Here is a 140,653-nt window from a genome sequence, read left to right as displayed (position 1 = left end):
GGACAGACAAGCTGCGGCCTGGGGGCTGTGAGTGTTCTGCGATCTCACGTCCAGGCTCTTGTTCCCCAGGAGCTGTGCCCCGTGCTCTGGTGGCCTGGCGGGCGCTGGGACCACAGCTCCTCAGCTCCTCCAGTGAGCTGATGACTCGCCCTTTGCCCCCAGTACCCATCGCTCCCCGTGGACCCCCCACTCAGAGTCAACAGACCCAGTAAGAGGGCCTGGGGTCAGGAAGCAGGGAGGGGCACTGGGGATGTGGGAGGTGTTTGCTGAGCGGGCCTGCGGGAGGGGCGGCAGGGACCGGAAGAACTGCACTAACCATCCTGCTGTCTTACCCCAAACAGGCACTCAGTGGAGCCCCCAGCCCCCACCTCCCCTCCACCGCCAGCAGCCCCCGTCCCCGCCCTCATTCCCTCCAGTGCCCTCCACCTCTCCAGCCCCCAGGCCTCTTCCCTCTCTGGTCCCAGCCCAGCATCCAGCCGCCTGTCCAGCTCGTCGCTGTCGTCCCTGGGGGAGGATCAGGACAGTGTGCTGACCCCTGAGGAGGTGGCCCTGAGCCTGGAGCTCAGTGAGGGTGAGGAGACCCCCAGGTGAGTGGCCGGAGGGGAGCCAGAGCATACAGATAAGCTGGAGGCAGGAGTGTGCCTTCCACCTTCCTCACTGGACTGTCTCTGCCCCTGCCCAACAGCATGCCATCTCCCCTTTGACCTCTCCCTAGGAACAGTGTCTCTCCGATGCCAAGGGCGCCTTCCCCTCCCATCACCTATGGCTACATCAGCGTCCCCACGGCCTCAGACCTAGCGGACATGGGCAGGCCTGGAGGAGGGGTGGGGTCCGAGGTGAGGGGCTTGCTGTGCCCACCTCGGCCCTGCCTCACACCCACCCCCAGCGAGGGCTCCTTGGCCAACGGCTGGGGCTCAGCCTCAGAGGACAACGGCCCCAGCGCCAGAGCCAGCCTGGTCAGCTCCTCCGATGGCTCCTTCCTGGCTGATGCCCACTTCGCCCGGGCCCTGGCCGTGGCTGCGGACAGCTTTGGCTTTGGTCTGGAGCCGAGGGAAGCAGACTGCGTCTTCACGGGTACGTAAGATCACTGTCCTTGACAAAGAGTCGAAGTATCCTCACCATCGTCACTATGTCCCAGCCCCCAGGCCAAGTGCCTTCCATATATTCAGCATTCGCAGCAGCTCTCTGAGGAATATTCTTTATCATTCTTTTCCAAATGAGGGAACTATAAGTCCCATAGGTTTATTAACTTGCCCAAGATCACCCAGAACAAGGATAAACTCTGCAAGTTAAAAGCCCAGAGGCAGGGACTTTCCTTGGTGGTCCAGTGGCTAAGACTCCATGATCCCTGTGCAGGGGTTCCGGGTTCAGAACCAGGTCAGGGAACTAGATCCAGCATCCCAACACAATCAAATAAATAATTAAAAAAAAAAAAAAAGGCCCGGAGGCAGCCAATTGTATGGTCCATTCTGCTACCTCTAGGACCTTCCTCTTACCAAATGTGGGGTGCAGGAGAGGTTGCCCTCCCCAGCCCAGTGACAGATTCATCCACTGTGGGAAGTACTGTTCTGTCTCTTACATCCCGCTGAGCTGTCAAAGCCTTCCTCCTCTCCCATCTATGGCTGGGTGAGGTGATGCTGGGCTCCCTGTTTCATTTGTCTAGCAGGTCGGGACCATCGTTCCCGAGTCAACGGCAGGTAGTGAGGACTCCCCCGGCCCCTTCAGTGTTCCCTTCCTCGGACATATATCCCCTAGACCTAGCATTCTTCCCCTAAAAAAGCAATCAGGATTGTGGCAAACAGGAGAGCAGGAATTACCTAGGACAGAAAGCCAGGGCCGAGTTGGGAGAAGAGAGTTCAAGCTGTTCTCTCGAAGAAATCAATGAACGTCTTCCTCTCCCTAGGGCGGAGGACCCTGGGGATGTGGCACTGGGGTGATGCACCGAGTGGGACTGGGTTATGTCTAGGGTCAGGTGTATGCCTTAAGCAGCCCCACATCTTCTGCCCTAAACTAGTCCCCAAGAGTGAAGGCCAACCCTCCACAGAAATCTCTACTCTCCCTAACAGACGTTTCGTCACCTCCTTCCCCTCGGGACGACCTCTCTCTGACTTCCACCCTTTCCCTGACCCCGTGGGAGTGGAGGTCAGACTGGTTGGAGGACATTGAGAAAAATCCCACCCAGTGGCTGGGAAGGGGGCTGCCTCCCTGGCTGCCTGAATCTCGGATCTCTTCCCAGAAAAGTCAGCTCAGCTCTCCTGTGCCCAAAGCTGGCGGTAAGTGTCTCGTTGGCTGATGCAGCAATCCATCTTGACCGGAGGGGTTTTATCGTGGTTCAGGGGAGTCAAGAGGGGTCTGGAAGGAGCAATAAGAAGCAGCGGGGGATAACTCCACCTCCTTCAACTTCTCCTAGACTTCTCCTGAACTGACCGCCTGACTGCCAAGATGAGAACTAGACCTTCCTCTCCCATCAGCCACTGGCCGGGACTGTGGACTGCGGGTCTTGGCCTATGCTTCGCTGCAGTTGTGGGGGTCCACCTTGCCTGGCCTCTGGTGTTCTCCCTCCCGGATTGTGGGAACAAATGAAAGCAAAACAAAATAAGAACAAAGCGGACCTGCAGCCTCCAGGAGCAAAATGTTATCTCCACCTGGCTTGCAGCCCTCGCCTTTCCCTCTGCTCCATCCATGCCCACAAGCAGGTCATTTTGGCCAGAGAGGCAGCCCTAAATCCTGTGTGTGCCCCGCCCCAGCCGTGCCTGGGTCACAGGAAGTGGGGGAGCCAGACATCTTCCTGGAGGACAACACTGGCTCACGGGAAAGGACTGTGGAGCAGGGAGCATCTCAGGGCCTCCTCTCAGCCTTTTCCGGTCCATTCCTGGTCTCGTCCCAACCACACTGTGAAGGGACATAAAGAGGGGCTCCACTGAGGCAGTGAGGCCCGACCTCGGCACTAATGCAAAGGGTTCAAGATGAATCCAGGGAGGAAGCTGAAGTGGGACGAATGTACCCTCCTGATACTGTTGTCACTGAGGAATTTGATACCATAAAGCTGCGATGAGTTGAGTTCTGTGAGATCACTCCGTGGAGCATCGTATCCTGCAGAGGGCACCTGGGTTAGAAGAGCATCAGGCATTCGCTGACCCTCCAGTGTCACTCTTTTTTTCTGTTCTGTTATCAAGGGGAGAATTCCCTGCATCTTTCAGATTTTAAGCAGAATCCAGAAAAGGCAGGGATGAGGGTGTTTCCAGGTTCTGCGGGTCTTAGCAACTCATCCCATGAAGATGACTCCTGCTTTCAGCAATCCCAGCCCCCAAGACCAGTCCCAGATAGTTTCTTAAAATGTATGAAGTAGCTCCATTTCACAAAAGGTAGGAACCACCTGTAATGGTTGGCTGGTGGACACCCTTCAAAGAACAGGGCAGAGAAATGGAGGAGGAGCAGGACCTGCAGAGCCTGAGCCACAGAAAACCACCGGAAGGCAGGCAGGGCTTTATCCTCCTCTCTTGGAGGGAAAGGTCAGGGGCAGAATCCACACACTGCGAGCATACGGCTCAGCACGACCGGGGTCCTGATCTCAGGCTGAGGACTCAGTGCCCCACCGGATACACATCCGTTCCACTGTCTGCTTTTCCTTTTCAGGAGTTTCTTCTAGTTTCCTGGTCAAACCCCTTTTGAAAACATGCCAACTTCATATGCCAGAGCAAATGAGAAAAAGAGATTTGTATGCACTTTGGTCAAACTGGCAGGAGAGGTCAAAGCTTGGGGTTGGGGCTCAGCGGTCATTCCCTGAGAGCCCCAGGCAGTCACTGACCAATACCCAGGTCTATGCAGTGAACGGTGCGGGCCGTGGGATCAGGAGTGATGGCGACTATGGCATTTGAGCCCAAAATTTTCTGTTGATTTTTTAAAAAATTTATTTGGTTGCGCCAGGTCTTAATTGTGACATGTAGGATCTACTTCCCCGAGCTGGGGTCGAACCCCGGCCCCCTGCATTGGGAGAGCGGAGTGTTTTTTTAAAAAAAACTTTCTCTGCTAGCCTAACCAATTACATATGAGCCTAATCTGGCTAGTCGGGCTTCCCTGGTGGCACTAGTGGTAAAGAACTCCCCTGCCAACACAGGAGACCTAAGAGACGTGGATTTGATCGCTGGGTTGGGAAGATCCCCTAGAGGAGGGCATGGCAACCCACTCCGGTATCCTTGCCTGGAGAAGCCCACCGACAGAGGAGCCTGGTGGCCTAGAGTCCACAGGGTTGCAAAGAGTCAGACACAACTGAAGTAACTTAGCACACTAATCTGGCTAAGAGGTGGCCGTCTGTACCTCTTTGTGAAAGGGTGGGGATGGGTGTCTGAAAAAGCCTGTTTTTCCTTCTTGGCTAGGACTCCCCCCTTGAACTCCTCCTTTCTTGAATTTTGAAAGATTGCTGTTGCTGTAAAGGGCGTATTTCTGGACTGTGGAGGAGAGCACCTAGGGAGGGGCTCTGGGATGGTGGGACAAGTTTCTCAAGGTTGGTTATGTGGAAAGTCCCTCTGGTGGTAACTGGGGAGACAGTGGTTCAGCTCCTTCTGGAGGTAGGACAGCTGGCATCTTAGCCCTGCCCTCACCTAGTGCTTTCGGCTGAAGGACTTCAAAGGATACACACCCGCTCGCAGACTGCTTCCTCCCTACGTCCTGCACAAAACCAGACAAACAGGGCTCAGGGCTCTGATCTGTTCTTTTTATTGTGTTTTTTTATGAAAGGGTATCAGATGGCAAGGAAAGATCTGGCTCTCTGGCTACTAAGCCAATTCCTCAGAGAGCCCCAGGCATCATCGTGAGGAGACCCCTCCTCGCTCCTCTCTGCTCAGCCCTCATTCACCAGGGGGAGGGGCTCATGTTCAGACTCCTGGCCCAGGCACAAGCCCTTCCCCATGCAACTTCTGGCTTATTGTCAAAGGTCATCTTGGTTCCTAGAGAGAGAGAGACAGGCTGGCTTGCAAGGCCCTGGCCCAGGGCCAACAGGCCCCTTTGGGGATGTGCCTCTTTGCTAGTCATCTCCTCTCCCGATCCTGCTCCCCTATGGAGCCCAGGCCCCTCTGTTAGGTCATCCGTGTCCATCCTCTGTCACCTTGCTCCAGGCTCCTCCCTTCCTCCTTACTCACAGGGTCCCTTCCTTTTGACACTCCCCTACCCCACCCCAAGCCCTCGATCCCTTCCTATTTGTAATCATTCCCTGGCCCAGCCTCCCTAGCCCTCCACTCTTATTTTTTGGCCCGCCCTGGCCCCCACCTCTCCACGCTTCTGTCCGGGCCTTTGGCTCTGACTCCGGCTCCGGCTCCGGCTCCGTCCAGGACCCCGGGATCCCCGAGAGCTGCCGGAGCCTCTGGAGGAGTTGCTGCCAGCTGTGGAACAGGTGCTCGTGCCCTGGCCCCGGGACAGGAAGCTCGGTCGGCTATAGGGGAGCCAGGCTTCTTCTGCAGCAGGAGACAGAAGGGCAGCTGGACTCAGGCAGGGGGCCGAACAGGGCTGCTTCCCCCTGCCTCGTGCCGCCCTGACCGCCACCTCAGCTCTGGAAGAAGAGTGGCATACCATCCTGGGGACTGAGAAGCAGCAGCAACTGGCCCAGCCCATAGCCCTGACATAACACGTGCTCAGAAGCCTGCAGGGAGTGCCCCCACTCCCGCTGCCATGAAGAGAGGGCCTTGGGAAAGGAGGGACAGAGCGCCCAGCCGCCACACTGCACCTGGGCTCCAGTCCTGGGGAAGCATATGATTTGGGAACTGGAGGAAATTCTGCCCAGAGAAAGCTAGAGAGACAAGTGTCTTTGGCGTTGATGCATGAACCCAGTTGGAGGTCAAGGGTGAGCTGGCTTGAAAATGAGCACACCCTTGGCACCCTGCATACACTAGGCTGCCCTCCCAAAGCCCACCCTCTCTGTAGCCATGGCCCTCCTTACCATCTGGGTGGGGGCACCGCTGGGCCCCCAGGGGCACGGCCTGCACCAGTCTCCTGTCCCCACTGTGCTCCCGCTCCCGTCCCAAGGAGGACATGCTGCCAGCTGCTCTCAGCCCCAAGGCCCAGCTTGTCTCTTCCTCCGGCGGTGGCAGGGGTGGCGGGGGCAGGTCTGGGGAGAGACCTGCTGTCAGCCGGGTCTCCTGCTTCTCCTGACCCGTCTTTCTCCCACTCCCACTCCCTGGCACTAGGAGGCTGTGAAGGAACAGCCTGAGGTTTGGGTTCACTGGCTCCCTCCTCCAGCCTGTCCCCACTCTTGTCCCCACCTCCTAGGCTCACGGCGCCCTCACCTCCAGGACTGTGCTCCCGCCTGTAGGGAAAAGCCTTGGGTTTCTTCCGGATTCGGGCGCGGGGCCCGTGCAATGGAGGAGTCAGCTCTCCAGGCACCTGCCGGGCTCTCCCTGCAGCATTGGGAGACGGGACAGGTGGATAAGAGAGGGGGTCAGGAAAGGGGCTCGAGGGTGAAGGGGAAACAAGGTTTTGGGAAGATGCGGAGGTGTGGGGCAAGCTGAGGGGTCTACAGACTCACCAGGGGCACTGCTGGCTGTAGCAGGAACGGGGCTGGGGCTGTGATGGGGGCCAGAAGGGCCAGCAGCCAGGCCGGTGGGCCTCCCTTCGTGGCTACTCAGGGTGGGCTGGGAGACACTAAGAGGGGAGCTTGGCCCGAGGGGCACCCTCCTGCAATGAGATGAGACTGCATTTGTTTGCTCAGCAAACACTAAGTGCCTGCTCTGTAGCAGGCACTGGGCTGATCAGTCAGCCTAATACTCAGATGAAAAAGACACAGCATGTCCCCCACAAAGCTCCCACCCTAGTGCAGTATGAGGAAAGCCATCTCTAAAATGCTCCAGGAAGAGTGCAGGGTAAGCTTGCAGGGTCTCTCTGATGGAGAAAGTCTGGAGAGAGTGAGAGACTTCGTCTGTCTCCACTTTTCTCCTCAAGTCACACTTTCACCCCGATACAGTCATGAGACCTCCAGACCCCAGATTCATCCATGCATCCACACATTGAATAGAGATGTACAGAGGACTATAACATGCAAGGTACTATATACCTCCCTACCTGGGCATCTGGTGGAGATGGGGAATGTCAGTAGGGGGCTGGGGAGGGTCAGGAGGTGAAGGGGTGAGAGTGGCTGTGGACTGCTGCCCATAGGAAGGTGTGGGAGAGGGGGTTTGTCCTCGGGACGGAGGGACCAAGCACCCCCCACCGGAGCTGGGCTCTGCCGCATGGCTCCTCTCAGGCATCGGTGGGCACCACTCTCCTGGGTCTGAGCTGGGGGCAAAGAGGCAGGAGGGTAAGGATGACTGAATAGCTTCATACCCTCCCTTTGACCTTCCGTTGACCCTTCCCTTCTTCTCCGAGCATGTTCTCCCTCCTTGCCCCCGCAGGAGGCCCTGGGCTGGTCCTTTGTGTACAGGCATCTGCAGGCAGTGAGCATCCTTACCTGCTCTCCAGCTCCTCCTCAGGCCCCTCTATGCAGCTCAGTTCACAGGAAGGGGGCGGGGGAGGCAGGGCTTCTGGCCAGTTGAGAGAGGGCATCTGTACAGGCTTTCCCAGAAGCTTCACTTTGCCTCCCCTGGCTCCTGAGAACAGGATTGGGGCGCACAAGACTCAGGCAGGAAAGAGGCAGAGGTGAGACACATCAGAAGGAAGTGCTGCACTAGGTCCCAGAGGGGAAGCCTGGAGGATGCTCTTGGGGAGGTGCTGCTCAGGGCTCAAAGTGGGGTGTTGGAAACTGAAGTCATACCACTGTCCCCCTGACTCCATTCTGGGGGAGCGTACGGGCTCCAGGTGCCTGGATCTCCTGAGGGATGTGGGGGGAACCCCCCGTGGAAGGTCTGCAGCTCCTCTCCGGCCGGGTCAATGGTGCTGTAGACAGGACCCTCAGCAGAGGCGGCTGTGCCCCGGGCCGTCTGAGCCAGGTAGAGGGAGATCCCTGCTTCTGAGGGGGAGAGAGCGAGAGGCCCAGGGGAGCGGATGGGGCAGAAACAGGAAAACAGAGGATGACAGAAGAATGGAGGGTGAGAGGAGATCCCACTTCTTCCCCCACGCCAAGCCGGGGTAAAGTTTGTGTGTGTATGAGTTGCTCAGTTGTGTCCAAATCTTTGGGACCCCATGGACTATAGCCCATAGGCTCCTCTGTCCATGGAGTTCTCCAGGCAAGAACACTGGAGTGGGTATCTATTCCCTTCTCCAGGGGATCTTCCCGACCCAGGGATCGAACCCGGGTCTCCTGCATTGCAGGCAGATTCTTTACCATCTGAGCCACCAGGGAAGCTGGTGATCTTCTTCCCCAACCCCAAGCCGGGGTAAAGGTTAGGCACTAGAGAGTCTCCCCTAACTCCCAAGAGCCTCCCAAGGATAGAGCAGCCTCAGCAAGAAGGGACTCCCTGGCCCCCTTCAGTTTACCCCAGCAGTGGAGAGGAGAAAGGGTGTGGGGCCTCCTGCTGCTGCCCTCCCCTCCCAGGGTGGGAAGCAGACCTCCTTACCATTATAGTATCTGTCATCCGGGTCAGGATTGCTCGGGCAGCAGCTTCCCCTGGGGTCCTGGGCTGAGGGGCTCCGAGATGAGTGAGGCCACGAGTCTGGCAGCCACGGGTAGGGAGCAGGGCCAAGGCCCATTGGTGGCCTGAGGGACAGCAGATGAACACTGGGGACAGAGAGCCTGCAGAGGCCAGCAAAGTAAGGCAGGCAGGGGTAATGGGAGCTGAGGACTGAAATGGGGAGTATAGGGGTGGGAGGAGGGAGAAGCGCCACACCAGGAGACAGGCAGGTGTGGGGACAGAGGGACTGGTCTCTTGGGGGAGGGGATCATTCTTGGGAGCTGAGCTAAGAGAATTACCTGGAACTGGCCGCCGATAGGCCCTCTGAATGTGGGAACGACACTGGGGAAGGTGAGGGGGAGACTGTGAGAAGCGCCCCTACCTGGGATCTGAACCCTACTCCCCACCCCGGAGGCAGAGACAGATGTCTTACCTGCAGGTGTGTAGGCAAAGGAGGCTTCCGAAAAGGAACCCATGGGAGAAAGAAGGGGGGAAAAGGGAAGGAGAGTCAGAAATACCCATATTCCTGTCCACTCCCTGGCTCTGGTCCTAATTACGCCCCTCGGGCGGTACCTTGGACCAAGTTCATAGGAATTCCTAAGGCTTCGACTCAGGCATCAGTATTTTTCTAAAGCTCCCCAAGTGATTCCTGCGTGTAGCCAACACCGAACCTTTTATCTAAGAGACCTCAGACCTTTCCAGACAGGCACCATCCCAGGGAGGAGAACTCAAGTCTCCTCCTTTCAGCGGGGCCCCCTCCCTTCCATCCAGACCCGGCTTGATAATTTATCACCTGGGCTTGGGGCCACACTCCCTCTGCCAGCCCCCAGGCTCCAGGAAGTGAGTTTCCCTCCCTCCACCAGACTTGCCCCTTCTCTACTGAAAGTATTAGTTACTCAGTCCTGTCTGACTCTTTACGACCTCATGGACTGTAGCCTGCCAGGCTCCTCTGTCCATGGAATTCTCCAGGCAAAGATACTGGAGTGGGTGGCCATGTCCTCTTTCAAGGCATCTTGCCGACCCTGGGGTCGAACTCGCGTCTCTTACAATTCCTGTATTGGCAGGCAGGTTCTTTACCACTAGTGTCACCTGGGAAGTCCACTTCTTTACTGGGGGTGACTGCAAAGCTTGTTCCTCCACATAGACCAGGAGTCTAAAGGACAAAATCTCACCCCTCTCTGCAGACTCCATCCCCTCTGGAATTCGCCCTCCCCCCCAACCCCTCCCCAACCTCCCTGCTTCCAACAGCTGGGATTCCACCGTGGGCACCCTGCCTCTGTCCAAGGGGCTGAGCTCCAGTGCGACCCTCCCTGTGACCCCCCCCCCCCCCAACTCCCGCCAGCAGCTGAGTCCTTCCTGAAGCACAAGCTGGAATCAAGATTGCTGGGAGAAAAATCTATAACTTGAGATATGCAGGTGACACCACTGTTATGGTAGAAAGTGAAGAGGAGCTAAAGAGCTTCTTGATGAAAGTGAAAGAGGAGAGTGAAAAAGTTGGCTTAAAGCTCAACATTCAGAAAACTAAGATCATGGCATCCGGTCCCATCACTTCATGGCAAATAGATGGGGAAACAGTGGAAACAGTGACAGACTTTATTTTCTTGGGCTCCAAAATCACTGCAGATGGTGACTGTAGCCATGAAATTAAAAGACGCTTGCTCCTTGGAAGAAAAGCTATTACCAACCTGCTGCTACTGCTAAGTCGCTTCAGTCGTGTCCGACTCTGTGCAACCCCATAGACGGCAGCCCACCAGGCTCCGCCGCCCCTGGGATTCTCCAGGCAAGAACACTGGAGTGGGTTGCCATTTCCTTCTCCAATGCATGAAAGTGAAACGTGAAAAGTGAAGTCGCTCAGTCGTGTCCGACTCTTCACGACCCCATGGACGGCAGCCCACCAGGCTCCTCCGTCCATGGGATTTGCCAGGCAAGAGTACTGGAGTGGGGTGACATTGCCTTCTCCAATTACCAACCTAGACAGCATATTAAAAAGCAGAGACTTGACTTTACCAACAAAGGTCCGTCTAGTTAAAACTATGGTTTTTCTGGTAGTCATGTATGGATGTGAGAGTTGGACTACAAAGAAAGCTGAGCACCGAAGAATTGATGCTTTTTAACTGTGGTGTTGGAGAAGACTCTTGAGAGCCTCTTGAAATGCAAGGAGATCAAACCAGTCAATCCTAAAGGAAATCAGTCCTGAATGTTCGTTGGAAGGACTGATGCTGAAGCTGAAACTCCAACACTTTGGCCACCTGATGCGGAGAACTGACTCATTAGAAAAGACCCTGATGCGGGGAAAGATTGAAGGCAGGAAGAGAAGGGGAGGTTAGAGGACGAGATGGTTGGATAGCATCACCGACTCGATGGCCGTGAGTTTGAGCAAGCTCAGGGGAGTTGGTGATGGCCGGGGAAGCCTGGCATGCTGCAGTCCATGGGGTCTCAAAGAGTCGGACACAACTGAGCTGCTGAACTCTCTCTCCATTCTCCGCGCCTCCCTTCCTAGGGGAGCGAGATCTCAAGGCTCCGCCCACCCCACCCCACCCCCGTCGAGTCTCCCAGCCTCCGGCCCCCCGGGCTGGGCTCTCACCAGTGTAGTGACTGAGCTCCTTGCGCTGCCTCCGGCGCCGGTAGAGGGCGCCGCAGAGCCCGAGGAGCAGCGCCCCGCAGGCGGCGCCGCTGCCCGCGAGGAAGGCCGGCTCCCGCAGCACCCTCGCCAGCCGCTCCGCCAGCCCCGGGCTCACCTCGAGCCCAGGCTCCAGCTCCGGCGGGGACGCTGCGGGGGTCAGAGAGGTGAGGGGAGTAGAGGCACCCCTACCCCAGGACACCCCCCGCCCCATTCCCGAAACCCCAGCTCCTCCCCCGCACCCGCTCCGGACTCACGCAGCTGCACAGACACCGGGGCGCTGGCCACGCCCACGCCCGCGCTGGTGGCCGCCGCGACCTGGGTCCGGTAGAGGAGACCGGGCAGCAGGCCCCGCAGCACCGCCGAGCGCGCCCAGCCCGCCGCGGACCGGTTGAGATGGAAGCGGCTCTCGTTGCCCAGGCACCAGATCTGGGGGAGGCCGAGACCCGGGCTTAGAGAGTCAGGAGTGGATCTCTGAATGGTGGGAATGACGCCTCGGCCAGGCGTAATTCGCTCGGAGAGAGCACTCTGAAACCTCTCTCCTCTACCCGGACCTAGGTTCCCTCCTCCCTGATCCTAACCTTCTCCCTCCACTGCCCAGCCTGCCCACCCAGGCCCTTCTCAACCCCTGCACCTGGTATTCCTCGATGACCCCATTTTGCTGCGAGGGGAGCGGAGGTTCCCAGGACACAGTGATACTGCTGTTGCCTTCACCCCCCAAGGCCACGGCCACTCCCTGGGGGGGACCACTGGGGGCTGGGCCAGGGTGGAGCATGGTGAGAAGGACACAGACAGTCATTGCAAGCTGCCCCTCCAGCCCCAACCTTGCTCATCCTCCCAGTGCTAACCTCTTAGGGAACTGAGAGGCGTGTCTCCTCCCCCCACCCCTCGCCCTTTGCCCTCCCCAGGCAAACCTTCCTCCTCCCCTCTCTTTTGCCTCCTGTCCACCCATCAGCGCTGTGCCCCACTCCCTTACCCTCCTCAGGAATGCTCCTGGTCACCAAGGGGCTTTCAGCCCCCAGCTCCTCCTGGCCTTGAGCTTGCACCTTGACCTGGACTTGGGCCCCTGGGGGGAGTCCCCTTAGCACTGTGCTTTGCTGGCTTGGGTACGGTAGGTCCAGCACCGACCAGCTTCCCCCATCAGGTCCTGCAACCCTCCAAGACACCCGGAAACCTTGCACCAGCTGGACTGGGCCGTCTACCTGTGGGAGGCAGGACAGAGGATGCCAGAGGAGGGGCTGGAGCCAACAAGTCCTCCTGTCGCAGCCCCTCCTTCACCCAGCCACACACCTTGCACACTCCCGTACGCATTCCCCTGTGTCCCCCATCATCATGCCTGCCCTTAGGCTCATCCCTGGGCCACACTCACGGTCCAGGACACCTGCAGAGTCCGAGGCCCAAGGACTACAGGCTCCTCCAGACGCACAGCCACTTCGGCCAGTCCCTGCTGGCCTCTCCATGGGTCCTCCACTGGCCTGGATGGGCTGCTGTCTGCTGACCAAACAGTCCACTCAGCAAGGGCCTCTGGGACGGGGAGTCAGGACTGAGGGCATGTGTATGTCCCCTGCCCTGCCCCACAGACCACTACTTAGTAGTTTGGAGCCCATCCCAGAGTCAGGAGATGGCTGGTCAAGGGAAGAGCTTCCAGAGGTGGGCCAGGGTAGCCTGCTTTCTGCATATATTTGTTGTTCAGTTGCTAACTCGTGTCCAACTCTGCGACCCCACGGACTGCAGCAGGCCAGGCTTCCTTGTCCTTCACTATCTCCCAGAGTTAGTGCTCAGATGCATGTCCATTGTGTTGGTGATGCTATCTAACCATCTCATCCTCTGCCACCCTCTTCTTTTGCCTTCAATTTTTCCCAGCATCAGGGTCTTTTCCAATGAGTTGGCTCTTTGCAGATTTATTTATTTATTTTTTTTCTTTGCCTGAATGCATGGCATGCAGAATCCTGGTCCCCTGAACAGGCGTTGAACCTGTGCCCCGTGCAGTGGAAGGAAGCACGAAGTCCTAACCACTGGACCGCCTGGGGATTCCCTTGCACCTTTCAAGGCCTTGTTCCTTATCTCTCACGTGAAGACGTCCCTCCAAGTTTCCTTCTAGTCTTGTTATCTGTAAGTAAAGGCTCGGAAGGGAGGAGCTACCAAGATGACTGAATCAGTCTCTCTCTCTCTCTTTCTCTCTCTTGCCTCTTCTCTTGTTCCCTCAGTGAAAGGGAAGCATGACTCCCTCTTCCAGGCCCGGCCACCAGCACAGAAACTGGAAGCAGATAGGTGCCATAACTTGCAGGCAGGGGGTGCTCTGCGGGGTTGCATGCCATACCTGTGATCCAGAGATCCAGGCCTTACTCACCCTGGGTGCGAACGGGCTCAGAGACAGGGCTGGGCTCACTGAGGCCCCAGGCTCCCACGGCTCGCACCAGGAATAGGTAGATCGTACTGGGCTGCAGACCGCTGACCGTGTGTGTCTCCAGCTGCACGCCATCCGCCACTGTCCGCCACGTGTTACCAGCAGCTTGGCTACAAGAATGAGGTAACAGGGCTGTGCCAGCCCAAGCTGTCTGTTCCCTCTCATCCATTCTCTGTCACCCCCCCTCTAACTGCTCCTCAGCTGGGGAGACAGAACTGGTAAACCTCTTCCCACCACAGCCAAGACTTTGCAGACACAGGGGTGCCTCCCGGTAGCTTTCCAGGTTTGCATTGGAAACTTCCTCTGTACCTGAAGGCCTCTATCACATACGAGGTGACTGTGGCCCCAGCTTGTGGGTTGGGCTTCCAGGTCAGAGTAATGCTGTTCTTGGTGATCTCAGTGACAACAGGCTGCGAGGGAGGTCCCGGAGGGGTACTGGGTTCTGCAGGGGGGTCTGGTGTTGCTCCCCGGTCTTCTGCAGTGAGGAGAGAATCTTTGAGTAGAACGATGGGGAGAAGATGGCCCCGGTGTAATCTCCTCTTTCCCAGAGGAGCCGTGAGAATGGTGACCCTGGAGCCGGGGACAGAGTGAACTGACCCTGCTCACATCTGTTCCCACAGGTACCACTTCTTTCCTCCCCCCAACAGCCACAGCCATGGCCTTTGGAAGATAAAACCAGTTCTGGGGTTTGAGGGGGAGGTATTGACCACCTTTGAGGCCAATTTGGAGAAGAGTGCTGGCAAAAAAATGAGAGAACAAAGGAAAAACTCACCCCACCTCCTAAGCCAGCCACTCCAGGCAGCCTCCCCTGTGGAGCTCTTGGCCACACAGCTGTAGAATCCCATGTGCCCCTCCTGCAGGAGAGGGTGGAGAAACTGGCACAGTGGGAGTGAGCAAGGTGAAGGGTGGAGGTGGGCATATAGGAGGATGGGGAGGATGCTGTCCACTGGGCAGCAGTGGTCCCCGGCCCTTTTGGCACCAGGGACCAGTGCCAAAATGGAAGACAATTTTTCATGAATAGGGAGGTAGTTTGGGGATGAGTCTCATAAGGAGCACGCCACCTAGATCCCTCCCATGTGCAGGTCACAGTAGGGCTCACCCTCCTGTGAGAATCTAATGCCAGCCACCGCTGATCTGATAGGAGGCAGAGCGCAGGCGGTTATGTGAGCAATAAGGATTGGCTGTAAATACGGGTGAAGCTTTGCTCGCTCACCTGCTGCTCACCTCCTGCTGTGGGGCCCGGTTCTTAAGAGGCCCGGACCAGTACCGGTCCATGGCCTGGGGATCGGGGACCCCCTGCTCTAGGTGGTCTGAGAGCAGAGGGACAGAGATGGAGTTCAAGTCGCAGCAGGCACTAGAGTGGGGCACACGGACCACGCGGCCGTTCTCAGTTACTTGGGCTCCAGGAGTGAGCCTAACCTGCACGCTGGCGATGTGCAGGGTACCATTGGCCATTACACTGAGTTGGACGTCATCCCCTTGCAGCCACTGCCCATCCTTCTTCCACTGGACACTAGGCTGGGGATTCCCGCTCACTCTGCATGGCAGCCACACGGAGGAGCCCAGTGCCAGCGTCTGGTTGGCTGGTCCCTGGAGGATGATGGGAGGCAGTCCTTCCAAGGAAGCTAAGAGAGGAAGAACTTGGGCATCTCAGGGGAGGGTCCTGGGTTCAGGCAAGCAGCTCCTTGTCCTCGTCTCTACCCCTTCACTTCCCCTCCCCTGGATATCAGCGGGGCTTCTATAGCCATGTGTTCTCTCTGCCTGGGATCAGCCATCCATTAGTGGCTTCTGTACCTGGTTCCCAAACTTCACGGACATGTGCCAGGAACACGCCTCTCCCCGCGCAGACATATTACATAGAATCCAAGAAAAACAGACCTTTTTCAGCTATTACCTCCTTCCAGCCCTATCTCCATAGGCACGTACCTCCTTTTACCTCCAGCAGAGCCTTGGCCAGGACGCTGCCGGCCACACTGACAGCCTGGCACACGTAGTATCCTGCATCCCTGCTCTGCACTTCAGTGATGTTGAGCTGGCCTCTGGGAGAGACTGAGAAGCGCCCTGTGGGCTGAAGCGACTGACTGGGGAATAGCAGAGCCTGGGGACAGAGCAAGCAACAGAGCCCGGTGGCAGCTGCCAGGGAGAACTCTGCATTCTCAGCAACCCCAGGATGCAGAGAATTCCTAAGGTGCTAGTTCATAACGCTGTCCCTAGCCAGTTTTGTGACCTGAGGCAAACTAGTTAAGCCTATTCACAACAGTAACAGAGTTTTATTAGATGATTTGGGGGTACATATTTCAGCATTTCTAGTTGGGGAAATCTGAGCAAGCTAGTTGGGGAAATCTGAGCAACCTTCCTGAGACCCACTTTCCCCAAATTTGACTCTTAGAGGGTAGTTACAAGGATTAAATCAAGTAATTGCGTGAAACTCTTTCAGTAGATTGAGTGAGAAATATTAAGTATGTTCTGCTTCCTTCTGGTTCTAACATTTTACATTAGATACACAGAAGGTAGGGAAGCAGGTTTGGGTCTCAGGGAAAATGACACCACGCTGAGCCCCTCTCTGATACCTATTCCCACCCTCTACTACCATCAGCATTTAAAAAATATTTATGTATCTGGCTGCACCGGGTCTTAGTTGCACTGGGTATTTGTTGCGGCATGTGGGATCTTTACTTGGGGCATGCGAACTCAGTGGAGGCATATGAGATCTAGTTACTTGACCGGACATCAAACCCAGACCCCCGGCATTAGGAGTGCGGAGTCTTAGCCACTGGACCACCAAGGAAGTCCCTATTATCAGCATTTTTATTCATTTAAGAAAATAATTAAAATGTAGCAGTTCACAGTGCTAGAAAAGATATTGGAAAATCGGGGCTGTGGATATGCAGTGAGGTGGTGGTGGCCTGGTTTCCTAGTGGGGTGGGTTTAATCAGACTTAAATTTTGTTTTATAGGCTTCCCTGGTAGCTCCGCTGGTAAAGAATCAGCCTGAAATGCGGGAGACCCCGGTTCAATTTTGTTTTATGCCGAGTTCCATACCAAAGCTGCTCAGAACTCTGAATTGCCTGTGAAGGTTAAAGAGGGGTGACCGTGAGCTCCCCCTGGTGGAAGTCTTTTGTAAGTAGATGAGCCCGTCACTTTCTACCCTGAGCAGCTTTGGTATGGAACTCACTTTCCAGAGCAGGATGCTAAAGTCCAGGCCCAGGCGTGGGGAGGAGGAAGGATCTAATTGGATCAGCTACATCCCCAGCACGTGTGTGTGTGCTAAGTCACTCAGTCGTGTCCGACTCTGCGACCCCATGCACTGTGGCCTGCCAGGCTCCTCTGTTCATGGGGATTCTCCAGGCAAGAATACTGGAGTAGGTAGCTACTCCCTTCTCCAGGGGAATCTTCCCAACCCAGGTATCAAACCCCAGGCTCTTATATCTCCTGCATTGGCTGGCGGGTTCTTTACCACAAGTGCCACCTAGAAAGCCCACATCCTCTGGATAGCCTTGTCCAAAACAGAAAGATTCTCCAAGGAATTCCCATATAGGACTGTTCCCTGCCACCTAACTATATTCTCCTTTGTTCCAGGCCTTTTATATTCATTATCTTATTTAATCCTCCCAAATAACCTGCATGGGTTTCTGGGAGGAAGGGTAAGACTGAAGCCCAGAGAGAAGTTTGCAGAATGTGAGAGGAGGGAGGCCGAGACCCAGAGGAGGAGCTGTGGACAGGCCCTGGGAGCTGGCCACCTACTTGACTTCCCTCCTTCTGCCAGAAGATGGCAGGCGGGGGGTTGCCTTTGGTCTCGCACTGGAAAGCCACGCTGTCTCCAGGAGCCGCCATCTGGTCCTGGGGTTGGGTCACCAGCTGGGGTGGGACTGGGAAGGGGAGGGAGATAAAGGAGCAGGGAGTCAGGGGCACTAAGGGAGGAACAGGAGAGAGAAGCCTGAGCTTGGCTTAGGGAGGAGCAGATATCTGTCTCCTGCTCAAGCCTGTTTAGCTTTCTCTTCCTTCCTCTCCTCCTAGAAGCCTCAGGGTGTGTGTGCTTAGTCCCTCAGTCATGCCCAAATCTTTGTGACCCCATGGACTGTAGCCCTCCAGGCTCTTCAGTCCATGGGGATTCTCCAGGCAAGAATCCTGGAGTCTCAGGGGACCCACTCATATCTCCTGCTCTGTCCTTTCTCCGCCTTCTCCACCTCCACCCATCCTCCACCTGCCCTCGTCCCATGCCCACCAAGGCCGGCCCAGGGGCGCCCTCACCATGAACAATGAGGGAGCCGGATGCTTCGGCGCGGCCCACGCTGTTCTCCGCCACACAGGTGTACGTCCCCTCATCTTCAGCACTCACACGCCTGATCTGAAGCCTGTGGTCGCGCTGGATCTCGTACCTGCTCCCCTCCCCACCCCCAGGCTGGGTTGGCCACAACTACAGACCCCTTCTCGCATCCCCCAGGACGGACACCAGAATTAGGGTACGTAAGGACAACGTAGACCTCTGCAGGGACAGAAGCTGGTACTCATGGACCCATGAATGGAGGTGGGGACTGGTTGGGGCAGGGCCACAGGCTCTGGGAACAGACTGCGTGGTCCAATGAGAAGCATCTACCTTCTTTTTCTTTTTCCAGTTTTCTAGGGCTGGGTATGTTCTTGAGCTGATTGGGTCTCCTTACAGGCAGTAGGAGGGGCCTTCTCACCTGCCTGTGGGCAGTTCCCCATCCTCCTTGCGCCAGCGTAGACGAGGAGGGGGATCCCCCTGCGCCTCACACGGAAAGTCAACGGGGGCACCAGCGAGGACCACCTGATTGACAGGTCTACGCAGGAAGGAGGGACGCTCTGTGGAGGGGTGGGGGGAGTGAAGAGTCAGTGGGTCTGCACAGATACTCACTCCCTGGGCTGCCCACTCCCGTAACTCCCAAACTGCACAAGCCTACCCAGGACCACAAGTTTGGCTGCCCCACTCTCCCGTTCTCCAGCCATGTTGGAGGCCACGCACACATACATCCCTGCGTCACTCTTGAAAGTATGTGACATCATCAGCTTCCCTCCACGGATCTGCAGAGTAATCATGGAGACTTGGGTCCTTTATAGCCACGACTGCACACTTGTTTATTTGATCCTCACAGCAAGCCAATGAAGACGACCAGTGGAGTTGGCCCCTTAAAGCTGTAGTAGTCGCTCAGTCGTGTCCAACACTTTGCAACCCCATGGAGCCCGCCAAGCTCCTCTGTCCATAGGATTCTCCAGGCAAGAATACTGGAGGATCTCCACGGGATCCTCCTGACTTAGGGATCGAACCCAGGTCTCTTGCACTGCAGGCAGATTCTTTGCCATCTGAGCCACCAGGGAAGCCCTCTAAGGAATCCTTACGTGATTTGCCCAAGATAGGGCTCAGGTGTAATCTTTGCTCCTGTAGCCCAGACCACCTCCCACCAGTCCGTGGGGCATCATCATACCCCCCACCTTCTTACACCAATTCCATCTTACCCATGCTGATTTATCCCCCATTCAGTAGCTGACTCTCAGCCTCTGGTCAGCTAATGCCCCAGTTTAAAATCTCTTATTGCTTCCAGGACATCCCCCCACCCCCACCCCTACCCTTCCAAGACCTTTAGATTCAGACCTTCCTCCTTTGACGCTTGTCCCAGACCTCTAGCCTAAGGGCCTGACCTTCAGGATGTTCCTTGTCAGGACCTGGCTCCCAGTGAGATCCTCAGCCCTGGTCTCACCCCTCACCGTGATCCTCCCCTCCTCCTCCTTGAGTCTAACACCATCCTTCTTCCAGGATACCGAAGGCTCTGGGTGGCCGCGGGGGGGCACGCATTCCATTACGGCTGGCTCCCCCACTGCCACCACCGCGTTCCCAGGAGACTGCCGGAAATCATCGCGGAGGACTGGAGCGAGGGAGAAAGAGAGAAAGCCAGAATGAATGACCAGAGGAATAAATAGGGTGTGGGGTGACATAACTGGGTGAGGACCCAGGAAAGGGTTTGGGGGAAGAGCTGGATCACCACCGCAGGCCAGAACTCTTCTCCGGCTGTGAGAAGACCAGGCCCGCTTCCTCCTCCGGCCAAGGAGAAGGTTTAAGGGAGGCTGCTGATGGGGTGAGATTGGGACTGGCTTCGGATGGGATTACCCGCTGCCCTCCCACCTCCCCGAGGCTCTGGCAGCGACCAGCAGACTCCTACCTGCCACTTCTAAAGAGGCGTTTCTACTAGCCGCTGCCCCCAGGTAGTTGCGCGCCACGCAAGTGTAGACACCCTCGTCTGGCCGCGCGCGGCGCCCGTGCACGATGCGCGGGAAGAAGAGGGCGCCGCTGGGCAGCAGCAGGCGGTGGGCGCGCGGGTCCTCGCGCGCCGTGGCCACGCGGGCCCCATTCTTGTACCACTCGATGTTGGGCCGCGGCCGGCCCTCCGCGCGGCAGGGCAGCGTAGCCGGCTCGCCTCGGGAGACCAGCAGGTCTGGCGGCTGCTCCACGATGCGCGGCATCGCGTCCTCCGGCCCGATCCTTGACCCTGAGGTGGGGTGGATGGCGCAGAGCATTCAGACCCGGAGATCAGAGGGAGAGCGCGAGGCTCCAGAGAGAAAAAGAAGCCGACCCGCCCATCCTCTCTCTGGGTAAGGTCGAGTTTCTCCTAGGCATCTGCCCCGCATGTTCTTAGGCTGGAAAGGAGGTGCCTGAGAACAGACGATCAGCAGAGACGCAAGCGCCTAGGGAGCCTGAAGACTCCTGCCTCCTCTCCTGCCAAGTTCAAGTGCAAAGCGACTGGACCACGGCTTGGCAAGTAGACCGCGACTCTAGCCGACTGGTTTCCAGTCCCCCAGCCGCGCTGGTTCGCGGCTCATCCCTGATCTGTGAAAAGCTGACACTTGATTGTCCACTGAAATGGAGAGACTGTGGCCCAGCCTGGGGAGCCCCTTAGGAAAGGGAAGAAGCGAATGATGTGCTGTGGCCTGGAACTGGAAGTGGCCCTTAACCTGGATTCTGTAACTGGGCAGAGTGCCCTTCTCACTGACACCCCTGATAACCAGGTTTCCTGGTCTTTTTAACTCACAAGAATTGAACACAACTGATGATGGAAGAGTGAGTAACGCTTCTTTTCTAAGAAGGCATAGTTTTCAACAGATTATTCTACAGGTTGATGTAGCCAAGAGAGGCGAAGAATCATTGAGAGAGGAATTCGTCTAACTTTTCTTGGTCACTCAGATCCGTTCGCCCGCATGTCTGCTCCTGCCCCTCACTTGGTCTACAGACTTCGGCTCACTTTTCATCTTCAGTTTGGGACCCAGGATCCAGGAGCCGGTTGAGCTCAGACACCCAACCCCCAGCTTCGTCAAAAATGGATTTGTACCCCGTAGTGGCCAGTAGGCGTCGCTGCCGCCTTGTCTAACCTGATGTCCTTAAATAACCAAGGACCACTCAACACTTCGGTTCTCTGCCTTCCTGCCCATCCCCACCCTGGCCCTGTTCCAACACCCACGGGGACCTCAGTGGCTTCCAGCCACTGAGTCGTACTGAGTTTCATTTTCAGCCCCGGCTCTCAGAAGTCCTTGAGACAAAGCTGCACGGTTTGCCCCAGCCTGGTACTATCCTGGGGAGAGTGTATAACCAGTTTGGGACAAGATCAGTTTCCCTCCCACTTACGGAAGGAAGAAATTTTTCTCGATTTCCTCCATCCTAGATGGAAATCTCTGTTTCTCGTCTCTTCTCCTCTGTCTCATTCCAGTCCCCATTCAGGCAGACTAGACGGGCAACCCTTTAGTGAGCGGTTAACGCTCAAGAAATGTTATGGGACTGACCAGGGTTGGAATCTCAGACGCCAACACTTCCTAGCTGTAAGAACTAGGGCAAATTATGAACTTCTCTGGGTCGAAGTTTCTTTACCTGTATGTGGGAGTTGTGATGCATTGTCGTAAGACCATGGTGTATGTAAAGAACTTGGGAGAAGGCACCATGAATATGGCTAATCTACCTTTAGTTAAGGGCTCTTTCTCCTGGGCCACCTTACCTTATCTTGATCTCTACAGTCTCCACCTGAATCAGACTTTTCCAGGCTCCAATATTCCCTTTCTGCCCTTCACATTACCTCAGGTGTAATGGGAATTGGTTATTGTCAAACTTTACATTGCTTTTGTTACCATTGGGATATTATTCATCCTGAGTTTGTTTCTTCAGTCGAAAAATGTGACCATCAACGCACCTCCTTACATTTGCGAGTTTAAAGGAGGCAATGTGTTGGCGACAACACTCTGTAAGAGCCCTGGGGGAGCAGAGAGGTTTCCAAAGTGTCTGTGGGGAGGGCTCTGTGCTTAATCCCCCTAGGAACCTAGGACGGTCAAGAGACTGGGGAATCCCAGATCATTCCCCAATTTCTTCCTCCCTACTCCCTCCACACCTACCATGCCCTTCTCATCAGCTCTTTCCCCTTAATTCCTGTAGACACAGCTGTGGGCGCCCTTTCCCTGGAATTTCTTCCCTGCCATTCCCGGTCTCAGGAGATGCTTCGCAGCAGCTAATGAATAGCTAATGGCCATGCTAATGGGGCTCTGGGGCTCCTCCCCCAGCACCTGGAGCACCCCGCTCACAAACACACTCACTGGCCGGGTCTTCTGGCCACCTTGCAGTCCCCAGCACGGTGCTGATAGATTCGGGTGGCTAGAGGCAGAGGGATGGAGGCTGTGACCTCCAAAGAGGGATCAACCACAAAGGTGTTCAGGGAAGCGCGAGTTTCCGATGTGGCCGGCAGGGGCGCCATCGGGCTCTCCCCAAGCCTCCGGCGGTCCCTTCTCGCCGCCGCCCCGCCGCGCTCCGGGATAGCGCGCTGTCTCAGTCATTTATTAATCACCGTAATTAGAGGTAATGACCTCCCCGCCGGCGCTGCCCGCCTGCCGCAGCTCTGCCGGGGTGGGGCTGCGGTGAGTTCTACCTCTGAGGGGCAAACTTGTAAGTTTCCCTGAAACTGTCGCCGCCGCGGTCGTCTTCTGTAGCAAACACATTAAACATTTTGGCGTCATCACCTTCGTCCTAAGTGAGTTCTTAGAAAACTTAGACTCCTGAAGGGAAACCTGCGCCCTGGGTGGGTCACCGAGTGGCCCGGCTTGGCCCAGGCCCTCGGGTGACTGAGCCCCCTCCTCTACAGCCTCGGCGCAGTGGGTCCGGGCCTCTCATACTCCGGTTCTTCTCACCTGGGGTGGCCGTGGGCGTCGGTTGGGGAGGTGAGAAGTGGTGGACTCAGTAGCCATCTCCTCCCAAACCCTCGACCTCCCGACGATGTCCTTACTGAGACGCGTTAAGTCCCAAACTACCCATCGGTTCCCACCACCCGGGAGGCGCTGGGAAGCGCTGGAGGGCGCCGCTTGATCCCGGACCTCAAGGCAGGAGCGCTTTGGACCTCCCCGTCCGCGCCTCCCTCTCACCTTACCCCCATCCCTGGATCTGAAGTCCCCGCGGGGCAGGGTCTTACCGTTGAGAGAAGGATCTCCGGGGGGCAGCAGGCTTTGGTTGAGCGCCGCCACCGAGGAGTTGAAGCCGAAGAGCAGGTCGCTGGAGTTGGAGATGTCCCCGCCCAAGGAGTCCGCGAACAAGTTCATCTGTAGCAGCGTTTTGAGCAGGTAGCGCAGCATGGCGCGCCCAGATGGGGCCCGGGGCTGGGGGCTCGGGGCCCAGCCCCTGGGTCTAAGACCCGCGGGCCGGGAGCCGTAAGCCCCTCCACAGCCTCTACGCGCTGCCCCAGCCACGGTGCCGCTCTCCTGCCGGCGCGCCTGGGTACCGTGCGTGCCTCCGCGCGCCTTTCCTCCTTCCTTCTCTCTCCACCCCCCAGAGCCGGGGTCCCCTGGGAGCCGAGCGGGAGAAAGCAGGTGCCACGCCGATCCCCGCGTAATTAAGGGATTAATCCGCCTCTCTCCGCCCTCCCACCCCCACCCCGACGGCCACTAGCAGGGCCAGAGACTAGAGTCGCCTAGCGCGCGAGTTGGAGTCCCCGCCCCGCGGCCTGCGCCCGGCTCCAGGCGTCCCGCGTCGGTTCTGGGCACCGCAGGAGAGTCTCTCTCCTTTCTCAAAGCACCCGAGATGAGGGATGAGACTCTGTCGGAGTGTGCCCCTGTGCCTGACTTCAAAGGAGGAGACCCTTCTCTCTGTTCCCAGCCCTTAGGAAACTGAGGCAAAGCCCCAGATCGCTCCGCTAGCTCTCCAAGTCCTGACTGCCGCTTCCTCCCACGTCCCTGGGTTTTGCGGCGGGAGTGCGGACGGCTGGGTGGTTTGGGGCGGGAGTTGGGGCTGGGTGGAGAGTAATTCCGCGGTGCGTCCACCTCTCTGCCCAGCAGTCGCTGCTTTGTAGCGGAGAGACCCGGAGATGAGACGCTGCGTCTTGACCCCAGAATCCTTACCCCAGACCTCTTAATCTCGTGGTTCTTGCAGGATACTCCACAGGGATAAAACCTGAGGCGAAAGCCCAGGGAAACCCAGGAGCAGCTCACATCTATTTGCTCTGCTCTGACTTATTTTATGCTCTGACTTATTGTTTTACTTTTTGGAGGAGACTGAAGGGGAACTGGGGTGTCTGGGGCTAAGACAAAGAGCAATATTGTGTTTGTAAAGGCAAGTGCAAGAGAAGAGATGGGGTTGATGGACAACTCTCAGGAATCTGTTCAAACTTAATAACGATCCTCCTTGGTAGGAAGGAGGTCACAACAATCCCCACCCACCCCACACACCTGCCCGCTCCCAGCATGCTTCCGACTTTCCTGGAGTTCTTAATACCTGAAGACCTCCAAGTCATACCTACCTACCTACACACACACACACACACACACACACACACACACACACACACACACACACACACACAGAGTTTCCTAGGCTGTAGGTGGTCTTGGGATATCAGAGGAAGAGAGATCAGAGGCATCCTATTAGTTAATATCTGATATAAGGCCCTGCTTATGGTGGAGTTTCGGTTCAGTCAGAGGGCTCTATGATGAGATCAGCTTTGGGGTGGCTGCTTCCAAAGTGGGAGAAGGCAGGGGAACAGGTCAAGATTCTGGGGGAGGAGTGGGGTACCACACAGACGTAGACTCCAGACTAAGGTAAGTCAAGAGTTGAGTATTTCAGGCAGGCAGCTCTCAAGTGAACCAGAGACTTAGTCAAGGGGTGAGGGCTTGTCCCAAAACACCGCCCTCAATCCTCAGGGCAAATGAACGAATGTTTGGGTGTCTTCTTATCGCCGCGCCTTCCCTCCCTCCCCTCCCCAGCTCTGCCCGCGAGGCGACTAGCAAGGCCAGAAGCCCGAGGTGCGGAGGTGGGGGATGGGGGAGAGGAGGGGGAAGCAGAGGGAGGCTGCGCCCTGGGAACTGTTCTTTCAGCACCCTGTCTGCGCTTGCTGGACTAGGGATCTGGGGCCCCCCAGATGACTTAAATCCGAGCCGACCTTGAGGTGGGATAGGTGGGAGAGGCGCTGGTGACATGTTCATTCTAAAGCACTGGATACTAAGAGGCAGGATCCGGTCCTTGCTCCAGAGCGAAGTTGCATTCAGATAAGAGAAGTGGTAAGGGGTAGATTTTTCCTTCAGAAATCAACCCCTTCAGGAATGACAAACTCAGAAGGCCCAATCTTTGCCTATGAGAAGACTTCACACTCTGGACCTGTCTGCTGGTTGTTCAGGAGAAATCGGACCACTTGCTCTGCTCTGATAATTCAGGAGCCCTCTGCTCCCCCTCCTGCGGACCCACCCGGTTCACCTGGGTTCCATCACACCAGAGGCTGAGCTGGGACAGGAATCCAGCCTCCTGGCTCCAGGGTGAGGAGGGCTGCAGCAGACAGGAATCCACATCCCGCCATGTGGCTCCTGCCCCATACTAATCCCCTGATTTGCTCCCGGTCGGCCTCTCAGCAAACACAGGGCCTGCCAGCGTCTGGGGGCTTGTCACCCTGTTAGCGGATTTGTTCCTGGAGACAGCACAGTTAATTGGCCCTTTATGTGGGGATCAGGGCTATTTGCTCAGGGTTCCCTGAGCGGAGGCTGCAACTTAGCCCATGGGCAAGGCTGCCTCCTAATGCCTGGCATCCTAGGTGTGGAGGCTGGACAAAGTGGGGCCACTCTCTTCCTTTCCCAGACTCTCCTGGCCCAAATCTCCCAGCCATCTTCCCCACCTCACCTCTTCCCCATACCCTTTTGTTCTTGTTTCTCTCTGCTCTTTTTTTCCTTGTACTTCTTTGTATCTCTAGAATATGCTCCCTTTGAATCAGTTCAGCTGAATACCAAGAGGGTGCAGTACTCAGCTGGGGTGTACTGAAGAATAAATACCTCCCAACTGCAGCCTAAGTCCCAGCCCCTCCAGGCAGGGCCCCTGGAGCCCTAGACTTAGTGGAGGGTGGGGCAGAGGCTGGGCAGAAAATGCCTAGCCTCCGTTTCTTAAGGTCAGATGGACAGGCTTGACAGTAGCCTTGCACCATTTTTTCCTTCCTTTTCTTTTTTGGCCACCCTTCATGGTACATGGGATCATAGTTCCCTGACCCTCAGATCGAACCTTGGCCCCTGCAGTGGGAGCTCAGAGTCTTAACCACTTGACCACCAGCCAAGTGTCTGCCCTGTGCCTTTTCAAGTCCAGCCGTTCCCACAGGCAGTTCTGGAAGGAGTTTGCCTTCTCTCTATCTCCTCACTGCCTGCGTCCCACCACCTCGCCCAACACACAACTAATATGACTCTGGCTTCTACCTCTTTCTTAGAGAGAGTAGGTAACTCACGGCGTCTGTCTCTGTTTCCTAACCTATAACACATGGACACTGGGACAGCATCTAAAGCGCTCCACAAGTTGGCAAAAAGGAGAGTGGCAAGAGGCAGGGAGGGTGGGGAGAGCAGAGACTGTGGAGAGAGAGGGTAAGTTTCCTCTGATGGGTTATGGCATCTGGTCGGAAGAAATGCGTGTCTGGAGCAGGCGTGCATGGGCGTGGCTGTGAGTGTCTTTGGAGAGTACAGCTACCCCAGGCCAACTTCCTTGGCCTCATGCCATCGCATGAGGCCAGAGAATGTAGCTGGGGATTTTCAGCAACGGAGCTGGGGGCTGCATGGGAAGCTTCTTGGAGGTTCAAAGCCTGAATGCCAGCTGGTCGTGGATGAGCTGCTGGCATGTAATTGCCTCTCTCACACTGATTACTGCCCCTGCCTCCCTCTCTCCAGTACACACACACACACACACATACACGCCCAGTCCATTTACATCCCCCCAGAGCCTGTAGCCCCCCATCACTCTCTCTGCCTGGATCCCTTCCTGGGGCACTGATATACATTGAGCATATGTGTGTGTTTTGGTTGGGGGAGGGGGGACAAGGGTCGAACATCTGTCCCCCACCCCTACCAGGCTATGCCTGTGAATGGCCCAGCAGGCTTGCTGGCTTCAGAGCAGTGATGCCAGGGGGCAGTGACCCAGCCGGCAGGGGCCAGAGGGCCAAACAGGAGGGGGGATCAGAGAGCAAAGAACAGGCCCCCGGCTGGAAAGCAGACAGCAGGAACCTTCCCCCAGCAGGAGCTAGGGTCTGTTGGCTCAGCCCCTGGAGCTGCTGAGATAATAGGCCAGGGCCCCTGTCCTAGAGCGCCCCCACCCCTACCCCCATCCCCAGGAGGAGCCTGAAGGGAGTTTACTGTGCAACACATACCACCAGGTCTGGATATCTGCAGGCAACTGGGTAGAAATATCCACATCCCAGTGCAGGTGAAACAAAGCCTAGGGAGAACAAGAGTTTTCCTGGTTCCTGTTATTAAACTTGGTACAGAGCAAGCACCCCATAAATATTTGTTTAGTGACTAAATCCAATAAACAAATATTTGTTTAGTTAGTCCTCATAACAACTGCCCCTTCAGAGCCCACTAACCTCTCTCTGCCTCCCATTCATTCTCATTCTCCTTCTCTCCCCTCACCCCTTCTCTCTCTCATTTTCCTAGGGCTGGTATAACAGGAAACCACAAACTGGGTGCACTCGTGAAACTAAAAGTCACTTCCAACTATTTGCGACCCCATGGACTGTAGCCCACCAGGATTCTCTGTCCATGGGATTCTCCAGGCCAGAATACTGGAGTGGGTAACCATTCCCTTCTCCAGGGGACCTTCCTGACCTAGGGATCAAACCTGGGTCTCCTGCATTGTTCAGGCAGATTCTTTATCAGATGTCTGAGCCACCTAGGAAGCCCCAGGTAGACTACAGCAATACAAATTTCTTCTCTTTTGCAGGCTGCAAGTCTGAGCTCAAGGGCTGTGCTCTTTCTGAAGGCTCTTAGGAAGATCTTTCTTGTCTCTTCTAGCTCTGATAGTTGCAGGTAGTCGTCGGCATTCTTCAGTTCGCTTATGCATCACTCCAACCCCTTCCTTTTTCTTCACGTGGCATTCTTCGCTGCGTGTGTATGTCTCAGGACACCAGTCACTAGATTAGAGCCCAACCCAATCCACTGTGACCTCTTCTTAACCGCTGCAAAGTCCTATTTCCAAGTAAGGTCACATTCTGAAATTTAACCTAGTACACCTTCTTTTTCTGTTTTTCTTCCAATAGTAACCCACTCCAGTATTCTTGCCTGGGAAACCCCATGGACAGAGGAGTATGGCAGGTTACAGTCCCTGGGGTCACAAAGAGTCGGACGCAACTGAGCAACTAACACTTTCACTTTCCCCACTCTATCATTCCTGATACTCTCCCAGGGACCCTATTTTGCTACTTTAATCAGTTGAGTCACTCAGTTGTGTCCAGCTCTTTGCATCCCCATGGACTGCCACGTGCCAGGCTGCCATGTCCATCACCAACTCATGGAGCTTGCTCAAACTCATCGCTGTTCATAGAGTCAGTGATGCCATCCAACTATCTTATCCTCTGTCGTCCCCTTCTCCTCCCGTCTTCAGTCTTTTCCAGCATCAGGGTCTTTTCAAATGAGTCAGCTCTTCACAGCAGGTGGCCAAAGTATTGGAGTTTCAGCTTCAGCACCAATCCTTCCAATGAATATTCAGGACAGATTTCCTTTAGGATTGACTGGTTGGATCTCCTTGCAGTCCAAGGGACTCTCAAGAGTCTTCTCTAACACGATAGTTCAAAAGCATCAATTCATCGGTGCTCAGCTTTCTTTATAGTCCAACTCTCACATCCATACATGACTACTGGAAAAACCATAGCTTTGACTAGATGGACCTTTGTCAGCAAAGTAATGTCTTTGCTTTTTAATATGCTGTCTAGGTTGGTCATAGCTTTTCCTTCAAGCAGCAAGCGTCTTTTAATTTCATGGCTGCAGTCACCATCTCCAGTGATTTTGGAGCCCCCCAAAATAAAGTCTCTCACTGTTTCCATAGTTTCCCCATCTATTTGTCATGAAGTGATGGGACCAGATGCCATGATCTTAGTTTTCTGAATGTTGAGTTTTAAGCCAACTTTTTCACTCTCCTCTTTCACTTTCATCAAGAGGCTCTTTAGTTCTTCTTCACTTTCTGCCATAAGGGTGGTGTCATCTGCATATCTGAGGTTATTGATATTTCTCCCGGCAATCTTGATTCCAGCTTGTGCTTCATCCAGCCCAGCATTTTGCATGATGTACTCTGCATATAAGTTAAATCAGTAGGATGACAATATACAGCCTTGACGTACTACTTTCTCGATTTGGAACCAGTCTGTTGTTCCATGTCCTGTTCTAACTGTTGCTTCTTGACCTGCATACAGATTTCTCAGGAGGCAGGTCAGGTGGTCTGGTATTCCCATCTCTTTAAGAATTTTCCAGTTTGTTGTGGTCCACACAGTCCAAGGCTTTGGCATAGTCAATAAAGCAAAAGTAGATTTTTTTCTGGAACTCTCTTTTTCAATGATCCAACAGATGTTGGCAATTTGATCTCTGGTTCCTCTGCTTTTTCTAAATCCAGCTTGAACATCTGGAAGTTCACGGTTCACATACTGTTGAAGCCTGGCTTGGAGAATTTTGAGCATTACTTTGCTAGCATGTGAGATGATGAGTGCAATTGTGTGGTAGTTTAAACATTCTTTGGCATTGCCTTTCTTTGTGACTGGAAAGATAACTGACCTTTTCCAGTCCTGTGGCCACTGCTGAGTTTTCCAAATTTGCTGGCATATTGAATGCAGCACTTTCATAGCATCATCTGTTAGGATTTGAAATAGCTCAACTGGAATTCCATCACCTCCACTAGCTTTGTTCGTAGTGATGTTTCTTAAGGCCCACTTGACTTCACATTCCAGGATGTCTGGCTCTAGGTGTGTGATCACACCATCATGGTTATCTGGGTCACAAAGATCTTTTTTGTATAGTTCTGTGTATTCTTGCCACCTCTTCTTAACATCTTCTGCTTCTGTTAGGTCCATACCGTTTCTGTCCTTTATTGTGCCCATTTTTGCATGAAATGTTGCCTTGGTATCTTTAATTTTCTTGAAGAGATCTCAGTCTTTCCCATTCTATTGTTTTCCTCTATTTCTTTGCATTGATCACTGAGCACGGCTTTCTTATCTTTCCTTACTATTCTTTGGAACTCTGCATTCAAATGGGTATATCTTTCCTTTTCTCCTTTGCCTTTAACTTCTTTTCTTTTCTGAGCTATTTGTAAGACCTCCTCAAACAACCATTTTGCCTCTTTGCATCTGTTTTTCTTGGGGATGGCCTTGATCCATGCCTCCTGTACAATGTCAGGAACCTCTGTCCATAGTTCTTCAGGCACTCTGTCCATCAGACCTAATCCCTTGAATCTGTTTGTCACTTCCACTGTATAATCATAAGGGATTTGAATATAGTTTAAAATATTGTTTTATTATTGTAAGCTTAATACATGCTCATGGGGCTTCCCAGGTGGTGCAGTGGTAAACAGTCTGCCTGCCAATGCAGGAGATGCAAGAGGTATGAGTTCAACCCTTGGGTCAGGAGGTTCCCCTGGAGAAGAAAATGGCAACCCACTCCAGTATTCTTGTCTGGAGAATCCAATGGACGAAGGAGCCTAGCAGGGTACAGTCCATGGAGCCACAGAGCCGGACACAACTGAGCGACTGAGCACACAGACACCCCCACACACACATGGTACATGCTCGTGCAAAAATATTCAAGCGGAATAAAAGAGTATAAGGTGAAGAAAGTGCTCACACCATTCTTATCCTTCTTTAGCCTGGGGTAACCACAGATTGCTTCTTGGGTATCCTTCCAGATTTTATTTTACTTTTTAAATATTAATTTCTTTGGCTGTACTGGGTCTTAAATGTGGAACCCTGAATCTCCAATCTTTCCTGCCTCAGGTGGGATTTTTAGCTGCAGCATGCAAACTGTTGTGGCATGTGGGATCTGGTTCCCTGACCAGGGATTGAACCTGGGCCCCTGGGCATTGAAAATGCGGAGTCTTAGTCACTGGACCATCAGGGAAGTCCCCAGATTTTAAAAAGCATATATATGCAACATAAATATGATCATATTATTTGTTCTGTTTTGCAGCTTGTTATTTTTAGCTTACCATGTAGGGTATCCTTTCACATCAGTATATATATAGTCTCCATCTTTTTTACTTTAATAACTGCAAAATATTGGTCATTGCATAAATTTATCATATGCTTGTATTCAGATCCCTATTTATGGAGATTTGGGTTGCTTCTCAATTTTTTGTATAAACAATGGTACAAAGAAACAACATATATATATATATTTGCACATATGTGTATCTGTAAGCTAAATTCTTGGAAGTGGAAGTATAGAGGTGAATAATAGCTAACAATAGCTAATGTTTCCTGAGTGGTTCTCTTCATCCATCTGTCTAGCAGATGTTCTTACATGCATGCTAAGTCTCTTCCGTTGTGTCCGACTCTGTGCGACCCTATGCGCTGCAGCCCGCCAGGCTCCTCTGTCCATGGGATTCTCCAGGCAAGGATACTGGAAAGGGTTGCCATGCCCTCCTCCAGGGAATCTTCCCAACCCAAGGATTGGACCCGCGTATCCTGTTTGGCAGGCATTTTCTTTACTGCTGAGTCACCATGGAAGCCCCCTTTCTAACCTGCTTCTATCCCCCTCCTTAAGTGCTGATCCTGAGCATGCTTGTCCAGTGAGTCTCTGCACTATTTCACCAGCTCTGTGCCTCCTGCCCATCTCCACGGCCACTGCCTTAGTCCAGGTTCTCACCATCTTTCACTACTGCAAAGTAACTCTGTATTCAGTCTCCTACTGGGAGTCCATCACCTACACTGCTGCTTCGGGGAGTTGTCATATATTTGTTCAACCCCCATTTAGTAAGCAACTGCCAAGTGCCAGATACTGAGCTATGTGCTTGTCTCTGATGTTTAAATCTGATCATGTCTGTTGTCTACTTAAAAATTATAATCCCTAGAGGAAGTGGCAACAAGTGTTGCCATAGTTCAGATAATGTCTGCTGTTTCCTGGTCTTCTCTGTTACCCCTCCCCTCACTCCATACCCCTGGCCATCTACATCCCACCACCAAGCAGCCTTTTTCCTTTCACAGGTGGTGCTGTCTCTACTTCTGTGCCTTAGCTCTCGCCATTCTCCATTTCCTCTTCCTGAAATGCCATCTCTGTTCTTCGCTGGCAGGACTCCTTTCATCTGGCAATCCAGCTTCCATCACCTAAAATTAGTAAAGCCCTCCCTGCCTCTCCCAGACCACTTGGTTTATTCCCCTACTGTCTAACTGAACATGTGATGTTTTAATTATTTGCTGACATAACTGTCTTCCCCCTGAACTCCAACATCCCCTTCGAGAGCTGAAGCTACATCTTACTCATCCTTGAGCCCTCGGTGCCTAACGTAATGTGTAGCATGGCATTTATTGTGAACTTACAATTGCCAGGTCTGTCCTAGGTGTTTTATTTGTATAATTCTCCTATTAACTCAATAAATAGGTTCTATCGTTACCCTCATTTTACTGACAGGGAGACGTAGGCACTGATTCAGTTAAGTAACTTGCCCAAAGTTACTTAGGTGGCTACTAAATGGAGGATCCAGATTTTAAACTCAGGCTATCCCTACACCTGTGTGATTGGTACACCACCTCTCTGTGAAAGACCTGCATCTGAGCATAGTGAAGGAAGACTTCCCTGTTCCCCACCCCCACATGGTTATGTGTAATTCATAATTCTAGTAACAGAATGACCTCTACAATCACGTTGCAAAGTATAATCCACTAAGACTTCCAGATCTTTTTCTACCGTTCTGTTTTTAGTTCTGAAATCCCTTAGTCCCTGGTATCTATCGGTCTTAAACGTGCTATTCTTTGTGTTTGCACATTTCTATAATTCCTGGAACTTTTGCAGTTTCAGGGAAGTCAGAAACGGACTATGTTCTTTATCACTATCTGTCTTAATTTCCCAGTCTCAACCTTTCTCTGTCTCTCTCTCTCTGCTTCTCCTTATCCCGCTGTCCCTCTGCGGGTGTGTGTGTGTGTGTGTCTATGTGAGCATAAAATGCACAAAGAAAGAGACCAATTAAGATCTTCAGATCCCCTGCCTCCAAGAGAGGGAGTCTCGTTTTTCAATTAAAGAGGACTATTCCCTGGCCTCTAATGATTTACATTCAGAGGGAAATGCTTTTGCGTCAAATACCCGAGAAAGGCTTTCCACTTCACATCACTGGGCCTTTAGTCTCTGTGTTTCTTGGGTTGCTACCTGTGTTCATAGATTTCTTTGTATTCATTGCGAATAACAGACTGATTCCCAGTGTCTTCGGGGGTCCCTCTGCCCTGGACTCCTACCTGCCACTGCTCTCCATTGATTTTTGGCTTCCCACACCAGAAGAGCCTCTGTTTCACCGACATACCCTGAAGCTCAATTTCTTGGGATGAAGATGACTCCAAGATCTTTCTCGGCTTCCACAGTAAAGCCATGGAAAAGCCAGCGTCATTGTGGCCTCATTCCCCATTTACACATGCAGAGAAGTCACCGTTCTGCAAGTCAGAGGACTCTAGTCTTCCTTTCTGTGTCCTCTCCTTTACCATGGCTGCTCTTCCACCTCTCTCTCCTTCCATCTCCCCTACCCCCCATCCTGCTGCCTGTTTATTTTCAAAGCCTTTCCTCCTAGTCCTGATTGCAAGGCTTATAAATATTCAACATTTCCTAGAAGCAGTCTCTGAATGATATTTCACTACTCAGTGTCGTTAACCCATCCAATCAGAAATGGAGCTAGACTTTCCTCAGGGTCGCTTCTGTCCACCCCCTTGCGCCTGCACTACCAGCATGGGGGCCTTATTTTCCTCTCCAAGGTCTTCATCATAAAGGGACGACCTGCTGGGACTTTGGAGCCCTTTACAGATTCCAGCCTTGACAGGCGCTGAGACCCCCATCTCTAAATGTGTGAATTTCCAAATATTCCCTCACAAGACGGTTCACTTATTCCAGAGCAATAATCCTGGCATTTTAGGAGGAGAAGGAAAAATAGATCTGGAGTTATAATCCAGGTAGAAAAACTGTAAGCCCTGAGCCTGGTGCACAGAAGACATTCAGTAAATGTTTTAGTTGTGTTGAGTGATTTCTATGCATATGAAAAAAATGGAAAGAAAACTAAACAAAACTATAAACAATGGTTGGTTGGGAATGAGGGAACACATGCAATTTTTGATCTTTGTTTCATTTAAAAATATCTTGAAAAAAATATTTTGTTAATAATAGAAAATATGAAATAGTCATTTTAAAGTTATTTTTATATAATTTTATTTATTATTTTTATCTTTGTGCTGAGTATTCCTCGCTGCACAGGTGTTTCTCTTGTTACAGCAAACAGAAGCTACTCTCTAGCTGTGGTGCTCCAGCCTCTCATCGAGGTGGCTTCTGTAGCTGCAGAGCCTGGGCTATAGTAGCTGCAACATGTGGGCTTGGTAGTTTCGGCTTGCCAGCTTAGTTGCTCCGAGGCATGTGGGATCTTCCCAGATCAGGGATTGAACTCGTGTCTTCTGCATTGGCAAGCAGATTCTTTACCACTGAGCCATCAGGGCAGCCCTGAAATTGTCATTCTTAAAAATCTTTATTTTTTGGTCACACCCACGCAGCATGTTGGATCTTAGTTCCCTGACTGGGGATTGAACCTGCGGCCCTGCCTTAGGAGTGTGGAGTCTTAGCCACTGGAACCACCAGAGAAGTCCCATAAAATTGTCATTTTAAAGGGTTTAGTGCCCAAACCCAGGCAGCGGCCAATCTCTTTTTACCTGCACTGGTTTGGAGAAAGGCTCAGCAAACCCACAGCTCTTTCTATTGGAGGGAAGAGAGATGTGGGAACAGGAAGCAAGTGCAGGGAGTCAGAGAATGGTAGGTCCCTTTGCAAAGATCCTCCCTAAACCTTTCTGCTCATCCAGGCGTGGCTTGAATCCTTCCAGCAACAGGGAGCTCAAAACCTGATGGGAGGGGTTTCCCTGGTGGGCCAGTGGTTAAGAATCTGCCTTGTAACGCAGGGGACACCCATTCGATTCCTGGCCTGGGAAGATCTCAAATGCTGCAGGGCAACTGAGCCTATGCACCATACCCAATGAGCCTGCGCTCTGAAGCTGCGAGTGTCAACTACTGAGCCCACACTCTACAACTCCTGAAGCCAGCACGCACTAGAGCCTGTGGTCCGCTGCAGGAGAAGCCACTGCAGTTAGAAGCCCGTGCACCACAACTAGAGAAAGCCCGCCAGCAGCAACGAGGACCCAGCACAGCCCGAAATAAGTAAGTGTGATATTAAGAAAACACCACCACCACCTCATGGGATGCCGAGGCCAAGACAGGCGGCTCCAACAGAGAGAAGGGCTCTGACCCCTAGACGCCTGCCTCATCTTTGGGGCTGTGTTCTAGCTCAGGCTCTAACTAAAGAATTGGTTGGGAAGTGGATAGGAAGAGAAGTGAAGTGAGGTGAAAGTCGCTCAGTCGTCTCCGACTCTTTGCAACCTCTTGGAATTCTTCAGGCCAGAATACTTTCCCTTCTCCAGGGGATCTTCCTGACCCAAGGATCGAACCTAGGTGTCCTGCATTGCAGGCAGATTCTTTACCAGCTGAGCCACAAGGGCAGCCCAGGGTAAGAAGAGAAGTAGAGCTGAAAAACAGAGATTTAAGGAATTAAGGAAAAGAAAATACCTCGATAAGATGCCAATGTTAGCTGAGTCAAGCTCATCTTTTAACACTGTCTTTAGCTGTCTTTGCCCAGGACCCACACGGGGACTTAGGTTGGCAGAGGTTGGGGATGGGGTGGGCAGCAATGACTCTTGCCAGTGTCCGAAAAAACAGCTTTTCAGCGCAGCTTAGAGGGAGACGGAAGCGGGGAATATTCCACAGAGCTATTTCAGAAGGCCAGAGCAGCTGTCAGAGGAAGCTACAAAAGTGTGTGGGGGGGGGGGGAGGGTCGGTGTGGGGAGAGGGCTCATGCGTGTGTGTGTGTGTGTGTGTGTGTGTGTGTGTGTGTGTGTGTGTGTGTGAGGGGGGGAGGGTCGGTGTGGGGACAGGGCTCATGTGTTTGGGGGCTCTATTAACTAACTCCCTCCCATCCATCACAGCCCCCCTCCCAGGCCACTGCAGCCCTGGCAGCTGGGTTACCCCGGGGAGGCTGGGCTGAGGGTCCCTAAAGGGAGCCAGGCTTCAGGCAGAGCAGCGGAGACACATGTGTGCCTGGTCAGGTTGGGGCTGGCGCCTCATTGAGAAGGGGGCTCTCCAAGCTGGGCTTCATTAGGGCAGTGGCACTAATAGGGGAGGGGGTGCAGGGGGCTGGGCTGACAGCCAATTACTTGCTCGTCTGCATTATGGATTAACCCATCTGGGTCTGGGAGATTGGCTCTGAAAGGGGCACAAAAGGGGGGGCGTGACCACAATCACACACCGAATTATCCAGTCTGAGCGCAATTGTCCACCAACAAACGGGGCCTCAGGATGGGTGACCCCCTTGGGTTCTCTCCGTCCCCCACCCCGAGCCCCATAGGAAGAGCTGGAGATAAACTGCCGGCTGGTTAAAAGGCAGGATCTGGCATGAGGAGGAACAAGGATGCCCTTCCTGAGAAGGAGGGGATTTAGGGGAGACAGGCCGGGTTTGAGGTTAAGCCAGAGAAGTCAGAAGCCAAACAGAAGTTCTCCCAACATACTTGATAATTTCAGTCCTCTACTTCAGAGACAAAGGATGACGTAAGGAACTTGCCCATCTGAAATACCAGAAAGAATCAGAGAGCTGAGGGCCTTAACCAAGTCTAGGGGAAAAGACAGAGGGACTCTCAGAGTCGGGGGGTCTCAGTCTCACCCATTTTCCTTTCTGAGGCTAATTGATTCCAGACATGAATAAGGGGCTCTCAGATGGGGTCTTGGAGGACCCCTGCCCTGCTCTGGCATCTCTGATGCTCTCCCAGTGGGAGTGCCCTGCACCCTCCCCCATACCTCCTTCTCTAGGAATAAGCCCACCACGCAGGGTACTGGAGGGAAAGATGGGAGGGGGCAGCAGGCAGGGGGGCTCTCTACTCTGGCTAATCCCCTCATTACCATCTCATAATCAGAACCACGCTTTCAATGTAAATGGGGATGTTAAATATTGGTTTCTCTAGACACAAGCTCCTTTGGAAAAAATTATTGATGCTCCTTCTTTTGCCAGTGCTAGGTGGCTCCCACAGTGAGGGGGGTGGGTGGTGGCAGTGAGTGTTAGGGCTGGGGGCTTCAGAGTCTTGTTGGTGGGGAAGGTGAAGGTGTCTGATGAGCAGGGTTGGAATGATTTGGTTTTGGTTGATCTGGGCAGCCTCCATTTTCCTGATTTGGCAGAAGAAACTCACCAGGAGCAAACTGGCTCATTTTGAATTCATCAAGACTTTGTTGGGGCTGATTGGCTTCTGGTCTCCAATCACTCTAGACTGGAGATCAATATGGAGCTGTAGATCCCAAAGTCAGATTACTGGGGGAACAGGGGTGTAGTCATTGGCCAGCTTAGGCACCTTGCCCTTTGCCCACTGCTAGAAACCCCTGGCAACCCCTGGGCAGTGACCTGGACTCCCCTTCCAGCCATTTCTAGATACAAAGCACAACGTAAAGCGACAATGACCTTTCACATGCAAAGGTCCCTTTACAAGCAGTCCTGTGAAACAGCTTTGGCTGTCATCATCCCAACTGGCAGATGAAGCTCGGGGTCATCAAGTGACTCACCGAGGCCCACGTGGCTGCTCAATGGCAGATTCATATTGGAGCATGGTTCTTCCAGGTCCAAACTCAGCCCCATCCCCTTGTGCCATGCTCTAGCCTTTAAAATCAAGACAACTATTCCTGTGCCATTTGTGGAGACACAGAGAGCATATGGTGTGTCTGCAGTCTGACCATAGAGGTATGAGCATTGAGAGGTGGGTATGGGGGCTCTGGGCTTCCCAGGTGGCTCAGTGATAAAGAATTTGCCTGCCTGTGCAGCAGACGCAGGAGATGGGGGTTCTCTCCTTGGGTGGAGAAGATCCCCTGGAGAAGGAAATGGTAACCCACTCCAGTATTCACCCACCTGGAGAATTCCATGGACAGAGGAGCCTGGTGGGCTCTTTGCAGAGTCTAACACGACTGCGTGACAGCATGCACGCACTCACGGGGGCTCTGCCACTGCAGTTAGGACACAAAACTGCAGACTGCTGGCAAGGCCACACACCCCCTGTTCTCTCTCTCCGGTCGGGCGCCCCATCCCTCATGGATTTGTCTCTCTCCTGGGTCCGAAACTAAGTGTGAAAAGAATAATGGCAACAACAGGGGCTTCTTCTCCCATTTGCTTAGCATTTTACAGTTCGCAGATCTTTTCCACATGTTATGTGGTTAGACCCTCACATCCGCCCTCAAACTAGCACTGGTGCTTGATGGTAAGGACCTGGGCTCTGTAATGACATGGTATGTTCACTTCCCAGCAGCACTTAGTAGCTGGGTGGCCTTGGGCAAGTCACCTCAGTTTTCCCGCCCCCATTGTCCTTCTCTATGGAATAAAGATGGTAAGAACGCACCTGCCTCCTAGCGTTTGGGGGAGCAATAAAGATTATATATGCCATGTGTTTCACCACCTGCTTGACTGAGCTGCTAACTGGTTTCTTCCCACCTAAAGCAGCAGGAATGCGCCTTCAGCTACTTCTTCCTCTTTCACAACCATGTTCCTATTCTACACATTTCTCTTCCCCAAAGTAGCATCTTTCTTCCTTCTTATTGTAAAGCTGTATTGGAAAGAAACAGACCCACAGACATAGAGAACAGACTTGTGCTTGCCAAGGGGGAGGAGACATGGGGGAGGGACAGATTGGGAGTTTGAGATTAGCAGATGCAAACTATTACACATAGGATGGATAAACGAGGTCCTACTGCGTAGCACAGGGAACTATATTCAATATCCTGTGATAAACTGTAATGGAAAAGAACATGAAAAATAACGTACATATGTATAGCCATACATCAGCTTTTGCTGTACAGCATAAGCTAACACAACATTTTATATCAAATATACTTGAATAAATTTTTTTTAAATTATATATGCCAGATGCTTACCGGAGTGTGTCTGGTACATAGTATTAATAAGATCTCAGTCAACCTTAGCCATTTTGTGGTGGGGTAAGGAGTATGACTCATTGGAAAAGACTGATGCTGGGAGGGATTGGGGGCAGGAGGAGAAGGGGACGACAGAGGATGAGATGGCCGGATGGCATCACCGACTCGATGGACATGAGTTTGGGTGAACTCCGGTAATTGGTGATGGACAGGGAGGCCTGGCGTGCTGCGATTCATGGGGTCACAAAGAGTCGGACACGACTGAGTGACTGAACTGAACTGAACTGAAGGAGTATGATCCCATTTTATAGATGCAGAAACAGAGGCTCACCGGACTAAGGAACTTGTCTACTGGTTACTCAGTTGGTAAGGGCGGAGCTGGTTCTTAATTCGGTCCGGAAGGAAACCTGCGGGTGGTCTGGGACTCCCGCCAGACGATGAAAAGGACGGTGTCCTGAGGTCCTTTGCTGGGTTTTAGACAGGAAGGGCAATTTCGCTCTCAGTTTACCGAGGCTGGGCACACGCGGAGGAAGGAGAAACGAGTTCTCCAGGGCGGCGACCCCTCCTTTTTCCCGGAGGAGCGAGTGGAGCCTGGGGCACTGCGTGGCTCGAGCTGCGCCTCCCCTGAAAAGAGGGGGTGGGAGATGCCTTCGGAAGCCCCCTCCTCCCTAGGGCCTCAGACGGCTTCCGCTGCTCGGCTCCCTCCGTTTAGCTTTCTTCTCATTAACTCCCCGGCCTCATTAATCAGCCCGGATGAAATGCGCCCCCGGGAACACTGCCCGCCCGCTCCGCCGTTTGGCGCTTTAATTATCCTCCCAGCGGGATGAGGCAGGGTGGGCGACGACTATGTGGGTACACACACACACACACACACACACACACACACACACACACACACACACCCAGTCCGCAAGTCCAGGACTCGCTGCATCAGCCCCAGGCCACCCTAGCCTCTACTTAGCATCTGTCAGTTCACTACCACACAGTGTCATCTGCATCCAGCCCCCTCCTTACAGAAGGGGGAGCTTCCTTCTGTCCAAAAAAGTCCACAAAGCTTCATCTCTCTGATCTAATTTCATTCACTAACCAAACTCTTGCTGATCTGCCTACTGTGTGCTCTGCTTTAGTGTTGGAGGTACAGACAGAGCGCCTGTGAGGCCTCAGGAAGTGCCCACATCCATCCTCCAGGTGGCAGACAAGTGGAAGGAAAAACGACCTAACATCAAAAAGAAAACACAAGAACAAAAAACCCACACAGGGGGCCACCGAAGTGCAGAGCAGTACAGTGAATGGAGTCAGGGCCTGCCCAAAGCAGGTTTCCAAAAAGACCAAAGCTTGAAGGGAGACTTAAAAAAAAAATTTTTTTTTAAATTTTGTATTGGCATATGGTGGCTCAGATGGTGAAGAATCTGCCTGTAATACAGGAGACCCAGGTTTGTTACCTGGCTTGGGAAGATCCCCTGGAGTAGGAAATGGCTACCCCCTCCAGTATTCTTGCCTGGAGAAACCCATGAACAGAGTCTGGCAGGCCCATGGGATAGCAAAGAGTTGGGACACTGAGCAACTAACACTTTCATAGCTGATTAACAATGTTGTGATAGCTTCAGGTGAACAGAGAGCAAAGGGATTCAGCCATACATATGCATGTATCCATTCTCCCTCCAAATCCCCTCCCATCCAGGCTGCCACATGACATTCAGCAGAGTTCCCTGTGCTCTACAGTAGGTCCTTGTTGGTTACCCATTTTAAATATAGCAGTGTGTCCATGTCCATCCCAACATGAAGGGAGACTTTTTTAAAAAAAATGATTTTGTTATCCTTATTTTTATTTTTTGGTCATGCTGTGGGGCAGGTGGGATCTTATCCACTGAACCTGCACCCCCTGCATTAGAAGCATGGACTCTTAACCACTGAACTGCCAGGGAACTCGCTTGAAGGGAGACAAACTATAAATGAGAGTTAGCTGGGGAAGGAATGGGTGCTTAAAGAAGCAAATAGAAAACGCAGAGGACAAAATATACACCGCCCTGTGTGTGCAAAGTCCTGTGGGTAATTCCCTCTGGCCAGAGGATGGGGTCGTGGCAAGGGAACAGCATGTGGTAAGACACAGCTCATGGGGAGCCTTGCATGGCGTGCAGAGGAAGCTGGCTTATATCTAACCTGAAGGCAATGAGAAGCTACTGACAGATCTTTAGGCCAGAGAGTGACATGATTAGGTTTATGGTTTGGAACATCCTCTTTTGCATGAGGAGGTCGAATTGGAGGAGACAGGAATGGAGGCAGAAGGCTAATTAGCAGGCTAGGTGACTGACTGGGTGTGGGAGGCAAGGAAGAGAGAGAAGGATTTGGAATAGTATCAAGTTTCCTCTGCAAAGTGTGTTTTGGGAATTGGGAGGGAGGTTGTCTTGAGGTGTTTCAAGGTCTCTGACTCAGCTCAACTGAAAGGTAACGCAGAGAATTCCCTGGTGGTCCAGTGGTTGAGATTTCACCTTCCATGTAGGGGGTGTGGGTTCAATCCCTGGTCAGGGAGCTAAGATGCCACATGCCTTGTGGCCAAAACGTAAAACAGAAGCAATATTGTTGTTGTTCAGTTGCTAAGTTCTGTCTGACTCTTTTCATCCTCATGAACTGCAGCGGCCAGGCTTCCCTATCCTTCACTATCTCCCAGATTTTGCTCAAACTCATGTCCATTGAGTCACTGGTGCTATCTAACCATCTCATCCTCTGGCGCCCCCTTCTCCTTTTGCCTTCAATCTTTCCCAACATCAGGGCCAGGAGACTTGTCTTCTCCTCCTAAGTAGGTAAATTATTTCACCAGCTCTCTCATCTGTAAGATAAAATACAGATTGAATCTGATTTACAAACCCATACCCACAGTATCCAGGCAGGTAACAGAAGAGATCTGAGCAGATCAGGAGAAGAACAAGTGTCCACTAAGTCTGGATGGGAGGGGAGTTTGGCAGAGAATGGATACATGCCCTTCAGCCACAGACTAGCCATGTTGGGAAAGGGCTCAGGATTGCCATACCGTCCTCAGGAGAAGACAGAGCTTGGTATTTTTATTATGGTGTCTCCTAATTTAAAAATACTCATGTAATAAAAAACATACTTGCTGTAAAATCCATCAAATATATTTACAGTTTTGAATTTGTAATGATTTTTTAAATCTTGCTTACCTTAGAGGATGCTAAGGAATTGGCTCATTATTTTGAGAAATAATAGGCAAAGAAAAAGAATCGAGAATTTTTCCTACGTTTTCTATTTGGATGTACCCCAACATAAAGAAATAGTTGATGACACGTTTTCTTTAGAGAAGTATTCCAGCTAATAAATGAAGATGGAATTACAGAATTAGAATGTCACAATTTGGCAACCCCTAATGAAATAGTGGATCCAGGCAATTATCCTTACTGGATGGTGATATATCACAACAACAAACAAAACAAGACAAGCAGACATGACTGCTGTCACAATTACACAATGTTGCCTATGAAGTATTCTAGTGAAAAAAATATCAAGCATTAATTGATCAAGCCTCTATATCTAACAACCAATTTACAGGAAATATAGGGGCATAAGAACATGTTAAATGACACCATGGGGATACATTCAACAAAATTCAGAGTGTGGAAAGATTTTCAGGACAAATGACCCAGTTTTGTCAACAGATAAATTTCAAAGAAAAAAAGATAAAGAGGTGAAACATCCGGTTAAAAGAGACATGACACTGTAGAGTCTCATCTGGATCCTAATTTGAACAACAATGAATAAACATAAAACAGCTGGGGAAGTTTCAATATTGATTACATATTGGATGATATATTACAGGTGTGCCAATGTTATTATTATGTTATTTAATGAGACCTTGCCTTTTAAGACTACACTGAAATATTTACAGAAGAAATATGATTTCTCACATTTGCTTCAGAATTATGAAGGGAGAGAGATGGGGCCAGATAAAGGAAGACTGTCTTCAAATGGACAAGCGCTGAAGCTGGGTAGTGGGTTCATGGAGTCTCATTCTATTTTTCTCTCTAATTTTGTGTGTATTTATTATACAGAATATGCAATTTATCCATAATAGGATGCTGAAGAATACTTAAAGGGTCAACATGTGTCTGTCCTCTCGATTTGGCCCAGCATCTGCCAGATTGTGGCCTCTATATCTAATGAGCTTCAGTCTCCACTCAACCCTGCCTTCACCCCCGAAGCCTAAGCGGTAAGGCCCTTTATCAGCAAACCTGGCTGTCCCAACCTTTCTCTGGTCCCTTTCTTTTCAGGTCCTTTCCCAGAGATGCCCATCTCCCAGCGAAGGTGACATCGTGGCAAAGAGGAGCATGACACAAAGCCACAAAGACCAGGGCGGGTTCCCTGAGACGGAAAACACACAGGATTAGGGAGCTGGGTGTCAGGGGCCGTCACCACCTAGCGTTTAGTTCCCAACTCCTCTGTCCAATTCCTTAACCTCTAGGTCAAAGATACACACACACCTGTCCAGATCGCCCACCTTTTCTTTCCTTCAGCATTCCAGAGCCCAGACAAAGGTATCGACCGAGCAGGAAAATAAAAAGAGGGCATCTCTCCCGGAACAGTTCGGATTAGAGAAGAGAGTCGTAATCTGGGGAGATGGAGCTTTGAAGCGAGGGAGGGGAGCGGGTCCCCTGACCCGCAGGCCCGAGTGAGAGACCGCGTTGGAGACAGGCCGGTATATTTTTGTGCAGCCTCAGCTAGGTGCATCCCCTCGCCACCCCTTCCCAGGCCGCCTCCTTGAAAGACCCTTCCCCCGGCGCGCCCCACGGCTCTAGCTGCTCATTTCGAATCCACGAGGCCGGCAGGGAGAAGGCTGTTACTCCGACAGAGCGCGGGGGGCGCGGAGCGGACGCGGACAATGGGCAATCTGCGAACCCGCTGCGCGCGCGCTACCCGGGAACGCCAGTCTCTGCCCAGCCCCGGAGGGCCTCTCGTGGTTCCCTGGCTCCTCCCCCCGCCAGGCCTTGGGGGCCAAGATTGGCGCAGGCGTCGGGGGTTTGGCTGGGGTCGGAGATCGGCTGTAACTGGACGGGGGTCCACCGTGCAGGCCTCTCCCCTCCACCCTCGCGCGCTCCGTCCGGCCCGGGGCTCTGGCGGCCGGCCCTCCCCCGAACCCCCCTCTTTCCACGCCCGCTCCCCGGCTGATCAGGGTAATGAGCCGCCCTCGGCCTGGCCCCCGCCCCATTGTGTACACTGTAGGGGTGAAGCCGGGGCTCCGCGTGCGATGGAGGGTGACCGCGCGCGCGGCTGCGACTCCCGCTTCACACCTGCTCCCCGCCCCCAGCCCGGGGCCGGCGGGGGTGTGTCTTCTCCCTCCCCGAGGGAGGGGCCTCAGCTGGGGCTGCCCTTGGTAAAGAGGCCGTGGAGAGGCCGGCGGCGCCCGAGGAGGGGCTATAAATTTGAAACAGATGCGACCTGACAGGCCCCCAGCCTGGAGAGGGAGGGGGGGTTGTCCCCCTCCCAGGTCCCATCTTGTCGTCTGCTGCTGAGTTAGACTGCAGATAGGTAACCCGGGATTTTGGACGTAGGGAGGCCTTCTCCCCCTCCCTACCTAATCCCCCACCTCGTCAGTGTCACCCCTCTTCCGCTCTTTGTGCCCACGTATGGGGAGGAGGAATGGAAAGCAGGGAGGTGCCTGAATCACCATTGCTTTCCCCTTTAAAAGAGTGATTTCTTCTTAAGAGATTGACATAGTCTGGCTCTGGCCTGGCACGTTTTGGCAGCAGCTGGAGAAGGCAATGGCACCCCACTCCAGTACTCTTGCCTGGAAAATCCCATGGGCGGAGGAGCCTGGTAGGCTGCAGTCCATGGGGTCGCTAAGAGTCATCACGACTGAGCAGCTTCACATTCAGTTTTCACTTTCATGCATTGGAGAAGGAAATGGCAACCCACTCCAGTGTTCTTGCCTGGAGAATCCCAGGGACGGGGAAGCCTGGTGGGCTGCCGTCTACGGGGTCGCACAGAGTTGCACACGACTGAAGCAACTTAGCAGCAGCAGAGAAAATATGGCAGACAGCAGAACATGCTTCGCCTGTTCATTCCACACCATTTGAATGCCCGTTTTGGCTTCCCTGGTGGCTCAGCTGGTAAAGAATCCCCCTGCAATGCGGGCGACCTGGGTTCCACCCCTCGGTTGGGAAGATCGCCTGGAGAAGGGAGCCGCTATCCACTCCAGTATTCTGGCCTGGAGAATCCCATGGACACGACTGAGCGACTTTCACTTTTACTTTGTACTAAAAGCAACATAGGGAGGCACAGGCAGCCGGGGTGCAGGGAGAGTAGGAACCAAGGGCAGGAAAATGCTAAGGAATAATGCCTGCCCTGAGGGCTTCCCAGGTGGCTCAGTGGTAAGGAATCCTCTGGCATTGTCAGGAGATGTGGATTCCATCCCTGAGTGGGGAAGATGCCCTGGGGAAGGAAATGGCAACCGACTCCAGCATTCTTTCTTGGGAAATCCCACGGACAGAGGGGCCTGGCAGGCTTCAGCCCACGGGGTCACAAAAGAGTCAGACAGGACTGAACAACTAAAGAGCAACAATGCCTGCCCTGCTCTAGGGACTTTAGGTGCTTCGATTGTGTACGTTTAAATAGCATTTCCCTTTGGTGAGTACGGTCCTCCCTGGATATCCTCTGGGGATTGGCTCCAGTACCCCCATATCAAAAATCTGACACTGAAGTCCCTTATATAAAATGTCCTAGTATTTGCATATCACCTATGCACATCCTCTTATATACTTTAAATCATCACTAGACTACAACTAATACAACTCCTGTATGCGTGCCTGCTAAGTCACTTCAGTCGTGTCAGACTCTTTGGATTGTAGCCACTCCCATCCCCCAGGCTCCTCTGTCCATGGGATTCTCCAGGCAAGAATACTGGAGTGGGTTGCCATGCCCTCCTCCAGGAGATCTTCCTGACCCAGGGATCCAACCTACATCTCTTATGTCTCCTGCACTGGCAGGCAGGTTCTTTACCAATAGCACCACTTGGGAAGCCCACAACAACCCCTACTACAGGGAAGATGCTATGTAAGTGTACAGTTGCTTTCCTGAAGCAAATCAAGGTTTGGTTTCTAGAAATTTCTTTTTCCAAATATTTTCGATCCAGGACTGATGGAATCTGCGACTGCAGAACCAGGCAATCCAGAGGACCCGCTGTAGTATTCTCCCCACGCAACAGAGGAGGGAGCAAGGTGCTGATGCTGCCTGGGGTTTCATGGAGTTAGTTTTCAATCCAGGTATCCCGGCCCCAAGTGAGGGAGGTGAGGGGGGTGCTGCCGGGGGCATGCCGGTGCACCATACTGCCCAGGAGGTGAGCTGCACGTGTCGCGGATCTGGACGGAAGTGGAGAGAGTTGAAACAGTGTCGGCTGGCACAGCCCTTGCTTATCTTATCAGTCCTGAACACTGTGCAGCTACTGTTCTGGAGTAGCATAATTTGAAGGCTGAGCCCGCGTCTAAAGATGGTGGTATAGTCACCAATCTGGCCTAGGGTAAATTCGGGGGCTAGTGTCTCAGCTTCGTGCCAAGGTGAGCTGGCAAAAGGCCCTGTGGTGCAGTGTCATCTCCCTTTACAGATGTTCTCTGCTTCCTCTCCTCTTGCAGGAACCATCACTTCTTCTCTTCCACCCCACCAGTCTCCCTGGTCCATACCCGCATAGTTTCGTAGACTCATGGTTCTCAAACTTTGGCATGCATCAGAATCACCTGGAGAGCTTGTTAAAAACACGCCAAGGGAAAAAAAAAAAAAAAAAACCACTCCCAGAGGGACTTCCGTGGTGGTCCAGTGGTTGAGAGTCTACTTGCCAATGCAGGGGACATAGGTTTGATTTCTGGTCTGGAAAGATCCCACATGCCTGAGAACAACTAAGCCCATGAGCCTCAACTATTGAGCCCCTCCCTGCCCTAGAGCCCCGGAGCTGTAATCACTGAGCCTGTGTGCTCTAGAACCCGTGCTCAGCAGCAAGAGAAGCCACTGCAAGAAGAAGCCTGTGCACCACATCTAGACAGTAGCCCCGGCTTGCCACAGCCAGAGAAAGCCCCCATAGAGCAATGATACAGGGCAGCTGAAAATAATAAATAAACAGTTTTAAAAACATTGCCAGAGATTATGATGTATTTAGTCTGGGAAGTCACTGGGCCTGGGAATTTGCATTTCTAAAAGTTTCCCAGGTGATGGTGGTGGGGATGCCTGGGGCTACCATTTGAGAGCACTGGCCTGGAAGGAAGGAAAAGTAAGGGCTGGTGAAAGAGGAAAGAAGTGATCGTGTGCAGTGCTGGAAGAGATTATTGGAAGTTCAAGGTCCCCAGAGTCCTGGGGTATCTTTACTTTCTGTGAGGGATAGATAGACTGAAATCCCCAAGCAATCCTGGGCATATTCCAGAATTAACCTAGGGCATGTGTTTTTTGTCTGGAGATTTAGCACTCCCCCTAATGGACTCAAACAACTCTGCACCCTCCAGTGAAAACCAGAATTACCTATTTTCCCAACCTAACTTGGTCATCTGTTCATCTCTTTGGCACTAAAGGTACAGGGATGTCATCTTACACATTTTTGTTTGCAAACTGATTTGCATGTTTTTTTTTTTTCATGGGAAGGCATTTTATTTTGATGAGCATGGTTTTTCGTGTTCAATGGTGCTCAACTCCATGGATGATGGTGTATGAATGAATGAATGCTTTCTTCTTTAGGAGAATCCTAACACCTACCAGTCCCCTCCTTCTTACTTTGCTTCTTCTCCCAGCTGTTCTAAAATAATATGAAGGTGATTTAAGATCCAGATATTTGCTGAAAAATTCTGTTCATTAGGAGAATTTGGCTGGTGGCTAAGCAAGCAAGCCCAAGTTAGAGGCTGAGAATGGGTTCTGTAAAATATGTGTTGAGTCACCTCAGCTGTGTCTGACTCTGTGACCCCATGAACTAAACAGTCCACAGAATTTTCCAGGCCAGAATACTGGAGTGGGTAGCCTTTCCCCTTTTCCAGAAGATCCTCCCAACCCAGGGATTGAACCCAGGTCTTCTGAATTGCAGACGGATTCTTCATCAGCTGAGCCACAAGGGAAGCCCTTGTAAAATATATGATTGTATATGAATTTTAATATATATGATTTTTTATAAAAGCAGTATAGCAAGAAATTGGATGAGAAAAGCAGGTGACATTTTGTTTCTTGCCACCAGGTGGCAGACCTTGCCCAATCAATGAGAATTAATCCTGGACTTGGAGTCCGGCCTATATACTCTACATTTTTCCACTCAGAACCAGGACAAAGGGCTGTTTCTCTTCTTAAATGACTTGGGAACTGAAGCAGGAAGAGCAGTTACTGGAAAATACCTCTGTAACAGCTGCCGAGGTACTTGAGTGATCCCTTGAGTTTCCTCAAGGGCTCTCTGAGACTTCTTAGTTTTTCCTTCTGGGAAAGAGGTCCACCCTGCTATAGATGTAAGAAAATGGGTTACTTAACTAAGAAAAATGGAAAGAATGTAACTTCAGACCAGAGGTTTCTACATATGAGGCCACTCTGAACCACTTCAAGGCCCAGGGCTTGGCTTCTTCCTCCCAGGGCCCTCTGGCAGTCAACCTCTATTTCCTACCACCCAAGAGTTATTTTTCTCTTGCAGGTAGTGAATCTTCCTCAAATTATTAAAATGACCACTTTATTTTAACTCTAAAGTCCACTCTGGAATCTTCTTACTAAATTCCAGTTTTCTGTCTAATGGACACAGGATGGTCTCTCCCAGGTGACCATGACCCTCCCTCAGATGATACTTAACATGTTACAAAACCTAAATCACACAGTAACTTTAGCAAATTACATGCTCATAGCAAGAATATACATTGTTGTTGTTGTTCAGTCACTAAGTTGTGTCCGACTCTGAGATCTCAAGGACTATAGCCCACCAGGCTCCTCTATCCATGGGATTTCCCAGGCAAGAATACTGGCGTGGGTTGCCTTATCTCCTCTAAGGGATCGTCCTGACCCAAGGATCGAACCCCACATCTCCTACATTGACAGGTGGATTCTTTACCACTCAGCCACCAGGGAAGCCCAAGAATATTCATATGTGTGTTAAAATAGATACACAGTGTCTTACAGGAGAGCTCAATGAATGTTTTGGGAGAAGAGCAGGTGAAGATTCTGTTTCATGCACTGTTTTAATCTCAGTTGTATGTGCAACAGATACTGAGAATATAATAGTACCCACCTCAGGGCTGGAGTCAGAGCAGATCTGTACCTACACAGGAGACAGGAAGTTGTGAGATTGGGATTGACACATATATACTATTGATACTATGTATAAAATGGATAACTGATGAGAACCTACTGTCTAGCACAGGGAACTCTGCTTAATGCTCTGTGGTGACCTGAATGGGAAGGAAATTCAAAAGGGAAGGGATGCATGTACATGTATGATTGATTGATCTTGCTGTACAGTAGAAATGAACACAACATCGTACTCCAATAAAAATTAATTTAAAAAAGAAAGAAAACAGGAAGTTGCTATACCATTGTCATGTTCTCAAACGCAGGTGGGACATCACCCTCAGCTCATCAGCTTGAGCACTGTTGTTCAATCGCCAAGTCATGTCTGACTCTCTGTGACCTCATGAATTGCAGCACCCCAGGCTTCCCTGTCCTTCACTATCTCCCTGAGCTTGCTCAAGCTCGTGTCCATTGGGTCAGTGATGCCACCTGACCATCTCATCCTCTCGTCCCCTTCTCCATTTGCCCTCAGTCTTTCCCAGCATCAGGGTCTTTTCTAGTGAGTCAACTCTCCTCATCTTGTGGCCAAAGTATTGGAGCTTCAGCTTCAGCATCAGTCTTTCCAATGAATATTCAGAGTTGATTTCCTTTAGGATTGACTGGTTTGATCTCCTTGAAGTCCAAGGCCTGGGGATGTGTAAATCCCAGCTAATAATGACCACTTTAACTAAACTCATAGCCCAGAAAGCTTCAGTGGGCAGTTCCCTGACTCTGCAGCAGCTACCCTGGTCATCTTAAATGTTTATAGAAATCTTGCACTAAAGACAGAGACTGTGAGGGAAGAAATTAGATAATTGAAATAGTGCACATTTGGGGGTTTTTCTCTGTGGATTGTTAACAGAGTCAGTCAAACCCATGTTTATGGAATACCCACAGGGCACATAGCAGGATACTTCACCTCTCATTGAAAATCCATTAGAACAATTAATAGACCATGCTTAGAAACTTATTTTCCACAGAGAAATTTGCTTTAATTGCGGGGGTAGCAGGAACTAATTTGAGATGTAAAACTAACAACCCCCCTTTGCACTAGGAAGGCTTTATGTAAACTGTCACATATATGTGAATTTATTTGTACCTGTGTCTGTGTTTATGGACTTAAAAGCTACAAACGTAATAGGGTATTGATATAAGGGGGAAATAATGTTAAAAGTTAGTGAGTCATCTTCTACTAATGCTCCAAAGTTAAATATTTACCTGGGAGGTTATGCCCTGGTTATAGGCCATTAATGACCATCAATAAATAAAATTGTGTTCACATCTACACTTATGGAATGTCATATTGTCTTGACTCTCACACAAAAATGAGGCTCAAAGAAAACGCACTTTGGGGCTTCCCTGGTGGTCTGTCTAGTGGTTGAGAATCCACCTCCCAATTCAGAGGGCACAGGTTCGATCCCTGGTCTGGGAAGATCCCACGTGCCTCAGAGCAACTAAGCCCGGGAACCACAACTACTGAGCCCACGTGTTGCGACTACTAAAGCCCACATGCCCTAAAGCCATGGTCCCCAACAGTAGAAGCCACCACAAAGAGAAGCCTGTGCACCGTAAACTAGAGAGTAGCCCCTGCTTGCTACAACTAGAGAAAGTCCGAGCAACAAGGAAAACCCAGCACAGCCAAAGATAAATAAATAAATATTCTTTCAAAAATCCACTTTTACTGAGATACTGTTAATCAATGTGAATGGCTAGACTCATTCAAACCAACATTTTACCTGCCCCCTGAACAGGCGGCAGTGGGCACAACTGAGGGACTCTGGAGAGGGTCCTCTTTGGCATGTCCCAAAGGCACTGTCTGCTGGGCCCCAGTAGCTGTTACCCAAGCCGGTGGGGGCTCTTCTGTCCTTAATCTTCTCTGTGCCAAGGATCAGGCCAATGAAAACTGTGAGCACAGGTCAGGTGAAGTGAAGTGAAGTAGCTCAGCGGTGTCCGACTCCTTGCGACCCCGTGGACTGTAGCCTACCAGGCTCCTCCTTAGCAGATTTTCCGGCAGGCTATGAAGGGGATCCCTTGGCACATTTTTCCCACTGCTTTTTCCTGCTGTCCTTTAGCTCTCTTCTGGGACTCGAGCCCGGCCAAAACCCAGGAGGCCTGGCTTCAAGACCTAATGAAGCTCAGGCTCTGACGTCTCATTGCAAAAATTCAGTGAGAGACAAAGCGATAAGTAAGAGGTGGATTTGTTAGGATTCACAGAGAAGCACACTCTTCTGGATGTGGGCCATAGCTGAGGGCAAGGGCTTGGGCCAAGGAATGTGGCCTGGCTAGGTTTTGCTCAGTTCAGTTCAGTTCAGTTCTGTCACTCAGTCATGTCCGACTCTTTGTGATCCCATGAATCGCAGCACGCCAGGCCTCCCTGTCCATCACCATCTCCCGGAGTTCACTCAGACTCGCGTCCATCGAGTCCGTGATGCCATCCAGCCATCTCATCCTGGGTCGCCCCCTTCTCCTCCTGCCCCCAATCCCTCCCAGCATCAGAGTCTTTTCCAATGAGTCAACTCTTCGCATGAGGTGGCCAAAGTACTGGAGCTTCAGCTTTAGCATCATTCCTTCCAAGGAAATCCCAGGGTTGATCTCCTTCAGAATGGACTGGTTGGATCTCCTTGCAGTCCAAGGGACCGTCAATAGTCTTCTCCAACACCACAGTTCAAACGCATCAATTCTTCAGCACTCAGCCTTCTTCACAGTCCAACTCTCACATCCATACATGACCACAGGAAAAACCATAGCCTTGACTAGGCGGACCTTAGTCAGCAAAATAATGTTTCTGCTTTTGAATATACTGTCTAGGTTGGTCATAACTTTTCTACCAAGGAGTAAGCGTCTTTTAATTTCATGGCTGCAGTCACCATCTGCAGTGATTTTGGAGCCCCCAAAATTAAAGTCTGACACTGTTTCCTCTGTTTCCCCATTTATTTCCCATGAAGTGATGGGACCAGATGCCATGATCTTCGTTTTCTGAATGTTGAGCTTTAAGCCAACTTTTTCACTTGGGGTGAATTCATAAGCTGATGAGGGGAAGATCATCCCAACCATTGGGGAACCAGTCACTCCTCTGTCTTTTGACATTGCCTTAGAGCTGTCCTGCTACCTCTGGGTGTGTCTTTTGGTTTACAAATTGGAGATTAGGGTTCACTTGAATTTGACTTGTCATCTTGGACCCAGTTGATTTTAATCGGTTTATGTTATGCCCCTGTGCTCTGCCCGCCTCCCTCCGGTTTCTTGCTCTTTTCCTGAGCCCCATCCGGCCCACAGTGTTGCCTCTACAGTCTTCTGGAGGGACAACCAGAAAACAGCTGGCCCTTGGGAGGGAAATACCGTATAATATCCAACCCCTCTAGATATTCAGCCCTGCATCTTCCATGATTCCTACAACATGTGCAGTACCAGCATCTCCCAGTGAACCCACTAGGGCGGGCGCCAGGCACACAGTGCCTGCTACAAGTCCATCTGCTGGCCTCCCTTCAAAGGCAATTGGGCTTCCAGGGATAATGTTTGCCACTTTGGGAGTTAGCCCTGCAGGCCGTTTGGGCCCAAACCCTTACCACCCTTCTCCTAAAGTTAGAAACATACCCCTGGATCAACTCTCCACTCCACTTTTATGGAACATTTAGTCTGTTGCCTCTAAACAAATTTGTTCTTAAGCCAATTACTAACTCCTACAATCAGGACCCTGCCCCCTTGTAGGCAACGTTGCTCCACCCAGCCTATTATTAAAATACCTTAATGTCCCTAACAGGGCCAGATAACCCACCCCTTTGTCACTACTTCTGTTATTACCTAAAGTGGGTCTATGACAATGAAGGGCCTCCCTGGTGGTGCAGAGGTTAAAGCGTCTGCCAGCAATGTGGGAGACCTGGGTCCGATCCCTGGGTCGGGAAGATCCCCTGGAGAAGGAAATTGCAACCCACTCCAGTATTCTTGCCTGGAAAATCCCATGGACGGAGGAGCTTGGTGGGCTACAGTCCACGGGTCGCAAAGAGTCGGACAAGACTGAGTGACTTCACTTTCACTTTTCATGACAATGAAATGCTTACCAGGAGAGACACCCTAACCTGCTCTTAAGGAGGACTGGGGGAGGAAATCAGTGATTTACAATCCCTTAGAGTAAGAGGACAAGGCTTATGACTGTTTCACTGTTTTCCAGGCTCAGGGCACAGGCTTGGATTGCTTTACGTCATGATATCTATTCCCATCTGCAGTAAACAAACTGGCGATGAGTTAAAATTACAACCCCTTAATCCTACCCAACACTGGTCACGCTGAAGACCTTGGGGATGCCCAACTCCACTCCGGAGGTCCCAGGAGTCAACCTGCCTTGACCTGTCTAAGGATCTGGTCCTCGAAAGGTTGTCACACCTTAATCTGCTTGGGGATCCGCCAGTCCAGGGGTCCCAGGAGGTCGTCACGCCTCAACCTGCCCAGGGACCCAATTCTCGGGAGGCCGTCACGCCTCGACCTGCCAGGGGATTCAATCTCTAGGAGGCTGTCACACTTCAGCCTACCTGGGGAGCTGCACCCTGACCCGGGGACGCCTGGCTCTCAGGTTGCAACAGTACTGGGTAGGATAATCTTCAGAAAGACTCACCCCTAAGGAAGTCCACCCATGAAATTTGAAGGAGGCCAAGGCCCAGGAGAGGGAGAGAAGGAAAGAGACAAGGCATGCCCAGATGCTGGCCGCCCTCCAGGGAAGCCCTTTGGCAAACCCCGTGTCCTTGAAGGACAAGGCACGAGATAAATGCTTAATCTATAGACAGGCGGAGCATTGGCACAAAGAGTGTCCAAACCAAGTCTCCTAAAATGGCTTGCTACAAATGCCATCAACTGGGACATTGGGTGGCACTCTGCCCTCGGGACCCAGGAGCCTCAAGGTCAAGCGCCAAGCCTTCCCTCAGGGGTTCAACAGGACTGAAGCAGCCTGCTCCAGCCAGCCCACCTGTCACAGATAACCATCATGGGGCTGGAGCCAAGGGTGCAAATGGATGTGGCAGGTAGGTCTGAGAGTTTCTTGGTTGACACAAGGGCTACCTACTCTGTCTTGATCTCCTACTCTGGAGCCTGTCCTCCCAAACCTGCACCATTTTGGGTGCTACAGGAAAAGCAACTACTAAAAGATTCACCCGAGGACTTCTTTGTTGCTGGAATGGACAATATTTTCCCAACAGTTTCTGGTGGTCCCTGAGTGTCCTACTCCTTTATTGAGAGGAGATATACTCACTAAACTGGGGACCACCCTTGTGATGGGAAGTTTCTCTGCCCCTAGAGCTCTATAGCTCCTGGTTACTACTGAAGAACCCATTACACCTTCAATAGAGAGGGACCAAAACTATGGGAAGACAAAATTAACCCCAAGTTCTGGGACCAGGGAATTCCAAATTGAGCCCACCAAGCTGAACAGGTCATCATTGTCCTCTGAGATCCCACTCCGCTTCCTAACCGGAAACAATATCCTCTCAAAAGAGAGGCTCGGGAGGGACTACAGCCTTTAATAAATAAATTCCTTGCTTGTGGGCTATTGGTCCCCACCAGTTCACCATGTAACACCCCAGTCCTCTCAGTAAAGAGAAAGGATGGAGACTGGAGAATGGTTCAAGATCTCCGGATCATAAATGAAGCTGTAGTCCCCCTCCATCCCACAGTGCCCAATCCCTGTGTAATCTTGGGAGAAATCCCACCCAGGGCCAAGTGGTTTACAGTCTTGGATCTCAAAGATGCATTTTTTTGCATACCACTGGCTAAAGAATCCCAGTATCTTTTTGCCTTTGAGTGGGAGGCCCCAGGAGAAAAACGCCAACAGATGACTCAGACAGTATTACCTCAGGGGTTCAGAGATAGCCCCCACCTGTTTGGACAGGCCCTTAGCCAGGATCTCCTAGATCTGGACCTGGGACCTAATAGGAAAATATTATAATACGTGGATGACCTACTAATCTGCTCTCCAGATGAGCAAAGTGCCCAACAACATGCAATTCAGGTTGTAAACTTCCTGGCAGAAAGGGAGTATAAAGTCTCCCGTGCTAAGGCACAGATGGTCAAGACAAAAGTCACTTACCTGGGATTTCAAATTACACACGGGTCCAGGAGGCTATCCTCTGATCGGGTACAAGGAATCCTCCAGTTGCCCTCCCCCATGACTCGAAAACAATTGCGAGCTTTCCTGGGGCTAACTGGGTATTGTAGAATTTGGATACCCAACTATGGTCCAATTGCCCAGCCCTTATATGAAAGCTTAAAGGGACGGGATGATTCAATCCCACTGATGTGGTGAACTCCTCAAAAGAAGGCAGAGGCTACACTAAAACAAGCCTTAACTCAGGCACCTGCCTTGAGGTTGCCAGACCCAGAAAAAGCATTCCAATTCTATGTCCATGAAAGAGAGGGACTAGCCTTGGGAGTGTTAACTCAAAGGTTGGGATCTGAACCCCAGCCTATAAGCTTACTTATCCAAGAGGCTTGATCCAACCGCCCGAGGCTGGCCAGCCTGCCTTGGAAATCTTGCAGCTATTGCAATCATGATAGAAGATGCTTTAAAACTCTCCTTTGGGAGAAGGAAATGGCAACCCACTCCAGTATTCTTGCCTGGAGAATCCCTTGGATGGAAGGAGCTTGGTGGGCTACAGTCCACGGGTCGCAAAGAGTCGGACACGACTGAGCAACTTCACTTCACTCACTATAGTAACTTTAGCATAAACAAGAAAATAAACTGATTAAAAAAAAAAAAACTCTCCTTTGGGGGCAAACTAACTATTTTTACCAGCCACCAAGTGAAACAACTCCTAAATGGAAGAGGCCATTTATGGATGTCTGATCAAAGAATCCTCAGATATCAAGTAGTACTGATGGCAAATCCAGGCCTCATTATATCTCCTGGTGAGGTTCTAAACCAGCCATCCTCCTGCCTACCCCCGAGGGCTCTCTCCCCTTTCACTCTTGCCTAGAAACCTTAGACCACTGGACAAAACCCTGAGAGGGGTTTTCGGAAGATCCTCTGACCAATCCTGAGAAAATCTGGTACTCTGATGGAAGCAGCTTTGTCTTGGATGGAAAAGGAAGAGCCGGGTATGCAGTAGTTTCCAATTTTGAGACCATAGAGGCCAAGCCTCTGCCACCAGGTCGACAAGCTACGACATGCAGTGCCAGTTCAACAAAGATATAAAACTACAGCCGACCATGGAAAATATCACTCACCCTTAGATGGACCCCGCTATAAGGACTCTGAGGCCTGAGACTAACAAGACGGGGAGGCCCAATACCCCTCACCATCCCAGTTCAGCAGGAAGTAGCCAGAAAGACCTCGGCGCCCCATTCCCAAAGAATTGGGCCTCCCATCTCTTGACGGGGGAATGTTAGGTAGTTAGAATAGGAAACAGGAGTCCAAAATGGCAGTGGCTAAAAGACAAGGAAGGGAAAAGCCCGCGAAAATAGAACAAAGGAAGGTCAAAGGAAGGTCGGAGGACTGAGTCAGGACCTCAGGTAGAACAAACAGAACTCCTGGCTAGCCCAATTTACATAGGGCAGGCCCGGGGGAGGAAAAATCATGTGAAAAGAGGAGCCAAAGGGCCAGGTCTCTCTCTCTCTCCTGCGCGCTGGCGTGCTCCCCCACGCTCTTCTCTTTGCGTCTTTGAGTCGACATGCCCTCATGCCTCGAGGATGGATTCTCCTGCTATTTTCTAAATAAAATAGGCTATAACAGGGTCTGTTCGAGATCTGAGAGCTATAACATGGTCTGTCCAAGACCCAGGAGCTGTGACTCGCCAAGGGCTTTAATATCCGTCACTCCAAATATTTGTTGTGACCAGACCTAACTGAGAATACACTCACCTGACAATTTGATCTCTGAAATTAATTTATAAACATAAGGAGATTTTGTAAGTTTGTTTGTTGCTTTTTCCCACTGCTAGCTTTAGCAACCTTTATTAACATATGTACACATACACAGTTGGTTCTGCCTTTCTTCAATTATTAGTTCAACAAGGAATTTTCATCACATACTTAGGGCACTGAAACAGAACTTCTTGCAGGGAGGAAGCCAATTCTGACTCCACTTGGAACTGTTTCCTTGACTTGCTTTTTTTGCTTTTGTTATTATAATCATACAGAATGGTTTGCCTCAGAGAATCCTGCCCCTTTGCCTGTTAAACTAAAGTGCCTTTGTTCAGAACCTTGTCCACGGTGGGTGGCAGGAAGGAAGAAATTAACACATCCCCTGTCTGAGGCTTGCCACTCTAGGAGATGTCTGCAAGATTAATGGTCTTTCGTTTTGCTTCCTCACCTCCCCCCATCTCTAATCCATAAAAGAACCTGGCATCCAGACCCCATAAGATGGTCATTTTGAGGTGCTACCCTACCATCTTGGTCTGCCAGCTCTCTTCCTTGCCTCAACACCTGTCGCTTGGATTCACTGGCCTGTCGTGCAGCGAGCAGAGCAAGCTTGGACTCGGTAACAAACTTACCCCCATATCCTGCAGAGCCCGAGTTATCTAGTAGAGAGCTTTGGTTTGAGGGAGATGAGGGGTCTTATTGATGCTGCCTGGTCATAGTAGGGCCCCTCCATTGCTACTCCTGTCCCATGTTCTAGTCCCAAATCTCTGCAAACAGCATCTGACCCAAGATTCTCTACAGAATCCCCTAGTTTCTTTAGGGCAGAAGGAGAAAGAAAGCAGACTTGGGCAGAGGGCTTTAGAATTTATTTGAAAAATGTATCCACATGTTAGTGTAAGGATATCTGCTGTCTATATTGAAAACATTGTCATGCTATAACCCTTTCCATTAAGAGATGAGTCTCTTTTTTAATATTTTTATTTGTTTATTTTTGGCTGCGCTGGGTCTTCATTGCTGTGTGGGCTTTTCTCTAGCTGTGGTGAGTGGGGGCTACTGTCTAGTTGCGGTGCTTGGAGTTCTCATCGTGGTGGATTCTGTTCTTTCGGAGCACAGGCTCTTGGGCATGCAGGCTTCAACAGCTGTGGCATGTGGGCTCAGTACTTGGGGCTCCCGGGCTCTAGAGCACAGGCCCGGTAGTTGTAGCACACTGAATTAGTTGTTCCTCAGCATGTGGGATCCTCTAGGACCAGGGATCAAACCCATCTCTCCTGCACTGGCAGGTGAGATGAGTCTTAACAGTGAAAAAAATACACTTTCCATCAAGTGGTAGAACTGTGGTGACGGACATACGGAAAAGAATATAGGTTGAGAGCATAAGCTGAGGTTGGACAGTCCCAGAATCAAAGCTGAGATTCATCACTTACGAGTGATCTGGTTTTGGAACAGTAACAACTTCTCTGACTTAAGGCTAAACTTCTCACTTGTAACGTAAGGCTTCAGTTAGATAAATATGTAAAATGCGTAGTATAGTGTCCACCAGAAGGCATCAGTGAGTGGAAGTTCTTGGCATCCTGCAAAGGTCTATGAGAGTTGAAGCCTACTTCACCTCTGACACTTCAAGTGGCTTCTGGTTGATCTTCACCTCTGATCAAGAAACTATTGGGTTGGCCAAAAAGTTCATTTGGGTTTTCCATAATATCTTATGGCCAAACTTTTTGGGCAACCCACTGTGCATGCAGCGTATCAGAAAGCTCACTGATCTGCCAGTGAGTCAGCATACCCCATCATAGAACTTTCTATCTGGGGAGAAACTCTGTGTGGGATAGGTGTCATAAGTGAGCAAGATCCTTTCCTTGTTTTGGTAGGGAAATTATCGGTAGGTTAGATTGGATCTCCCAGGGATAGGTGCTGAGATAAGGATTAGAGTGCAAGCAGTTTATCTGGGGAAGTCACCAGCAGGGAAATGGAGGTGTGTGAAAGAAAGGAAGAAGGCAATAAAGGGTGAGTGTGGACAACTGGGGGGTTTAATCCCAGCAGGGAGCCCTGGGAGACAGTGTAGGGCACACTTTGGAGCTGCTCCACCAGGAAGAGCAAGGAAGTTTGTTTATTTACCGACTTCTCATCAGTTAAGATCTGCTTTCAGGAGCATTACCTGTTGCAGCAGAGCCATGCAGCAGAACCCTGGAGGTCTACACTACAGTTTTCCCAGTGGAGCTTGCAAAAGACTCTACATGGCGTACAACTACAACTAATACCACTAGCACCAAGGAATCTACTGGTCACAGGGCCAGGCAGCAAGGCCACTTAAACTGCTCTCAGAACCTGCTGAAGGTCTGCTCTCGCTCTGGCCCCCCTCATAATGTGTGGTCTTCAAAGTCACCTAATACATGGATTGGAGCAGTATTTCCAAATGTGGTACGTATTTTCTTCAAGATTGGAAGAAGCCTACCATCACTACACCGCCACGTGGTATAAGAAGCAGGATGCAGGAACTTGTCCTTAAGCTTGGAGCAGACCTCTTAGGGATGCCCAAGACAACTGAACCTTAGAAACTTTACTGACATGGCAGGCCTGCCAATCATTTTAGGGCTTATTTCCTCCCTGCTGGTATTCAAGTGATCCAATTAACACGCTGCTATCAAAATAGGGGAACTTGGGACTTCCCTGCTGGCCCAGTGGTTAAGAACCCACCTGCCAATGCAAGGGACACAGGTTCAATCCCTCGTCTGGGAACTAGGATCCCACATGCCATGGGGCAACTAAGCCTGTAAGCCAAAACTGCTGAAGCCTGTGGACCCTAGAGCGCGTGCTCTGCAACAAGAGAAGCCACTGTAATCAGAAGCCCAATCGCCACAGTCTCTGCTCACCGCAACTAGAGAAAGCCCTCATGCAGCAGCAAAGATGCAGTGCGGTCAAAAATAAACAATTTAAAAAAACTTATAGGGGAATTTGGTGATGGTGTGTGTTATATGTACCAAGACAATCAAGGTCTTTGGAGTAATAATTTGGAGGTGCTATGGGAAAACATCCTTAGGATTCTCAGAAGCCCTCAATGAGAGGGCATTATCTTAAATCATTCAGTAGTCTTCACAGAGGTCCTTCCAGCCATACCCTTGATTTGATATTTGGCCTTGGACTACTTCAATGCTGAGAAATATTTACCAGCTGGGAGAACTGGGAATAAAAGTCAGTTCTATCAGCCAAACCAGCCAGTCCTGGTGCTTCTGTGTCTCCTCCAGATTCTGCTTACAAATTGCACGATGCCTTCTCTCGCTCATCCCTCTCTTATTGCATGTTATCAGACTCCGTTAGGAGAGACCAAATGGCACTTTCAACATTCTGTCTGGAAATCTCCTTATCATCTATTTTAAAGTTTACTAGGTACATTTTCTATCTTCCAAGTTGCCACATGCAACATTTCTCCAATTATTCCGTCACACTTAACACGTGTTGTCCTTCTCCAGCCTCTAATAACTTTACTCACTGCTTTCTCAGCCTCCAGCAACTGTTTGTTCACCATCCCTCCAGGCTTTGCTAACAGCCTCTTTGGTATTTTCCAGCTTCTAACCACCAACTGGTCCAAGGGCAGAATTCCAAGAGCACTAGAATGGATGATACAAGCCTCTTGAGGTTAGGCTCTGGAATACTTCTGCTACATTTTATTGCAAGCAAGCCATGGGGCTATTCCAGATTCAAGGAGTGGGGGAAACAGACTCATCTAGTAATGGAAAGAGCTATAAAATATTGTGACAATGTTTTTCGGTATACAGCAGACATCATTACACTAACATGTGGATACAGCTTTGGGATACATTCCCAAGAGTGAACTTGCTGAGTCAAAGGCAAGTATGCATTTGTGAAATATTGCCTAGCTACCCTTCATAGACGTTATACCAATTTTGAATTTCACCAGCAAACTAGAAGGATGCCAGATAAGGTTTCCTCAGATTTCACAAGACAATGGATTATCCAAATTTTTTTCCCCTGCCATTATAACAGGTAAAAATGACATCTTTGGACTTCCCTGGAGGTAGTACAGTGGATAGTGTCTGCCAATGCAGGGGACACCGGTTCAATCCCTGGCCCAAGAAGATTCCACATGCCGCCGAGCAACTAGGCCCATGGGTGTCAACTACTGAAGCCTGGAACCTGTGCTCTGCAACAAGAGAAGTCACTGTAATGAGAAACCTGTGAACCACAACAGAGAGTAGTTCCCTCTTGTTGCAACTAGAGAGAGCCCCCACGCAGCAATGAAAGACCCAGTGCCACCAAAAATAAAAATTAAAAATAAATAATTTTAAATGACCTCTTGTAGTTTTAATTTCTATTTGCATATTAATATTTTATAAATTTGCTTAAAGAGCCAATTGCATTTCCTCCTTGAAACTGGCTACGTTTGGAGTTTCCATTTGGTTTGTAGGCTTGGCTTATCATCGTTCAATGCACTCAAGAGTTCGCATATGTTAGTAGCAAAAGACAATGGAACAGGCTCTCTTGAGTCTCTAAACTGTTTTCTTACATGCCTGGTTTTGGTCATTCTAAGGGTAACACATTCTCTCCTCCCTGGGAAAAGCTAATAGTATGAGACCATGATGACCTCTCGGAGAAGGCAATGGCACCCCACTCCAGTGCTCTTGCCTGGAAAATCCCATGGACGGAGGAACCTGGTAGGCTGCAGTCCATGGAGTCGCAAAGAGTCAGACACAACTGAGCAACTTCACTTTCACTTTTCACCTTCATGCATTGGAGAAGGAAATGGCAACCCACTCCAGTGTTCTTGCCTGGAGAATCCCAGGGACGGGGGAGCCTGGTGGGCTGCCGTCTATGGGGTCGCACACGGTCGGACACGACTGAAGCGACTTAGCAGCAGCATGATGAGCTCTAAGGGAATATGTGGTTCTCTAACTGGAGAAGACCTGGGTTTCTAGATATTTTTCCCCAAATTTCACTGTTCCCAAAAGAGAAAGTCACATAGGTGGAAGAGAATCCTAAGTTTTGAGGGACCTAATTGCCTTCAATTTCCTAATGGAGGCTTAGGGAGAAGTGATCATAAAGATATGTGTGTTTATGTGTTATAATTGACTTCTGTACTTCATGAACACTGCTATAAAGAGTTCTGCACTGGGCTTCCCAGGTAGCCCTAGTGGTAAAGAACCCACCTGCCAGTGCAGGAGACATAAGAAATGTGTGTTCTGTCCCTGGATCAGGAAGATTGCTTGGAGGAGGGCAGGGCACTCCAGTATTCTTGCCCAGAGAATCCCATGGGCAGAGGAGCGTAGCGGGCTATAGTCCATAGGGTTGCAAAGAGTCAGACACATCTGAAGCAAAGCATGCAGACTAGTGGATGAAAATAGAAATGCCTTAAAGAGTTCTACATTGAAGTAGAACATGTGTGTTTGAGTCTAGTGACCTTGGACAAGCGTCCCCCCTTCACTTCTGTTTCTTTGCTTGTAAAAGGAGGATGATGTTACCTGTCTAGAAACTCAAAATTGCAATTTGCAAAGGTAAATTTTACAAATATATGGTGTTAAGATGTTCACCTAAAGGTACTGGGGACCACCCAGGATCTAATGTGGGCTGGAGAAACTCAGTAGTTCTAAACTATCACTGCCTGAGGGACACCACTATTTCCCACAACCTAAGATACTAGATGTTGTTGCCTGACCTCTTCTAATGCCACCATTACAGCCAACCAAGGTTAAGAGCGCAGACCCCCTGCCTGAGATTTGAGGCACCAACTGCAAGTTCAGAGATCCCTAGGGCCACCCTCACTTCAGACCAGCTGGCTACAAATTAGGAAGCGCCTATGACCACCTTCAGGTTCCATCCTTTGTTAAAATGACTCAGAGAACTCAGGACTCATGGTTATAGTTTTGTTATAATAAAAGGATACAAATTAGAACCAGCCAAGGGAAGAGATACATATGGCAGAATATAGAATGGAGCGGGTTCCAAATGAAAAGTTCTGTGTCCTCAAGAATGTGTTTCCCTCCTGGCATCAGTGTATGGTAATATGCAGATTATTGCCAACCCAAGAAGCTCATCCGCATGCTTCATATATTCAAGAAACAGCAAGAAGGCCAATGTGACTGTCTAGGGAATGGCAATATGAGATGAGGTCAGAGAGGCAACTGGTTGGGAGCAGAACTTAAGCAGCTCTTCAATCTAGGCAAGAAATAATGGTGACTTGGAACTAATACTACTGAAATATTAATATTCATTGATGTCTGTAGTTGACATTAGCACTGACTTTTTGTGTTGTAGAGTTGTATGGGTTTTGACAAATGTATAACGCCATGTATCCTTGTGTGTATGTCAATATCACAGAGAATAGGTTCAGAGCCCTAAAAATCTGCCGTGCTCCACCCATTCATCCCTCCCTCCCTTCCTGCCCCACCTGGCTACCACTGATCCTTTCTTTACTGTCTCCATAGTTTTAATTTTTCCAAAACATCATATAGTTGGAGTCACACTGTATGTAGCTTTTTAGATTGGCTTTCCTCACTTAGCAGTATGCATTCCTCCGTGCCTGTTCATGGCTTGATAACTCATTTCCTTTATTTGTTAAATAATATTCCATCGTGTGGATGTACCAGTTTGTTTTTCCATTAACCTATTGAAGGACATTCTGGTTGCTTCCTGTTTTTGGCAATTGTAAGTAAAGCTGTTACAAACATTCATATCTGAGCGACTAAGCACGCACGCACGCAGGTTTCTGTGTGGACGTAAGCACCATTGTTGGACCAGGCAGCAAAAATATGTTTAGCTTTGTAAGTGGCTGAATCAATTTGCATTCCCACAAAAAATGAATCAGAGTGCCTGTTGCTCCATAACCCTGTCAGCATTTGGCACCGTCAGTGTTTTAGATTTCAACTATTTTAGCAGGTGTCTGGAAGTATGTTGTCATTGTTTCAATTTGCAGTTCCTCAAAATATATGACATTAAGGATATTTTAATGTGCATTTCCATTCATATATCTTCTGTAGTGAGGTGTCCATTCAGATCATTTGCCCATTTTTTAATTGGGTTATTTTCTTGTTAAGTTTTAAGTGATCATTGTATATTTTAGATGAATCCTTTATTAAATATTAGATTTATAAATATTTCCTCTCAGCCTTTGGCTTGTCATTTCATTTTCTAAAGCCTATTACTCTTGATTAACAAGATGTACTGTGAACATCTCTCTAAGTTAACTTACTTACTACAGTACTTTTCTTGTCAGGATAGTATTTCATGGAATGATTATAGCAGTGTTCATGTAGCCAGTATCTTACTGCTGGGTTTATACATCCATTCTAACTGTTGGTATTGCACACCAAGTAGTGGCAGACCATCTTGTAACTAAATCTTCGTGTACAATCTTATTTTCTCACTATACATATCTCGAAGTGGAATAGCTAGCTGGATTAAGGAGTTCTTATTTTTTTCAAGCTTTTGTAATTCATTTATTTATTGGCTGCTCCATGCAGTACGTGGGATCTTGGTTCCCTGATCAGGGACGGAACTCAGGCCCCCCTTGCATTGGAAGCAGGAGTTTTAACCGCTGAACCACCAGGAAAGTACATATTTATTACAATTGCCCAACAGAAAATTTCTCCCAGTGTACATGCTTATCAGCAGTACAGAGAAAGCATCTATTTCCCTAGGCTCTTAAGGAGGTATTACAAAATGCTTCAGAATTTGAAATAGCTTTCTTTTTCCTTCTGGATACAAAAATAACTCATACTTATGCTACCATTTAAAACTATTTGCAAATTAAAAAGTTAAAACTAGTATTTTATGCCTTTAATTTGTATTTCTTTGATAATTAAACATTTTGTCAAGCAAAACATCTTTAGTCCCACTTAAATGACATTAATATAATGGGTATGTAATAAATGTGCCATGATAATATTTATAAAGCATCATTTGATTACTTGGTATTCAACATGGTACTTTGCTGGTTATTACTAAACATGTATAGAAGAATGAATCCCTAATCACTGTGGTGCTGGGAAAATTAGACAATTATATGTAAAAGAATGAAATTAAAACATAACCTAACACCATACACAAAAATAAAATAAAAATGGATTAAATACCTGAATGTAAGGCCAAACACTCTAAAACTGGTAGAGGAAAATACAGGTAGAACATTCTCTGACATAAATCACAGGAAGATCCTTTTTTGACCTACCTCCTAGAGTAACGAAAATTAACACAAAAAATAAGCAAATGGGACCTCAGTTCAGTTCATTTCAGTTGCTCAGTCATGTCCGACTCTCTGCAACCTCATGAATCGCAGCATGCCAGGCCTCCCTGTCCATCACCAACTCCTGGAGTTTACCCAAACTCATGTCCATCGAGTTGGTGATGCCATCCAGCCATCTCATCCTCTGTCGTCCCTTTCTCCTCCTGCCCCCAATCACTCCCAGCATGAGGGTCTTTTCCAGTGAGTCAACTCTTCGCATGAGGTGGCCAAAGTACTGGAGTTTCAGCTTTAGAATCAGTCCTTCCAATGAACACCCAGGACTGATCTCCTTTAGGATGGACTGGTTGGATCTCCTTGCAGTCCAAGGGACTCTCAAGAGTCTTCTCCAACACCACAGTTCAAAAGCATCAATTCTTCAGTGCTCAGCTTTCTTTACAGTCCAACTCTCACATCCATACATGACCACTGGAAAAACCATAGCCTTGGGACCTAATTAAGCTTAAAAACTTTTGAACAGTAAAGGAAACCATAAACAAAATGCAGAATGGGAGAAAATAATTGCAAAGAAAGCAGCTAACAAAGGATTAATCTCCAAAACATATAAGCAGCTCATGAAGCTCAATATCAAAAAAGTGAAGAACCCAATCAAAAAATGGGCAGAAGACCTAAATAGATATTTCTCCAAAGAAGACATGCAAATGCCCAACAAACACATGAGTAGATGCTCAACATCGCTAATTATTGGAGAAATGCAAGTCAAAGCTATTATGAGTTATCACCTCACACCAGACAGAATGGCCATCATCAAAAATCTACAAACAATAAGTGCCGGAGAGGGTGTGGAGAAACGGGAACCATTATACACTGTTTCTAGGAATGTAAGTTGATACAGCCATTATGGAGAACAGTATGGCGGTTCCTTAAAAACTAAAAATAGAACTGCCATATGACCCAGCAACCCCACTCCTTGGCATAGATACATGCACTCCAATGTTCATGGCGGCACTGTTTACAACAGCCAGGACATGGAAGCAACCTAGATGTCCATCAACAGCGGAATGGGTAAGGAAGATGTGGTGCATCCACGCAACGGAATATCACTCAGCCGTTAAGAGAAAGGAAACTGAGTTATTCCTAGAGACATGGATGGACCTAGAGTATCATACAGAGTGAAGTAAGTCAGAAAGAGAAAAGCAAACATCGTATATTAACGCCTGTATGTGGAATCAGAAAAATGGTATAGATGATCCTATTTGCAGAGCAGAAGCAGAGACAGAGACATAGAGAACAAATGTATGGACACTAAGGGGGAAAGAGGGTGGGAAGAATTGGGAGCTTGGGATTGACACCTGTACATTATTGATACTGGGTATAAAATAGATAACCAATGAGAAGATACTGTATAGCACAAGGAACTCCACTTAATTCTCTGTGATGACCTGAATGCTAAGGGAGTCCAAAAGAGAGGGGACATATGTACAAGTATGACTGATTTTTGTTTTGCTGAACAGTAGAAACTAACACAACTCTGTAAAGCAACTCTACTCCAATAAGAATTAATTAAAAAAAAAAATCCCTAACCACTAAGAAATCACAGTCTGAGAAAACCAACAGTCACTCAGTAAATATCTATCATTTTTCTGGAACTATATTTTCATAACAACTTTACTGAGATATAATCAACATACAATGAACTGTGCACAATTAAGTGAACAATTCGATAATCACTAACATATGCATGCTCCAGTATCCTTGCCTGGAAAATTCCACGGACAGAGGAGCCTGGTGGCTTACAGTCCGTGGGGCTACAACGAGTCGTATACGACTGAGTGGCTAGGCACACGCACCCAACGAATGCACGCGCCTGTGAAACCATCCCCACAGTCACCTTGTTTGTTTCCCATCTCTTAGGTTCACTGTCATTTGTTTTTTGATGTCTTTTGTCTCGAAAGCCCTTGTTTCATATGTTTTGTCTGGTTTTCTAGTGATTCGAGGGAGGAGGGTGTATCTGGTTCCTGCTGCTCATCTTGGTTGACTATGAAAGCTTGCCTGGACTCTTTTAAGTGCTGGATCCAGTAGAAGGGAACAAAATGGACAAAATCCTTGGTTTCAAACAGCCCACATTCCAGACCAGAGTGACACTAAATATATGAAAGAAGAGTGAATTTGCATAAATAAACGATTTCAGAAAATGTGTGTTGATAAAATAAGATGGTAATGTGACAGAGATGCAGGCAAGGTTTCTCTGGGGAGGCAACATTTGAGGAGATGACTTATGAGAAACAGGCTGTAACTTGAAGAGCTAAGAGTGTGTTCTAAGATAAGGAGATATGACAAGTCCAAACAGAAATAAGCTTGGCTTATTTTATAGGGCAAACACGAGGCCAGTGTGGCTGGAGTGTATTTGAGATGGGAGACAAAGTTGGAGCCGCAGGTAGACTGTTGTTCAGTCGCTCCGTTGTGTCCGACTCTTTGCGATCCCATGGACTGCAGCACGCCAGGCTTTCCTGTTCTTCACCATTTCCTGGAGCTTGCTCAAAGTCTTGTCTATTGAGTCAGTGATACCATCCAACCATCTTGTTCTCTGTCGTCCCCTTCTCCTCCTGCCTTCAATTTTTCCCAGCAACAGGGTCTTGAGCTTAGAGGAAAAGAGTCTTGTAGATCAGTGTTCCAGCTACCAACTGATGCATAACATAGAACAACAACAATCATGAACTTTACTCATGAATCTAGGGGTGCTTGAGGTCAGCTAAGTGACTTTTGCTACAGGTCTCTTGTGTGGTTGCAATCAGGTGATGGGTGGGACTGGAGTCATCTCAAAGATTCCTCATCCCCCTATTTAGAGCCTGGGCTACTTAGACAAATAACTAAAGGATAGAACATTTCTAGTTCCTTGGCTCTCTCTCTCTTTCGACTTAGGGTAGCCCAATTTTTTACATGGTGGCTAAAGGTTTTCAGAGCAGAAACTGGCAAAAGCTTCAGGGTATTTCCAAACCTAGCCTTGAAGTCACATAATGTCACTCCCACCACATTTGGTTTGTCAAGGTAGTCACAAAGATTCACCCAGGTCCAAGGGTAAGGAACAAAAATTCAACTTCTTATTGGAAAAACATCAAATAATATCTGGATATGTTTTAAAACTGGGATTCCCAGGTGGTGCTAGTGGCGAAGAACATGCCTGCCAATGCCAGAGACATAAGAGACACAGGTTCAATTCCTGGGTCGGGAAGATCCCCTGGAGGAGGACATGGCAACCCACTCCAGTATTTTTACCTGGAGAATCCCATGGACAGAGGAGCCTGGTGGGCTACGGTTCATAGGGTTGCACAGAGTTGGGACACAACTGAAGCGACTTAGCATGCGTGCATGTTTTAAAACCATCATACTCATGGCAAAGATTTTGGGTCAGATTTTTACAACAGGAAGTCATTGGTGGGTTTTTAACAAGGGAATGATACGAAATGATTTGCAATTTTAAAAGGTCAGTCTGTCAGGATTACTAAGATGCAAAATCAACAGGCAAGCATCAATTGCGTTATTATATAACAGCAAAACCAATTAGCAAATGAAGTGTTTCAAGTGATACCATTTACAAGAGTGTTTTAAAAATACCAACTACCTAGAAATAAATCCAACAAAAATACGTGTAAGACTTTTATGCAGAAAACTACAAACCTCTGTTGAGAGAACCTAGAGATTGAATAAATGGATTTACTATTTTCCGGGATTGTATAACCAATTATTATAAAGATGTCAGTTTTTCTTAAATTGGTCCATAGTTTCTGTGCAATGCCAATCAAAATATCCACAGCTTTTTTCTATAGAACTTGACAAGCTAATTCTTACCATGTATATGGAAATGTGAAGGATCAGTAATAGTAAGCCACTCTTGAAGAAGGAGGAAGAAAAGTGGAAGAAGGATTTTCTATCCTTGATATAAGACTTACCATAAAGCCAGTGTCATCCACTATTAAGGCAGTGTGATACTGACATGAGGAACACAGATAGAAAAATAAATAGACCAACGTAATAGAAACCAGAAATAGACTCATGCACATATGGACACTTGATTTATGTCAAAGATAGCATTATAAAAGAAGGAAAGGATGGTCTTTCAGTAAATGGAGTTGGAGTAATTATGTATCCACATGGAAAGAAAGAAGGAAAGAAGGGAGGGGGAGGTATATAGTCTGCAGAAATACTTGCGCATATGCACTGGGAGACATGTACAAGAATGTTTGTAGCGGCATTATTCATAATATCCTAATTTAGAGACAACCCAAAGATTCAGCAGTAGGATGGATAAATAAAATGTGATATATTCATAAAACAGAGTATTTTACAGCAACAAAAATGAATAAACTGCAGCCTCATACAGACTAGATGAATCTTAAATTGAAAACATAATATTGAATGAAAGAAGCCAGACACAGAATACATGTGATTTCATTTCCAAAAAATTCAAAACTGGGGAAAACTTTTAGAGATGCATAACCATGGACAGAGGAGCCTGGTGGGCTAAGTCCATGGGTTGCAAAGAGTCAGACACAACTGAGCGACTAACACTTTCACTTTTTTCAATCATTCGATAAAACTGTAAAGAAGGGCAAGCCTGCATAGTGGTTATTTTTATGAGGAAGATAGAGTTTAACATTGGGAAGGGGTGGTAGGGTAGGGCTTCTAGAGTGCTGGCTATATTTTATTTTTACTGTCTTGGGTGTGGTCATATCAGTTCAGTTCAGTTGCTCAGTTGTGTCCGACTCTTTACAACCCCATGAATTGCAGCACGCCAGGCCTCCTTGTCCATCACCAACTCCTGGAGTTCACTCAGACTCATGTGCATTGAGTTGGTGATGCCATCCAGCCATCTCATCCTCTGTCGTCCCCTTCTCCTCCTGCCCCTAATCCCTCCCAGCATCAGGTGTATCTGTTTTATAAAAATTCATTTAGTAGTTGTGATGCATGCTTTATGTACATTGTATTTCACAAGAAAAAAGTTTTATAATACCAAGTTCACCCTGGCTACTGTTTAAGCATGCAAGTATGTAAGCAGGAAGTCCAGTTGTCCAGGAATGACAAGATAGAGGCTTGGATGAGGGTTGAGAAGTAGTCAGATATAGGAAATAGTTTAGAATTAGAGGTAACAGGACTTGATATGGAATATGAAGGGCAAAAAATACAGCAACAAACACAGTCATAAAACACAGTGAGAGTACGCAACAGAATTAACTAAGCTTCTGAAATAGAAAACGTTAATGTGAAGTGCTAAGCTGTGTGAATGGGTATCAGATGGAGGACTTCTGTCTGACACATCAGGGAAGGCTTCATAGAAAAGCTGGGAAGGAATTTCCCTGGTGGTCCAGTGGCTAAGACTCCGAGCTCCAAAGGTGTTAGCCTGGGTTTCATCCCTGGTCAGGGAACTAGAACCCGCATGCCACACCCGTGAGTTCACATGCTGCAACTAAGACCCGGCACGGACAAACAATTAAAAATAGATGAAGCAAGTATTTTTTAAAAGCTGGGAAGACAGTTGGCACAGATTATGGAGGAAATGGATGAGGGGTGATACAGTTAAAGGAGATTGGTGGATTGCTTACAGGCAGAAGCTTTGTATTGTCCTGGACTCTTTTGCACATTATTTTATTTTTGAGGCATTTCATGCATTATCTCTCAAATAAGTTTTATCTACTTATGACTACCATCTAGATCCACAATAAAAGGTGATAGCAAATTACTTCAAACACAGTAGCCATTCCACAAGTCCTGATTGAACCATAAAGTCTTGAACAAGTATATCACACAACTCCTAGAAGCCAACACCACGGTCACATGATCCTGGTGGCCTAGATAGCAGGGCTTCTACACTATAGAATGGAATACGTATTAATAGCCTTTACATTATTGACTTCCTTTTACCTTCAAAATGTTACTGGAAGTTTTATCTTTGATACAAGCTTTTCTCATTGGATAGACTGATGGGTGTGGGAATAAAGGGGGGGATATATAGAAATAATGTCTAAAACAGAAGTTAGTGGGAAGGGAGACTTCTCAGTCAACCCACTTTATCTAGGAAGGTTTCCTGCATGAGTCAGAGTGATTTGAGGATCATCCAGAATTAACAATAGAAGGAGGCAACTTTTTTTTCAGGCTTGTGGAAAAATAAGAGTGGGAGAAGCAATGATTTTATCTCTGCGGCGTTTCTGACTTCATGTATGGATTTTAGGCACATCTCTCTCTTTCACAGGGCTTCCTTGGTGGCTCAGCTGGTGAAGAATCTGCCTGTAATGAGGGAGACCTGGGTTTGATCCCTAGGTTGGGAAGATCCCCTGGAGAAGGGAACAGCTACCCACTCCAGAATTCTGCCTGGAGAATTCCGTGGACTGTATAGTCCATGCGGTCGCAAAGAGTCGGGCATGACTGAGCGACTTTCACTCACTCTCTTTCATACACACTATACACCTTGTCATTAAAAAAAATTACTGTTGGCCTAAATGAGAGTGAGTTTTGCTTTCATAGGTGTCTAAGATTCCACTAGAGCCTGTGAGAGAGTTGGAAATGAGAACACTGAAAGCCAGAAGTACAGAGAAAGTGAAGGGGGAAGACTAGATTAACTAGAGTACAAGCAAAGTGATGTGATTGCTAGTGCTCACACATGCTTGTGAGAACCAGGAACCCTTGGAAGAGTTTTATCTATGTTAATGCATTTACTCTCATGACAATGCTGTGAGGTCATCCTCATTTCACAGCTGACGATACCATGACACGGAAAGGTTGGGTAAATAAGTTGGTTGAGCTTACAGAACTGGAATTTGAAGCCAGGCTTTCTGATGCTAGACTATATATATATATATATATATATATATATATATATATATATATATAGACTATATAATATATATTATATATATATAAAGATGTGAAAGATTTATTGCTTTGAATTTTTTAATTGGAGGATAATTGCTTTACATCATTGTGTTGGTTTCTGTCCTATAACAACAGGAATCAGCCAGAAGTATACATACCTCCCCTCCCTCTTGAGCCTCCCTCTCACCCACCCCAGTTTTGAATTTTTATTGGAAGATAGTTGATTCCAATAGTTTATTGGAAGTTAGTTGAAGACAGTTGAAACTAACACAGTGTTGTTAGTTTCAGGTGTAGAGCAAAGGAAATCGGTTATACATCTACTAGACTATAACTTTTTCTTAGAAAAAAAGGAAGAGATAGCATAAATGTTGGAATTTGTGCTTCTTCATTCATATTCCTATCTTATAAAGTATGGCGACATTTTAAAATGGCATACAGAGACAACTATCTCCTCTACTTTGTCCCTGGTGCTTATTCCTTTGGCTTTCCAATGACAACCATGTCATTCTCTGGGGTGACTCTGAGTTTATTCTTGACTGTGCTTGGTCTTCCTTGCTGTACTAGCTTTTCTCTAGTTGCCAGGATCCCAGCAAGTCTAATTGGCCGTGTGTGGCCTTTTCATTCCGGTGGCTTCTCTTGTGGCACACAGGTTCTAGAGGCCCTGGCTTCAGTAACGGTGGCATGATGGCCTAGTTGCTCCACAGCATGTGGGATCGTCCCCCATCAGGGATTGAACCCACGTCTCCTGTACTGGCAGGTGGATTCTTTACCATTGAGCCACAAGGGAAGCCCTGATTTTGAGTTTAAAGTGCAGCTGACCTCAGCTTTTTTTTTTTTTAATCTAAGATATATTTGCCATTAAAAGAATAAAAAACATTTCATAGCTTATTTATATTTGAAAAACAACAACAAGCAGCTGGGGCCTTCAAGTTTAGCAACCAAGATTAGATGTTTGGCTTTGAAGAATATTGAAATAGCTTACAGCGATGTATCGGACTTGGGGTGTTTAACGTTCATTAAACTGCAGCACTTTATGGAAGGATTACCACTAATTACTGGAGGTCACAAGAGCCGTCACAATTGACAGTCTTTTTTTCGTCGCCTTACACTGGAGAGTATGAAAACTGTGGGAAAAACGATGTAACTTCCCAATTAGGGAGGATGGAGAGCGGTATGGGAAAGTAACTTTTCTGCTGAGGCTGGGAGTTCATACTCATTTAAGCTGTAGACAGATCGTGCAAGCGCCATAAAGACGCCTAACTGTTCTACAAACCATCACCCCCGTCCAAACTGGAAAATAGATCACAACTGGAATAGGAGTTGCACTTCAAATACTGCGCTTGGGAGTCTCCAAAAGCTACACAGCACAAACCAAGCCTGGTTCCCAGATGCTTTTTAAAGTCTTCCCCAGGAATGCTCTCCCTGCAGCCTCGGCGCCTTCCTGGCTGAGCCCGGCGCGGGGCTCCCCAGCCGCCGCCCGGGACGTCAGCCCCTGTACCCCGAGGCCAGTTCCGAAGAGGGGAGCGGCAGAGCAGAGGGAGGAGAGCGAGAGAGCGAAATGGTCAAGTCCTCCTTAACTCCGGGCCCCCTCGCGGGCCTCACCCCTCCTCCCGGGGGCTGAGATTGGAAAGGAAGTGGGAAGGTTTCAATCTGTTCCTCACACCGGCGCCCTCATGCCCCAACCCTTCTCCTCCGCTCGGGGCTCCGGCGAGCCTCATTCCCGCCCCTCGCCCCGGGAGAGGAGCGCGCGCCGCGGCCGGGTGCGCGGAGAAAGACCAGGGGCTGCGGGCGGCCTCCACGCGGCCGCCGGGGCCCGCAGCCGCCCGCCCGCCAGCAAGCCAGGCCCGAGGGCAGCCCCGGAGTCCGGGGCGGCCGGATGTGAGGGCGCGTCACTTCCGGGCGGTGCAGCGGCGGCCGCTTGGAAGATGGCTGCGCCCTGTGGCTCGGAGCTGCCCGCCAACTCGCCGCTAAAAATCCCGAAGATGGAGGTGCTCTCTCCGGCTTCTCCTGGTGGCCTGAGCGACGGAAACCCATCGCTGTCCGACCCTTCTACGCCTCGGGGTGCCTCCCCGCTCGGGCCGGGCAGTGCGGCGGGCTCGGGGGCAGCGGCGTCCGGGGGTCTCGGGCTGGGGCTGGGGGGCCGCAGCGCCGCCTCGTCCTCGGTCTCCTTCTCCCCTGGTGGCGGCGGTGGTGGCGGGGCTGCGGCAGCCGCCGCCGCCGCCTGCCGGGGCATGTCGTGGACGCCGGCAGAGACGAACGCGCTCATCGCAGTGTGGGGCAACGAGCGGCTGGTGGAGGCACGGTACCAGCAGCTGGAGGGAGCCGGCACGGTGTTCGGCAGCAAGGCCCCCGGGCCGGCCATGTACGAGCGCGTGTCCCGGGCCCTGGCCGAGCTGGGCTACGAGCGGACCCCGTCCCAGTGCCGGGAGCGCATCAAGGTAACCGGCCGCCCGGCCTGGGGCAGCAAACCAGAGGCAGAGAGAAGGCGGGGAAGCGGGCCTCGGGGGCGGGGGCCGGTCTGAGCGCAGGGCTCCCCTCCGGGGCCCGGTGGGCCATTCGCATCTCCTCCGCCTTTTTTCTTCTCTCCCTGGGAAGGGGGGGCCTTTTTTTCCAGATGGCCGCCAGCCCGTAGGTTTTCTGAGTTTGAAGTTGGGCGTGCCTGCCGCCGCCCCTCTTTCTTGCCAATCGAGGATGTTCTTGCGCTCTGAAGTTGGTAGTTTCTCATTGTGCTCCCGGCGACGGTCCCGTGCAGCCGGCGCCTCTCGCCCCCACCGCCGGGGCCCCTCGCTTTGTTCCAGGCCTGGGGGCTCCCAGGCAGAGGCTTACCGGCCGGGGCGGGATGGAGCAGGGATAGAAGCGGGGGAGGAGGGGGAGATGCTGAGCTCCCCCACCTCACCCCCCAGTTTAGGAATTTTCAAGTGAGTGGCAGGGGCAGAGCCGTACGAAAGGCGCCTTCAGACGATGGCCTTTGTGTCAGTTGTCTTGCTTCTGCCTTGAGCTTGCTTCTAACTCGAAGGGCGATCAAGAGTTGAGATGCTTTGGAGAATTGGGAAGGCTCGGTTGTAGCCAGATACTGTATTGCTTTTGTGGAGTTAGGACACAGTTGAAGTTAGCCTGGCTGATAGTTGGTCCGAAATTTGAGTGTGATGTCTCCAGAGTTAGGTTGGCTTGAGGCCCTGCAGTGTTTCTGACGAAGCTCCTTCTTGAAAGCATGTGTTCCCCTGCTTTAGCTGTTGTGCCGGATGTGGTGACAAGTGAAGCTCTCACTGTGCCTCTGGCCATCCTTGTGTACCTAAAGGTTCAGTACAGAGACTTAATTTGGGCTAGAAATGTTACCTCCAGTCGGGTTACTGTTTTCTGTTCCTGCTGACATTTAATCTGGGAGTTCAGATTTGTAGTATTGGCAGATACGGAGTTGTTTTTTAGGTAAGTTGGTTGGTGTCCTTCTCGCAGGGTCTGCTAAAAGATTCTGGTAGAAGACTTTCCCCCTAGTTCACGGAACTACTACTTGTTCAGAGTTATAGTATCAGTGTGCTTCGTTTCTGGCAGGGCTAACACTTTTTTGGAACTCCAAGGTGGGGTAAAAATCCAGTAGGAACTGTCACACTCACACTGGAGAAGGATATGGCTCCAAAATTCCAGAGATCTTGTCTCAAGTGTTCATTTGAGGACATTGTGGCTTAGAAAATTTGGTCCAGAAACCAAGATATTTCAAACCTCCTATTTTTAGGAAATCTGACACCCATTTCTCAATTAGAAAATTAGAGTGGTTTACCTGATAACATGTTATCTTTGGGTCCCCCTCCCTCTCCGTTTTAAACAAGGATGTCATGAAAGTAAATAGTTTATAGATAGGATAAATAGTAGCGAATAGTAGCCACTGTTCTCTGAATCTCATTCCTTGTTCTATTCAAGGTTGTTAAGGTTAAGTTCTGGGGAGTTTTTGCATTGTGCTGTTTAGCCTCTATCCATAAACTTTTTTGAGTTTAGCAGTACCCTTTAGGCTTTTGTAATTGTTTTAGCTTTATTGATTTTTTCTTTGTCCATAGAAATTTCCCAATCAGAAGGACAAAGGGTGTTATCCAAAGCTGCTTATGAATCTCACTGATTATAAAATTGTTTCTCAGAAAGCCAGGAAGTCTCTAGTTGGGTTGCATCTTTGTCCAGTTATGAGAAGCATAACCTAAAGCAAAGAAAGGAAACTGGGCTTCTCTGAAGAATTTTCAAGAGGATCGTTTTCTCTGTCTCCAAGCAGATAAGATCAGATTGACCTCAAGTTCTTAGACTATTTGGAGACTATATGGATGTTGATGTACTCTAATCCACAGTAGCAGTTGATGGGGTGACCAGATCACTGTTTTTTGTTTTCTTTTTTACGTAAACAATTCCTTAAGTGTGATTTCAACCAAGGAACCAGACTTCTTCATTAACAGCATTGGTCTTTCCTATTGGAATTATAAGCTCCATAAAGACGAGTTCTGATCTCTTATTCCCAACAGTATTTCCAGTGCCTAGGACATAAGTAGGCACTGGATACATATTTATTAAATTCACCAAGTAAACAAAGCCTTGAAGGAGAATGTTGGAAAGCATAAAAATCTAGAGCAGTGTCCAGATTTTAACCCCAAAACATAGACTTTGAAACCCATTTGAGAAATACTTCCTTAAAAACTAAACTCTGTCCCTCTTGGAGACTTAAGATGAATGTAATCTTAAACATAGATGCACACGTGGTCACTGAAATCATAGCCTTACACAGTTATGAGGTGGATCTCCAAGTACTCCAGATTATGTTTGTGAAAATCAAAAGGCAACCTTAGGAAATTCCCAGGGAACCATCGCAAACCACTGAAACAAATCTTTCAATCCCAGTTTCAGAAATGCCGATTTAGAACAAGTAATTCAGAAATCTGTTTCACTTGATTCTGTTAATGAGAACAACAAAAAGAAATTCGACAGTCCTTTTTGCTTTGGAATTTGCAAAATAGAAACAAAGTAGTGCAGTGAGATATGGACATGGAGGTATATCTTATCCAGAATAATGCAGCTCATTTAAGTGTGAACTCATGTCAGAGGCTCCCGGGGAAGGAGCACCGTGTGCATCAGTTACATTTCTAGTCCAATGTATTTATTTAAATATCTGTCAAGATTCAGCTATGAAGTAAATAATTTCTTCTAAGTTTGAAAGGAAGGATGATATATAGTAACTTCAGTTTTTCCCTGAAACTTTCCCTGAATCATAGTTTCAATATATTGATGTAACAACCTTGTCATATGATGACTCTTAGATTTTGCTACCAAAGGACTATTTTTAAATACTATCCAAGCGAATATGTGTATTTCTAAGTGCACAGGTTTTTAACTTAAAGTCAGATATAAACATTATTTTTTTTAATTGCTGCAAAGTCTGACATGTCCTGTTACTGGTATTTGTTCAGTTTTTTGGATAAAATGGGTGTATTTGAGACTGGCATGCTACACGTGTTTGGTATCGTTTGGTTCTGAAGTTTTGTTGCTTTCTGTTTGTTTGCCAGAAGAAAATAAATCTGCTAACAATTCCAGCCTAATTTTGGAGTCGGATAAATAAATGGGTGATTTATTATCCTTCCCTATAAGCCTTGTTGTCATATCTCCATTTTCTAAATGCTTGAGTGTTTACTGTCTGCTCGGTGTTAGGTGAAGAGAAGAACTGTAGTACAGAGTCCAAGAGCTTACTTACAGTGTAGTTAATGTTTGTATACCCACACCTATGAGTTAAAAAGCTGTACCAGACAACGCAGGGGATGGTATGCAGTGCAGTACTTAGTATCGGATGACAAAAGCAGACCATAAGTGTGATGACTGACTTCAAGGGAGGAAGAGGCGCAGCACAGCCCATACTATAGTAGTTGAGAGACCTATCTAGACTTGGAATTCAGAGCCAGATGCCGGATTCACACTTAAGTCAGTTAATCCGATGCCCTGCAAAACTCATTCTTAAGTCCCGTATTTTCAGGTCTTCTCCAAAAATTTGGCTCTTGAGAGTTGGCTTTTTGTCTCTCAAACAGATGCTTTACTCTGGCTCTGCCTGAAGATGAAATGCAAGGTGATCATAACCTAAAGAACTTGTCTTTGCTCTGTCAGTGCTGATTGTTTATGAGATAAACTTAAAAGTGGTGGGGAGTCTTCTGCCTAACAAGCAAGACGATTAACTTTTTAGGGACATTGTCTTGATCTATATTCTTCAGTAATTCATCATAATCTTTGGAACAAATATGATGCTTTAGCAGACAGATCACAGTGTGGTATATTTGATCTTTCATTGTAACTATCAAGACTTGTCATTATCTGTCCTGTGAGAACAAATAGGACAAAGATAACTCGGAGCCCACAAATACTCTTGTCCCTGTATGAACATTTTAAGACTCTGCCTATCTCTAAGGACTTTTCTGATGTTAGCACACTAGACTTTCTGCATTATCATTGAAAGATTTTTCAGAAATATGGTCTGCCACTCAAAAGTGTTTATACGAAAGATTTAGTCAGATTTATCTCCTTCCATTTCTTTTGTTCCCAAGCCACTGCTGCCAGAAAACTTATGTGTTCCAGTTTTTTTGTCTGCTTTTGAATCTGATGGAGATTTGATATATATACTGAAAGAGTAGACTCCCAGCCATACACACGTATGTTTAGGCTTTTGGTTTTGGAGGTAAGGACTCTAGTAAGCACACCTTAAAACTGTGCGTGAATAGGCACCTGAGTTTATTTCCTGGCATTTTGGGAAATCTGCTGGAAAGTGGAGTGAAATATTCTGGATCCTTCATTAAGAGGATATGTAAAAAAAAGGAAAAAAAAAAAGAGCAAACCCATAGTATAAAGCAGTGCTGTTCAATAAAACTTTCTATAATGATGGAAGTGTTCTGTATCTGCTGCAGTTCAGGGCAAGAGCCACTAGCCAAAGGCTGTTAGGCTTTTGAATGTGGTTAGTGTGCTTGAGGAACTGAATTTTTAATTATGTTTCATTTTAATTAATTACATTTTAAATTATAAATAGCAACATATGGCTAGTGGCTACCATAGTGAACAATATAGGTAAAAAGTTGTTATTCAGAATATTAAAGAAGGCTTTATTTTATGAAAGGACTGTCTTGGCTACACCCTCAGACCTCTGAGGGGGCGGGAGTCGTGTTGGAAGTTCTTTCTTCGTGCCCTCCCTGTTGCTTTACCCCTGAGTAGGAGGAACCTTGACAAGTCAAGAGATATGGTTCGCCATTATAGGAAGAGGAGCTTTTCCTGTAAGGAATAAAGTATTATAATCTCAGTTGACTGGGGCAAAACATATCTACACTGTCTAGCAGACTGTGCAATAGCTGCTGGCCACAGGCAGTAATTGAACACTTGAAAAGTGGCCAGTGTGACTGTGCCACTGGATTTTTAATCTCAAGTTTATTTATATTACTAATACAACATTGTAAAGCAACTGTAATCCAATGAAAATTAACTTAAAAAATAAGTTAATTTAGTGGCTATCATATTGACCAGAACAGCTTTGGAATTCCAGTGTTCAGGCTTTTTTTGCTGTGTACTGCCAAAAGAGTTTTGAAATCCATGCGCTCTCTTGAATGTTTGAAAGCTGACATTAATATTTTTTCATCATATGTTTTTTTTTTTATTTTTATTTTTTTTCATCATATGTTTTAAAATTTATGGGGCATTAACAGGATATTGTGGGCAGGAGGAGAAGGGGACGACAGAGGATGAGATGGCTGGATGGCATCACTGACTCGATGGATGTGAGTGTGAGTGAACTCCGGGAGTTGGTGATGGACAGGGAGGCCTGGCGTGCTGCGATTCATGGGATCGCAAAGAGTCGGACACGACTGAGCGACTGGACTGAACTGAACTGAATTGAACAGGATATAGGACATATTAAATCTAATATCAGTAAGATGAGATTGATGTAAAACTTACTGAATAATGTGCTCTGAATCTGAAAGAGTCACCCCAAATTCTTATCTATAGGTTTTATCAAATATATCAATGTTGATGATCCCACAATATTCCACTTACACTTAAACAATATGATTAACCTATATTCCTTTGACTATTCTAAATTCAGTAGCCAAGCTTTGTGCCTAAAGAATATATATAAGACTGAGAATGACAGGGTCCCTAAGGTTTAAGGTGCCTTGATTAATCATTAAAGAAGCATATAGGCACTACAGTTTAAGACCCCTAACTTAGAACTTTGAGCATCTTTTCTGTTTCTTTCTTGGCTGATATAGAGCTCCCAGGCCCTTGGAATTCCACTGCCTGGAGGAGCCAGGAGAGACTGAAACTTAACTCTTGGCTAAAGGCCAGGCATCTGGGGAGGACTTGGAAATCTTACCCATTCGCTTTCATCACACTCATCTGACAGATGCATCACAGGGTTTCTTTAAATACTAAGGTCTGAAATAAGGACTTTTTTTTTCCATTATTCATCAACAGATACGTGAGGGCTTTCTGTGGGAGGCCCTTGACATACAGCAGTGTATCATTTACCGTCAAAGAGTCTCCTTTCTAGGGAAGCAGGAGTCAGGATGCTAGAGCACCACCTCCAGTATTGTGAGCATGGTCTATGGATTGTGTGGACATTAAGCTCCTGGTGCCATAGCCTGTTTAAAAGTCATGCCTTTCATTTGGAGAACCGTTTGCTGTAGTGCATGAGGGTATGCCCTAGACACCACACGCGACTGGTGGGGCTGTCATCCAGGGTCAGGTCAAAGGGTGGAGTCACTGGTTTTGGGACAAGAGCAGATGTACCAGTTCTAGGACTTTCTGTTTCCATAAGTAACTTTTTCATAGCTTGAATTGCAGTTACGTCCATTACATATCTCATTCCTTAATTCATATACTAGAAAGAAGACCAAAGCCATGCATCTTCTTGAACATCCAGGAAGAAATGTATTTTGCCCTGTGGCCTGGCACTCGCATGACACACACATGTGCATAAGTAGATGACGGTGTATGTGTAGCCAAAGCAGATTTCACAGAGCAGCAGTGCTTACATTGCGTTTGCAGTGTGTCATGCACTGTTCCAAGTGCTTTACAAACCTAACTTAATTAACTCACGTAGTGGCGCTATACTTACCTGTGCAACACAGTCTGGTTTGTTCTTTTCTACTTGAACCCAGAGCCTCCAGCCCCAGTGTCTCCTGAGTGGCATGGTCTTCAGCGCCTGTCTGCGCCTGGCAGGCCTCTTTCTTCAGCCCCCTCCCCACATCCTCCTTCCCCCGCCCCTCACCACAGGGCTTTTCAGCATTGCCGCCCCTTGCCCCCCAGTCCGTCTGTCCCTCATCTTTCCTCTACCCCAGCCACATTCTCATTTGTCTCCAGAAATTCCCTCACCTTAAAGAGGTGCAAAAAAACACCTGGGAGGATGGGGGTGACCACACCCATTGGTACTGGGTAGCAGGCTTACTCCTTGGGGACTGGCAACTCAGGGTCACATTGGCCCCCACGTGGGCCACACCGCGGAGATGGCAGGATGGAGGAGCTGGAGGAACTAGGGGAGGGGAGACAGGTTAAATACATCCAGGGGACCAACAGCTCACAGAACAGAGGAAGGGCCTGGAGTCTTTCTCTTGCAGGTCCCGCAGCCACAGTGACATACTCCAGGAGGGCATGGGGTGGACCAGGGATGTTCTAGGTTTGTTGACATGACCTCAGTGAGGTTCGCCAACACTTGGTGGGGGCAGCAATGCCTCCCCATCACCATGTGCCTGCTCTGTGCCCAGGGCTCAGCTCGTCCCCCTCCCCCAAACTGGGGGTCCTCAAATATTCCTTACCTGCACCGTCCCCTCTAACCTGTAGCGGCCCTCCATCCACCCTTGTCTCCCTAGCCACCCCCTCACCGCCCCAGATCCTCTGCACCAGAACAGGTCCTGTTCCCGTAGATGGTTATCCCTTTATCTCCTGTGTGGGGTGTTGAGAAAGCTGCCCACAACTCATTAGAATTGATTACCAACCTGCTCATGGGCCAGAACCTGCAGGTAGATGGAAGAGGAATAGAAGGGAATGAGGTGACATTCAGTTTTTTCAGTCATTGTGCTACTTTAGACGCAAGGTATCAAAACTCCAGAAACATTCATTTGGGACAGGTCATGTCCCCGATATTCTCATGAAATGTTTTCTCCTGTGTAGTTCTAGAGACCTAGAACCTATGGCTTGAGGGGAACATGAAAGGAGGTGGGAAGTGGTAAGAAATCAGACTGGAGACAAACAAGAGGTCAGAGGATGGGCTAAGGAGTTTGGGCTTTGTTCTGACTTACTAGAGAGTTTTCAGCTGGAGAGTGGCATGGTTCCTCTTAGGTTCTCGAACTGGATGTCAGGTGGAAAATGAATTGGCAAGGCTAAGACTGAAAGTACTAAGATCTTTTAGAGGCTCCTTGCAGAAACCTACATAGGAGATGAAATAGTGGCAGTGAAAACGGAGAGAACAGAACAGATTTCAGACATAATCAAAAGTAGTGGAGCTGTTTTGGAGAATCTGAAAATTTAGATTTGCTAGATCTTAACCTGGCTACACAACTCACTGTGTACTTCTCTACCAGTGTACACAGAGGATTGTAATTGCAGTCCTTAGAGGTCATCATAGTAATTCATTGCTTAAGTTTTAAGCTTTAAGTTGGTCCTTTTTTTTTTTTTTAAAGCTGTGCTATGTGGCAGGGGGTCTTAGTTCTCCCTACAGGAGGAGCGCAGAGTCCTAATCACTGGATCACCAAGGAATTCCCTAGGTTTGGTTCTCAAACCCAGTGGAAGTGTTAGTCATTCAGTCATATCTGACTCTTTCGTGAGTCAATGGGCTGTAGCCTGCCAGGCTCCTCTGTCTACAGGATTCTCCAGGCAAGACTGTTGGACTGGGTTGTCATTTCCTTCTTCAGGGGATCTTCCTGACCCAGGGATTGAACTCAGGTCTCCTGCATTGCAGGCAGATTCATTACTGTCTGAGACACTAGGGGAGCCCAGAACCCATTGAGATCCAGCTAAATAAAACAATGCTTTAGGGCAGTCCTGTCTGTGTTATACAGACTCCCTTGGGTTCTGATCTGCTCCCCAGGCTTCTTAAGTGATGGTCCTGCCTTCTTTTTTCCTAACATTACCAGAGGGCAAGAACTAAAATCAGATCTAAAATTTCAATGTAAATTTTCATGCATTCTCTCAGAAGTATGCTCATGTCACTAGGATGAGGTAGAATAGCAGGGCCGCCCCCCACCCCGACACACACGTACACTTTGGATGGTTGTATCTGTGTGGTGTTTGCGAAATTTTTTTTTTTTTTTTAAAAAGGGAGAAAAAACTTCTTGAGTTTCAAAAACGAATACCAGTACCATTTTTTAGATAGTTGATTGTTAGGATTGCCCATTGATTATTAGGTACTGTGTAATTGTATTTCTGTTGTGGGGTTTATGCAGTGTGTTCTGCCTGCTGTTTACCATTGCAGAAACTTCCTTCAGTGTTGAAAATGCATGCTCAGTGAATCTGCGCCTCCTATGCTGCATATGTTACAGATTATCTGGGGTTTGTAATCTCTGCGGAGTCTTCCCCGCTATTGTTCTGAAGAATTGAAAAATGTCTGCATACTGGAATAAGGTGTATATTTAAATCTGTGTAATTCTTAACCTATTTGTAGTTGAGAGAGTCCTTGAGAGCCAATGGAAATACTTTTTTTCTTGGCACTAATCAAATGAGTGTTACTTTGTCACTTAGTGGGTGGGGTGTGATGTTATTTCCTAGTAGAATACAGACCTGTGTTTATTCTCAGACATTTTAGGAATAACAGCCATCATCTTATTTTTATATGTGTGTTCTTGGCTGTATTCATAAATTACATTTCTTGAGCTACCAAATAATAACTTCATTCATTATAAAATGATGAAATAGAATGGAAGTTATTTACCTAGATTTGTTTTCTAGTAGCATTTTCTCAGCCTGTGTAAAATGACTGTTGTAACAGCCTGAATTTTTGAAACTCACAATGTTGTTTCTCTACTATCTACCTTCAGATTAGTACATTTATCCAAATAAGTCAATTATGTTTGTACTTGATATTAATAAAACCAGAATAAAGTTCATATCTACCAAAACCTGCTCTTATCATTATTATTTAAAATTTACAAATGCTTTTCTCTAAATGGATAGAGCTGCTTAATGATTTAGAAAAAAAGAGTGTGATAGGCCAGAAAGTACCTTGATCTTATAACTCTCAACTGCCACATACAGTCTTAAGTTTTCGTCATTCACTCATCCCTTTAGCAAAAATATATTGAGCTGCTTCTGTGTGCCAAATATTTGATGGAGGTTCTAAGAATACGTCAAAGAATAAAACTGGGAAAAAAACACAAAAACAAATCCGCTTGCCTTCGAAGAGGTTATATTCCAGTAGAAAACAATATGAATATTTTAAATATGTTAATTCAAAACTATTAACACAATCAGAAAACCCCTCAAATAAGAAATTCTTTTATATTAGCCTTATTGACCTTAGAAGGTTTGAGCTCTCAACCTTCCATTATGCATAGGAAATAGAAATTCATTTGCTTTGGCTTTATTAAGAATGATTTACATGATTTTTATATTATGACTTCTTATTGTGCTATGTCCAGTTGTCACTGAGTTTTGTCCCTCCAAGCAGCAAAGTGCCATGCTGCTGGTTTTCATGCTGTCATTAGATAATGAGCACATCTGTGCTGGTCCTGGTGGCACAGCCTTCAGCAGAAATATATAATGTTCCTTCTGTCTTGTATAAATCAGGAAATATGGTTAATAGTTGGATTTGAGAAATCAGAGTTTTGCCAGTTTAGAACAGTATAAAACAATTTTTGACATAAATTATATAAACCACATTACAAAACTAAGGAAAAAGCAAGGGAAAGTGTTTAACTTCTTCACGATGGCATATCTACAAGTCCGTGAGATGTTATTTTTCAAGAAGTGGTGGTGAAGCTTATTTTAATTCCAGTAAAATTTCCATTGGAGAAGGAAGTGGCAGCCCACTCCAGTATTCTTGCCTGGAAAATCCCATGGACAGAGGAGCCTGGTGGGTTACAGTCCATGGGGTTGCAAAGAGTCGGACATGACAGCACACAGGCAAAATTTCCATGCACCAACGAAGAAATGAGAAAACCTGGATGCTCTCTGCTTTATTGAACTCCGCGAGAGTGTATGTAGGCCATTCATGCCTCTTACTTGATTTGTGCCTGCCTCCTGCTTCTTGCAAACAGGTTGCCCAGTGAGGCTAAGTCCTCACTCCGGGTGGGTAGCAAGAATTCCTTTTTCCTCCCGTGTTTATATGTTACTGTGTTAGTCACCATATTCTTGCTCAGACTATAAACCTTTGAAAATGGCTAAATGATTAGCTTTTAGCCATAGAAGAATGAATATGAGTGAAAAGTTGAAGTTAGGATGACACAGCCAGGTGTTGGTGAAACTTGAATAATGTATGGGCAATAACATATTCATTTAACAATGTTACCTAAATATGTAACAAACCTAAGTCTAGGTATAAACTCCTTTTATTAATACTTAAAGATTTCACATGTTGTCAAACAAAACTTGGTACAACACTTTAAGTGCTAATAAAGAAGTGAGCATTCTTTTATATTGGGTGATGTTTAGCTGAAAGTTACTTGCTTTTCTAAACAAGGTTCTGACACTGATTGCTATAGTAAGGTTCTTCTGAGTTTGTTATTATCATGTGCTTAATGATAAAGCTTCACTACTACTTTTTCTCTACTTGAACTAACCTTCACATAAGGCACCTTGATTTCCAGGTGGTGTGACTATTCTTGTTGTAATAATAACAAATATTTAACATTTACTGAGTACAAGCTACTAAGCAAACACTGTTTTAAATGCTCTAAATTTTTTTTATGCAATACAAATCTATGATGGAGGTAATGGCAACACACTCCAGTATTCTTGCCTGGGAATTCCCATGGACAGAGAAGCCTGTCGGGATACAGTCCATGGGGTCACAAAGAGTTGGACACGACTGAACAACTGTCACTTTCACTTCATGATGGAGAGACTGTTACCAGCCCCACCTTACAGATAGAGAAATTGAGGTGCAGAGCGATTAGTTTTTCTAACGTCACAGAGCTAGCAGGTGGTGAAGCTAGACTGTCTGACTCCACTTTTAACCACTTGATTATATTGCCCCATTGTGAATTATCCGTCCACCTTTATTAAAATTTAACAGTTGAAACAGTATTTTGGCAACAATGAAATCATAAATTCAGAAATGCCAGAATCACACAGCAACACACAGATGGACCTCATAGGGCTCATATATGTTTCTTGTCATAGAAATGGAAACACAAATTTTAAAAATCCTTGCAGATAATTCATGGTATCCTAAGATTATGAACATAATGAGAAACATTGATCTGAAGGTCCCAAGAATTTAAAACGAAGTGTTGAAACATAAATAAGACTTCCACTGTAGACAGCTCATTCAGTCATTCATTCAGGCCTTTATATGTGTGATGGTATTTATTGGACTACCAGCTCTTCTTAAAGAAATTAAGTTTGAGGTTAAAGAAGGAAAAACATTTACAGGGTAGAATGAGCTTTTTGACAGTAAAAGTGGATAAGGATGTGGCTTATTGAGGGAGACCGCAGAGTGAGCATTGCTTTACGCCTGCCTTTGTTCACCTAACATGTGAATGACTGAGTGCTCTCCTCAGAGGTGAGGAGGGTGGGATGGACTGTTCCGTAATGCGTGATATAAATATACAAAAAAGGAGACTGCAGATGAAGAAAGCTCGAAATAGACTCAAGAAGTGAGAAATCAAGCGAGTGCAGGGAGTATAGCAGTAACCCAGGTAAATGTGGTCACTTCAGCTAAATATGAAAATGGGCTGTAAACTTCCCGGCAACTATGGCGAAAAGGTAACTACAGTGATTTTCTGTACTTTTCATTGTCTGCAGAAGGGAAGCACACAAGGTCCTCGTTCTAAAACCTAAGATGAATTTTCATTAAGGACACTGATAGCGGCCTTGGATAAGCTCTTACCTTTCTCTTCGTTCTCTTTTCTGTTAAATAGGGCAGCATGACGTGTCTTCTGTGTATAGTAATACACTGCCCGGATCCCTCCCCCGGGGAGTGAGCCGCTGGCGCGTCCCCACCAGCTGCCTGAGTGGTGATGGCTTCAGGAACCCTCCTGAAGGAACCCTCCTGAAGGAACCCTCCCAGGAATGTCTGGTTGCCCATGGCTAGGCTCCCTCTCCACTGGCAGCCTGGACTCAGTGACTGGTCAGTGCTGAAATTCAAAAGCCCAGCCGCCTTGCCTTAAGGGAGCTCTAAAGTATTACATTCCATACTTCACTTTAGGATTAACCAAGACCTCTGCGGCAGCCGTGAGTTACTTCACCTCTCTCTTCCCCGTCCTGTGCTCACAAATGCTGTTCTGAAGAGCTCTCCGCTGTAAACGTCCTGCACAGCCTCCTCAGTGTCTTTCCTGGGACCCTCTCTTTTCACATCATTGTAAAAAGTAGAAATAATAAATGTAACCTGCTGACCCCCAACTCTCAGCACATGGTAGAGACTGAGAAAATGTTAGTTATGGTTTCCTTTCATTGCATGGGACATTGAGCCACCTTTGGACAATGTCTGATTTTTGTAGAAGGTACAGACTTTTTTTCCATATGGTAATTCCTTTTAGCAGTCCTCATAAAGGTAAGAATAAAATATAAAAATGCTACCAACTGAGCTATAAAAAGTGTCACAGTAGATTTTCTGAGTTTGCAACAAGTTTCTCAGTAAGTTCAAGTTGCTCAAAGACAGGTGCACAAACTTAAAGCAGGCTTATTTTCAGATTTTTCATAGAAAGTTTATATGTCAAGATATGAAAATATATTATTTTCATGCATTTGGGACCTATAGCTTATACCCTGTAAATGCAGAAAGAAAAAACCCTTTTGAAATAATATTTACCAGGTTTTAATAGTCAACTGAATCTTAACCTAATGCTTGTACCCGGGTATCTCTGGAGGATTTCTAATCTTACTGTTTAGGTGATTTTATCTCGATGTCCAAATTATTATTTTTTTCACAACCAAATACCTAAAATTTACTAATGGGGGAAAAAAAAAAAACTATTGTAAGTTATCTTTGCATCATAGATGGTAGTTTTCAGCAAGAAGATAACTGCAAAATTGAGAATCACATGGTCACCCTATGAAACAGATCAAGTGGCCTTTTTCAGAGGGGAGCCTGGTCTGCCTGAACATTGGTCTCATGAATCGAAGAAAGTACTTGTGTTTGGGAAGCAGAACACTGTTGTAAGGATGATGCTCTGAGGATGTTTGGAACACGTGTGCTCATGTGCGTGTGTCGTGCTTAACTTTTAGACACTGTTGATTATGGAGCTGTCAGCGTTTAATGCAGGATGTTTGTATGAGAGAGGACTTTAAAGATGAATGGCTCTCACCGCTATCCTAGAGAGATTTTAGATAATTCTCTTGAATGTGTTTTTTAGTTATCACATACTAATAAAAGCTACCATTTTAACATCATCCAAATACTACTTTTAGGTGGTGCCCTGGGATGTGAAGTACTGAGAAAAGATTCAACAAAGAGAGATGCTAATGTAGCAACGTCAGCGCTGATATAGGAGGTCAGATGAAAATAACCTCTCCTCCAAGTCAGTGCTTTTTGAAACAACTGATTTTTTTTTTCCTTTCAAGTTGGGGGTGGGGTGGGGGAAGTTCTAGATACATAGTGTTATCTGACTGGGTTTGATGACTGCCTGCCTGTTGCCTACGTCTGAAATAATTAAGTAGTTCAGTAAACTCTAGTTTGTTTGTTTGTTTTTTTTTTTACTTGTCTTAAATAGAGAAACCCTTGAGGATTCCATATCTAGAAAGACTTTTGTATCCCAAAGACGCCCTTAAAACTGACCATGCAGATAGGTATGGTTTATCTAGTATTGCGGCCAAGATGAGGTTTTGTATCAGTATCCGTATGATTTATAGACAGTGTAGAGTTAAAAGCTTTATAGCCATATGAGTTTAGTTTCTTGAGCAATGGAAGATGTTTAATTTTGACAATTAGTATTGTCCTCCTCGAGGGATTTTTTTCTTCTTACTCAGAATGGGTAAGACCCTCAGCTGCTAGCATGGAGGAAGCTAGAAAGCTTAGCATACTCACTGAGAAAGTTTCCTGAATGATTTGTTCTATGTAAGAATTTCTCCCTCATAAAGACACACTGATCAGATATAGACACAAAAGTGAGTCACTGATAGCCAAGTTTGGGATGAAGTGCAGCTGATAGAACTCGATCCTGGACAGTTCGCCACAAAGACTGAGGCGCTAGAGAGGTAAGAGCTCTTGCTTTCTGGTGGTCATTCTTGGGTTTGGCCCTGTTAGAATCCAGGAAGCAATCGAGTCTTATTTCCCTTTTGTATCTTTAACTGAACTACTGTCAAAGAATATTCTTCACTGTTTAATTTGTAAGCATAAGAAATAATAAAATTTGGACAGGGTTTACAGAGCTGTATTTGGCAGGCAATCCATCCTGCCCCACCACCCCACATCCCCCACCAAAGAAAAGTCTAATAGGAATGGTAGGTATTTTAAAATAGCCTTGCCCTCTGCAGTTAGTCCTCCTGTATTGCAAAGAAATTAGTTTGCTCTGCTAATTATAGCAGTATCTGCATTGTATACTTTTTGCCACTCCTGCTCTTTTCAAAAGGTTTTAGGACTCCTACCTGCCTTGGATTTATTGCCTTTAATACATTTAATGCATTGTATGTTTATACAGTGAATTTCCCCATTTTCTTTGCTAAGATTTTCACCTTCTTGCAAGTGATTTAATACTTTAAAATTACCTTAATTTGTTTAATAAACATATACTGAACAATCCTTACATGACAGGCACTATTCTGGGCTCCAGGAAACAGGGAACAAGGCAGACAGCCTTTGCCCCTTTGAATTTACAATCTAGTGAAATAGCTTTTTTAGGATACAGTAACATTTTAGAGTGTCATTTGGTAATTTTTACATGCCAGATCCCTTCTGAAGGAACACTTGTCTTGGGGCCTTGGCTCCTCATTTGTTAAATGAGGACGTTGCACTAGATGATCTTGAGTTCTTTTCCATTCATAACTTCTGTAAGGTTTTGGAAGTTGTACCTGGTTTCCTCTCAGAGCCTTGGGCAGCCCTACCCTCTCTCTGTCAATCATTACATTACGGGCAATTTTACAAAAGAGGCACTTGGCAAGCATAGTGACAGGGATAGGTAACAAATAGTATCAAGCACCGCAAGAAAGTCAGATGAGTTAAGGACAAAGTTTGAGGACCATTGTTCTCAGTAATTAGGAAGGCATCGCTGACCATGATGGTTTCAGTGGAATAACAGATCAACTTTGATCCCATGGAGTTGAGGATTGAGTTCCTGTAGACATTGCCTATTCCTTGGAGTCCCTTTAGGCTATTAAAGTGGGGAGATGTTAAGGCTTAGCCGTTGTCCTCTAAGGAAGGCGGTCAAGACTTAATGTTCCTATACTTGTTTCTAGGTGTGTGAATTTCCCTGGTCTAAGTGGTTACCTTAGGTGATTTACCTAGAATCTCAACTGATAAGTTAATCAGATAATGAATGATCAAGTACTTTGTGATAGGGCTGGAACAGATAGCATAACTTATGAATCATTTATTACTGTTTCATTGCCACCACAGAAAAACATTTCTTTCCCAGTAGGTAGAAAAAAAGTGCTATATTTTTGTGAAGAGTAAGTTGATACCTTTGTATGCTTTTACCTATAGAAATTGTTTCTTTCAAGAAATGGGAATTTTGCTAATTTACGTCTTAAAGAAAATAGTAAGGCTGCTTTATCTAAATGAGTAGGATTCTGAGGAAGCTGGAGAAATTGTATTTGAATTGGCCCCAGTCTTCAGCCTCTCTGGTAAAACGTAAAACACAGACCAAGTCTACCTTATTTTAGGATTTCTGACTAATATGTTATGTATTCTTTTGTGGAAGAAAAAAATCCACGTGGCATAGAGCAGAGTTTCTTAACCTAGGGTTCTTGTGTGAGCTCTTCAGGGAGTCCATGTGCCTCTTGATGTTGTATAGAACAGTTTTGTACAGGTATTCTTCTGAGGAGGGGATCCAGGACCCAAAAAAGCACCTCTGCTGTAGAGAGGAAAGGGGCATCTTGAGAATAAAGATTTCTCACTTGTCAGATCTTCTATAGTGCTAAGAACTGGGGAGTGTGAAACAAGTGCTGTTGTATTTTTTGGTTTTCTTTTGTTGGGGTGTTTGGTTGATTGCTTTGGTTTTAAATGACTTAGTTTGGTTTGAAGGATTAGGTGATTGGCAAGTCAATTTGCCAAATTTTAACATACAGAAAATGTAAGAAAACAGGTAGTAAAAATTACACGGACCTTAGATGGGTTTTGCTTTAACTGATTTCCTCGTCATTAGTTACAACACTGTCTATGTATACATACATATATATATATATAAATTTATGCTATATTCTTAATATTCCTTTTACTGTGTGCAGAAATGTTTTTATAGTTGTCTGCCATTTCAAACTCCCCCCCCCCACTGCCTTTGTGCTCACAGTAGGAAAATCAAACTAATTTAAGAAATTCTGAGTCTCTCTTAGAAATATTGAAATAAACTCAGTATTGTTCTGTTGCCTCAGTTAACTAAGAGCAACTAATTATAACACAGTAAAGCAGCAGCTTTAGTTTAAAAGATGATAGATCTGTTTCTTTTGCTTTACAGTACACATCAGCTTAGGCTGAAGTATTGTTTTTAGCACTTTTTATAAACAATCGCTAGAGATTTGCACCTAGTGTCATTTCCTCTATTGCTTGTGGAAATATAGTATGTGATTTTTAAGACTTTGTTTCCAAATAAGTGTATCCTTTATTTAATCATTTGGGTTAAAGAGTCTTAAATTTATCATATTAGTTGGCAGAGGGTTAAGATAAACTGTAAGCCATTTCTAGTATGGCTAATTTGACAACCACATTTGAAAATCTGTTTCACTGCTTGTTTTTTTCTTATAACATTGTTTCCTGCTGTTATAACTAAGCTGTCCTCCCTGCAATTTGACTGTTTTTTCATCTGACATCTTAGACTGATCGTGCCAGTGTTTTCTAAACAAAACATCATATGGCGATATGCCTTATCTCTATTCCTCCCTGTTATAGACCCTGTTCCAGTTACAGACAGTTCTGTCAGAACAGTGATTTTGTCATGGTGATGATTTTATGATTGTATGAAATGGGGCACGTTTTGAAAAAATGATGGAGCCAGTAGCAGAATTAGGTGGCGTATGCCCATGTAATTTATTGAGCCTGCTTCCTGCTCTGACATACCAGGGAGGAGTTCTATTCTGCCCCCTTCCTGAAAGCCAAAGGGGAGTTGGAGGACACTGAAATAAAAAGAAGCCTTAATTTTTGACCCCCAGAGTAGCTTATATAATGTCAGGAAGGGCTTTGATGAAACCACTGGCCCTCCTTAAAGATCTTATTTTCCAAGCCTTTCATTATTTTATTTGCCCTTTTCTGAACTCTGCAATTTCCCTCTCTTGTAGCTGGTTCGATGCCCAGAACTGAATGCTGTGTTCCAGCTGTGGCCTCACCGGTGCTGAATAGAGAGGAAGAGCCACCTCCATAGCTTACATGTGATTCCTCTGCTTATACAACCCAATACTGGATTTACTTACTTTGGCAAGATAGCTGCATCGTGCACTGTATTTAATGTTACGTGTACTGTAACCCTGGGTCTCTCTCTGCCATTGCTGCCGTTAAACCCCCAATCCTGCCAATCTTAAAGCTCCTGCCTTTGTTTACCTGCCCCGCTCCCCACCCCCCAGACTCCCCTTACATTCATCCACAATGAATGTCATCTTTTATTCTCTCATTTCCTCTCACTGTAATCTTAAACTTCGGCAAAACCTTCCCTCTGTCTATGAATTGTCAGTTGTCAGCCATCTGATTTTTTCTTCATGCTTTGGTAATGGGACATCTCTTACTTCTCTCTGGTTCTTTTTCTTTTGGAGTCGTTGAACACTTGACACTGGGGATTTATCATGCATTCACTTGGCAGTTCTTCTGAATCAGATACCTTTGGATTTCTCTGATCTGACCACCTGGTCAAGTTGTTTTAGTTCTTCTATCCAGGTTTTCTTGATTTCTATCCATGTGACTTCACTCAGGATATAGTATTATCTCATAACTCCTGGGGGAGACAGTAGTAGAGATTTACCATGGATGTTTCTAACTGTGAATAGAATAGTCTTTAATAATTTTAAGCAAATTCTTTTCTCTCTGAGGTCTTAATTTTTTGAAAAATGCTAGAGCCAAGTGACTCTGAATTTGTAAGATGGGTGAGATAAAGGAAGAAAGGAAGGGAAACAAGGTTTCTGTGTAGAACAGGAAATGGTTCTCAAAGGGAGCTGAATTGAGGTTCTTGTTGGGCTTGGTACAGCTTTCCAAAATGGGAGGCAAGACTTCGTTTTCCCTTGATACCATAGCATTATCTAATCTAAGATGTATAGTAGATGTTCAGTTGGTTTATTGAGGACTGTTGACACAGACATACAATCGCTTAATTTTGTGCTTTGGTTAATCATTTAGAGTGTGGAAAGTGTAACATCTTTTGATTTATTATGGATGATAAGGATTGGAAGGCCTCCGCATGTCCTTTCTGTCCATTTCTAAAGTCCCTCGAGTTTATCTAAATCCCAGTGTTGTTAAAGTAGCAGTCAAGCTGATGTTTCTTGCTTTGTTTTCTATCTCAGTTGATACATGCTATTTAAACAGCCTCTGCTTGGATCTGTGTTCTTCACTGAACCCAGAAGGTACCTCTTTTGTGTATTTATGTCTCCAGAGAGTTGGAAATCTTTTTAACATTGTTTCAATACATCAAATTCCCATCTTATGGATCTAGATGTCACCAAACATTTTTCATTCAGACACCTAATAGATATTTTACCTTTCAGCGTGTTACACTACCAAAGTGTATTTCAAAATTACACTGCAAAGTAAGAGGTGACAGGATCTGTTAGACTTTTTTGGGGGGGATAGAATATAAAATATATCATCTGACTGTTCTTCCATATCTGGAACCCTTAAATACTGCTGGTTTGCTTATTCATACATAGAAGAAGTGAAATGTTAAGCACTATTTGATGGTTTCAAAGAAAGTAAATCTTCTCTGTAGTTTCCCACCGAATGTAGTGTCAAAGATTGGTCGCTTTACTCACGCCTTGGTCACGTCTAAGTGTGGCACATTCCTTCAGAGGAGTGTTAGTTTCACTCCCTGACTTCCGAAATGACCCTCAGTGGCAGATCCACCGGGGCTCTCTGTGTGAGGAGCGCCGTGCTCCAGGCAGCCAGCAAGCAGTGAGCACTGAGCGGAATGGTTCCCGTCTCCATTTATGGCCTTGAAAGTGGAGAGGGGCAAGGCTGGGACTCTCCATTTACGGCTCTTGAAGGAGCTGAAAAGTGCAGTTGGGGTGTTCCTGGAGGCAGAAAGTAGACGTTGTGAGATAAAAATAAATTGGCAGATGTTTGCAATTCAAATTCCAGTCCCGGCAAGGAGGGCAGAGGGTGCTGGGTAATGGGGTATAGAAAGTCACGTGAAGTCAGCTGGAGGCATTTGTCCCCTCCCATTTGAAGAGTTGCCTATGACACATTTCCCAGGTTCATTGCCGATTTGTTCCAGAAAGTTATGTGTTATGTACTTGTGAATATCCTTTACAAAGAGGAAGAAGAAACACTTTTAAAGAGTGTATGATCAGAAACCTCACTTCTTTAAGGCATCCTTTCGAGCACCAAAAGAAATCTCCGGAAAGGGAGAGTGAGGCAGGTGCTTTTGCAGGGGGTAGGCTGGCTGGTTTCAGGATGGACAACTCTTAATCGCTGCTCTGTGTCGGAGGAAGATCGTCATGTGTGTTTCGTGTTTGTTATTCCCTTTGCCCGTCTGGATTTCTGGCCTCAAGGGAGAGATCCGCAGTGTTTGACAGAGTGTCTTCCAGTAGTTTGTCAACTGAGATTTAACAGTACTGAACTTTCGAGGAGGCTCCATGAAGATTATTCAGAGTTGTTTGATTTTGGCGAGAGTAGGTGAGGTATTGGGTTATGGAAAGTCATCTCACATTCAGGAGAAATTTACAGTCTGGCTGACGTGTGTAAATTAAGTCTAAGGTAAGCTGCTTTGGCACAGTTGAGTTCAAAAGCATTTGGAGAAAAAGAGTCTTGTTTGCCGTGAAAATTCTCAAGAGTAAAACCCAGTAAAGTAGAAAGGAGATTAGAAGGAACAAAAGGAGGCAGAGATGGGACAGAGAATGAATATAATTAAACTAAATTTGGAACTGAGGCGAAAGGCCTGGGACTAAATCCTTGATTTATCTTTTGAAATATCATGTAAGCTAGCATAAGATATACCATTAAGGAAACTGGGTTAATTATCAGAAATATGCATTAGAAGACCATGAAGCAGGTTGAAGGGTTGTGCAAGGTAATAAAATTATACAGGTTTTATCTGTGGACTTGCATAAGGATATGTTATTCGCTGTGTACCACGAAGCATAAAAAGGAGTGAAATAACACCCTTCTACCTCACTTTCTGTGACCCCACCCCAAAGAAACGATGGGCTTCGTTTGTTGGTGTTGGGCTGGCAGTTTGAGTTGGTAGAATAGGCTAGTATTATCATTGGCTAATTGTTAGATGTTGGTATTAGTGTCTTGTTGTTTCTTGATGATTGATGTTTGAGACTGAGCATCTGTAGCGTTATTGATTTGATCTCTTTTAAATTCGATTCTAGCAACTGCCCCAAAGACAGAGTGAGTTAGTAAGGAGTATGGACTATGTAAGTAATTTGTTTCACTAGCTAATTCGTTTAGGCAATTGTTTTTACCCTATATTCCTTCTTAATCAAGAATAAGGAAGGGTACATTCTTTGCTTTGGGAAATTCTTCTTTCTGTCCTCCTTCCCCTCACTTTTTCCAAATTCTGGGCACAACAGCAGCTCTTTCTTTTCTGTGGCAGGTGTGCATCCTATTGGCTGGCTGGTATTTCTTGTTTTCTTTTTTTTTTTTTTTCTTATTCTTTTAAAATGGGGGTGGGGGGTATAAAAATATGTGTATGGGATACATGCAATAATGTTGTAATGTTTCTTGTTGTTTAATGGATAATTAATTGCAAAATAATTGTTTAAATTATAACATGTTTGAGTAAATGCTAAATTAGTCATTTTTTTTCTAATATAATAATGAATTTAAAATCTAGCATTCCTGTAACAATGTGTCTGTGTTTGTCTGTCCGTGTCTGTCTAATAGTAATTAATATCTGTGGTCCGTACCTGGAAGAGGAAGTTCAGCTTTAAAGGAATAACAAAAGACTTTGTGTCTTAGACCCTTCGCAGGTGTTACAGTCGGGTGAAAGAACATGGTGTTGGGAAAAGAAAGAGCAGTTACACATTTGAACAGTTGGAACAGGTGTTTGGTCAGGGAGGATGGGATGCTCAGCCCTGCCAGCCTGTACTTATTAACAGTAGTGGCTTGTACCAGGAGCTGGAGTCAGATGGCAGCACTATGGAGGAGTATTCACAGGAGGACTGGGGAAACCACAGTCAGGATCTCCACGGCTACCCCACAGATCAGGAATTGGGTAAGAAAGCCAGTGTCTGTGATACTTGCAGTGTGTATGTGTGTGTGTCTGTACATATCTTCACTTGTGCTCAGGTGTTTCATATCTGTAACACCTTTTTTTTACGATTCCCATTGGTAGCACAACACATAGAGCCAGTGTCTGTTTGGGGCAGTTTGGGTATCCTTCAGTTAGCCTTAAACTGCCCGCTGGGGCTTGGTGCCTTGAGTTCCACAAAGTCCCTAAAGACACACAAGAATTCTTAATTCTGGGCTGCACAGGGAAGCTCAGTGACAGGCTATGCAGTTAAAAATATCCTGCACCTCTTTGTTCTAAGGTGACTGCTAAGAGTATTGACTCCTGGCTCAACTCCCGGTATAGATATAACTGTCATTTCCTTCTTTTATCCCCAAAACTTTCCCCTACCCCTGTTTGTAATTTGCCAAAGGTCCCTTTCCAGGCTTCAGTCTAAACCATAAATGAAGGAAAGCCTTGGTTTGAAAGGAGCTGATAATTGAACTTCATCAGGGATCATACTCCTTCCGACTTCATAAAGGCTCCCATCCCAACAATAGCTGGAATGATTTATTCACTATCTTTACATTAAAAATGGAAAATAGAACTCCTGGCCATGAAATGTAAATTTGTATGGACTAATTAAGAGGGTGTGTGTGTGTATATGTGTGTGTGTATATATATATATATATATATATATATATATATATGTAGTGGGGTTGTTTTGTTTTTTGCAGTAAATGTTCTGGTTTTAGTTTTCATAATTTGCCAGTACTAATCAAGTGTCTGCTGCAGGCTTTGTACATTCATAGCAAGTTGTGTAATGAGTGCTCACTTGTAAGTGAGTGTTCTTACTCTCTAGTGAAGCACTCGGGCAGCCCCCAGGAAGGATAAGTAGAATTGGCTCTATAAATGTGCCTCCCCAGCTTAAGTCAAAAGTCCACGGGCACTGTTTTACAGATCCTCCTATGACAAAGAAATGCTAATTCAAAAGAAAAAGGATTAAATACTAATATTGAGTTGGCCAAAACATGCATTTGGATTATTTCATAAAATGGTGTGGAAAACCTGAAAGAACTTTTTGGCCAACCCACTATTTCTTTCAAATGCTGTTCCTAAAAAAAAAAAAAATCTTAAAATATTGAAAGAGAGAAGGAGCAAAGAAAGTGGTTATAAAACCGTAAGACTGACACTATGTAAGAGAATTGATTACTGGAAGGAAAAGGCAGATGCTAAGTGATCACTGCCTCTTAATTTCAAAACAGTTCTAAGGTCTAAATTACTTTGGCATCCTATAACTCTGGTTTTGCTGGAGAGAGTTAAGCCACCCAAACCTTTGGGACAAAAATAACATGTAGAGCATATTGATCCTGATATTGGGCTGGGGGCGAATAATTGCTCTATAAAACCTACATAGAAAATCTAAATAAAACAAAATTATTTTCATTCTCATTCCTTTAAAAATCATGTTTGCCATGAAATTAAGCTTTAAGCTCCTAGCTAGAAATCCACTAGTGACCTTGAAGAACTTTATACTCACAGAGCTGGTTTCTGATCTTGTATATAAATATATGCATCTCATTATATATGAGTTACATTATAAATCTGGCATTGGACCATGTTTGACACTAGAATTAAGTTCTCGCATTGGAAAGTATGGAACAAGCAGTAAACTTACAGCTACTCATCTACATAAATACATGTCACCACTTAGGGAAATATAATGTTTGCAAACCCTCTGTTTTTCAGATGAAATACCTGTCACAAAGAGAACATTAAAAATAAAACAAGAGTCTTCTGAAGAAGCACAGTAAGTAGATGTTCCCCCTTTCTAAAAAGTGTAAATACCTAAGTTTAATGACAAAAGTCTTGCTGTAATTAGACGTGCTATGGAAGTTAGGGGTTTCTCTGGTGGCTCAGACAGTAAAGAACCTGCCATGCCACTGAGGGAGCATGTCTCGTTGTTCTTCATCTTCTTAGCCTAAGTTTTCCAGTGGCTAATCCAAAAATGCGGAGAATTTTTTATATGACAAGAGATAGATACATGAAAATAAGTGTGTCTGTGGTATTTGTGTGGATATGGCATTTGGATGTTTAAATATGACACAGAGATGAAGTGCAGGGCCCAGAGATTGTCTGGGGTTACGTGAAATGATAGGAGGGCCAGAGGAACACTTAAATTATAGCTGTCCCCAACCTTTTTGGCACCAGGGACCAGTCTTGTGGAAGACAGTTTTTCCACTGACCAGGATGTATGGGATGGTTTTGGGATGATTCAAGCACATTACATTTATTGTGCACTTTATTTCTACTATTATTACATCAGCTCCACCTCACATCATCAGGCATTAGCTCCCAGAAGTTAGGGACCCCAGGTTATAATATTCCAGTTTGGGAATCAGAAAGTAAATTCTTAGGAACTACAGGGCAGGCCAACTAATGTAACTGGAGATGAACTCAAGCTTCACAGAATTGGTGTCACCAGTCTCAGACCCCCCTGAACTTTTCCTAGTTGGAACTTCAGAAATACAGCAGACAGTTCTCAGGAACTGTTTAAATAGCTGGGTCTAGTTCTTGCTGTGTTCCACAGCTGTCAAAAGCTGGTCTGAGGCTTAAGCCCAGGGAACTTCCAGGCTGAGATCAGATCAGTGGGGCAGGAAACTGGCAGACTCTGCAGAAATGTCCAGCATGGCTGTTTCTCCAGGATTCAGCCCATAGGGTGAGTGGGTCCTAAGAGGCGACTCATTTCCCAGTGTACCAGTTTCCTAAGAACTGTTCCTTATTGCTGACTTAGGGCTGTGACAGTGCCAAATATGACAACTTCATTTGGGCACTGGATTTTTTCACTCTCCAGTTCTGGTGGAATTCCCCTGAACTAACTGATACATTCTTTTACACCAGTCAATTATACCATCCTTCACCCATGAAGAAGAGTCACCCCTTATTTATCAAATACCTACTGTATGTCAGGCATTGGGATACGGCAGTGAACAGAACAGACAAAAGTCTCTGGCCTCCATCCCACCTCCTTAGCCCAGTCTTTGTTGAGATCAGGACAATATTTTAAGAGAGGACAAGGAAGAATGGTAGCGTTGAACAGGGATTTCTTTTTTACAGCATCGACCCATGCAGAAATATGGTCCTCTATCTTAGCCTCACAGACACCACATCCTCAACATTAGCAAAGTGACCGAGTGCCTTTGTGCACTCTGAGAAGAGGAACAGTCCCCAGAAATGCAGTGATTTCATCTGCATGGCCACCAAAGTACTTGAGTAGCTTTCTAGACAAACTGAAGTGCAGAGGGTGAGTCCAGGACAGTAACTGGACCAAGAAAACTGATAACAAAACATTCACTCTTTGTCATCTTGGAAAGAAAGTAAAGGAAAGTAAGAGAGAATGGCTATGTGGAAGATCCCCTAGTTTGTTCCAAAAGCTCTTCTAGAAGATTCGAGAGTTTAAGAGGAAAGTGTACAGTCTGTCTTCTACCAAGAAGCTGTTCACAAACCACCATTACCCCCTCTTTTCTTGCCTGCTTTTGATTATATGTGAATGTGGTAGTTGAGTATTTTTGTGATTGATGTAGAGTGTGATTATTTGCTGCCAAGTTACCCTTTAACAAACTTCAGTCTTCCGATATCAGAGTTGTGCCCTGAGAAACAAATATCCTCATATCTGTATAAGTCATTATGAGTGTCAGTTGGAATTACTTGAATTAAGCAGCATTTGAAACAAGAATTTCCCTGCACTTTGTCTTATTCTGTTAACTGTCCAAATCAAAATTGAAATAATTTTCATGCTTTGGCTTCCCTTTATAAAAATACATTTTAGGACGATCTCAATTCATTATCTGGAATTTTTCTCTCTTAAAACGGAAGCTTAGTAATGGGGCTTTTCCATCTGAATTTTCAGATCTTAATTCTGTGCTAAACTGTTTTTTTAAATTTGGGAGTAGTAATGTATTTTAGACAAATAGAGGAAAATACCCTTTTCTCATGTTTTTGAATCAGATCAGTTCAGTTGCTCAGTCGTGTCCAACTCCTTGCGACCCCCATGGACTGCAGCACACTAGGCTTCCCTGTCCATCACTAGCTCCCGGAGCTTACTCAAACTCATGTCCATTGCGTCAGTGATGCCATCTAACCATCTCATCCTCTGTCATCCCCTTCTCCTCCTCCCTTCAATCTTTCCCAGCATCAGGGTCTTTTCCGATGAGCTGGTTCTTCATGTCAGGTGGCCAGAGTATTGGAGTTTCACCTTCAGCATCAGTCCTTCCAATGAACACCCAGGACTGATCTCCTTTAGGATGGACTGGTTGGATCTCCTTGCAGTCCAAGGGACTCTCAAGAGTCTTCTCCAACACCACAGTTCAAAAGCATCAATTCTTCAGTGCTTAGCTTTCTTTATAGTCCAACTCTCACATCCATACATGACTGCTGGAAAAACCATAGCTTTGACTAGATGGACCTTTGTTGGTAATGTAATGTCTCTGCTGTTTAATATGCTGTCTAGGTTGGTCATAGCTTTTCTTTCAAGCAGCAAGTGTCTTTTAATTTCATGGCTGCAGTCACCGTCTGCAGTGATTTTGGAGACCAAAAAAATAAAGTCTGCCACTGTTTCTACTGTTTCTCCATCTATTTGCCATGAAGTGATGGGACCAGATGCCATGATCTTAGTTTTCTGAATGTTGAGTTTTAAGCCAACTTTTTCACTCTCCTCTTTCACTTTCATCAAGAGGCTCTTTAGTTCTTCTTCACTTTCTGCCATAAGGGTGGTGTCATCTGCATATCTGAGATTATTGGTATTTCTCCCAGAAATCTTAATTCCAGCTTGCGCTTCATCCAGCCCAGCGTTTCTCATGATGTACTCTGCATATAAGTTAAATAAGCAGGGTGATAATATGCAGCCTTGACGTACTCCTTTCCCTATTTGGAATCAGTCTGTTGTTCCATGTCCAGTTCTAACTGTTGCTTCTTGACCTGCATACAGATTTCTCAGGAGGCAGCTCAGGTGGTCTGGTGTTTCCATCCCTTGAAGAATTTTCTACAGTTTGTTGTGACGCACACGGTCAAAGGCTTTGGCATAGTCAATAATGCAAATGTAGATGTTTTTCTGGAACTCTCTTGCTTTTTTGATGATCCAGTGGATGTTGGCAATTTGATCTGTGGTTCCTCTGGCTTTTCTAAATCCAGCTTGAACATCGGAAGTTCATGGTTCACATACTGCTGAAGCCTGGTTTGGAAAATTCAGATCAATAGTCGTAATCAATTTCATGTTTTCCTATGGCCAGCATGTATGGGTCGGACTTCCTTAACTTCCAGAATTTCCGAGTTAGAAATTAATCTGTTCATTCTTTTAAGTGATTCTGTTTACCTTTCTGAATGCAGCATTCTTCACCTACTTTTGATAGGTCCGAAGGCCATCATATGCACTATTATATACACACACACATTATTCTTGAGTTTCTGAAATCCTAGGGTCTTATGTGTCAATAGTTACTAAGTGTAATACAACTAGACTATGGAATAATGGAAAGCAGTTTATCACTGGTTCTAGAAACTTCATCGGGGTAAGCATGTCTCAGATTTTAATACTATGATTATCTGGACTTGCACAGTCCAATATGGTAGCCACTAGCCATCTGTGGTGATTTAAATGTAATTTTTAGCTAATTAAGAACTTAATACCTCACTCACAGTAGCCACATTTCCGTGCAATGGCTAACATACTGGACAGCACAGACATAGAACATTTCCACCATTGCAGAAAGTTCTGTTGGACAGTGCTCATCTAGACACCTGAGGAATCTGACTTTTATCTCTCTTTCTAGGAAAAGAGACATCATGCAGAATATTGTACAAATTTTGGAATCAGTACAGTTGAAATGGGAACTGTTTCAGAGCTGGACAGACTTTTCAAGGCTTCACCTTTCTAATAAACTGGCCATTTTTGGAATCGGTTACAACACCCGTTGGAAAGAGGACATCCGTTACCATTACGCTGAGATCAGCTCCCAGGTGCCCCTTGGCAAGCGACTCCGGGAATACTTCAATTCTGAGAAGCCCGAGGGCCGGATCATCATGACCCGGGTGCAGAAAATGAACTGGAAGAATGTATACTACAAATTTCTGGAGATCACTATCAGCGAAGCTAGGTGCCTGGAGCTGCACATGGAAATTGACTGGATCCCCATTGCCCACTCCAAACCAACTGGTGGGAATGTGGTTCAGTATTTATTGCCAGGAGGCATTCCCAAAAGCCCGGGTCTCTATGCCATTGGCTACGAGGAGTGTATTGAGAGGCCTCCCTCCCCCCATGTGGAGCGACATACCCTGGACCCTGGAAAGGAGGGCCGGGTTGACTTGGAAACCCTTTCAGCACAAGCCTCACTGCAGGTGGAGATAGAACCCACTCGAATTATCTATTGCTACCTCGGAATCGCTGAGGTCAGGACTCTGCAGCAATGCTTGTTTTTACATTTCCAAGCAAATACCAAAACCTTCAGCAAGGATTGGGTTGGTATAAATGGGTTTTTGTCTCAGAACTGTATTGTGGATCCCGGTGTGTCCCCCAAATCCATCTACATCAAATTTGTAGAAGTTGAGAGGGATTTTCTTTCTGCTGGCTCGTTAGTTGAGTGCCTGGAAAAAGCCATCGGGTACCCCTTAAAATATAACAACTGAATGTCATCCTTCATAAGGATCTGGGCTCTTACCTCTCTCTTCTCTACCCCTGTCCCGTGACCCAGACTGTCCCTGATCCAGATGCTGCCATCGACTCTTCATGGAAACTCTTTCCACGATCGGGCCAGTACAACTAAAAAACCATAGTAGACCTTGGGCAGAGAACACAGACCTCACCTGAAAAATGCTCATTTTGAGCAAACAAGCTACACAGCAGACTTGCGTGGTGGGTCAGCTGTTTCTTTTTTAAAAACAACAAAAAAACAATTTTTAAATGAATTTTAGAGCCCTAATGTAAACAAATGTAGGTACATTCCATATTGGACAAAACTTATACTTTGAGTTTCATATGAAATTGAAAAATTGTATTTTTTTCACGATGTTTCATTTTTACACATCTCTATGTCTCTATATAAGTATTATTTACAACCTTGAATAAATAAGCAATAGATAATGGCAAGTAAAATCTTGAGTCACAGTGAATAAGACTGTTTTTCAATATTACCCTTTAGCTACTATTGTATATAATTTAGAGTTTCACTTTTTTTCACCAACCAAGTGTTTTGCTATTCCCAATCAGTGTTGCCTGCAAAGCCCTCTGTTTCTGTGATGTACCAACTTTTGGTTGTGTTACCATTTAAAACTTAAAAAAAAAAAAAAAATTAAAGGAATTCCTGGCCTCTTGGCGTTGTAGTAGTGGAGCTTTTTGTAGCGGAGTGTGGTCTCACTGGCAGTGGGACTGTTCTCTGACTTTACTGCAAGGGATGAACAAAACAGAGCAGGGTAGTGGCTTCACTTCTTTACTCATCTTCACTCTCTACACCCCACTGGCCAATGTCATTATCCGTTTTCAGAGCCCCAAAGGTCACTGGGACATTTCATTTTGTGCTACTTTTTAAAAAGCTACAAAAGGATATTCCTTTTGGCCCTCGGTACATCATATTTGCAAGAGACTTTCATTCCTCATCTTTATACTGAGTAATTGGGGGCAGCTGTCTCAAGAGCACGGGTGGAGGACTGACATCGTACTGCCTAGAAAAGGAGAGAAGGTCTAAGAGAAACGCCCAAACAAAGATTTTAAGCGGTCCGTAGGATAGGAAATGGTAAAGTGTCGATTCATTAGGAGGGTGGCTATCATGTTCAGATCTTTCAGAGATGTCTGTGCACTCCACATAGAGGTTAGTACTCAGCTAAGAACTAGCTTACCAGTAGTGTTGTGAAGGGATACTTTAGTCTCTAGGCAGGGATTTGTTAGATTTATTTACCTTTAATGAGTCCCCCAACATCTCTCAGGTTTTCTACTTTAAGTGGTCTACATGTCCAAGTAGTAGCTATAATTCTCCCCATTTTTCTTGAAGATAAAATTGCATATTGATTAAAAAAAAAGTTTCTTTCTTGTAGCCTGAGTGGCCTTATATCAGTAATTTTTCTCATTCTGGTTGTGAAACTTGCTCAGTCGTGTCCAAGTCTTTGTGACCCCTATTGGCTATACAGACCATGGAATTCTCCTGGCCAGAATACTGGAGTAGGTAGCCGTTCCTTTCTCCAGGGGATTTGTCCAACCCAGGGATCAAACCCAGGTCTCCCACATTGCAGGTGTATTCTTTACCAACTGAGCCACCTGGGAAGCCCTCATTCTGGTTGGTCAGTGCTTATTTATTTGTCTAATGAGAGCTTATGATCAATGAGATGACTCTTATTAATGTCATTTGAGGCTAGCTTTATGGAGTTGACTGTTTCCTGACATGAGATGCTAAAGTGGGTGCTAGTTCAGAGAGTGCATAAATAGTCTGGAATGTTTGACTGCAGCACGTCTTGCCGGGCACAGGCTGTAGGAATGGGCCTTAGGAAATTCTCATGAGTTAGCTCTTCTTTGGAACTTGGAATTGTTATCCTGAAGACCAAGGCTACATTGACCATTTTGAAGCAATGATCTCATAATATCAGTGCCAAGTGCTGCAGGAAAAAGCGTTATTGCCAGGAGTAGTACATGGCATTCCCCAAACTGCCACTGGTCAACCCTAAAACTAACACATTTTCTCCCCATCCCAATTCTCACTGCTGTTGGTTACTTAGCAGGGGCAGAACATTTGGGAACATTTAGAGAGGATGTTTGAGATCTACCTACTGTTACTGAGAACAGGGCACTGCTAGACAACTATGAGCAGTATGGAGAATATGGCAAAGACTGATCGTGTTTGTGTTTTCACCATGTGGCTTGGGATGGATGAGGAGTCGGGGCAAGAGGACAAAGCTGAGCATTGGGAAATGGAGACTTGAAAGTACCTTGCTGATTCTGAATATCTATTCTTTTTGGCTGGAACAATCCAGAAAAAGGGACAGCCGGGTGTCACATAACTGAGTTTTCCTAAAAACAAAAAGTGGACTATTTAGACCTTAATGAAGCCTTATAACTGATTCCAGGGGAATGGAGACACTACATTCAAATATAAAAATCAGCATTAAAAATAAAGTACTGTAGAGACTTTCCAGGTTGTCCAGGGTTTAAGACTTTGTCTTCCAATGCAGGGGATGTGGGTTTGATCCTTGGTGGGGGAGCTAAGGTCTCACATGCCTTGGGGCCAAAAAACAAAATAGAAGCAATACTGTAACAAATTCAATAAAGACAAAATGGTCCACATAAAAAAAAAATCTTAAAATACTGTAGGGGTAAAAGATGATGTATGACTGGGAGAAACACTGCTGCTGCTACTGCTGCTGCTAAGTCGCTTCGGTTGTGTCCGACTCCGTGCGACCTCGTAGATGGCAGCCCATCAGGCTCCCCCGTCCCGGGGATTCTCCAGGCAAGAACGCTAGAGTGGGTTGCCGTTTCCTTCTCCAACGCATGAAAGTGAAAAGTGAAAGTGAAGTTGCTCAGTTGTGTCCAACTCTTCACGACCCCATGGATTGCAGCCTACCAGGCTCCTCCATCCATGGGATTTTCAAGGCAAGAGTACTGGAGTGGAGTGCCATCGCCTTCTCTGGGGAGATACACTAGTGAACTGCAAATCTCTTTAACATACAAACTTAGCTCGTGCAGATAACCTGTTGTGCAAGCAGCTCCCAGATCACTCAGATCATCTACTATTCCCGTTTTACACAAGGGTAAAGAGAAATGTTCACCCCAAATTACTGCATCTCAGCAAAAACCTTCAGGAAGTAATAGAACTGCTCTGCTAACTTCTGCACTTGACCCCCTCAGGGTCAGCAGGAAAAAAAAGAAGTGGTTGGAACAGGAGATAGTTTAGAAAATTCTTCTGTTGGGTGAGAACAGTGAAAGAGTCCTGAAAGCGCTGTTTCTGTGTCACTTGGAGAGAGTCGCTGCCTACGAATCTTTATTTGTATTTTTACCTCTTTTTTTCCCTTAAACTTTTAATTGAAATAATTTGAGATTTATAAAATACTGTAAAAACAGTACAAAGTATTCCCCTATATATTCACTTGTTCCTATAATATTAATATTCTTGCCTGCAACAATGATTACCGTGGTGGTTACCAGACAAGTAATATTTGTGTCTTTACTTCTGATGTAAATTACTTGGGGTGCAAATTCTGAATAGTTAGCTACTGAGAGTGAATGTTGAGGTTCTGCGTTAGGTAGCACTTGATCACAGCCTGTAATCAGATGCTTTAGTGCACCTGAGACAACCAAGAGCTCACTGCTGCTCTTAGAAGGGGTAACCTATCCTGACCTGGAAGCAAAGGAGGGATGCTTATAAAAGGTGCTTTGCAATGAAGACTAAAGTTAAAAAAATGACTGTGATAGACTAGAAAAACCCAACCAACAGCACCCCACCACACACACACACACACACACAACGTGGTCGACAGTTTCAAGCCTGTAGCCCTGCATAAAGGTATGAGACCAGCAGTTACCTATTACCACTCCCTTTGCAGTCACTAAGCTGCCGAGCACTAGATTCCAGGGATTGCATGAGCAGTCTAGTGTGTGCATGGCCGCTTCTCAACGCCACTGCATGGCAGGTATTTAAAGAGCAGTCACGCAGGTCATATTAGGAAGAAGGAGCTGAGAGGGTCAGTGGGGCACCGTGTATTCAAAACAAAACCTTGGAGAGCGCTGGCTCAAAGACCACACTGAGAACCATGTGGAGTAAATGGAATCCAGGAGACCTGGCATCTTTTCTGCCCAGTCGACTATCACCTGGAGCAGGCAGCGCCAGGGATTCGTTGTTATGGTTTCTGTCCTCGGTGACCTTGACTCGGTGGTTGAGCTGTGCCGGGACGTTTGAAGCATCTTTATTTTGGCTGTCCGACAGAACAGGTGTGCGCCCTTCTCTAAGAGAACTGCGGCCGCCAGAGGGTGCAGAGGAGCTTTTGACCGACCGGCGTGGGGAGGTGGGGGCGGGGTGGGGTGGGGGAGGGACGGTTAAATTAAATTTCACTAGAACATGATCTAGTCCGGGGAATTAAAAGATCAGAACGCGCCGGGGGCGGGATGGGAGGCAGCGAAGACATGGGCAGAAATAAACCGAGGGACTCAGTCCAGTCTACCTTCCCGCAGCTGCCTTCTCCTCCCCGGTCTGCCTAAGGCTTTTCAGAATTGAGAGGGGGAACCTGGCTCCTTTCTCCTGTTTCCCGCTCAGAACCTGGGGTTCCTTGCGCCAATCGTTTCCCTGCTTGGGTTTGCGGCACAAGCTCCGAGTGACCCTCGGGTCTGCCTTTTAGGGAGGCTCGGGGAACCTGCGGAGAGGTCCGATCTCCGCCCGCAGCTCCTCGCATCCTGCCCCGCAGCCTAGGGATCCCGCGGCACCTGCAGGGATCGGCCGGGGCGGCCGCGGCCGCATCCTTTTGCTGTTCTCCCGGCCGGATCCCGCGGCCAGCCCGCCGCTGGCCTTGGAAAATTGGTCGTTTCGGGCAGCAGAACCGGGCCCGCGTGGCCGGCACTCTGGCCCCTTCCTGCCGCCCCGACCCCCACACTGCGAGCCCCAGTGGCCCAGGGGACACGCGGCTGAGGACGCTGTACCCGCAAGCTCCCCCAGTCGGTTAATGGGGCGGGACCCCCGGACGCTTAGGGTGGCCCCTGGACGTCGGACAATCCCCAAACCTCCCTTACTTCCTGACCCTCCTTCCTAGCCCATGCAGCGGACGAGGAAGGGTATGGCGTGGTCTGAGAGGTCAGGACCCTCTCCTCTGCCCTGGACCTCCGCCGGCTGCGAGCGCCCCACGACTCACCCGACCCCACCCTGCGTCCTGACTGGGTGGAGGCCGCGGGATCCGGCCGTCGGAGCGCGAGGATCGCCCCCCTGCTGCGGGTCACCCTGGAGCCCCGCCCGGGAGGACGGCGACCTCTCCGCCCCCTCGAGTGCCCCGCCCCCCAGTCCCCGGCGGTCCCCACCCCGCCACCAGCACACACTTGCAGAGACTCTGGCCAGAGCCGCCCTTAGTATCAGTGGCCCGATTCCCACGTCCGCTCCAGCTGCCGGGCAGCCTGAACACCTGTCGGTCGGTGTGTCCCCGAGCCGGCGCCCCTGACTCCGTCGGGGCCAGGGAAGGCCATGATTTCCTTGCCCGGGTCTCCTGCGACCAGCTTGCTGCGGGTTTTGTTCCTGGGGCTGACTACTCTCGGTGAGTGAAAGCCTGGACCTGGAGAGGACATGAGATGGGAGATGGGGTGAATCCCACCCTAAGGGGGTGGTTTGGGGCGCTGATGAGGAGCTGGGTGGGACAGGATCCGGACTCTGGCTCTTTCCCTCCCAGCACTTATACTTTCCCCTAGGTTGGGTGTCACTGGTTGGTGCTGATTTCTGTTGCCTGTGTTGGGGAACAGCCACCACTTTGGGCGCAGTATGTTTGTGGCAGGAGAGACCGTTTGTTGGAAACATTCCTCACCCTCACTCCCCACCTCCACCGGGCAGAGCCAGATGAGCTGAGCTGCTAGAGGAGACACAGGCTAAAGAGCTTAAGGACTTAACTCCAGCCCCCCTCCCAGCCCCCTGCCCCACACACAAGCTGATGTGCAAGAGCCCCTGGGGAATTCCCTGGTACCCCAGCTTGACTCACGCACTGACTTCACCTCAATTCCCAAGCCTGGATCCTCCCTCTGGCCCCCTCCTTCTGCTTCCTGCCCTGGGAATCAAGGGAGGTGCCCCCAAAGCTTGACCGTGAGGTCATGTAGGACACAGGAAGTGGAGGAGGGGTTCGAATGCCTAGAGGAGCAGAATTGTGACAGCGCCCCCCCCCAAGAGGTCCATCACCCCTCGTTGGTTCCCTGAGCCAAAGGAACAAAGGAAATAGAGAGGAGGGCCTCAGAGAGTCAGAGAGGAAGGCCACCTCCTTGGGGCAAGTGCTTGAGGCCTGTGTGAAGGCCTCCAGGAGCACCCAGAAGCTGGGGTGGCCCGGTCCAACATCTGGGAGAAAAGGACCCACAGGAAAGAAGCTCATTATAAACCATTTCACATGCTGCCTCCCAGGCTTTCTTGCTGTCTTTCAAGGATCCCGAATGAGGGTGAAGGGTGGGTTTGTCCGGCTCAGCTTTAACTCCTCATTTCTCTCAGGCTGGAAGTCTCCAGGGCAAATAAGGCTTGGAAAGAACTGTAGTGATGGAGACTGAGATGGAGACCATCAAAATCTCACCCGGGTACTCTTTAGCCCAATCTGTGCTGCAAGGGTGTCAGGGCAGGAAGTATTAGGGTCCCCAGACAAAGTGGGGCTCAAGACCAGACTGCCAGCCCCTCTAGGCTTGGTGGCCTGCTGTAGGATCCCTCCACTTCTCAGTGCCCCCTTTCCCAACTCAACTGTCTCTTTTCCTGCATTCTATCCTCAATTTCCCCATCCCCCTTCCTGCTGGGGATCTCTGAAGCAAGGCAGAAAAATTCAAGTCAGTGTCCAGGGCGTCATCTGATCATCTGTGTCTCTCCTGCAACTCATCCTCTTTCTGTCCGAGCTCTGATAACTCTGAGCCTCAGTTTTTGCACTGAAGGTCCAGGCTTCAGCATCCCTACCTCTCCCCAGCCCCCCCACCCCACCCCCGCTGGGGATTGCCAAACTCTGGCTGGCCACTTGAGGGTTAAATGGTCCTCTGGATGGTCAGCACTTTGGGAGATACCGGCTCCACTGGGCTCTGCCCGACCGGGTTCTACCCAGAGGCCCTTATGCTCCCTCGCGGCTCAGCGATGCTGCCCCTGGGGCGTGAGAAGCCCGCGGGGGGAGTTTCTCAGAGAAAGAGGGAAACTAAAAATAGTAGCCCTGGGGAACCAGCCCAGAGCCCATTTTCGCTCTCCTTCGCTCTTGCCTGCTCCACAAGTTGGTCTGGAGAGGCCCAGAAGGGTCCCTTCCCTGCCCTGGGTTCCTTCACTCAGATCCGCCCGCCCCTCTTTCCTCTCCCTGTGGCACCTGGGAGCAAAAAGGGCTGAAGAATTGAGAGGGTTCTGGTCCGGGGGACACCCAGGATCAGAGCAGTGAGGCCTGGGGCCCTCTCCAGCTCCTAGCTGACCTGTGTCCAGGCCCCAGTGTGTCCAACTTACTACTTACTGACTTACCCTGCCCCCTTCCCCTTTGTAAAGTGACATTATAAATGCAGGACCTGAGCGAGGGGCGCCTAGGGCGAGGCGGCTCACTCTTCTCCTGGGACCCCGGCAGGTTTCCGGCGGGAACTGTGTCTGGCCACTGGGAGTGAGCTGCAGGAAGGCCCGGCTAGGGCCTGCGTCCCCCGTAGGCCTCTCTGGTGTCCCGGCCAGCCCGGTCGGTCCTCAGCCGGCGGCAGGCTCCTTGAGTCGGAGGTTGTTTTCGCCTGCAGCGCCTCCGGTCCAGCGGCGCCCTCTGCATTGTCTCCTGGCTTATCACCGGGCACAAGTTTCCTGCTCAGCCCTCAGGGACCCTGCCAGGAAATGGGGAGGGGGGTGCTAAGAAGGCCAAGGAATTGGGGTGAGGGTTCTGTAAAGACGCGCAACCAGGAAGCGGAAGGGGTGGCGCGCATCCTGGCCGGATCCGCTCCTGGGCCCTCAGAGGCCTTCAGCCGGCCTCTAGGAGGGTGGACAGCCCGGCCTGTGCGCCACCTCTGTCCGCTCGGCGGCCCCCTGACCACCAAGCAGAGGTGGAATCTCAGACTCCAGTGCAGACTGTTGAGGCCGAGGACTCAAAAGCTTCAGCAAGAGCCGGTCAAGGTCCAGAGCCACCAGCATCCTCAGGCCTGGCTGCGGACAAGCCCAAGGTTTTTCCCCTAAAGGACTTTTGATTGGGCCTCTCCTCTGCCTCGCCAAAGGGCAGTAAGGAAGTGCCTCTGGACGCCATGAGGCAAGCTCTGATTCGACAGTCCCCTCCCTGAAACCCATACCCCCGGCCACGTCCTGAAGGACAGCCACAGGCAGATGGAAGCTCTGTGCTTGATCAGTTTTGTACCTGATGGTCAGGGGACTTTCCTTCTCCTCCTAGCTCTGCCGAGGTTCCCAGAGACCTCAGAGTATCCCCCCATCTCCCCTGGGCCCCCAAAGGGCCTTTGAGAGGTTTCCTGTGGGGAGCCCACTTGTGGGGACCCAGCAGGAAGTCGTGGAGCCCAGCAGTCACTGGGCCGCACTGGGCACTGGCCGCTCTAGTCTCTCTGGTTCAGAGTAGTTCTGAAGGAGCCGCGGGGTTAATCGGTAAATGATTAACCTTCCCGCTCCCCTCTGCCCATCTGGTGGAGAACTGCAGGAGATGGGAACCCTCTTGATCCTGACCCTGTCTTTCCTTCTTGGCTCATGCCCCGGGGAAATTGCAGGAGCAAGTGGCTTAAGTAGAGTGTAGATTAAAGGTATTAAATCTGCCCTTCCTCTTGGGTGTCTTCCCCTTCTCGTTGGAAATCTGCCCCCTCCACTTGGTGCTCTGAAATCTGTGCCTCTGAATACAAATAAATGTACAGACACGGGTCCTATCCTTGCTACAAGCCAGCGGGGCTGAGGCTGGGGAGAAGATGCCGTGATGGACTCGACCATCGCAGGATCACAGCCCAGCAGGCCCTGGGCAGTCTTGGGAGAGACCCCTGAGAGGTTCGTCCTCTGCTGCCACCGCGCTGGGCAGGGTCCCAGGCTCCGCGCTCACCCTCCTTCTCTCCTCCCCAGCGTCCCCCTCGCGGGCCCAGATGGAGGTGCACGTGTCCACGAGCCTCACGAAGCTACAGGCGGTGGAGGGAGCGGAAGTGGTGCTCCCAGCATGGTACAGCCTGCATGGGGAACTGTCTCCGACCAAGCCCAAGCCTTGGGAGGTGCCCACCGTGATGTGGTTCTTCCTAGAAGGGAAGGATAAGAATATGAGCCAGGTGAGGGAACTTCTGGGCAGGAGGCTAGCTACCTACCAGAGGCGGGTCTGGGGGCTGCGGAGTGGGAGGGGGTTGGGGGAGGGAGGGGAGAGGAGTGGGGGAGTGGATTGGGAAGAGCTGGCGACCATGGGAGGGGTCGCCAGGGATGTCAGGGAAATGCAAGGTCCGTGTCACCAGTTCAGGTTTTGTTTTGATCTTGGAGGCTTCCCCCCAACCCACCCATTTCTCCTTTTCCTAGGGTTCCCTAGAAACCCAGTACTTTGCTGGGTGAGGGGGAAAGTGGGGACTGAGGATACAGGAAACAGGAAGTTTCGGGCAGGTGTCACACAACTTTTAAAAGTTGAGCATCTTCCTGTTTTCACGTTATCTGTCCTTTGGATGTGGTCATAGGCCACAGGTCACAGTAAGCCCACTCCCCAGATGATTATCTGCCCCCGCCCCCCGCTCTCCTTTATAAACTCCTTGAGAGGCAAGGGTGGGTCTCCTCCTACAGTCTCTCACCTGTCCTCCTTTCCTGACATCAGAGGTAGATTTACCCAGAAGCCAGGGAAATGTCATTTTCAGAGCACCTGTTTTACATGGGCTCCCTGCAAAGTCCTAGGAAGAGTGTTGAGGGGGGAGTCATTTGATAAATAGGGGAAGAAAGCATATGAAATATGAAAGCAACTTAGGTTGCAGGAGTGGGGCTGGGATTTATACACTGGAGGGGAGGGTCTTCAAGAAAAAGAAAATTTTATAAGATACTTTTTCTTTTTGGCTCTTCCCCTGCAGCCTGTTTCTTTCATATGTTCTCCCCTTGTTTATATGATCCCCTCCTGGTGGCTCAGATGGTAAAGAACCTGCATGCGATGCAGGAGACTCAGGTTCGATCCCTGGGTCGAGAAGATCCCTTGGAGAAGGGAGAATGTTTACCCACTCCAGGATTCTTGTCTGGAGAAGTCCGTGGACAGAGGAGCCTGACGGGCTACAGTCCAGGGGGTCTCAAAGAGTCGGACATGACTGAGCAACTAACGCACATCCATTTTTACATCTTTCTAAACACCCAAGTGGGAGATGAAGAAACAGCATCCAGGGAAAGAGGACCTGTTCTGATGCAGAGGATTTGGGGCAGTGAGAGGGTGGCTAGGGAGACAGAGGTGGATGGAGAGCTGATACAGGTTAGAGAGGACGGTGCAGGTAAGGGGTATTTGAGGACCCCCAGTTTGGGGGAGGGGGATGAGCTGAGCCCTGGGCACAGAGCAGGCACGTGGTGATGGGGAGGTGTTGTTGCCCCCACCAGGTGTTGACATACATCGGTCAGGTCACAATGAGTGAGCCTCGAGCATCCCTGGTCCACCCCATGCCCTCCCGGAACGTGTCACTGCGGCTGCGGGACCTGCAGGAGAAAGACTCTGGGTCCTACCTCTGTTTTGTGAACTTGCAATATAATCAAGGCACTGTTAAAGGTCAAAGCAGCAAACATTTAGAGCTGGATGTCCTGGGTGAGCAAGAGGCTCCTGTGGGAGGTCGGGCAGGCTTCTCCCCCAAATGACTGAAGGGGAAGGTTGGGGGAGGGACAAACAGAGTGACAGAGGGTCCATGTGTGGGAAGGGGAGCTCTTGGTCCCCTGATAGGAGTTTCTAACCTGTCTCCCCTCTCCCAGTCCCTCCGGCTCCTCCATCCTGCCATCTCCGCGGTGTGGCCCACGTGGGGACCAACGTGACCCTGAGCTGCCAGTCCCCAAGGAGTAAGCCCACTGCCCAGTACCAGTGGGTGCGGTCACCCCCATCCTCCCAGGTTTTTTTTGCACCTGTTTTAGGTGAGGGAATTTCTGAAGACAAATGAGAGTGTGGCTGGGGTAGAGGAATGATGAGGGCCAGACGGACTGGGGGGCAAGGGGCGGCAATGCTGAAAAGCACTGTGGTGGGGGTGGGGGAAGGAGGATGTGGGGAGGGGGCTGAAGAAAGAGGCCTGCCAGGTGCAGACAGGCGCTGAAGACCATGCCACTCAAGGGACGCTGGGGCTGGAGGCTCTGCCATTCACTGCATGTGTGACTTGGTGGCTGTTTCCTCGTCTGTAAAATGGGAGTATCAATAGCCCTGACTTGAGCACACCAGCTGGCTCAGTGGTAAAGAATCTGCTGGCCAACACAGGAGACACAGGAGAATGGGGGCTTGCTCCCTGTCTGGAAGATCCTCTGGAGGACCCACTCCAGCAGTCTTGCCCAGAGAATCCCATGGACAGAGGAGCCTGGCAGGCTACAGTCCATGGGGTTGCAAACAGTCGAGCATGCATGCCTGAATGCCACTATAAAAAACACTTGGACGCCGCTGGAACTTTTTTTTTTCAATTTTGTTAAGATTATTGATGGAACAATTTTAATATTGTATACCAGATGCTTTGGAAGAATTATTCTTAATTTATCAGCTGTGGTAAAGGTATTGCAGTAATGTGGGACAGTATCCTTATGTTTTGGAGTTTCATGCTGAAATGTTCATTTTAAAAGATCTTGAGAAAAAGAGAAAAAATGGAATAAGTGTAGCAAAATGTTAGCAAGTGTGGGTATATGGGTTTTCATTTTGTTCTTCCTTCTACTTTTTATTTGACCATTTTTATAATAAAACTTTTTCATTTTTTTTTTTACATAGAGCTTACATAATAGGTTTGTTGTGAGACTTATATAAATTAGTACATGTAAAGAACTTAGTCTTTGGTGAAGAGTAAGCAGCCAATAAACTTTAACAGTTAGAATCATTAGATTATTTCATACATTCCTTTCAACACCATCAGTTAGGTCATATCACCCCATTTTATAGATGAATAAATTGGGGACCAGAAATAGCAAATAACTTTCTTAAAGTCCCATGGCCTGTTCCGGATGCCACGTTTTCTAATTCCTCGCTCAGTGTTTTTTCTCTCTCACTACTCAGAAATAAAAGTAAAAATCGGGTTTTGGCCTTTCTGGGCATCACTTCCTCTTTAGCCTTCTTTCAGACATCGCTTGGCAACACTGAGTGGTGGAAATGGAAAAGGGTATTGAGCTAGCAGTTTGGCAACTGACCGTCACACCTTTACCTTTCATCAGGGATTCAGATAGCTAAGGCTCCCAGAGAGTCAAACTAGACGTTCCAGACAAAGGGCAGGGTGATTTTTTATGGGAAAGGGGACCGATCCTTGGACTGATGGCCAAATTGTGTCCACAGATGCCATCCACGGGTCTTTAAGCCTCAAAAACCTGTCCACTTCCATGTCTGGAGTGTATGTCTGCAAGGCCCACAATGAGGTGGGCAGTGCCCAGTGCAATGTGACCCTGACTGTGAGCACAGGTCAGTGAGGGGTAAGTGTGGTTAAGGAGATTGATCAGTGGTGGGGTGGGTCAGCAAGAGAGGGGAGGAAAGCTGTCTGCGGAGGCCTCTTGTTGTAACAGGACAAGGTGCTTGTCCTGGTTACATGTTTGTGCAGGTGTTTGGTCAGTGACCACTTCCTGCTCGACAGTCACCTTCCTTTTAACAAAGAGAGAAACTAGGTATGGTGGCAGTGGGGCAGAGGGGCAGCGGGATTGGGAAGGGCCAGAGAATGGCTGAGAGTCCACCTCTGACAGTAAGGTTTTTCCAGGGCCCAGGGCTATGGTGGTTGCCGGAGTTGTCGTGGGCACCATGGTCGGACTGGGGCTGCTGGCAGGACTGGTGCTCTTGTACCAACACCGAGGCAAGGCCCTAGAGGAGCCGGCCAATGATATCAAGTAAGTGTCCCTGGTCTCTGCCAAGAAGAGGGCTCTCCTTGGGGATTCAGGGAGCTCCCATCTAAGGTAGGAATGGGCAGTGGCTGAGACATCACTTTGTGGGCAGATTTTAAGGGAGGAGAGGTGAGAATAAGACAAAGCATATGGAAACTCTCCTCTCCTCCTTCCACCTTCTGACCTCTTATCACTTCTCTGATGACTAGGGAGGACGCCATCGCTCCCCGGACGCTGCCCTGGCCCAAGGGCTCAGACACAATTTCCAAGAATGGGACCCTTTCCTCTGTTACCTCGGCGCGAGCCCTCCGGCCACCCCAGGGCCCTTCCAGGCTTGGTGCATTGACCCCCACACCCAGCCTCTCCAGTCAGGTCCTGCCCTCGCCAAGGCTGCCCAGGACAGAGGGGGCCCACCCTCAGCCAATATCTCCTGGCCCTGGGGGGGTCTCTTCCTCTGCTCTGAGCCGCATGGGTGCTGTCCCCGTGATGGTTCCTGCCCAGAGTCAGGCTGGGTCTCTGGTGTGATGGCCCAGCCACTCGCTGGCTAAGCCATTTGGTTTCTCTCCTTCCTGCAAGGTTCGGACACCCCTGGCACAGAGGCCTGAGATTGGGAGGGTGGCCGCCTTCCAGACTGCTGGTCCTCCACCCTCACCTTTCTGAGGCTCAGTTGAAACCCAAGTTTCCAGGAAGTAGGAGAAGAGGAAGTGGACCTGGGATTAAGAAGCGCTCCCACCCCTGGCTGTCTCTAAGTCTGCAGTGGGATGCTGCTGAAATTGTTACCACTGCCTCCCCCTCAACCCCCAGGCCTGGTGGGGACCACCAGTCAACCAGTCCTCCAGGCCTCCTTGGTCTGTACCCCACCCCACCTAACCTCATCCTTCACTCCCCGCTCCAGCTCCTTGCATTAATATAACCTACCCTGCTGGCTTGGTTGGGTTTTGCTGGGGCAGGGGATAAGGAAGATTTTTTTTTTCAACTAACTTGAAATGCATGGTTTTGTTTGTATTTCGCCAACTTCAATAAAGATATATTGTGTTTGTACGGAAAGTGAGAGTCCAGTCGCCTTTTCAGACTTGGAATTCCCAGGGAGAAGCTGACTCTCGGGATGATGCAAAGAGGATGGTACCCAGACTGTGGACCCAGCAGGGCTTCTGCACACAGCCGACTTGGCTTACTGGCTCAGGATAGCTCTTCTAGAGTCTTTACAAGGGTCGTGTGCTGTCAGGTGGTACTGGAGAGGCACAGAGAACCTGGGGAGCGGGGGTGTGGGGGTGTGGGGTGGGGGGAGGTCCTAACTTCCTTTGAGCAGCAAGAGGATGAAATTGGTGACTTTCTGCTGGAGCTCACAGCTTGGGTGCCTGTGCACTTAATCTGCTTCCTCCTCGAGGGCGGGGCCTGAAGGACCTGACCCCTCCTACCCTCTCCCAGACCACTGAATCCTTCCTGTCCATCCAGCAGTGACCGCCGGTACTGAGGCAGAGCCAGACACAGGATGTGGGGCTGGAGTGTCCACACCAACCCTGCCACACCCTTTCCTACACAGGCCGGGGGCTTCTCTAGACCTCAGTTTCTCTGCCCATGTAATGGTTTGGCTCTGGGGCGGGGGCGGGGTTGTAGTTTCCATGGAGACTCCTGTCTCAGCAAGGGATGCCGAAAGGGCCGAAGAAGGGGTCTCACGGGAGGAAAGGATCTCCGAGGGCCTTAGAAGGAACAAGACTCTATGAAGGGAGTGGAAGGGGGTGATGGGGTCTTGGCCTGGGGTTCAGGCTCACAGTATCAGACCTTGACATGGTGACATCATCTCAGGTTATCAGGATGCATCTCTTTTCCTCCAGGGTCGCTCTTTCCCTTCAGAGCTCCCATTCTGATCCCTCCCCTTCCCTGGAGTGCCCACCCAATCCCAAACCTGGCACTCCCCACCCCTCACGCCTGACAGCTTCAGAAATTGGGGAAAAGGGGACAACAGAAGGGGGTAGGGTGAGAATGAGTCCCGTATTGGGCCTGGAGGAGGGAGGAGCCCTTCCTTACCTGAGGGCCCTGCCTCTCCCCTTGTTTGCTCTGAGATAGCCAGTCTCGCTCGGCCCAGCACCAGCAGGCTGCTCGGTGGGCACTCCCTTCCTTCTCCCAGACCCAGACACTCAGACAGACCAAGAGTTGGCAGGACGATGGCCTGGCTCCCAGGGTGCTTCCTCTGCAGGTTCCTGCTGGGCTGGGTCGGCTTGAGTGGTGAGGAGGGGGCTGGAGGATGGGGATGAGAGCGGCTGGACCGGGGAGGGGACGTGGAAGGCTGCTGGGAGGGTCGAGGACAGAGGCTGGAGGACAAGTTGGGCCTCTTTCGGGAGGGTTTAACCAGCACCCAACTTCTGTTTTTCTTTTCCTAACAAACACACCCTGGGACCTGGCCCAGTCTTGGTCCTTTCACCCACCAACCTGGCGGGATGTGGGCTCCTCCCTCCCGGAAACCTCAGGTTTCGGAAAGGGAGGCATAGAGAGGAGGGAGCTGAGCCCTGGCGGAGGAAGGACAGGCAGAGTCATCTGAGCCCTCCCCTGCCGGTCTCTGGCACCCCCAGCCCCCGGGTTGGCTGTGGAGGTGAAGGTGCCCTCCGAGCCCCTGAGTGCACCGGTGGGCAAGACTGCGGAGCTGACCTGCAGCTATAGCACCTCGGTGGGAGACAACTTTGCCCTGGAGTGGAGCTTCGTGCAGCCTGGGAAGCCCGTTTCCACGTCCCAACCGGTGAGCTGGGGGCACCTGCGCAAGTGGGGGGCCTTCCTGCCTTCGGTGGACTTGACAAGGAGAGGCAGGACCAGGGGACCCACCTAGGATGAGGGCAGGGGGTCAGAGAGAGTGCATTTGGGGACGAAAATACTTGGAGGAAAAAAAAATCAGTGGACTGTTTCTAGATCTTATTAGGAACACAGTCTGCATGACCCTGTATCACAAACACAGTCCTGCAGTTTGTAACTTCCTCCCCCATAGTCGGACTTCCCTGGTGGCTCAGTGGTGAAGAACCTGCCCCGCTAGGGCAGGAGAGCAGGGTTTGATCCCTGGGCTAGGAAGACCCCCTGTAGGAAGAAATAGTGCCCACTCCAGTATTCTTGCCTGGGAAATCCCATGGACAGAGGAGCCTGGTGGGCTACAATTCATGGGGTCATAAAGAGTCAGACGGGACTTAGCCACTTCCCTATGTGAGTGCAGCTCCAGTGTCAGTTCATAAACTCACAGAGGCTAAGCTGTTGCGATTAAAAGCAAGATAAAATGCTGCCCCTTCCAGGAATGTTTGCTCTCCCTCCCCACCCCCACCCCTGGATTGCGTAGCTGAAAGCAATGAATCTAGTTCATTCCGCACCTGGGAAGGGATGATATCTGGGGAAAGACAAACCTTCACGGTTCTGCTACAGAGTGTCAGCTTCCCTGGCTGCTTTAAGGGAAGGTCTCTAATACCTGCTTTGAAGGACTGTAGAATTGACACCAGGTGGCAAAAAGCACATACCCATGTCTTCTGCTTCTCCCCAGATCCTGTACTTCACCAATGGCCAGCTGTATCCAACTGGTTCTAAGGCAAAGAGGGCCAGCCTGCTTCAGAACCCCCCCACAGGAGGAGTGGCCACCCTGAAACTGACCGATGTCCGCCCCTCAGACGCTGGAACCTACCTCTGCCATGTTAACAACCCGCCAGATTTCTACACCAATGGGTTGGGGCTAATCAACCTTACTGTGCTGGGTAAGGCAGGCTAGGGACCCTCCAGCCACCCACATTACCTGAAAGATTGCACCGGCCTTGCTGCGTCTCCCCTATCCTGCTTTCTAGCCCAAGCCCCTAACTGCACTAGAGAACTTGAAGAAAAATACCCCTTCCTAAAGTTGTCTAATCTTACCCCTGCTCCACCCTCCTCCTTCAGTCCCTAGTAAATCTCTCCCACAGATGGGGATTTGAGTCATCCCCCAAGAGCTCCATCTTTAGGGGAACCTCCCATTTGCAGCTAGATTCTGTTCCTCTAGGTTAGCAGCAGAGAAAAGGTATGGCCAATTAAAGGAAGAAGGCACTCCATCACTAAGCAATAACTTCCTGTTCAGAGTATCCATCTCACCTCAAACTAGAGCCTGATTGGAGATGAGCAAACAGAAGAAACTATTAAAGGGGCTGGGGATGTTGAGATGGAAAAGAGAAGACTTAGGTGGTGGTGTGTAACAGCTGCAATCAAATATCTGAAGAGCTGTCTTATGGAGGAGAGTTTTTTTTTTTTCTTTTTTCTTTGTGGGCCCAGAGAGCAGGAAATGGGACCAATGGGAGGATATCATATTAACACAGATTTGGCTTGACATGAGGAAGAATTTTCTAACAATCAGAATTTCCAGTAGTGGAAATTCCTGGAGATGAGGTGGTGCGTGAACAGAGGTGGACCGCTAGGTAGTAGGAGTATTAAAGCAGAAAGCCTAGCACTTCGTGGAGGTGGAGCTAGAAGAAAGCTAAGGTACTTGTTGTGATTTTTGCAGTGCCCCCCAGTAGACCCTCATGCAGTCAGAGTGGTCAGACCTCCGTGGGGGGCTCTGCTGCGCTCAGATGCAGCTCTTCTATGGGAGCCCCCAAGCCTGTGTACAACTGGATCCGCCTTGGAGCTTCTCCTACACCTTCCCCTGGCAGCATGGTGCAAGGTAAGGGTCCAGGCCACTAAGGAAGGTGGGACTCAGAGCCTGGGCAGATCTGGCCTCTAAAGTCCACACAGTCACAGTACAAGTTCCATGTCTGCAGCTATGAGACACATGGCTACATCTTTCCCTTACGTCTTCCTTGGCTGCCTTTACTGTTCCCTCCTGTCTTCCTGTACCATCTGCAGCTGTGTGGTCCTGGGAGCATTTCTCAAGCTAGACATATTTCTGATATCCTGGAAGACAGTGGAAGGCAGGGGGTATTCTGTGACTCCCACTTGTCTATTCTGGGGCTTTGGGTTCCTTGTAGATATCTTAATGGTCATGACTCATTTCCAGACTTCCTAGAGAGGAAGCCAAGGCAGAGTAGCAAGGACTGGCTAGACTCTCCTTCAGGGGATCACATAGCTAGCTAAGAGTCTTGGCTTCTCAGCCTCCTCATGCTGGCTCCAGTGCCCTGGCTCCCCTCCCAACCCCAGCAAACCCCTTTACCCATGCACAAGGCCCCCAGGTCACCTCCCGATGTGTACTCTTCCTTGTAAAGGGAAGGTAAGCAGCTTAGAAGAGCATTTGGGTCAGCTTAGAGCCCACTCCAGAGGACACAATTTCTAGCAATCAAACCCTTTCCACCAACCAAGAACCTGACATCAGCCAGTAGGCAGCCCACCCCAGTTCATATGTGCCGTTTCCCCTTCCCTGAAAAGGCAGCTGTGTAGAGTGGAAAGAGTACAGAAGTTGCGGTGGTTTTGACACTTCCTCTCTGGGTCACCTTGGACAATTACTTTCCTTCTCTGAGCCAGTTTGCCCACTTATAGAATGAGGTTAGTTCCTTCCTGATGGGATTGTGGTAAGGATGAAGTGAGATATGCTTTTGTCACAGTGCACCTCACTGTGAGTTGAATAAGTGATGGACACTTCTTCCTTACTCTCTAGATGAGGTGTCTGGCCAGCTCATTCTCACCAATCTCTCCCTGGCTTCCTCGGGCACCTACCGCTGTGTGGCCACCAACCAGATGGGCAGTGCGTCCTGTGAGCTGACCCTCTCTGTGACTGGTAGGGGTTGCTGGGCAAAGGCTGGGTTGGTCTGCCTGGGTAGGGGGTCAATGTGAAGCCATCTGGGGCATCAAGGAAGGTCTGCTGCTATGACGATCATGTGTCTCCTTGTATGTGTGCTAAGTCGCTTCAGTCATGTCTGACTCTTTGCGACCCTATGGACTGTAGCCCCCAGGCTCCTCTGTCCATGGGATTCTCCAGGCAAGAATATTTGAGTAGATTGCCATGCTCTCCTCCAGGGGGGTCTTCCCGACCCAGGGATTGAACCCAGGTCTCCTGCACTGCAGGCAGATTCTTTACCATCTGAGCCACCAGGCATTTATCTCCTTATGTGTCTCCTTAGACCCTTCCAAAGGCCGAGTGGCTGGGACTGTGATTGGGGTACTGCTGGGTGTGCTGTTCCTGTCCGTGGCTGTGTTCTGCCTGATAAGTTTCCAGAAAGAAAGGAAGAAGAGGCCCAAGGAGACATTCGGGGGGAGTGACCTACGGTGAGCAGGAGGGCTGAGGGCTGGTCAGGGTGGGAGGAAAGGGCTTGGGTTGAGTTGGTGACTGCAGCTCTCACACTCTGACACCTTCAGGGGTGTTTCAGGGTGAGGGGCGTGGCTCAGCCCCGGGCTTTGGTTGTGCTGTGGGTGCAGTGCTGCGTGTGAGTGAAGTGTGCAGGGTGGAGGGCTTGGTTCATGAGCTACCCTCTCGCTCCTAACACTTAGAAGAATGTTTTGCTTTTCACCTTTAAGGAACTTTTACATCAACAGGCTGCAGAGGCTGGGAGTTGTTTGTCCTGAGCTCTCAGCCAAGTCTAGTTCTTCTGTGTGGGGCAGAGAGAGGTAGTAAGGAAAGGAGAGGCAAAAGCTGCCTGTCATCAACTTCAGCTGTCAGCTGTGGGGTCCAGAATCAGGCATCATTTCTCCAAGTGTGGTCCTCACACTGGGAGAGTGCCTATGTGCCAAGCTGCTTCAGTCCTGTCCAACTCTTTGCGACCCTATGGACTGTAGCCTGCTGGTCTGTCCTCTCCAATCCCTCCTCTGTCCATGGGAATCTCCAGGCAAGAATACTGGAGTGGGTTGCCATGCCCTCCTCTAGGGGATCTTCTCAACCCAGGAATGGAACCTGTGTCTCTTATGTCTCCTGCATTGGCAGGTGGGTTCTTTTACCACTAGCACCTGGGAAGCCCAGTCCTCAGATTACCTGAACTAGGAGCTTATTAAACATTCAGATTCAAACCACTTCCTATTCCTCGTGAAGCAGAATCTGTGTGTGTGTGTGTGTTGGGGGGAGCGATGGGGCCTGGAATCGTCATTTCAACCAAAATTCCACGAGGATTCCTACACACAGTAAAAATGAGAAGTCCCTGGGATAGAGGATGGGTGTGCTCTGAGGGATGCACCCAGCTTTCACTGAGAATTGCCTGTATCCCATCAGGGAGGACGCCGTGGCACCTGGGGTTTCTGAGCAACCTTTGGAAAGTGAAGATTCTAGCAATGGGCTCCTGGAGAGGCCCTCCTCTGCCAGCACGGTGACGACCAAGTCCAAGCTCCCTATGGTTGTCTGATTTCTCTCCTGATCCCTGAGGGGGAATATCAGAAATTAAAGTTTTTGGGTACCATACTGTCTCTCTCTTCGTTCTGCTGGTTTAGCAAATTCCTCTAGGCGGCCCAAAGAGTATTCCCAGAAGGGATGCTGTAGGCGGGAAGTTTGGTTCCTAAGGTACCTTCTAAGCTTGGTTCCCCTTCACCGTTCCACCTCCACTTTTTGGTTTGGTCAAAGGAGACTTGTTCAGATTTCCAGCGGTGGCCTCATATACCCAAACTCCCTCCCTTCTGGCACCCTCTGAACACTTGGACATTCCTCTTTATTGTTCACATTCCAACCCAGCACAGTCACATGCACACACGGAGATAAAAACCCTCCCGGCCACAGCCCCAGGAGCCCGTAGGGGCGGGGCCAGCAGGAGCAGAGGCGGGGCCGCGGGAGACTCCTCCTACCGGGCCGCCCCCGCGCTCCGCGTTCGCGTAAACAAGCTGAGAGCTGGAGAGGTGGCTCTCGGGGTACGCTGGGGAGAGGGGAGGGCTGAGTACAGGCAGGCGTGGGGTTGGGGCGTGACATGGCAACTTCCCTTCTGATCACCGCCAGGGGCATCCGACATCATAAAAACCCCTCCTCCCCTCTCTCCTCGCCCCGAAGTTCTGGACTAGGCTGGGGCGTGAGCGGCGCAGCAGAGACGCAGGGGCGCCCCCTTTAGCTGCGCGTGGAACTAAAGGATTTCTTTTCTTTTTTTTTTTTTGGAGTGTTCTTGGGCCACGCTTAGGGTGTCCTCCGCAGTGCGCGAAGGGAAGCACGCGGAGGCTGCGGAGAGAGAGCTGCATGCTGGGTGCGGGGAGAGGTGGGCGAGAAGCTAAAGAAGGAAGATTTGGGGGCGCGAGGATGGGGGGGTCAGGGTGGGGAGGAAGGGCGAACGGGGACCATACTAGACTGGAGAGCTAACTAAAAGGGCACGGCCTTAGCGACTGATGGACGGTGTTCCTGGGAGAGGGAGTCTCTGGGGGAAGCAGAGAGGGCTCCTGAAGCTGGCAGGTTGGTGGAAAGGAGAGAATCACAGACACGGCAGGGAAGTCTCGTCACTGCGAAGGGGACGCGGCATCCATCTGTCTCGGGAAACTGAGCAGAAAGAAGGGGTGAGCACCTGCCCGCTCCCAGTACTTTCTTCTCTACCCTCCGTCCTGAATCGGGGCACCCAGGGCGGGGAGCGGGGATCACCCGGGACTGCCCGCTAGGAGTCACTGAGCTGAAATGAGCCCGCGGCCGGTAGGTGTGCGAGCCGCGGGGTGTTTGTGATCCCTGGGCCCGACTTATGCAGTCCAGTGCGGGTGACAGGTGTGTCAGTCCAGGTGCGCCCCGTCGCAGCGTCAGGTGTCACCAAGGGTCAGAAAGCCCGTGGGCTCAGGGGCATTTTCCCTGGCTGGGAGGCGGAGGAGGGAAGGGGTGGGTCTAGGGCTTTTCTGTCACTCAGGGGTCCCACCCCACTGCTTCGGAGTTGCATTCATTACCTTCGAAAATGCTCAGTCCTTCGGTCCGGGGCGAGGCAGAACGGAGGATGGAGATAGAAACAGGTGAGCTCTAGAGCCCGCAGCCTCCTCCCCACCACGCGCCCCCACCCCACATCGCCAATTTCCTTGGCTCCCTCCACACCCTTCTCCATCCCCCAGTGCCCTTAGCCATCCTTGCACCTTCGGAGGAAGGGGCCCAGTGTCGGGAAGGAGAGCCTGCGGCCCGCCTCACCTGGCCTAGTCTCCGCTGGGGCCGCCGCCCGCGCCTCCCCGGGCGCCCCCAGCTCCGCCTGGTCCCCCGGGGCCCGGGCCCTTCCGGCCGCGCTCTCCGCTCTTTATCTTCTTCCTCGCCATGTGGCCCCGGAAACTCGCCTGGATTTTGGCAGCGGCCGCGTTGGCACCCGGATCATCCAGAGGGATGTCTAGAATGTCGTCGTCCGGCTTGGAGCAGGCGCTCTCCTGGGGATGGGGTAGCGGGGAGGGGGTGTTTCTTGTGGGGTGACCCGGCCTTGATCCCCGAGAGGGTGGGGTAGGAGGAGAGACTTGCGGGACTGAGACCAGGACGACGCGGGAGTGGGATGCGCAGAGAAGGGGCCAAGGCAGGGCCCGCACTGGGGCAGGGGGAGGGATGGTGTATGTGTGTGCGTGTGTGTCTTGGGCAGCGGCAGACAAAAAGGAACGTTCAGGGTCAGGTGGACACAGTTGTGTTCCCAACTCAAGAGAAAGAAGCGCACAGTAGATGTGCTACAAGACAGCCAGGTAGCCGTGAGTGAGCCACGGCCCAAGCCAGCAGCCCAGTGAGGGGAGCCGTCTAGCTGTCTGGAGGGTGCACGTAATTACTGGAGAAGGGCAAAGTAAACCACCGCGGGACTCCTGGACACGGCTGCTTTTCCCCCATCCTCAGAGGGTGCCTCTGGCTCAGAAGGGTCCCTGCTGAGTCCAGGATTCCCTGGGGGAGGGTTTAGAAGAATCAACCCTTCTCTGAGTAAAATCACCCCAGAGCTCAAAGCTGGGATGAAGGTGAAGATGGGGCTTACGCTGCAGTGGGGCAGCCTTCCCCGACTCAGGGCTAGAGGTCAGAGACTGTTTTCCTATTCACGCTCCATTCTGCACTGCTCTAAATACAGGAGAGAGGGGATGGTCTCCAAGAAGCTACAGAGAAAAGGCTTCACTTCAAAAAAGGACAAGGAAAAGATAAGCAGGAGCAAGAAGTTCTTTCCGTGAGGTGCGCAAGGGAAAGAAAAGAATAATGACAATAGTTCCTAATACCACTGAAGCACTGCCCTTGTTCCAGGCATGGCAACACAAGGTTTTACAGATGTTATTTTATTTAGCCCTGGCAACAACGCTATGACGTACCTTTTATTGTTATCCCAGTTGACCCCTAATCAAACTGAGTTAAGTCTTGAAAACCTACCTGAGGTTGTACAGGTAGTTATCAGGACCAAAGAGTCAAGCCTTTGTATATCAGATTCCAGAGTCTGTTTTTAACCCCTGCCTGTGTATGTGCTAAGTTGCTTCGGTCGTATCCGACTCTTTGTGACCCAGTGGACCATAAGCTCTTCTGTCCATGGGGACTCTCCAGGCAAGAATACTGGAGTGGATTGCCCTGCCCTCCTCCAGGGGATCTTCCTGACCCAGGGATCGAACCTGTGTCTCAAATGTCTCCTGGTTCTTTACCACTAGTGCCACCTGGGAAGCCCGTTTTAACCTCTACTTTGCAGATAAGCAAAGGCAGTCAAGAGAATGAACCATGCTCTACCACTTGCTAATTGAGTGGTCTTGGGCAAGTTTTCTAATCTTTTCCTATCTCCATTCCTTCACGTGAAATCAGGTTCCTCTGGGTCATGGGGAAGAATAAACACTGTGATATGCAGAAAGTTTCTGGCACAATCTAGTTGCTCAATTAATGGTAGCTATTATGATTCTTTTAAATAATGGTAAGTTGGTGCAAGATAGTTGTTTCTGCAGGTTGAAGCAGTCTTGTAAAAACAATTTCATAGGGAGCAACTAAAAAATAAGGAGACCCAACCCAACAGCTATGAGGTGAGGTGGGAAGCTTAAGGTTAACTATGGAGTTAAAAAGCCATTTCTCCTTTGAACTGACTTTTTTTTTTTTTTTTTTGCCTGAGGACTTCCACTACTTTCCCTGTGTTTTTATTTCTCTGGCAGGAGATGACCAAGGTCTCACATACTAAGAGTAATTCAGTTTCGTTCCTTTCTCTTTCCTCCATCACCCATCCAGTTCACGGAATTGAGATGAGTGTGAGTGGGGCCTCAGTGACCACTGCCCCAACCAGATCCCACCCCGGACCTGCAAAGGTTTCAATCCCAGATGTTTAAGTCCAGGTTTACAAATGGCTTCCTCTCATCATGGTCCCCAAGGTTGTCTGCATTTTCTGGGCTTCAGAGATCTTTGGTTTGCGCTCAAGATGTCCACAGTTGAGTTAAGTGCAGGTAAAAGGTGTTATCAAGGGCTGGGGTGGCTGTGGAAGGGCCCCTCACACTCTTTTTGTCTTTCCTGGGTCTATCCCTCTCTCCCTAACATTTCATTCCCCACTTATAAACAGAAATCACTCTTTTTTTGGATCCTCGATTCTCAGAACTCAAACCTTTCTTGGGGATATTCTTAGGGAATGGTGAAAGTTTCTTCTCCAAAGAGGAAAATGATCAAAAACCCATGCCCAACACCCTCCCCTGAGCCAGCAGCTGTAGCGGTTGAGCGGAGGAAGGGGTATCTTCCCCCAGAAATGCTCAGACCCACCTGCTGCCACCACCCACCCCAGCTGCATCCAGAATGGAACAACAGGCAGAGCCACCCCCAACTCACTGCTTCTCCCCAGAGCCCACTCCCTCTCCCTTCAGCTGAGTTCTCAGGGCAGAGCTGGAGGGACTGTAAAAAGACCCAGGAAGTGTGCCTACGTTGGTGCCTTCCAAAACCAAGATCTGATGGTGTGTGCCTGAGAGCTCTGCATGAACTAGGGGGCTTCTGGGAGGGGGAAGTGGACTGTTGTGGGCAAAACATGAGCCATGGCTCTTGGTCCCAAACATCACTTCAGCTCTGAGGGCCTCAATATCTTCAGCCACATCTAGAAGTTGGCCCCAATTAAGGCAGTCTCCTTCAGCTCCCTTGTCCTAAAGACTTTAAGAATTATCCCTGCCTACTGCTTGTCATATGCTGGGCCCTGTGCTAAGCATTTTGCACCCATTGGTGGTGGTGATGGTTTAGTTGATAAGTTGTGTCTGACTCTTGTGACCCCATTGAGCCCACCAGGCTTCTCTGTCCATGGGATTTCCCAGGCAAGAATACTGGAGTGGGCTGCTGTTTCTTGCTCCAGGGGATTTTCCTGACCCAGGGATTGAACCCGCATCATCTGCATTGCAGGTGGATTCCTTACTGCTGAGCCAGCAGGGATGTCTTCATTTAAGCTCTATTTTACAGGTAAAGAAACATCTGAGACATCTTGCAAATTACCCAAGGTCACAGAGCCAACAAATAGTGATGGGATTCAGAAATCTGTGCTGCGAACTACTTCCTCAGGGCAGGTAATTATTTCTATGAGTTGGATCATCAACTAGACTAACTAAGTAAAAAATAATAATAATAATAAAAGTCCAAAACTGTTTCTTTGCCTTTTTATATTAAGTGATTCAGGAAAAGCCTGATATTTGTGACTATGTAAATTGGCAACTGATACATCTAAATCAACAGCTCTTGCTCTTAAAAAAAAAAGAAAGCAGGACTTTTTTCTTCCCTTTTCTGACTGAGCCTCTTTACCAAGGAGAAAGAAGGAAATAAGGGAGGACTAGGTATTGCCCAAACACCAGGTTGGACAGTCAGCAGGGAGAGCCCAGGATGGAAGGTGAAGAGGGACTGGTTCCCAGCCTCCCAGATGCGCTATGTCCACTATGCATGTCCTAGCTTCCTCCCAGCACAGAGCTCAGCCCTCCACAGAATGGAGATGGGTAGGAAGATGCTCAGCCCCAGCCCTGCCCCAAACCCCAGCCCTGTCACCTCTTCTTGGACCCCCTGCAAAGCCTGACAGTGGTGTTCTCTCTTGCCCAGCCCTTTAGCCCTGCACACCTAGGACACGGCCTGAAAGGGGGAGGGCGCCTGTGTAGAGAATGCACTGGAGGGGGTGACCCAGAATACAGGGCAAGTGGGGCAATTGTGTGTCTGCCTCTGCTGCATTATTTGAGTGAGCAGCTTCTTCTTTTTAAGGGGACACTTATTCCAGCCATGCCCACCAGCCCCTCAGTATGGCTTTCTGGGCACTCAGGAACATGGTCCAGGGCAGACCAGAGCCCACAGGCAGGCACCTGACATCCTACTCTAATTAGTCCTGCAGGTGCCAGTGGGGACAAGTTGCTGTCCTTCTCTGGCTTTTTGGTCTTTGCTCTCGCATTTCTTTCCATTGACCATGATTCCTGACTTATCTTCCCCACCATTCTTACCATCTGGGCAATATTTCCTCTCCTCCACAGGCATACCCAGAACCCACCATCCATTTATTTTCTCTGTTTTGTAAAACACCACTGGGGGGTGAGGAGCCCAGGAACCTCCATTAAGAGCCCAATTCTCCTTTCACAACCAAAAACTGCTTCCAGGAGAACAACAGGAAGGAAAGGTTGGAAGAAAATATGTTATTGGGGCTTTCTTTAGGGGTGGGATTGTAGATTCTTGACATGTTTCTTTTTTATACTTTTCTTCAGTTTAAATTTTTTTTTCTGTTATGGGCATATTACCTTTACAATGAGGAAATATTGGAAATGTTTATAGGAGAGGTTAAATTACAGCTGTTGGAATCAGACAGGTCTAGTGTTCCACCTCCACACTTAGAAGCTGTGCTTCCTTGGGCAAATCATTAATCTTTCTAAACCTCACTTTGCACATCTGTAAAATGGAAAAATATCTACCTCACAGGGTTGTCATGATGGTTAAATATAAAGTGTTAGGTACATGGTAAGCATTCACAAATTGACAACAATTATTTGTATTAATAAGAGCTAAACATCATAGCCACAACCACTTGCCCCTTTTTTCTACCTCTTGGTACTAAGACACAGGGAACCCTCACTTCTTCTAAATTGGACTATTCCTTCCATCCAAACCTCATTTCCCCCCTTTTAAGCCATACGGTGGAGGGTGGGGAGCAGGCAAAGTTATAACTTCTTGTGTCATTAGCTGGGTTGACCAAATGGCTGAGAATACAAGGACTTTGGAGTCGGACTTTCTCCATATGTAAGGACTAAAAATAAATAAAAGTAAATAAATAAACAAATACAAACATATCGTATACACGTATGATCACCACTCCTCGGATGTGCCAGGAACCTGGTCCTGTGCAAGGCGCTTTCATGCCCGCACCGTAACAGCAACCTGCTTTGGCGTCAGGTCTCCTTGTGGGCGCTGACAAATTGCAGACACTTCCTTCCCTCGCCAGCAGGGCCCTCTCGCCGGTCATTTCACCCAGCCCCCTCCAGAGCTAGAAAGCGTTGGAGGCCAGGCCAATCCCTCCCCAGGACCACACGGACTAGGCTCTTCGCTGCCCATCATCAGTACTAAGGTAAACAACATGAATTGACTATTTCACCGGGCGCTGCACAGAACGCGAGGGTCACCAAGGTCATCCCGTCCGCCCACCGACGGCGGCAGTAGTGGGATGGGGATTGGGGTGGGGGCCGAAAGCCAGGGGAAAGGAGTCGCGGTTGCTTCGCTAGGCGACGGTTTCCAGCGTCTCCCTGGGGAAGTTCCTCTTCTCGTCTAACCTGCAGCTTTCCTGTTGCAGAGCTTTGTCGAGCTCCGGGTCCAACCTAGACGGCTTAGCGGATGGGTACCCAGACGCCCCCGCGAGTTGGGGAGCATTTTTCCTAGGGCTTCCAAGTCAGGCGGGCACCTTTCACCACCCACCATTTGCGTCTCAGCAGGCACCCTTATGGCTCCTAGGTCTTCTGCACCCACTTCCATCCCTCACTCCCCACTCCCCCTCCAGGAGCTTCTTGGTAGCCCTTTCCCCAGACGAAGCTGAGTGCCCGTCCCCCAGGCCCGCTCACTTACGGTGCAGCAGTCCATGTTTGATGTCAGGAGTCCTTGGCTGGGATGGAGGTTGGCGCAGAGGGTCTGCGCGGTGACGGGTGGGGACCCTGGGGCGGTGGCGAGGCAGCCGATCCGCGCCGAACCAGCCGCTCAGCTCTCGGGTCCTCTCTCCCGCGCTCCGCACTGCTGGAGAAAGTATCCTGAGCCCTGCGGAAGAGAAGCCAATCAGGAGAAGCCCTCGGCAGAGTGGGCGGGGGGAATGGAGGCAGGGCCACGCCCCCTCGCGGCTCCCTCCTCCTCGCCCCGCCTCCTGCCCCAACCCCTCTGCCTACACACTTCCATCCATTCCTCCTACACACCCCATCCTCCCAAACTCACCACCAACACCACCCCCCCCCCCCCACGCCCGTTGCTGCCGAGGCGGCAGACTGCCAAGCAGATGTATGCTGGCGCACGCAGGAGGACCCCGACATCCCGGGCACAAAAACACTCGCATCTGGGCACAACACTTCTCCCACCCACAGAGAGAAAACCGTGCACCCCTCACCCACACTTCCACAAACTAGCTAGAGTCCCAAATATGGTTCCCTCTACCTTCCCTCCCCCCTCAGGCCTCAAAGAAATAAATGACCCCCTAGGACGTGCGGTTTAAAGGAACCGTCATCAGTCTGCGGTGGAATGGGGAAGGTGTGGGTATGTAACCTGGGGGTGGGCACAGGGGAACACAAAAGCTCACACCAGAGCCCCCCACGCCCATATATGATACTCCCCAGGCTCACTAAAACGTGCTCTTCGACACGCAGACCCAGCCTGCAAAAACAGCTACACAGGCCTTGTACACACGCTGTGCTGATACACGCAGACTCCCTGTTACGTGCACACACCAGCACACGTGTACACGGCAATCACCCTACTGGAAATGTCTGCATTACATATCTATCTGTCCACCCATCCATCTATACTAACAAGACAAAATCATATATGCATGACACCAATTTGGTGTGTATATACATATGTAGAGAGAGAGATAGATACAGACATACACACCCTTCCTTCCCACTCCCTAAACCACACCTCCCCAACCTCTTGTTCCATTGCTTCTGTATAAGACAAATACTGGCTACTCTCACCCTTGCCCCTGGGAGGGGAAGAAAATACTCTCAACCCCAGTGTAAGGAAATATCCGAAGGCATCAGTTCTCTGGGTCCATGGTGGAGGAAGGATGTGGGCTTTGTGAGAGGCTTGAGAAGGGAGATATGGGAGGAGGAGCCTCGTAGGAGAACAGGCTGGTGGGGGAACAGCTTGCCAACCTCCCCCAACCGGTCAGGGTACCAGAGCTAGCAGCGTGGCATGCTAGTGAAGAGATTGGGCCACCTCTGAGAAAACTGGGAGGTCCTTCTCAGCTGAGGTCCCAGAGGAGGGAAGGAAGCAAGGATGCCTGCTCTTCAGGTGTGTGGACTGGAGCCAAGGGGAGGAGGGGGGAAATGCCCCGTGGCTCTGGCTGCGACAGGGGATGCTGAAGCAGCATGCTGAGGTGCCCGTCCTGGCACGGCTGTCACATGCTTTCTTCCTACCTGAACATTTGGGCTTTCCTTGCCAAAGGGAAAATGCGTGGGAGGGAAATTCTGGTGGCCACTCAGGTTGGGGACAGGGTTAGCCAGCTTGTCTCCCAAGCTGAGCTGGATGCCAGCTGGGATTCCAGGCCCTGGGGTGTAGGGGTGTCTCTCTCAGCAGGTTTGGGACCCACCCACCCTTGTAACTGAAAATCTGTTTCCCAGTCTGTCTCTGGCACATCCTTCATCTCCCACCCCCCCACCTCCACCAAATGGCAGAAAGTCCTGGGAACTCAGGCCCTTGCCTACATGAGGGCCTTGGGTTTGTGTCAGTTCCCACTAGTTTTCAACTCTGGGTTCCAGAGGAGAGAGGGCAGGAGGACCTGAGGGGCACACTGGATATCAGGCCTGGACTCCCTGCTTATCTCTTCCCAAATTAGAGCTGAGGAATTCGGGATTGAGTGAGTTTGCAGTAAAGTCTCCCAAGTTGCTAGGCAACATCACTCTGCAGGCTGCATTGCCTCTAGGCCCTTCTTCCTGCTGGTCAGAGCTGAAGAGGGGGTATCTTATTAATGCACCCGGCCCCCTTCAGACCCCCGCACAGGCAGCACAGCCCTTTCCTCCGCCTAAAGGACAACTTTGTGTGGAGGTGAGGGTGTCTCTGAACAACCTCAGGCCCAAGGGACAATGGATATGCGACTGTGGTTCTACCTGGAAAACAACGATTTCAGCAACAGCCCACTTGAGGCGCCTACGCAGAACTGGCCACAGCACTTGTCAGGGGGATGGGCAGGCGCAGAGGTGAGGAAAAGGTAGACAGACAGGAAGGCAGAGACAGAAATAGGAAGGCAGACACCCACAGACTCAAGTATCCAGAGGGGAGCAGCACCACGGATGTCCCCATGTAATGTCACCTACACACACACACGTCACACATCTTCAGAGACAGGTACTGTGGGCTCTTCGCCACACAGTCACATCCAAAGACACGCACAGAAGTGGACCCCTCCACCAGCATGCATCAAGGGCACGCACATCCTCTGGTGAGGGGTTCCTCTTCCGGACTATGTGACTAAGGTTGTCGGCAAGTCTGGCTGGGTGGATCTGCGAGCCTCTGATTCTCAAATCAATGAGAAGGAAAGGAGACAGGAGCAGTGAGAACTGAGGGGTCCCAGGACTTTGAGGAACTGGCGAGACCAGATGACACTCCCCACAGAGAATTGCCTGGCCTGGGGCCAAGGTCAGCCTTTGGAGTGTTACTTGTTAACCTGCTGGGCTTGGGCCCTGCATTTATCGTCCGTGACTCTTCACATTTCAAAAACTCCCGTCTCCCACTGCTATTGAAGGAGAAGGACTGCAGGCCTAGAAAGGAGAGGAACTCTGGAAGGGCCTGGTTTGAGGGTGAGCTGGGGCCCGTGGGTGCTGAGGGGAGGCTGGACTCAGCAGGGAGTAGGGAGGTGGAGGGCACAGCTGGAAGGCAAAGCTGGCAGAGGAGGAGATGGCTCAAGAGAGGATAAAAGATGGATTAGTGGGAAGCTTCTAGGGTCCAGTACAGATTCTTGGGACAGATGGAGGGGGATTTGGAGAGAGCTGGTCCTCATAAGCGGAGACAAACGCCAAGGCACATGGCAAGCTATTTGCCAAGACTTGTGGCTTCCCCACCTTGGAGTAGGCACTTTCTGAACATAACATCCTAGCTCTAACCCACAGCGGGACTCCATGATAAGACGAGGGTGGGACGTGGGAGGCTGCGCCTTTGGTGAAGCCAAGCTGGGGGCTTCTTAGGTCAGGATTTTGAGTGGAAGGGGTAAAGGTAGCAGGAAATTCAGTTTTCTCTGCAAATATTTCAGCTTTTGCTGTGGTAGTATTTTTAGCAACTTGGTTGGCAGAGGAGGAGCCCGGGTACATTTTTAAAGGGGCCTCTACCAGACTGGAGGTCTCCTCCCACCCTCCCCCCACATGTCAGAAAGGGATGGGGGAGAAAGCACACAGCATTCAAATCTAAAAGTCGGTTTTGCTAGGCGTCAGGCCGCTGTGAAGTCATCTTCGCGGGTAGTCGCTGTCTGTTTTCATCAACATAATTCTCGTAAGCATCCTTATCAAGAGTAAATATTTCTCGAACTTCTGCCGTGTGCAGGGTGCTGCTCCGGGCAGGATGGAAAATAGAAAAAGCTAACCAGGACACACTTGGTGAGACAGAGAAGGGAGCAAACTTCCAAGTGAGTGCTGGGTGCTGTGTGTCGTGCTAGCCACATTGTAAATGTGATTTCTTTTAATTCTGATAACAACCCTGCAAGTGAGGCCTAATCTTTCCTATTTTACAGATGAGGATGCGAAGACTTTCAGGGGTTGAAGAATTTACCCAAGCTTCCACCGTCATGAAATGCAAGAGCCTGGATTAAAACCTAGAAGAGAATGATAATATTATCTGAAACCTGAATAATGATTTACAAGGTGTTTCCACAATCGTGATTTAATTTGGTGCTTTTGAGAACTGTGTGAGGAGGTATTAGTATTTTTAATGAATTTGGGGAGGAAGTGAGGCTTGGAGAGATTCAGGGACTCGGGTCTTGTTGATACGAGTCTGGTGCCCTGCGGGACTAAGACTGAAAGGCAGGAATTCTATTACAGCTCTGAATTCTGTGAGTGTTCACCCTACAACTCCCAGTGCTTACTGGGCTCGAAAGAATGGGACACAGTGGTTAGCAAATCGTGAGCTGTCTCTCTTCTCTTGGCTCTTACAGTCTTACAGATAAAAGTACATATGTATGTGTGTGTATATATATCTATGTGCACATATAGCTTATGTATATATAGATATAGATGTATATAAATATATGTGTCTACATGTACATGTATGAGATATATGTATATTTCCTAAAGTAATAATTGATAGATGCCGAATGAACGATGCAGACAGTAAGTATTATGAGAATTGAGATGGGGGAGAAATAATTGAAAATTTGGATGATCCAGGAAGGCTTCCTGGAGGAGGATAGTTTGGAGTAAGAATAGGACTCAAAGAAATAAAAGTCAGGGGACTTCCCTGGTGGTCCAGTGGTTAAGACTTCACCTTCCAGTGTGGGGAGTGTGGGTTCAATCCCTGGTCTGGGAGCTAAGATTCTACATGCCTCCTGGCCAAAAAACCAAAACAGAAACAATGTTATAACAAATTCAGTAAAGGTTTTTTTCAAAAAAGAAGTGAATAGGGCTGGAAGGAGGCAGGACACTTCAGGCATGCCCTGCATTTAGTGTCGCTGTTGGCTCAATGCAGTCTCCCCACCTGGAAAGACTGTGAGCACAGCAATTCCATCGCCTGCCCCTCACGCAGGGTTTATGTCTAAATCAGTGCCCTGACCACACACTGGGGCACAGCCAGGCCTCGAGGTCACGTCAGCTGTGTGCTCTTGCCTGGTCAGCAGCTCCGCTGCTCCTCAGAGCTCTAACACACACCTGCTCCCTTGCCCCTGCACCAGGGCCTGCATCCTCCCCGTCCATGCCCTGTTACTCTGGGTCTCAGCATAATTCTGAGTCCTGGATGTAGTTTGCTCCCTGTTCCTATATTACCCCAAACATTTACTTATTCTCTAGCCCTCCATTTCCCTTTCCTCAGTTTGCTTCCCCGTGTTTCCTGATGAATAAAAGCCAGTGAAGGCCTAGCAACATGTGTACCTGCTGAGCCTCACATCCCACCTGCAAACACTGAACCAACAAAATTATTCTTATAACAAGCAAACAACCATTCTGATAATATTTTAAACTCTCACACAAACCTAAGAACCACTTCAATTTTGATCCAGATAATGCCTGTTTTAATTGTTTGTTTGTTTTTATAAAAACACTTATATGAGGTATGACTTTTACCTTAGTCTGTTTGAAGACCCTTTCTCCTTTTGTGGTTCAGGTGGACAATGGATAAAAGAGATTCCTGGGGCTTCGGTAATAGTCCGGGGTTAGGACTCTGAGCTTCCAAGGCAGGGGGTGAAGGTTCGATCCCTGATCAGGGAACAAAGATCCCACATGCCTCATAGCATAGCCAAAAACTTAAAAAAGATTTTTTTTTAAGTAAAAGAGATCCCTTGTTCTTTCAGTAATATGTGTCAGGTGAGGTGCAGGCCATTCTTCCTGCCATTGTCTACCTTAGGGAAGAAGGGGAAACATCCAGAAGATAGCAACTCTTGAAGTCATACAGAATGGGCATCTCTTGAAATGTATGTGTAGCCAGCATTCCACGTTTCAGTTGCTCCACGCTACACTCTCTGCAGATGGTGACTGCAGCCATGAAATTAAGAGACGCTTATGCCTTGGAAGGAAAGTTATGACCAATCTAGATAGCATATTGAAAAGCCAGAGACATTACTTTGCCAACTAAGGTTCGTCTAGTCAAGGCTATGGTTTTTCCAATGGTCATGTATGGATGTGAGAGTTGGACTGTGAAGAAGGCTGAGTGCCAAAGAATTGATGCTTTTGAAGTGTGGTGTTGGAGAAGACTCTTAAGAGTCCCTTGGACTGCAACGAGATCCAACCAGTCCATCCTAAAGGAGATCAGTCCTGGGTGTTCTTTGGAAAGAATGATGCTAAAGCTGAAACTCCAGTACTTTGGCCACCTCATACGAAGAGTTGACTCATTGTAAAAAACACTGATGCTGGGAGGGATTGGGGGCAGGGGGAGAAGAGGACGACAGAGGATGAGATGGCTGGATGGCATCACCGACTCGATGGATGTGAGTTTGAGTGAACTCCAGGAGTTGGTGATGGACAGGGAGGCCTGGCGTGCTGTGATTCATGGGGTCGCAAAGAGTCAGACATGACTGAGCGACTGAACTGAACACTGTCTAGTCTGAGAGCTTGGGTGGAGTGGTGGTTTTCATCTGGATCCAGAGGCCATGGATGTCATCCATTTAACATCTAGCCACTATTGCCTTGTTTTAACACTTAAAAAAAATAACCCTTTGTTTTACTTTGAAAAAAACACATGCAAAAGTAAACAAAGTTAATACATAAAGGAACTCCAGGTACCTGTCACTCACTTTCAATAAATCTCAGGTCATCACCAAACTTACCGATATTCCTCATGACTCCCCCATTATCACTTTATTTATAAATGTTCAAATATATGGGCTTCCCTGGTGGCTCAGATGGTAAAGAATCCTCCTGCAATGTGGGATACCTGGGTTCGATGCCTGAGCTGGGAAGATCCCCTGGAGGAGGGCATGGCAACCCACTCCAGTATTCTTGCCTGGAGAATTCCATGGACAGAGGAGCCTGGTGGGCTACAAAGAGTTGGACATGACTGAGCGACTAAGCACACATGTCCCTGAAATATCAATGCAATCAGTTCAGTCACTCAGTCATTGTCTGACTCTTTGGGACCCTACGGACTGCAGCACACCAGGCTCCCTTGTCCATCACCAACTCCTGGAGCTTGCTCAAACTCATGTCCATCTCATTCTCTGTCGTCCCCTTCTCCTCTTGCCTTCAATCTTTCCCAGCATTAGGGTCTTTTCAAATGAGTCAGTTCTTTGCATCAGGTGGCCAAAGTATTGGAGTTTCAGCTTCAGCATCAGTCCTTCCGATGAACACCCAGGGCTGATCTCCTTTAGGATGGACTGGTTGGATCTCCTTGCAGTCCAAGAGACTTTCAAGAATCTTCTCTGCAGTGGAAAAGGGCCTCATCTCACTTTGAGGGGAGATGGGGACTTGTTTTTCTCCAGTTGCGGCAGGAAATGTGGGGTTCCTCTCAAGTTACGACGGGGACCTCAGGGACCCGCTTTTGTTACCTCAGGAAAGGCCAGTCTCCATGCGAGTTGTGAAGCCCCTCTCGGGATTCCTCTGCTTTTGGTGCTGTGTCTTAGGTCCTCATCTGGAGCTGAAGTCGGAACTTCAGTGCTGGGAGCCAGCATGAGGAACTCCGCGCATGGCAAAAGTCATGAGGAAGGAGGCTTCGGCATACGCAAAGGTGGGATCGAGTCTCAGGATACCCCCTGTTCACGAGCATCTACCCCCCAAACCAGAGTCTGCCTGCTTTACTGCTTTATGCTCTCAACTACACCTCTGACTTTACGGTGGGCAGTCCCCCACCACCTCTCTCGGAGAAATATTTAACTTGCAGCACCAGTCAATAAAAATTCCTGGGCATGACAAGAGTGTTTCAACGTACAAACTCCTCTGAAGGTTCTCTAGCCTGCCTGAGCAGGTTCGTCCGGCCACATGTGATTGTTTACAGCCTCCCAACCATGAGAGGCACGAGATGCTTTAAACTTTCTAAACACAGATTCTTTTGAGAAGTTAGAATTTATTAGTATATTGGGTTGGTGAGAAATTATACTAGTGAAGGCTTTTCATTTGTTGGGCCAATATTTGCTGCTAAGTCTCCATATTCCTTGCCTTTATACACATTAATGAATATAACTAGCATATAAGAGAAATAAGTATTAACCTTTGGTATTAATCATGTTAAACCTTAGGCTAAGTAAATTCCTTTCTCGATTGTAACCCATTGCACCTTCACCCTATAGGAATGCAACTTTATCTGGTACCTTCAGAGGGTGGCTTCTGGTTTAAGAAAATTCACCCCTGGAAAATAGGTTTTCTGGCTGGCTGACTGTTATTAGAAAGAAAGGGTCATAAAATGTCAGCAGGCCTCATGGCCAGAAGATGATGTAAAGCCACCTAAGACCTTTTGTATACATTTATATGAAGCACCTGATTTTGATAAAAGTCAGGTCTGCTGACCCCGCGTGACTTTGTATTCTATCTCTATGTATAACAAAAAGTATATAAGCAAACCTGAAAAATAAAGAAAACAGATCAGTTCCTGGGAAAAAAAAAAAGAATCTTCTCCAACACCACAGTTCAAAAGCATCAATTCTTTGGCACTCAGCTTTCTTTATAGTCCAACTCCTACATCCATATATGACTACTGGAAAAACCATAGTTTTGACTAGATGGACCTTTGTTGGTAATGTAATGTCTCTGCTTTTTAATATGTTGTCTGGGTTGGTCATAGCTTTTCTTCCAAGGAGCAAGCGTCTTTTAATTTCATAGCTGCAGTCACCATCTGCAGTGATTTTGGAGTCCAAAAAATGAAGTCCGTCACTGTTTCCATTGTTTCCCCATCTATTTGCCGTGAAGTGATGGGACCAATTGCCATGATCTTAGTTTTTTCAATGTTGAGTTTTAAGCCAGTTTTTTTCACTCTCTTCTTTCACTTTCATCAAGAGGCTCTTTAGTTCTTCTTCGCTTTCTGGCATAAGGGTGGTGTAATCTGCATATCTGAGGTGATTGATATTTCTCCCGGCAATCTTGATTCCAGCTTGTGATTCATCCAGCCCGGCATTTTACATGATGTACTCTGCATATAAGTTAAATAAGCAGGGTGATAATATATAGCCTTGATGTACTCCTTTCCCAATTTGGAACCAGTCTGTTGTTCTGTGTTCAGTTCTAACTGTTGCTTCTTGACCTGCATACAGATTTCTCAGGAGGCAGGTCAGGTGGTCTGGTATTCCCATCTCTTTAAGAATTTTCCACAGTTTGTTGTGATCCACACAGTCCAAGGCTTTGGCATAGTCAATAAAGCAGAAGTAGACAGTTTTCTGGAATTCTCTTGCGTTTTTGATGATCCAACAGATGTTGGCAATTTGATCTCTGGTTCCTCTGCTTTTTCTAAATCCAGCTTCAACATCTGGAAGTTCATGGTTCATGTATTGTTGAAACCTGGCTTGGAGAATTTTGAGCATTACTTTGCTAGCATGTGAGATGAGTGCAATTGTGTGGTAGTTTGAACATTCTTTGGCATTGCCTTTCTTTGGGACTGGAATGAAAATTGACCTTTTCCAGTCCTGTGGCCACTGCTG

At 48.5% G+C, this 140,653-nt stretch overlaps 6 protein-coding genes across 11 annotated transcripts in view; 4 read left to right on the top strand and 2 right to left on the bottom strand.

Annotated features, from left to right (window-relative positions):
- ROBO4 (roundabout guidance receptor 4) overlaps nucleotides 1–3,060 on the top strand; it is a 14,605-nt gene extending 11,545 nt beyond the window's left edge. For all 3 annotated transcript variants that reach the window (XM_052661871.1, XM_052661870.1, XM_052661869.1), the window contains 5 exons: nucleotides 70–208; nucleotides 342–587; nucleotides 716–1,074; nucleotides 2,067–2,273; nucleotides 2,411–3,060. In XM_052661871.1, coding sequence (XP_052517831.1) covers nucleotides 70–208; nucleotides 342–587; nucleotides 716–1,074; nucleotides 2,067–2,273; nucleotides 2,411–2,421 — 962 coding nt within the window. In that variant the 3' untranslated portion in view covers nucleotides 2,422–3,060. The remainder of the gene's footprint in view (nucleotides 1–69; nucleotides 209–341; nucleotides 588–715; nucleotides 1,075–2,066; nucleotides 2,274–2,410) is intronic.
- Nucleotides 3,061–4,934: 1,874 nt separating this feature from the next.
- On the bottom strand, nucleotides 4,935–23,172 carry ROBO3 (roundabout guidance receptor 3). The gene is made up of 28 exons (XM_052662411.1): nucleotides 23,013–23,172; nucleotides 19,737–20,063; nucleotides 19,285–19,442; nucleotides 18,483–18,603; nucleotides 18,246–18,384; nucleotides 17,812–17,939; nucleotides 17,305–17,429; nucleotides 15,488–15,659; nucleotides 14,981–15,186; nucleotides 14,334–14,415; nucleotides 13,871–14,036; nucleotides 13,505–13,671; nucleotides 12,524–12,645; nucleotides 12,131–12,356; nucleotides 11,789–11,910; nucleotides 11,412–11,583; nucleotides 11,119–11,304; nucleotides 8,968–8,991; nucleotides 8,834–8,876; nucleotides 8,481–8,620; nucleotides 7,739–7,933; nucleotides 7,436–7,574; nucleotides 7,051–7,263; nucleotides 6,518–6,666; nucleotides 6,279–6,389; nucleotides 5,933–6,100; nucleotides 5,266–5,450; nucleotides 4,935–4,946 (listed from the first exon to the last, which is right to left on the bottom strand). Exons 1-28 carry the CDS (start codon nucleotides 23,170–23,172, stop codon nucleotides 4,935–4,937), a joined length of 4,158 nt encoding a protein of 1,385 aa, XP_052518371.1.
- Nucleotides 23,173–73,830: 50,658 nt separating this feature from the next.
- Nucleotides 73,831–104,137, top strand: MSANTD2 (Myb/SANT DNA binding domain containing 2). Of its 2 annotated transcripts, none has more exons than XM_052662180.1 (4): nucleotides 73,831–74,595; nucleotides 96,558–96,813; nucleotides 98,557–98,617; nucleotides 102,636–104,137. In XM_052662180.1, exons 1-4 carry the CDS (start codon nucleotides 73,831–73,833, stop codon nucleotides 103,486–103,488), a joined length of 1,935 nt encoding a protein of 644 aa, XP_052518140.1. In that variant the 3' UTR covers nucleotides 103,489–104,137. The 2 variants fall into 2 exon arrangements, with proteins under 2 accessions (XP_052518140.1, XP_052518141.1); XM_052662181.1 differs by having other exon boundaries at nucleotides 74,083–74,595; nucleotides 96,714–96,813.
- A 4,724-nt stretch (nucleotides 104,138–108,861) lies between these two features.
- On the top strand, nucleotides 108,862–117,503 carry ESAM (endothelial cell adhesion molecule). Of its 3 annotated transcripts, XM_052661936.1 has the most exons (8): nucleotides 108,862–109,074; nucleotides 112,545–112,741; nucleotides 114,021–114,222; nucleotides 114,384–114,539; nucleotides 115,924–116,046; nucleotides 116,336–116,462; nucleotides 116,666–116,793; nucleotides 117,033–117,185. In XM_052661936.1, the coding sequence occupies exons 1-8, from the start codon at nucleotides 109,005–109,007 to the stop codon at nucleotides 117,059–117,061; spliced, it is 1,032 nt and encodes a 343-aa protein (XP_052517896.1). In that variant the 5' UTR covers nucleotides 108,862–109,004; the 3' UTR covers nucleotides 117,062–117,185. The 3 variants fall into 3 exon arrangements, with proteins under 3 accessions (XP_052517896.1, XP_052517894.1, XP_052517895.1); XM_052661934.1 differs by lacking the exon at nucleotides 116,666–116,793 and having other exon boundaries at nucleotides 117,033–117,503; XM_052661935.1 differs by having other exon boundaries at nucleotides 116,666–117,165.
- Nucleotides 117,504–118,621: 1,118 nt separating this feature from the next.
- Nucleotides 118,622–123,709, top strand: VSIG2 (V-set and immunoglobulin domain containing 2). The gene is made up of 7 exons (XM_052662439.1): nucleotides 118,622–118,682; nucleotides 119,027–119,190; nucleotides 119,971–120,178; nucleotides 120,952–121,110; nucleotides 122,038–122,157; nucleotides 122,501–122,645; nucleotides 123,580–123,709. Exons 1-7 carry the CDS (start codon nucleotides 118,622–118,624, stop codon nucleotides 123,707–123,709), a joined length of 987 nt encoding a protein of 328 aa, XP_052518399.1.
- Nucleotides 123,710–124,169: 460 nt separating this feature from the next.
- NRGN (neurogranin) lies at nucleotides 124,170–131,358 on the bottom strand. The gene is made up of 4 exons (XM_052662360.1): nucleotides 131,263–131,358; nucleotides 125,437–125,663; nucleotides 125,205–125,222; nucleotides 124,170–124,815 (listed from the first exon to the last, which is right to left on the bottom strand). Exons 1-2 carry the CDS (start codon nucleotides 131,275–131,277, stop codon nucleotides 125,442–125,444), a joined length of 237 nt encoding a protein of 78 aa, XP_052518320.1. The 5' UTR covers nucleotides 131,278–131,358; the 3' UTR covers nucleotides 124,170–124,815; nucleotides 125,205–125,222; nucleotides 125,437–125,441.
- Between the last annotated feature and the right edge of the window lie 9,295 nt (nucleotides 131,359–140,653).

This window comes from Budorcas taxicolor, chromosome 25, assembly GCF_023091745.1.
Source record: "Budorcas taxicolor isolate Tak-1 chromosome 25, Takin1.1, whole genome shotgun sequence".
Lineage (NCBI taxonomy): Eukaryota > Metazoa > Chordata > Mammalia > Artiodactyla > Bovidae > Budorcas > Budorcas taxicolor.
This window is presented reverse-complemented; position numbering and strand designations above follow the sequence as displayed.

Bases quoted from the DNA above. Each gene is read 5' to 3' on its own strand.
- VSIG2 (XM_052662439.1), top strand. From the start codon at position 118,622: ATGGCCTGGCTCCCAGGGTGCTTCCTCTGCAGGTTCCTGCTGGGCTGG. The intron at 121,111-122,037 runs GTAAGGGTCCAG...CTTACTCTCTAG, and splicing joins CCCTGGCAGCATGGTGCAAG to ATGAGGTGTCTGGCCAGCTC. The intron at 122,646-123,579 runs GTGAGCAGGAGG...GTATCCCATCAG, and splicing joins TTCGGGGGGAGTGACCTACG to GGAGGACGCCGTGGCACCTG.
- ESAM (XM_052661934.1), top strand. From the start codon at position 109,005: ATGATTTCCTTGCCCGGGTCTCCTGCGACCAGCTTGCTGCGGGTTTTG. The intron at 112,742-114,020 runs GTGAGGGAACTT...TGCCCCCACCAG, and splicing joins AGGATAAGAATATGAGCCAG to GTGTTGACATACATCGGTCA. The intron at 116,047-116,335 runs GTCAGTGAGGGG...AGGTTTTTCCAG, and splicing joins GACCCTGACTGTGAGCACAG to GGCCCAGGGCTATGGTGGTT.
- MSANTD2 (XM_052662180.1), top strand. From the start codon at position 73,831: ATGCCCCAACCCTTCTCCTCCGCTCGGGGCTCCGGCGAGCCTCATTCC. The intron at 74,596-96,557 runs GTAACCGGCCGC...TTTGTGTCTTAG, and splicing joins AGTGCCGGGAGCGCATCAAG to ACCCTTCGCAGGTGTTACAG. The intron at 98,618-102,635 runs GTAAGTAGATGT...CTCTCTTTCTAG, and splicing joins GAGTCTTCTGAAGAAGCACA to GAAAAGAGACATCATGCAGA.
- ROBO3 (XM_052662411.1), bottom strand. From the start codon at position 23,172: ATGCTGCGCTACCTGCTCAAAACGCTGCTACAGATGAACTTGTTCGCG. The intron at 18,604-19,284 runs GTGAGGGGTGAG...ATTACTCTGCAG, and splicing joins AGGAGGAGGGGAGGATCACG to ATCCGTGGAGGGAAGCTGAT. The intron at 6,101-6,278 runs GTGAGGGCGCCG...GTCTCTCCCCAG, and splicing joins GCGGGAGCACAGTCCTGGAG to ACCTGCCCCCGCCACCCCTG.